Source organism: Hyla sarda, chromosome 3 (genome assembly GCF_029499605.1).
Source record: "Hyla sarda isolate aHylSar1 chromosome 3, aHylSar1.hap1, whole genome shotgun sequence".
In the NCBI taxonomy this organism is placed as follows: domain Eukaryota; kingdom Metazoa; phylum Chordata; class Amphibia; order Anura; family Hylidae; genus Hyla; species Hyla sarda.
Window position 1 is genome coordinate 100,697,848 of NC_079191.1, and position 144,179 is coordinate 100,842,026.

General features: G+C 44.1%; 1 protein-coding gene across 9 annotated transcripts; it reads right to left on the minus strand.

The window, feature by feature from the left end:
- Nucleotides 1–2,483: 2,483 nt before the first annotated feature.
- LOC130361584 (izumo sperm-egg fusion protein 1-like) lies at nucleotides 2,484–110,257 on the minus strand. Of its 9 annotated transcripts, none has more exons than XM_056564774.1 (15): nucleotides 110,007–110,256; nucleotides 103,630–103,708; nucleotides 50,122–50,229; nucleotides 41,018–41,258; nucleotides 40,853–40,927; nucleotides 40,636–40,749; nucleotides 31,459–31,479; nucleotides 30,887–30,901; nucleotides 30,717–30,800; nucleotides 27,019–27,066; nucleotides 21,730–21,804; nucleotides 21,441–21,541; nucleotides 14,667–14,805; nucleotides 3,317–3,485; nucleotides 2,484–2,969 (listed from the first exon to the last, which is right to left on the minus strand). In XM_056564774.1, the coding sequence occupies exons 3-15, from the start codon at nucleotides 50,152–50,154 to the stop codon at nucleotides 2,906–2,908; spliced, it is 1,179 nt and encodes a 392-aa protein (XP_056420749.1). In that variant the 5' UTR covers nucleotides 50,155–50,229; nucleotides 103,630–103,708; nucleotides 110,007–110,256; the 3' UTR covers nucleotides 2,484–2,905. The 9 variants fall into 9 exon arrangements, with proteins under 9 accessions (XP_056420749.1, XP_056420745.1, XP_056420746.1 ...); XM_056564770.1 differs by lacking the exons at nucleotides 103,630–103,708; nucleotides 110,007–110,256 and adding exons at nucleotides 63,458–63,547; nucleotides 72,450–72,703; XM_056564771.1 differs by lacking the exon at nucleotides 103,630–103,708 and having other exon boundaries at nucleotides 110,007–110,257.
- Nucleotides 110,258–144,179: the final 33,922 nt, after the last annotated feature.

Here is a 144,179-nt window from a genome sequence, read left to right on the forward strand (position 1 = left end):
TATTGTGCTCTCCAACGTCTAAAAATTCAACACTTACGAGAAGGTCTAGGCTATTCAGACGAAATAGCCCTATCCACAGAAGCCAAAGAGGACCTTCTCTGGTGGCTTGGTCACGTACAAGTTTGGAACGGGAAAACTATCTTCAGTTCCAGACCAGACGTTATCTTGGAATCAGACGCAAGTCTGATAGGTTGGGGAGCCCGATGCGGTCATCTTTCTACCGGAGGCAAATGGTCTCCTTCGGAATCCTGCCTTCATATCAATTATTTAAAACTTTTAGCAGGATTTTTCGCTTTGAAGAGTTTTGCGAAAGACCTATCTCATTGTTGTATCCTCCTTCGCTTGAACAACATCTCTGCTGTCCAATATATCAATCGCCTGGGAGGCCCGACATCAGAAAGTCTAGCCAATCTAACAAAAGATCTATGGCATTTTTGTTTAGACAGGGAGATTGTTTTGAAAGCAGAATACCTTCCTGGTCTTTCCAATTTTGTAGCAGATTGGAATTCACGGTATTTAGTGGACTCCAGCGACTGGAGATTGGATCCTGGAATCTTTCAACAGATCAATCTTTTATGGGGCCCCATTCATTTAGACCTCTTTGCATCACGCCTAAACCGTCAACTTCCTCGGTTCTTCAGTTGGCGTTAGGAGTGGATGCTCTCCTTCAACCCTGGCCACCCCAAACACTATATGCCTTTCCTCCATTCGCTCTTATCACCAGGATACTTACCCAAGTTCTCCTCTCATCTTATCATCCCAGTTGTTCCTAGTGGCATGGTTGATTTTGGGCCAAACGCATTTGATTCAGAAATTTCGTCATCAACTAGAGCTATCCTCTCAGGAGCCTGGGCACCAGGTACCAGATCGGCTTACGGATCAGCCTGGAGATTTTGGAGCGCACAACGGGATCTGGCACCTATCCCACAAATATTAAATTACCTGTCATCCCTTTTTGATTCAGGTAAAGCCTACCGTACCATCAACCTATATCGTTCTGCCATTTCTTTTTATCATGACCCTATCAATTCCATTCCTGTCGGCCAACACCCGTTGATTTGTAAACTCTTAAGAGGAATTCATTTTAAACGTCCCCCTCGTCCCAAATATCAATCTACATGGGATGTGAATCTAGTTCTTAACCTCTTCATTTCTTGGGATGATAATGAAGACCTCTCTTTAAAATTATTATCTTTTAAACTCACTACTCTCCTCTGCCTCATTTCTATTAAAAGGGTATCTGATGTCAAAGCTTTGGACATTTCTCATAGACGTTTCATTCCCTCCGGAGTAGTCTTTACCATACATAGACGAACCAAAACTAATCTTGATGAAATCTTTGATCCATCCTTTCCACATCAGGAAAAACTCTGTGTAGTTTGTTGTCTTAAATCCTATGAATCAAGGACTCAACCTCTTAGACTTCCTTCTTTACCTCAATTTCTCATTTCCTTCTGCAAACCAGACTTACCTGTATCTTCGGCTACTCTAGCCAGACAAGTTATGTCCCTCGTCCACATTGATACCTCAATGTTTGGATCTCATTCAACTAGGGCCCTGTCTCTACTAAATTAATTCAATCAGGAGGTTCTTTATCAGATCTGCTCAAGGCAGCGGAATGGTCTTCAGAATCTACTTTTAGAACCTTTTATTATATAGACCTGAACCTCATGTTTCAATGTCTTTATTGTAATATTTTTTATGGTAATATTTTAATGATGATAATTTATGTTATTTATTGCAGCTTTGAACTTGCCTTATAATGGGAGCCTTCTGTCTGATATAAAATTGAAGATTTTCCTACCCTTGATGACGGAAAATATAGATTTTATGAAAGACAGGAGGCGAGCATTATCCCTCCCTATTTCCCATCCCTATAATGCTTTTTTCTTTTTTCTTTTCAGCGTACTAAAGATTTTGATTTCGGCACTTGCATGGTCTCCTTCATATCTTCCTGGTTCTGCCTACTACTGATTTGTCAAGTTTATCATCTTTTCTTCCAATGAAACGACATCCGGAATCGGACTCTTTTCCACTGGGACCTTCATCTTCATCTGATGACATCTGATCAACTGTTTATCGACTTGTTATGTTGGACTTTTGTTTATTACTGCTATTTACAAAGAAAGAGGACCGGTATTGTACTGCAGGTCCTTATATAACCTACTATATTCACCTCTTGGTTACCTGTTATACTAGCAGGTGTGTATGTGACACCTAAGCACCTGCGTGTGCCATCTAACTTTTTTCTTTACACTGTTACTCACGTTTTATGGCTGCTATGATTTGCAGTAAAGAAAGAAATTGCCTTATAATGCTCACCTCCTGTCTTTCATAAAATCTATATTTTCCGTCATCAAGGGTAGGAAAATCTTCAACTTAGCCTTACAGTGGAGCCCCTGTTAATTTTTCTTCATTGCTGATTGTTGTTCATATAAGCAGATATCAGTGTAAATATAATAAATACAAGGCAAGGTTGTTAGGTTGTTTTTTTATTTTATTTTTAGGGGAAGCTAAAATAAATAGAAGGTAAGAGAGATTTTTTTTAAGGGAGAGGATAAAGGGTTTGGAAGATATTTATTTATTTATTTAGGAGTGGATGAAGGGTTCTATAAGTAGTTTACGTTTTCTTTGCTTCATGCTGTTCCTCTGGTCAGCTGACTGTTGTATGGATTTCCCCTTTAGGCTAGGATTTCACTTGTTTTTTTTTTTCTGGCAGTTTTTTGAAAACTTCCACTGCAGTTTTTGAGCCAAAGTCAGAAGTGGATCCATGAGGGAGGAGAAGTATAAGTCCTTCCTTTATATGTCCTATTCCTTTTGAATACATTCCTGACTTTGGCTCAAAAACTGCAGTGGCAGATTACCAAAAACTGCCAGAAAAAAAAAAACAAGTGGAAAATTAGCCTTATACTGGCTCTTTTTCCACAGGCTGCTTTGGTGTAGCCATTAATCTGTAGAATATGTAGCCGCTGAAAGAGAAAAAGAGAAGAGGAGTTATTTGCTATCTACATGTGCGATGTATAATTCTACCATCCTGAGTGTGGGTAGAGTATGAACAGATGTTTCAGTGTGTCCTCTGCACTGTACGGCTAAGGATATCACCTGTTAGTTTAGGATGACCAATCCATATGCTAGTATACTCAGAATCTAAAGGGATTAGTCCCAGGAGCTGCATAATACTGAGGTACATTCAAAACTAAATCTCCTGATCAATTATTGATATGAAATAGAAACCTGATAAGATTTCTACAGCTCAGCTACAAGACTTAACTATCATGGTACTTCATTCTGAGAATATCTTATAAATGTTACTCACCAGATACAACACATGAGAAGGACGATGGCTGCAGCAGATATTGCTCCAATGTCCACAATCTTCATCCCTAGGGCTTCATCAAGTGATGGCTCAGGGGGTTTCATGTCAACCATGGGAGTAGGTGTAATACAAGACTGATTTTCTGCCATCCCTTCTGATTCATTAACAACTAAATAAAAAAGAAATACTATATTTATTGGGGTATACCACCCACCGGCCTATAACACGCACCCTCATTTTACCAAGGATATTTGGGTAAAAAAAAGTTTTTGACCCAAATATCCTTGGTAAAATGAGGGCGCATGAGTGTGCATGTGAATACCCCAATACACTGTTTCTGACCCCGCAGAAGCCCCCAGGAAAGCCCACTTCTCTCTCCCTGCCTTTCCTGGGATCTAGAGCCCTGCTGCTGCCGCTTCTCTCCCCCTGGCTTTCGGCGCCACTGCCCCTTCTCTCCCCGTGGCTATCGGCTGCCCCATTGCCGGCGCCGATAGCCAGGGGGAGAGAAGCGGCGCCAGCAATGAGACAGTGGCGCCGATAGCCAGGGGGAGAGAAGGGGCAGTGGAGCTCCAAGGGGCCCAGAGCTGTATGGGGCCCGGAACTCCAGAGGGCCCGGACGTCCCTGGACCTTTTTTTTTTTTTTAATGGCTTGTCACCCCCCTGATGGCGGCCCTGCTTGTCAGTGAGTGACTGCGACTGTCACTTACTGACTGCTGGGTGCCAGCAAGGACTATGACCGGGCCTCATAGTCCTTGCAGGCCCGCACATTTATTTCTAGGGTGCGGGCCCCTTAAGAATTATGGCAGAGCCGGACAGGTCAAGGGCTGATTGGAGTAGAGAGGTCACGTGCCCCGTGCAGGCACGCACGTCTACTCCAATCACCTGACCTGTCCACGTCCCTGCGCGATCTCCTTCATCCTCCCTGTCCAGCACCAGGAGCAGCAGAAGCCTCACGTGGTATCTCCGATCCCGGCAGGGTAAGTGAACTTGCGTGGGGGTGGGGGTGTGTTATGGGAGTGATAAGAGGTGATGAATGTTGCGGGGGGGGGGGGTGATGAGTGGTGCGGGGGGGGGGTGATGAGTGGTGCAGGGGGGGGGTGATGAGTGGTGCAGGGGGGGGTGATGAGTAGTGCAGGGGGGGTGATGAGTGGTGCAAGGGGGTAATGAGTGGTGAGGGGGGGGTGATGAGTGGTGCAGGGGGGATGATGAGTGGTGCAGGGGGGTGATGAGTGGTGCAGGGGGGGTGACGAGTGGTGTAGGGGGGGCAGTGGGGGTGATGAGTGGTGCATGGGGGCAGGGGGGGTTATGAGTGATGCAGGGAGGGGGTGATGAGTGGTGCAGGGGATGATGAGTGGTGGTGGTGGTGGGGGGTGATAAAAGGAGCAGGGGGGTGATGAGAGGTGCAGGGGGGTTATGGGGCTGATGAGAGGTGCAGGGGTGTTATGAGAGCTGCAGGGGGGTTATGGGGTTGATCAGAGGTGCAGGTGGGTTATGGGGGGATGAGAGGTGCAAGGGGGTTATGGGGGTGATAAGAGCTGCAGAGGAGGTTAGGGGGGATGAGAGGTGCAGGGGGGTTATGGGGGGATGAGAGGTGAAGAGGGGGTTATGGGAGTGATGAGGAGAGGTTTGGCAGGGGTTTTATGGGGATGATGAGGAGTGATGAGGACACAGAGGATAAGAGGGGGTTTATATGTATATATGACGTGTATGCATGTATGGCAGTATTATATTCAGGGTACAATGTGTGGCAGTATTATATTTAGTATTTACAATGTATGGCAGTATTGTATTCAGGGGTACAGTGTGTGGCAGTATTATATTCAGGGTACAGTGTGTGGCAGTATTATATTCAGGGTACAGTGTGTGGCAGGATTATATTTAGTGGGTACAGTGTGTGGCAGTATTATATTCAGGGTGCAGTGTGTGGCAGGATTATATTCAGGTTACAGTGTGTGGCAGGATTATATTCAGGTTACAGTGTGTGGCAGGATTATATTTAGTGAGTATAGTGTGTGGCAGTATTATATTCAGGGTGCAGTGTGTGGCAGTATTATATTCAGGGGGTACAGTGTGTGGCAGGATTATATTTAGTGGGTACAGTGTGTGGCAGTATTATATTCAGGGTACAGTGTGGGATACTATTATATTTAGTGGATGCAGTGTGTGGCAGTATTATATTCAGTGGATACAGTGTGCGGCAGTATTATATTCAGGGTACAGTGTATGTCAGTATTATATTTAGTGGGTACAGTGTATAACAGTATTATATTCAGTGGATACAGTGTGTGGCAGTATTATATTCAGGTAACAGTGTGTGGCAGTATTATATTTAGTGGGTACAGTGTATAGCAGTATTATATTCAGGGTACAGTGTGTGGCAGTATTATATTCAGGGTACAGTGTGGGGCAGTATTCTATTCACAGGGTACAGTGTGTGGCAGTATTATATTTAGTGGGTACAGTGTGTGGCAGTATTATATTCAGGGTACAGTGTGTGGTAGTATTATATTCAGTGGATACAGTGTGTGGCAGTATTATATTCAGTGGATACAGTGTGCGTCAGTGTTATATTCAGGGTACAGTGTATGGCAGTATTAAATTTAGTGGGTACAGTGTATAGCAGTATTATATTCAGTGGATACAGTGTGTGGCAGTATTTTATTCAGGTAACAGTGTGTGGCAGTATTATATTTAGTGGGTACAGTGTATAGCAGTATTATATTCAGGGTACAGTGTGTGGCAGTATTATATTCAGGGTACAGTGTGGGGCAGTATTCTATTCACAGGGTACAGTGTGGGGCAGTATTATATTTAGTGGGTACAGTGTGTGGCAGTATTATATTCAGGGTACAGTGTGTGGTAGTATTATATTCAGTGGATACATTGTGTGGCAGTATTATACTCAGGTTACAGTGTGTGGCAGTATTATATTTAGTGGGTACAGTGTATAGCAGTATTCTATTCAGGGTACCGTGTGGGACAGTATTCTATTCAGAGGGTAGAGTGTGTGGCAGGATTATATTCAGGGTACAGTGTGGGGCAGTATTTTATTTAGTGGGTACAGTGTATAGCAGTATTATATTCAGGGTACAGTGTGTGGCAGTATTATATTCAGGGTACAGTGTATGGCAGGCTTATATTTAGTGGGTACATTGTATGGCAGTATTATATTCAGGGTACAGTGTGGGGCAGTATTTTATTTAGTGAGTACAGTGTATAGCAGTATTATATTCAGGGTACAGTGCGGGGCAGTATTATATTCAGGGTACAGTGTGGGGCAGTATTTTATTTAGTGGGTACAGTGTATAGCAGTATTATATTCAGGGTACAGTGTGTGGCAGTATTATATTCAGGGTACAGTGTATGGCAGGCTTATATTTAGTGGGTACATTGTATGGCAGTATTATATTCAGGGTACAGTGTGCGGCAGTATTATATTTAGTGGGTACAGTGTATAGCAGTATTATATTTAGTGGGTATAGTGTATAGCAGTATTATATTCAGGGTACAGTGTGGGGCGGGATTATATTTAGTGGGTACAGTGAATAGCAGTATTATGTTCAGCGTACAGTGTGTGGCAGAATTATATTCAGGGTACAGTGTATGGCAGGATTACATTTAATGGGTACAGTGTATGGCAGTATTATATTCAGGGTACAGTGTGGGGCAGTATTTTATTTAGGATACAGTGTGGGGCAGTATTTTATTTAGGGTACAGTGTGGGGCAGTATTCTATTCACAGGGTACAGTGTGTGGCAGTATTATATTTAGTGGGTACAGTTTGTGGCAGTATTATATTCAGGGTACAGTGTGTGGTAGTATTATATTCAGTGGATACAGTGTGTGGCAGTATTATATTCAGTGGATACAGTGTGCGTCAGTGTTATATTCAGGGTACAGTGTATGGCAGTATTAAATTTAGTGGGTACAGTGTATAGCAGTATTATATTCAGTGGATACAGTGTGTGGCAGTATTTTATTCAGGTAACAGTGTGTGGCAGTATTATATTTAGTGGGTACAGTGTATAGCAGTATTATATTCAGGGTACAGTGTGTGGCAGTATTATATTCAGGGTACAGTGTGGGGCAGTATTCTATTCACAGGGTACAGTGTGGGGCAGTATTATATTTAGTGGGTACAGTGTGTGGCAGTATTATATTCAGGGTACAGTGTGTGGTAGTATTATATTCAGTGGATACATTGTGTGGCAGTATTATACTCAGGTTACAGTGTGTGGCAGTATTATATTTAGTGGGTACAGTGTATAGCAGTATTCTATTCAGGGTACCGTGTGGGACAGTATTCTATTCAGAGGGTAGAGTGTGTGGCAGGATTATATTCAGGGTACAGTGTGGGGCAGTATTTTATTTAGTGGGTACAGTGTATAGCAGTATTATATTCAGGGTACAGTGTGTGGCAGTATTATATTCAGGGTACAGTGTATGGCAGGCTTATATTTAGTGGGTACATTGTATGGCAGTATTATATTCAGGGTACAGTGTGGGGCAGTATTTTATTTAGTGAGTACAGTGTATAGCAGTATTATATTCAGGGTACAGTGCGGGGCAGTATTATATTCAGGGTACAGTGTGGGGCAGTATTTTATTTAGTGGGTACAGTGTATAGCAGTATTATATTCAGGGTACAGTGTGTGGCAGTATTATATTCAGGGTACAGTGTATGGCAGGCTTATATTTAGTGGGTACATTGTATGGCAGTATTATATTCAGGGTACAGTGTGCGGCAGTATTATATTTAGTGGGTACAGTGTATAGCAGTATTATATTTAGTGGGTATAGTGTATAGCAGTATTATATTCAGGGTACAGTGTGGGGCGGGATTATATTTAGTGGGTACAGTGAATAGCAGTATTATGTTCAGCGTACAGTGTGTGGCAGAATTATATTCAGGGTACAGTGTATGGCAGGATTACATTTAGTGGGTACAGTGTATGGCAGTATTATATTCAGGGTACAGTGTGGGGCAGTATTTTATTTAGGATACAGTGTGGGGCAGTATTTTATTTAGGGTACAGTGTGGGGCAGTATTCTATTCACAGGGTACAGTGTGTGGCAGTATTATATTTAGTGGGTACAGTGTGTGGCAGTATTATATTCAGGGTACAGTGTGTGGTAGTATTATATTCAGTGGATACAGTGTGTGGCAGTATTATATTCAGTGGATACAGTGTGCGTCAGTGTTATATTCAGGGTACAGTGTATGGCAGTATTAAATTTAGTGGGTACAGTGTATAGCAGTATTATATTCAGTGGATACAGTGTGTGGCAGTATTTTATTCAGGTAACAGTGTGTGGCAGTATTATATTTAGTGGGTACAGTGTATAGCAGTATTATATTCAGGGTACAGTGTGTGGCAGTATTATATTCAGGGTACAGTGTGGGGCAGTATTCTATTCACAGGGTACAGTGTGGGGCAGTATTATATTTAGTGGGTACAGTGTGTGGCAGTATTATATTCAGGGTACAGTGTGTGGTAGTATTATATTCAGTGGATACATTGTGTGGCAGTATTATACTCAGGTTACAGTGTGTGGCAGTATTATATTTAGTGGGTACAGTGTATAGCAGTATTCTATTCAGGGTACCGTGTGGGACAGTATTCTATTCAGAGGGTAGAGTGTGTGGCAGGATTATATTCAGGGTACAGTGTGGGGCAGTATTTTATTTAGTGGGTACAGTGTATAGCAGTATTATATTCAGGGTACAGTGTGTGGCAGTATTATATTCAGGGTACAGTGTATGGCAGGCTTATATTTAGTGGGTACATTGTATGGCAGTATTATATTCAGGGTACAGTGTGGGGCAGTATTTTATTTAGTGAGTACAGTGTATAGCAGTATTATATTCAGGGTACAGTGCGGGGCAGTATTATATTCAGGGTACAGTGTGGGGCAGTATTTTATTTAGTGGGTACAGTGTATAGCAGTATTATATTCAGGGTACAGTGTGTGGCAGTATTATATTCAGGGTACAGTGTATGGCAGGCTTATATTTAGTGGGTACATTGTATGGCAGTATTATATTCAGGGTACAGTGTGCGGCAGTATTATATTTAGTGGGTACAGTGTATAGCAGTATTATATTTAGTGGGTATAGTGTATAGCAGTATTATATTCAGGGTACAGTGTGGGGCGGGATTATATTTAGTGGGTACAGTGAATAGCAGTATTATGTTCAGCGTACAGTGTGTGGCAGAATTATATTCAGGGTACAGTGTATGGCAGGATTACATTTAGTGGGTACAGTGTATGGCAGTATTATATTCAGGGTACAGTGTGGGGCAGTATTTTATTTAGGATACAGTGTGGGGCAGTATTTTATTTAGGGTACAGTGTGGGGCAGTATTATATTCAGGGTACAGTGTGTGGTAGTATTATATTCAGTGGATACATTGTGTGGCAGTATTATACTCAGGTTACAGTGTGTGGCAGTATTATATTTAGTGGGTACAGTGTATAGCAGTATTCTATTCAGGGTACAGTGTGGGACAGTATTCTATTCAGAGGGTAGAGTGTGTGGCAGGATTATATTCAGGGTACAGTGTGGGGCAGTATTTTATTTAGTGGGTACAGTGTATAGCAGTATTATATTCAGGGTACAGTGTGTGGCAGTATTATATTCAGGGTACAGTGTATGGCAGGCTTATATTTAGTGGGTACATTGTATGGCAGTATTATATTCAGGGTACAGTGTGGGGCAGTATTTTATTTAGTGAGTACAGTGTATAGCAGTATTATATTCAGGGTACAGTGCGGGGCAGTATTATATTCAGGGTACAGTGTGGGGCAGTATTTTATTTAGTGGGTACAGTGTATAGCAGTATTATATTCAGGGTACAATGTGTGGCAGTATTATATTGAGGGTACAGTGTGGGGCAGTATTATATTTAGTGGGTACAGTGTATAGCAGTATTATATTTAGTGGGTATAGTGTATAGCAGTATTATATTCAGGGTACAGTGTGGGGCAGGATTATATTTAGTGGGTACAGTGAATAGCAGTATTATGTTCAGTGTACAATGTGTGGCAGAATTATATTTAGGGTACAGTGTATGGCAGGATTACATTTAGTGGGTACAGTGTATGGCAGTATTATATTCAGGGTACAGTGTGGGGCAGTATTTTATTTAGGATACAGTGTGGGGCAGTATTTTATTTAGGGTACAGTGTGGGGCAGTATTATATTCAGGGTACAGTGTGGTCTCCCCCCCCCCCCCCCCCCCGAGCTCCTGCACAGGCCCCGGCGGTTTGCTGGGCGGGGAGGCCCAGGCCTTGAGCTGTGTGAGGGGCCCCAAAATTTCTGATGGCAGCCCTGGGCAGGTAGCCAGGGGGAGAGAAGGGGCAGCGGCACCCATTGCCGGCGCCGCTGCCCCATTGCATCCCCCATCCCCGGTTGTATAATTACCTGTTGCCGGGGTCGGGTCCGCGCTGCTTCTGGCCTCCGGTATGGCGTCCCCTGTGTCGTTACTATGCGCTGCGAGACGCAATGATGAGTGACGTGTTCAGCGTGACATCACTCGTCATTACGACGCAGGGGACGCCACACCGCGGGCCAGAAGCAGCGCAGACCTGATCCCGGCAACAGGTAATTATACAACCGGGGATGCGGGAGGCAATGGGGCAGCGGCGCCGGCAGTCTCTGGACCCCAGGACAGGCAGGGGCAGAGAAGGCGTCAGCGACGGCAGGTCTCTGCACCTGCAAAAGCCGCTGCAGTTCACTGATTTAAAGCGCCCGCTTTAAATCATTGAACTGCAGCGGCTTATCGGCGTATAGCACGCAGATAGACTTTAGGCTAAAAATGTTAGCCTAAAAAATGCGTGTTATATGCCGATAAATACGGTAACTTCAATAGTTTATATTAGAAAGGCAGATATTATGGCAGCATACTTCATTTTATAGGATTGTGAGACTAAAAAATAATTCTGGGATTATATCTTCCTTCTTGTAAACTATAAGAATATTACAGTTCTATGACTAGAAAAGAACAAGACCCTGCAGGCATGCTGCTATTGTATGGGTCACAGAATGCAAAGAAATTGAAAGAAAGAAAGAAACATGGGGTAGATTATTCCTTATGACAGACACCGTAGCTAATGCAGAAACTCTTCAAGATTAGGGGAGAGACAAAGCAGCATTTGTTTGCAACAGCTGGTGCCCAGAATTATATGATATACATTGATTTTTATTAAACAGAAGTAATTTACAAAGCTGTTTAACTTTATGGTACCAGTTGATTAAAAAAATATTGTGTTTCACAGGAGTACCCGGAGTACCCCTTTAACCCCCTTTGACCGATACGTCATGAGTCCACTTCCGTTCTATAATGCGGGGTCGCGCGCTATTAACCCTTTAGACTCAGCATTCAAAGTTGAACGCTGCGTCTAAAGTGAAAGTAAATCATTGCCGGTTAACTCAGGGGGCTGTTTGGGATGTTCGTGGCGAAATCCCGGCATCCCGAACAGCTGTGACACAGCAGGAGGGTCCCTTACCTTGCCTCCTGGTGTCCGATCGCCGAATGACTGCTCAGTGCCTGAGATCCAGACATGAGCAGTCAAGCGGCAGAATCATTGATCAATGGTTTCCTATGAGAAACCATTGATCAATGTAAAAGATCAGTGTGTGCAGTGTTATAGCTCCCTATGGGAGCTATAATATTGCAAAGAAAAAAAAAGTGAATAAAGATTATTTAACCCCTTTCCTAATAAAAGTTTGAATCACCCCCCTTTTCCCATTTAAAAAAAAACGGTGTAAACGGTCCGAATTATAAAAATATATTGTTAAGTAAACCGCACAGTCAATGGCGTACGTGCAAAAAAATTCCAAAGTCCAAAATAGTGTATTTTTAGTCACTTTTTATATCATGAAAAATGAATAAAAAGCGATCAATAAGTCCTATGAATACAAAAATGATACAGCTAAAAACTTCAGATCACGGTGCAAAAAATTAGCCCTCATACCGCCCCATACGCGGAAAAATAAAAAAGTTATAGGGATCAGAAAATTACAATTTTAAACATGTAAATTTTCCTGCATGTAGTTATGATTTTTTCCAGAAGTACGACAAAATCAAAACTATATAAGTAGGGTATCATTTTAATTGTATGGATCTACAGAATAAAGAGAAGGTGTAATTTTACCGAAAAATGTACTGTGTAGAAACGGAAGGCCCCCAAAAGTTACAAAATGGCTTTTTTTTTTCAATTTTGTCTCACAATGATTTTTTCTCTGTTTTGCTGTAGATTTTTGGGTAAAATGACTGATGTCATTACAAAGTAGAAGTGGTGGCGCAAAAAATAAGGTGCAAAATTTCAAGAGCTATGATTTTTTAAAGGTAAGGAGGAAAAAACGAAAATGCAAAAACGGAAAAACCCCGGGTCCTTAAGGGGTTAAGGTATCAACAACCTTTAGGGGTAGCCCCCCAAGGGGTTAACCCTAAACTAGAACCCCCCCTAAAACTTAATACTTTATTAGTGTCAATTAAAACAAAGTATCCCTTGTGAATGTGTGTTTAAAAACACAGCCAAGTGTGTGAGTTTGGTTTTAAGATGCACCCATAAAGTATACAATCCTTGTCCTCTATGGTTTTTCCAGTGGGTGCATCTAATTATCCTGAAATGACCACTACTGGCTGCTAGTTAAAACTGTCACCGATAGCCCTCCACAACCTGACGTTTCGTCAGCTCACGCTGACTTAGTCATGGGAGAGAGGTTGTTGATACCATTGGATGCCCTGAAATCCCTCAGGGAGTTTTGTTGTTGGCTTAAGGGGTTAAAGACTTAGCCCATTTTGGGCTTAAGGACACAGGAAATTTTATTTTAGCATTTTCGTTTTTTCCTCCTCGCATTCTAAAATCATAACTCTTTTATATTTCCATCCACAGACCCATTTGAGGGCTTATTTTTTGCGTGACTAATTGTATTTTGCAATGACACCTTTTATTCTACTGTAAAATGTATGGCAAAACAAAAAATATATATTATTTGTTTGGGGAAATTTAAATGAAAACTGCAATATTGCACATTTTGGAGGGTTTCGCTTTTAACCTGTACACTTTACGGTAAAATTGGCATGTTTTCTTTATTCTGTGGGTCAATATGATTTAAATGATACCCAATATTACTACTTTTACTATTACTGTACTGCTTTTTAAAAACAAATTTTTTATTTTTTTTATTTTTATTTTTTTTTACAAAAAAAGTATGTTTAAAATTGTCCTATTTTGACCACCTATAACATTCTAATTTTTTCATATATGGGAATGTATGAGGGCTCATTTTTGCACAGCGATCTGTAGTTTTCATTGGTATAATATATGTGATATAATATTAATTTTGTGTTAATTTTCTTTTGGAATATAATGTGACAAAAAAGCTGCAATTTTTGACTATTTTTTTTTCCATTTACGCCGTTCACTGTACATGATTATTAGCATTATATTTTGATAGTTCAGACATTTACGCACGCGGCAATACCAAATATGTTTACTAACTTTTTTTATGCTTTTTGGGGGTAAAATGTGAAAAAGGGACTATTTACATTTTATTAAGGGAGGAGATTTTTCAAAATGTTTTCAACTTTTTTTTTTACTTTTCTTTTTTCACACTTTTTATGTCCCCATAGGGGACTATTTATAGCAACCCTTGGATTGTTAATACTCTGAAGTGTAATGCATAGGGCATAGCACTGATCAGTGTTATCGGCGATCTTCTGCTCTGGTCTGCTCGATCTCAGACCAGAGCAGAAGACCCCTGGAAATGGATGGAGGAAGGTGTGGGAACCTCATGATTGGATGATTGAAGGGGTTAACGGAGGACATCAGCGCTATCAGTGATGTCCGCCATTACCAGCAGGTCCTTGGCTGCTGACAGCAGCCGGGACCTGCCGTTCCAGTGCTCGCATCATGTAGAGGATGTAAATGTACGTCCTGATGTGTTAAGTACCAGGGCACCAGGACGTACATTTACGTCCTATGTCGTTAAAGGGTTAAGACATGGAAAGAAGAGCCAAGAGGCAAACCGATGCAGCTAATATTTCCATTGGGACAAAACAATGAAAACATACATTCATAAACATGTTAGAATTGTACAAGACCCATCCTCCTCACATGTCTCTTAGGCCGTCTATCCTTGGAATGTCTCTATGTGCCATTTCCATCTCTGGAGTCTTTAGGTGTAATGTTTCCTGCACCTTAGGCCGCTCCCATTAATAAACTCACATTATAAGTCACACTTTATATTTTAGAACTAGAACCTTAAACTGTATAATAGTCATTTTCAATAGATCTGAACATAGAGTTCAGTAAGGTATCGGTGGTAATAAGCACTTACCTCTCACGCTGTAGGTGATTGTACTGACAGGTATTCCAGAGTCCAATATGGTGGTGCATGTGTAGTTGTTGACACCCATCTGGGCTCCTTGGATGTTTAGATAGAAATTGTTGGTCACCACTGGTTCTGTGTCAGTTTTCTGTAGAGATAATATGGACTATTATTAGAACCTTTTATTATAATCAGGAATATTTGTATCATTATCATTAAAAAGGCACTGTAATCATGAAAAACTTTTTATATGTTGTAGTACTCTTAGAACATCATATTTACCTAAATTCCACTTACAAAGTGTATGATTCTGGGCGAACGCCTTAGACCACTGGACTCTATGGACCCTATTCACACAAATGTATGCTGAATAGATCATAGCGTTCATACTGCAGACAGGTTAAATGAAGCATAATGTCCATACTGATGTTCGGATTTCCAATCCTTCATATATTTATTAAAATCTTCACGATATATTCAAACATGTATTCAGACATATAAGTGCCAATATTCATTATGCAAGATATAAAAAGCATACCTTGGTCAGATGGAGAGAGACACGAGTACAAACCTGCCGCACTACGTTTCAGGGGCACGACCCTTTAGTCATGCGCACAGGTTTTATCTGGGAGTGGGTTTAGGAATGGGAGCTTCTAGACACAGGTGAGTAGTTAACTCTTTAAGGCAAGCGCATATCATCGTAATTCATAAACCATCCAGTGAACACCAGCATGCTCAAATCCACTCTTACAAGTAAACCTTGAAATTACAGTTTTCATTTAGCTCTTTCACTTCCAAAGATTCTAGCTCTACTATCCAAAAAGTTTCCCTCTTCAGTAAGTTCTTTTTATTCACATCCACTCTACTGTTCATTTTTACTTCTTCAATAACTTGCCATCTTAGATCAGACGCTACATGTCCATGTTCTTTAAAGTGCCTGGTCACAATTGTCTCTCCGTATTGTGGTACTGCACATGCTCCAGATTCTTCATAGGACAAAACCGCACAGACAAGATAAATCACATTAGTGTTGATGCATGTGTGATAACCTCTAATAGGGATTTTGTGGCCCTTTGTCGTATGTAAAATATCACCACCTTTTATAATGTCATTGCACTGAGTACAAGAGAGACACGAAAAAGTGCCATTTTTTCTAGCTGCCATAAATGTTTGTTTGCCTTTACGTTTTTTCATAATGTCACTTCTCAACAGTTTATCTCCTATAGATTTACCTTTTTTATTTGTAAACATAAGGGGATCTCAAAACAATAATCCATACTTTTTATCTGTAGATAACAACTTCCAATCCTAATAGTACGTTGGATGATAGACAAATGTTTATCATATTTCCCAACATACATAACACGTTCTTTTTTTCGTTTGTTGATACCACTGCTTTTACTCTGTCTTAATTCCGCTCTACTAGTTTTTCCAACTTCGATCCCCACCTTTTCCACCATTTTTTTAAATTATATTGTCACGATGCCGGCTGGCAGGTAGTGGATCCTCTGTGCCAGAGAGGGATGGCGAGGACCGCGCTAGTGGACCGGTTCTAAGCCACTACAGGTTTTCACCAGAGCCCGCCGCAAAGCGGGATGGTCTTGCTGCGGCGGTAGTGACCAGGTCGTATCCACTAGCAACGGCTCACCTCTCTGGCTGCTGAAGATGCTGAAGATAGGCGCGGTACAAGGGAGTAGGCAGAAGCAAGGTCGGACGTAGCAGAAGGTCGGGGGCAGGCGGCAAGGATCGTAGTCAGGGGCAACGGCAGGAGGTCAGGAACACGGACTAGGAACAGACAAGGGAACGCTTTCACTAGGCACAAGTGCAACAAGATCCGGCAAGGGAGTGCAAGGGAGGAGACTAGATATAGGGAAGTGCACAGGTGGGAGCCAATTAGCTAATTGGGAAGATTGGGCCAGGCACCATCATTGGTGCACTGGCCCTTTAAATCGCAGAGACCCGGCGCGCGCGCGCCCTAGGGAGCGGGGCCGCGCGCGCCGGGACAGGACCGAGGGAGAGCGAGTCAGGTACGGGGGCCGGGGTGCGCATCGCGAGCGGGCGCTATCCGCATCGCGAATCGCATCCCGGCTGAAGGCGGGACCGCAGCGCACCCGGTCAGTGGATCTGACCGGGGCGCTGCAACAACGAAGATGAGGCGAGCGCTCCGGGGAGGAACGGGGACCCGGAGCGCTCGGCGTAACAGTACCCCCCCCCTTGGGTCTCCCCCTCTTCTTGGGGCCAAAGAACCTGAGGAAAAAAGACTCAATTTTTCCGTGATGAGGTCCGATGCAAATTAGGAGGGGTTCTGTGTGGAAACGTACGAGACAGTCCAATCTTTTATTGTAAAAACAATAGATGTAGAGGGGTCTGGCGAGACTGGTCACAGGAACGTAGAACCTGTTGATGAGAGAGGCCAAAAAAAATTTTCCTGCAGATCCGGAATCCAAGAAGAGCATAGTAGAGAAGGAGAAGGTAGAGGCAGATATCCGCACAGGCACAGTAAGGCGTGGAGAAGCAGAGTTGACATCAAGAACTGTGTCACCTTCGTGCGGAGTCAGCGTACGTCTTTCCAGGCGGGGAGGACGGATAGGACAATCCTTCAGGAAGTGTTCGGTACCGGCATAGTGCAGGCAAAGATTCTCCATGCGGCGTCGTGTCCTCTCTTGAGGTGTCAAGCAAGACCGGTCAACTTGCATAGCCTCCGCGGCGGGAAGCACAGGAACAGATTGCAGAGGACCAGAGGAGAGAGGAGCCGGAGAGAAAAAACGCTTCGTGCGAACAAAGTCCATATCCAGGCGGAGCTCCAGACGCCATCCGGAAGAACGCATGTCAATGCGAGTGGCTAGATGAATGAGTTCATGTAGGTCAGCAGGAGTCTCTCGTGCGGCCAGAACATCTTTAATGTTGCTGGATAGGCCTTTTTTAAAGGTCGCGCAGAGAATCTCACTATTCCAGGACAACTCGTAAGCAAGAGCACGGAACTGAATGGCGTACTCGCCAACGGAAGAAACACCCTGGGCCAGGTTCAGCAGGGCAATCTCGGCTGAAGAAGCTCGGGCAGGTTCCTCAAAGAGACTTCGAATTTCCGAGAAGAAGGAGTGTACAGAGGCAGTGACGGGGTCATTGCGGTCCCAGAGCGGTGCGGCCCATGACAGGGCTTTTCCAGACAGAAGGCAGAACACGAAAGCCACCTTAGACCTTTCAGTAGGAAACTGGTCCGACATCATCTCCAAGTGCTGGGAACATTGCGAAAGAAAGCCACGGCAATACTTAGAGTCCCCATTAAATTTGTCCGGCAAGGACAGGCGGAGGCTAGGAGTGGCCACTCGCTGCGGAGGAGGTGCAGGAGCTGGCGGAGGAGAAGATTGCTGGAGAAGTTGCGACTGAAGTTGGTGCGAAATGGTGGACATTTCCGACAGCTGACGGGTTAGAAGGGCGATCTGTCGGGCTTGCTGGGCGGCCACCGTGGTGAGGTCAGCGACAACTGGCAGAGGAACTTCAGCGGGATCCATGGCCGGATCTACTGTCACGATGCCGGCTGGCAGGTAGTGGATCCTCTGTGCCAGAGAGGGATGGCGAGGACCGCGCTAGTGGACCGGTTCTAAGCCACTACAGGTTTTCACCAGAGCCCGCCGCAAAGCGGGATGGTCTTGCTGCGGCGGTAGTGACCAGGTCGTATCCACTAGCAACGGCTCACCTCTCTGGCTGCTGAAGATGCTGAAGATAGGCGCGGTACAAGGGAGTAGGCAGAAGCAAGGTCGGACGTAGCAGAAGGTCGGGGGCAGGCGGCAAGGATCGTAGTCAGGGGCAACGGCAGGAGGTCAGGAACACGGACTAGGAACAGACAAGGGAACGCTTTCACTAGGCACAAGTGCAACAAGATCCGGCAAGGGAGTGCAAGGGAGGAGACTAGATATAGGGAAGTGCACAGGTGGGAGCCAATTAGCTAATTGGGAAGATTGGGCCAGGCACCATCATTGGTGCACTGGCCCTTTAAATCGCAGAGACCCGGCGCGCGCGCGCCCTAGGGAGCGGGGCCGCGCGCGCCGGGACAGGACCGAGGGAGAGCGAGTCAGGTACGGGGGCCGGGGTGCGCATCGCGAGCGGGCGCTATCCGCATCGCGAATCGCATCCCGGCTGAAGGCGGGACCGCAGCGCACCCGGTCAGTGGATCTGACCGGGGCGCTGCAACAACGAAGATGAGGCGAGCGCTCCGGGGAGGAACGGGGACCCGGAGCGCTCGGCGTAACATATATATTATCTTTAGATGCAAATTTCTCAACTATCTTATTTCTATTTTTATATACTCACTATCAATACTTGAAATTCGCTGTGCCCTAACAAACTGGCTTTTGGGGAGTCCTTTAAAAACTGTAGGGGCGTGATAAATGCGTTGATGCAGCATACTATTTCGATCCGTAGGTATTGTAAATGGAATGCAATGGCATTATAAAAGGTGGTGATATTTTACATCTGACTAAGGGCCACAAAATCCCTATTAGAGGTTATCACACATGCAACAGCACTAATGTGATTTATCTTCTAAAATGTCTGTGCGGTTTTGTCTATGTAGGACAGACCGCACGGATGATTAAAACTAGAGTTAGTGAGCATAAGTCTGCAATAAGAGGTTATACATATGAAGAATCTGGAGCATGTGCCGTACCGCAATACGGAGAGACAACTGTGACCAGGCACTTTAAAGAACATGGACATGTAGCGTCTGATCTAAGAAGGCAAGTTATTGAAGAAGTAAAAATGAACCGTAATGTTGATGTGAATAAAAATAATTTACTGAAGAGGGAAACTTTTTGCATAGTAGAGCTAGAATCTTTGGAAGTGAAAGGGCTAAATGAAAGCTGTAATTTCAAGGTTTACTTGTAAGAGTGGATTTGAGCATGCTAGCGTTCACTGGATGGTTTATGAAGTGCAACGATATGCGCTTGTCTGAAAGAGTTAACTACTCACCTGTGTCTAGCCACTACCATTCTTAAACCATGACTTAAAGGGGTATTCCAGGCCAAAACTTTTTTTTAATATATCAACTGGCTCCGGAAAGTTAAACAGATTTGTAAATTACTTCTATTAAATAATCTTAATCCTTCCAATAGTTATTAGCTTGTGAAGTTGAGTTGTTGTTTTCTCTGTAACTGCTCTCTGATTAATCACGTCCCGGGAGCTGTGCAGTTCCTATGGGGATATTCTCCCATCATGCACAGCTCCCCGGACGTGACATCATCATTGAGCAGTTAGACAGAAAACTTCAGAAGCTAATAACTATTGGAAGGATTAAGATTTTTTAATATAAGTAATTTACAAATCTGTTTAACTTTCCGGAGCCAGTTGATATATATAAAAAAAAGGTTTTGCCTGGAATACCCCTTTAACCCCTTAAGGACGCAGGACGTAAATGTACGTCCTGGTGAGGTGGTACTTAACGCACCAGGACGTACATTTACGTCCTAAGCATAACCGCGGGCATCGGAGCGATGCCCGTGTCATGCGCGGCTGATCCCGGCTGCTAATCGCAGCCAGGGACCCGCCGGCAATGGCCGACGCCCGCGATCTCGCGGGCGTCCGCCATTAACCCCTCAGGTGCCGGGATCAATACAGATCCCGGCATCTGCGGCGGTTCGCGATTTAAATGAACGATCGGATCGCCCACAGCGCTGCTGCGGGGATCCGATCATTCATAACGCCGCACGGAGGTCCCCTCTCCTTCCTCCGTGCGGCTCCCGGCGTCTCCTGCTCTGGTCTGTGATCGAGCAGACCAGAGCAGGAGATGACCGATAATACTGATCTGTTCTATGTCCTATACATAGAACAGATCAGTATTAGCAATCATGGTATTGCTATGAATAGTCCCCTATGGGGACTATTCAAGTGTAAAAAAAAATGTAAAAAAATGTAAAAGTAAAAGTAAAAAAAAAGTGAAAAATCCCCTCCCCCAATAAAAAAGTAAAACGTCCGTTTTTTCCTATTTTACCCCCAAAAAGCGTAAAAAACATTTTTTATAGACATATTTGGTATCGCCGCGTGCGTAAATGTCCAAACTATTAAAATAAAATGTAAATGATCCCGTACGGTGAACGGCGTGAACGAAAAAAAATAAAAAATGTCCAAAATTCCTACTTTTTTAATACATTTTATTAAAAAAAAAATTATAAAAAATGTATTAAAAGTTTTTATATGCAAATGTGGTATCAAAAAAAATTACAGATCATGGCGCAAAAAATGAGCCCCCATACAGCCAATTATACGGAAAAATAAAAAAGTTAGAGGTCATCAAAATAAAGGGATTATAAACGTACTAATTTGGTTAAAAAGTTTGTGATTTTTTTTAAGCACAACAATAATATAAAAGTATATAATAATGGGTATCATTTTAATCGTATTGACCCTCAGAATAAAGAACACATGTCACTTTTACCATAAATTGTACGGCGTGAAAACAAAACCTTCCAAAATTAGCAAAATTGCGTTTTTCGTTTTAATTTCCCCACAAAAATAGTGTTTTTTGGTTGCGCCATACATTTTATGATATAATGAGTTATGTCATTACAAAGGACAACTGGTCGCGCAAAAAACAAGCCCTCATACTAGTCTGTGGATGAAAATATAAAAGAGTTATGATTTTTAGAAGGCGAGGAGGAAAAAATGAAAACGTAAAAATTAAATTGTCTGAGTCCTTAAGGCCAAAATGGGCTGAGTCCTTAAGGGGTTAAGGACAACAAACACCATAACCTGTATTTACAATAATATAAGTCATTTTCTGGTTATTACCTCTATGAATTGGTATTGATAAGAACCCTCCAGCATGGCATGCCATTCTTGGCCACAGTCCAGGATTAGGTCTTCATTCTCTGAGACTTGTATATTCTCCACTAGATAAAAAACAAAAAAAAAACATGTAAAATGTTTAGACTTTATTTTGCAACTTTTATGTCCCTGCCCTTTCTTATTCTTTTATGATACCATAGCAGATCTTTGCTTAGGGCTTCCTCTGTTTGTCACTGCACAGAGATCCCTTTACATGGTAAGTCATAGACACTACTTTATATTATCTACTTACCTCCACAGTTTAGGGTCTTATTGAGCTGAGAGGTGAGATCCACACAGGGGGAGCATGAAAGTCCAGTCTTTAAATCTGGTAAAGAAGAAAAAGTCAAGTATGAGCTGAGTATTAACCCCTCCCTGCATATGGACATATATTTGCATCCTCTGCAGGCTCCCGGTGTATGGAGCGTGCTCAGATGCTGAGTGAGTGCCACGGTTGCTATTAGCCCGGGACCCACACATAATGACGATATCGCTGATCGGGATGATGTCTGGCATTAACCCTTTTGATGCCGCCAACAGAGTTGATTGCAGCGTCAAATTGTGGTAAAGGATGAGAGGATGGTGGAAAGGTCTCTTACCATCCTCCTTGCCATCTGATCGATGCTCCAATTCTGCAGCCAACCATGGCAGGCTGGAGCAATGGAGCACCAATAACACTGACCAATGCTGTTCTATAGAGCAACATTGATAAGTGTATGCAGGGGCGTACCTAGAGCATTTGGCACCCGGGGCGGACCCTTTGTTTGGCACCCCCCCCCCACACACACACACACCCTTAATTACACCCCCTCCCTCCCCTCCCCCCAGGGGCGGACCGACAACACTCGGGGCCCCCGGACCAAAAAAAAGGCAAGGGCCCCTGCTAGGCTCTGCAGCTGGTCAATCTTCTGCCACGCTCCTATTCCACCCAAATCCCACACACAATAAATTTAAATGTATATACCGTATTTATCAGTGTATAACACGCACTGGCGTATAACACGCACCCCCATTTTAACAGGGAAATTTAAGTAAAAAAATAAAATGTAAAATAAATGACTTGGACTAAATGCCACATCATCCCCCCAACTTCGTTTTCTTCTGCACCTGTTTGGTCCCGTCCCCTCCAGTGCCACATCATTCCTTCCCTTTTATCAGTCCCTGTGCTACATTTAACCCCTCTCATCGCCACCCCTTGTCTCATCATCTCCCCCATGTCTCATCATTTCCCCCTGTCTTAGACCACCACTAGTCATACAGATATTAAGCATTTAGTGCCTCCCCCACCATCATTTTCCCCTGTCTCATCATCCCCCACCCTGTCTCATCATGTCCCCCATCATTCCCCCTCATCATCCCCCCACCCTGTCTCATCATGTCCCCCATCATTCCCCCCTCATCATCCCCCCACCCTGTCTCATCATCCCCCACCCTGTCTCATTATGTCCCTCATCATTCCCCCTCATCATCCCCCCACCCTGTCTCATCATCCCCCCACCCTGTCTCATCATGTCCCTCATCATTCCCCCCTCATCATTCCCCCCACCCTGTCTCATCATGTCCCCCATCATTCCCCCTGATCATCCCCGCACCCAGTCTCATCATGTCCCTCATCATTCCCCCCTCATCATCCCCCCCACCCTGCCTCATCATCCCCCACCCTGTCTCATCATGTCCCTCATCATTCCCCCTCATCATCCCCCCACCCTGTCTCATCATTCCCCCACCCTGTCTCATCATGTCCCCCATCATTCCCCCTCATCATCCCCCTCACCCCGTCTCATCATGTCCCCTATCATTCCCCCCTCATCATCACCCCACCCTGTCTCAACATCCCCCACCCTGTCTCATCATGTCCCTCATCATTCCCCCTCATCATCCCCCACCCTGTCTCATCATCCCCCCACCCTGTCTCATCATGTCCCCCATCATTCCCCCTCATCATCCCCGCACCCAGTCTCATCATGTCCCTCATCATTCCCCCCTCATCATCCCCCCCACCCTGCCTCATCATCCCCCACCCTGTCTCATCATGTCCCTCATCATTCCCCCTCATCATCCCCCCACCCTGTCTCATCATCCCCCCACCCTGTCTCATCAGGTCCCCCATCATTCCCCCTCATCATCCCCCCACCCCATCTCATCATGTCCCCTATCATTCCCCCCTCATCATCACCCCACCCTGTCTCAACATCCCCCACCCTGTCTCATCATGTCCCTCATCATTCCCCCTCATCATCCCCCACCCTGTCTCATCATCCCCCCCACCCTGTCTCATCATGTCCCCCATCATACCCCCTCATCATCCCCCCACTCTGTCTCATCATGTCCCTCATCATTCCCCCCACCCTGCCTCATCATCCCCCTTCATCATTTCCCCATCTCATAATCCCCCCATCATGTTCCTCCTATGGCATCAAGTGGTCTTCAACCTGTGGACCTCTAGATGTTGCAAAACTACAACTCCCAGCATGCCCGGACAGCCAACTCCTGTCCGGGCATGCTGGGAGTTGCAGCTTTGCAACATCTGGAGGTCTGCAGGTTGAAGACCACTCTTCCCCTTTCCTTACTTGTCTGCGCTTCGGCTGTCTTGCGGGCTGTGGGCTCAGTGAAGCAGATGAGTTACGTCCTCTCCCGGCTTCTCTGTGCGGCATGAGGGATGCCACTTTTCCCAGCTTCACTATGATGCCGGGCCCACCGCGATATGATGCGGGGTCGCCGTGTGACCCCGCGTTATATCGCAGGACCGAGACTCATGACGTACGAGTGCATAATGGGTCCTTAAGGGGTTAAAGGGGTACTCTCATTTTTTGTTTTAAATCAACTAGTGCCAGAAAGTTAAACAGATTTGTAAATCACTTCTATTAAAAATTTTTAAACCTTACAGTACTTTTTAGGGGCTGTATACTAAAGAGAAATCCAAAAAAGAATTGCATTTCCTCTGATGTCATGACCACAGTGCTCTCTGCTAACCTCTGTTGTCCATTTTAGGAACTGTCCAGAGCAGCATATGTTTGCTATGTGGATTTTCTCCTGTTCTTGACAGTTCCTAAAATGGACAGCAGAGGTCAGCAGAGAGCACTGTGGTCATGACATCAGAGGAAATGCATTTCTTTTTTGGATTTCTCTTTAGTATACAGCCCCTAAAAAGTACTGGGAGGATTAAGATTTTTTTAATAGAAGGGATTTACATATCTGTTTAACTTTCTGGCACCAGTTTAAAAAAAAAAAAAAGTTTTTTCCACGGGAGTACCCCTTTAATCGTGTGGATCTACAGAATTAAGATAATATGTCACTGTTACTGAAAGGTGTAGAAATGGAAACCCCAAAAGTGGCAAATAGTGTTTTTTTTTTTTTGTTTTTGCTTTTTTTTTCCAATTTTGCCCTACAAATAATTTGTTGTTTGTTTCACTGTACATTTAGAGGTAAAGTCAATTATATCATTACTAAGTGCAATTGGTGATGCAAAAAAAAAAAAAAAAACAGGCCCTCATATTGGTCTTTAGATATATAAATATAACTATTAGAAGACGAGGAGGAAAATACCAAACATCAAAAAAAAAAAAAAAAATAAAGGCTTGGTCCTAAAACGGTTACAGATTCCTTATAGTTTTTTCCTTAGAATACATCCCAATCATATGGTGATGGCTATCGCCCCACTGTGCATAAAACACAGTCCATCACAGTCCACCACTCTTTATTTCACTTATTCTAAAGGATTCTCATTGGAGAGTTATATTAATGTAAATAGGAAAAGAAAGGAAACTCGCTACAGAGAGTGTATCCCAGCACTCCAGATGATACTCCATGGATTAAAACATAACAGCTTTATTCAAAGGTGCATTAAAAAAAAGTCTGTGTAAAACGTTATGCTGTAAACCGACACGTTTGGGACTAGATGCTTTATCTAGGTTTTTTTCCTAGAAAAATATCTAGTCTACACCATGAAGTTTTAGCCAACCAAGTTTTTTTTTTTTTTTTTTTTATGTATCTTTGAATAATGCTGTTATGTTATATCCATAGAGTAATGTCTGGAGTGCTGGGATTCACTCTCTGTGGGGAGTTTCCTTTCTTATCCTGTTGATCCTGCATTTGGCTGCATGACCTGGAGCACCTGGGCACCTCAAGTAGAGAGGTCAGCGGACTTTTTCTTTTTTCTCTTTCTAGTGATGTAAACGTCTTTCTATTTCAGGTAGATTTTCTGTCATAGACTATTAGAAGGGTTCTGGATATTACTATTAACCCCTTAAGGACGCAGCCCTTCTTCACCTTAAGGACTGAGCCCTTTTTGGCAATTCTGACCACCGTCACTTTACGCATTAATAACTCGAAAATGCTTTTACCAAATATTCTGATTCTGAGATTGTTTTTCGTGACATATTCGACTTTATTTTGGTGGTAAATTTTCGGCGTTACTTGCATCCTTTTTTGAGGAAAAATCCCAAAATGTCATGAAAATTGTGAAAATGTTGCATTTTTATAACTTTGAAGCTCTCTACTTGTAAGGAAAATGAATATTCCAAATAAATTTTATTTTTATTCACAAATACAATATGTCCACTTTATGTTGGCATCATAAAATGGACATATTTTTCCTTTTTGAAAAAATTAGAGAGCTTCAAAGTAGAGCAGCAATTTTCAAAAATGTCATGAAAATTGCAAAATCTAAAGGGACAGATGTTACAAAACTACCACTCCCAGCATGCCTGGGCAGTCTAGGCATGCTGAGAGTTGTAGTTTGGCAACATCTGGAGGGCTACCGTTTGGGCAGCACTGTAACAGTGGTCTCCAAACTGTGACCCTCTAGATGTTGCAAAACTACAACTCCCAGCATGCCCAGACAGCCTTTAGCTGTCTGGGCATGCTGGGAGTTGCAGTTCGGCCTGGGAATTGCAGTTCGGCCTCTCCCCCCCCCCCCCCCACCGTCGTTTCCCTACCTGAGCCGGGATCTCTGCAGTCTCCAAGATGATCTTCGGTCCCCACGCCATCTTCAGGTAAGGTACTGGTCTCCATCTTCTCCCCCCCGTTCTGCCCGACATCGAGGGGTGGGCAGAACGGATGGTTGCCATGGCAACCCCCTGTCCTGCGCTGCCATTGGTCAGAACTCAGTTCTGACTAATGGCAGGGGATAGGAGGAGATCGCAGCAACTCCGGTCATCCCTATTTTACGGGTGATTGGGTCACCAGAGACCCGATCAGCCCAGAATAGCAGAAAACTGTATGTCTGAATTGACATGTGATTTTCTGCGATCGCCGACATGGGGGGGGGGGGGTCTCAGGACCCTCCTCAGCGATGTGCCGGGATGCCTGCTGAATGATTCCAGCAGGCATCCCGGTCCGTCCCCAACCGGCTAGCGGCGGGGACCGGAATTCCCACGGGCGTATGCATACGCCCCACGTCCTTAAGGACTAGGGATGCAGGGCACATGCATATGTCCCACGTCCTGAACAGGTTAAGGTGTCATGTGATTATTTGGGGTCCTATTTTGTTAGTCATATAATGAAAGAGAAGTCACATAAAGTAATATAAGCTGCTACTTACCTACACACTTGTCTTGTGTGCACAGACAGGAGCTTCGGTCAAAGTATTCTGTAAAGAGAAGGAAGTATCATAAAGTAAATCTATTATCCTGTCTGGAGAATATCGTCATTCACATAGAAGGAGAACACTCAACATTCAGGCTCTGTGTTTATATTATAAGGTGTAAGCTTATGGGTTTGGTACGATATATGTGTATGTATTATATATGTTTTACATATGTATATATATATATATATGTATATATATATATATATATATATATATATATATATATATATATATATATTTATATATATATATATATATATATATATATATATATATATATATATATATATATATAGTGTGTGTGTGTGTGTGTGATGTGTGTATATAATGATAGATGTGTGTATGATAGATGCAGGGCTGGCCCTAAAATGGGCTCCACTGGTTATTTGGACCCCTGATATGCAATAGAATAGTTCTTTTTTTTGTGGGGAGGGCAGCATTTCACTCACCCAAGCAGAACAATATCGTAGGTCGGCCCTGGTGCCTACTCCAATATAAGGCTGGGTTCACACTATGTTTTTCAACTACGTTTCCCGCATACGTTTTCTATCAAAAACCGTATGGGAAAAAAAACGGATGGAACAGTATGGGAAAAGTAAACCGTATGCGTTTTTAAACAGTATACTGTTTTTAAAAGTGCATACTGTTCCGTTCGTTTTTTATTAAAAAAAAAAACATACGTTTTAGAAAATTCTGTCCATTTTTAATGGGAGGGGTCTTGGGTGGGGATTTTAGGATGCAAATGCGCATGTGCAAAGAAAAAACGCATACAGTTTTGCCATATGGAACCGTATACATGTGCGTTTCCCATTGACGTCCATGTTAAAAAAAAGGTATGCGGTTGCATTATGGTTTTAAAACTTGAGTCAAAATTACTGTTAAAAACCATATTGCAAGCAAACCGTTCGCAACCGTATGCATCAGGGTGCATACGGTTTGCAGTGCTTTGCCTATGTATACGGTTTTCAATACCATTCCATACGTTTTCACTAATGAAAACGTATGCAGGATCCATAGTTGAAAAACGTAGTGTGAACCCAGCCTAACACAGCCACAGCTTCCACAACTAGAAATAGTGACAACTACAATGTGCTCTTATAATATAGCAGCCTGTGTATACCCACTTCTGTCACATTCTCTTTTAAATATTTAAATATTAGCAGCTAATCAGTGGCCTCTCACATGTGACTATATACCAAAGATCAGATGGTCCCTGCAAAGGGAGGTGTGTGTCCCTTCTGTAGTGCCACTTATCTTATAGATCCATGTATAATAAAAATCATACTAATAATGAACATTGATATATCATAATTCTAGCCAATTCTATAACTCTTCTATGAGGGACATTTACTAATCTTTTACTATGTAGTCTGGTTTTTACCCTGTTTTTTTTTACTTCATTTTTGACTATGTGTGACAAATTTACTAAATTGTTGCACAGCGTTAATAAATTTGGCACACGTAGGCAAAAGTGGGAAATTTACTTCATGTAGTAGAAAAAATAGTCTGTTCCTTTTTCCTGCTGTCTGAATAGGTTTGGCTGCTAGGTTTCCTTCTGGATCTTTTGTTTTTGAGGTTTTTTTTTAGCTTTTTCACCACATCTAAATAATTCAATAACTAAATTGTAGTCATGGCTCAGAATAGTGGTAAATGGCGTTAAGTGTGTGTGTGTGTGTGTGTGTTTATTACATTTTTTAACACTGTTTTTCTCCCTAAATGTACTTACACTTTATTTTTTTATTTTTTTTGTTACTTCTTCTACAGATCCGTGTATCCTGTGGACTCCTTCGGATTTCGGTGGACTACTTCAACAACCAGCGTTTTTCTTTGCTTGATGTTAATAAAATGGTTAACGAGGGCTTGTGGGGGAGTGTTTTTTTGTAATGAATTTTTTTTTAAACCTGTTGTGTTTTTTTTTTTTTTTTACTTTACTGGACAGGCTTAGTAGTGGAAGCTGTCTTACAGACGGAGTCCATTACTAAGCCGGGCTTAGCTTTAGCCACAGAAACAGCTAGCGCTAACCCCCAATTATTACCCCGGTAGCCAACGCCACAGGGGTGGCGAGAAGAGCCGGTACCAACAGGTCCGGAGCGTCAAAAATGGCACTCCTGGGCCTAGGCAGTAACAGGCTGGCGTTATTTAGGCTGGGGAGGGCCAGTAACAATGGTCCTCGCCCACCCTGGTAACGTCAGGCTGTTACTGTTTGGTTGGTATTTGGCTGAGAGTAAAAATAGGGGGGGCCCTGTGTGTTTTTTTAAAAAATATTTAATTATTTATAAAAAATAAACAAAACGTATAGGATCCCCCCTATTTTTATTCTCAGCCAAATACCAACCAAACAGTAACAGCCTAACGTTACCAGGGTGGGCGAGGACCATTGTTACTGGCCCTCCCCAGCCTAAATTACGCCAGCCTGTTACCGCCTAGGCCCAGGAGCGCCATTTTTGACGCTCCGGGCCTGTTGGTACCGGCTCTGGACAAATGAATGACAAGCTTGTCCCCTGCCCCCAGCTGCAGGACTAAAACTCCCAGCATGCCCTTACAGTAAGGTGGGGCGGAGGCCAAGCACAGTGTTTCCCAACCTGGGAGTTGTTGTCTTGCAACATCTGGAGGCACCCTGGTTGGGAAACACTGTTTTAGGCCAGTGTTTCCCAACCAGGGTGCCTCCAGATGTTGCAAAACTACAACTCCCAGGATGCCTGGACAGCCTAAGGCTGTCCAGGCATGCTGGGAGTTGTAGTCTTGCAACATCTGGAGGCACCCTGGTTGGAAAACACTGTTTTAGGGCTTGGGCAACTTACCGGCTTCTGTAGGATCCAGCGCCTCACGACATTGCCGCAAGACACTGCCGCGCGACAGTGCCGCCCGACGATCTCCGTCACCGATCGTCGCTGGAGCCTCGGAAGGGTAAGTGAACGTCTTCGCCGGTCCCCTTCAGCTGTTTAGTTTTGCAACAGCTGGAGGACTACAGTTTACAGACCACAAACCAGTGGTCTGCAAACTGTGGCCCTCCAGCTGTTGCAAAACTACAACACCCAGCATGCCCTGACAGCCAAAGCCTTTGGCTGTCAGGGCATTAGCCCGGGCTGACATTACAGTGCAGCCGCCAGGGCTCCTCATACTGCCTCCCCGCTACCCTCACTTATGGGGACACTGATATACATCCCCCCTTGTCTCCCGCCCGCGCCGCTCAGCTCCCGCTGCTACAAGACTACAACTCCCAGCGTGTCCTCACTGTAAGGGCATGCTGGGACTTGTAGTCTTGCAACAGTTAGCAGACAGATGGGAGTTGTGTGGCGCTGTCAGGTGAGAGGGGGGGGGGGGATGTAAATCACTGCAGTGTCCCTGTAGCGAAGTGAGGGTAGCGGGGAGAAAGTATGTTGGAGCCCGGGCGGCAGTAGCTTTTCCTGCACCTTGTTGGAGCTGGAGTAAATTTAGTCAATTTTTACGTCCGTTGCAACTGTTTATTGCGCAGCTGCGACTGTCGCAGTTAATAAATACCTGACCACTGCAAGTCAAAAATGCAAACTAGCGTAAATCAAGAAAATCGCACGAAAAATAGGGTAGGCGCAATTGCAACAATTTAGCGCCAAAAAATAGTCAGAAAAAAATGACTAAACCCCTTAGTAAATGCCCCTCTATAACCATACCTTGATTTTCAGGTGGGCCCCCGGCACAGACAACCTTCCGTTCAGCACAGGTGTTGCATTTGATGAAGGTTTGCACCATTAAACCTGGAGAAATGCAGTTGTTTTAGGGAACTTACAATTTTATAAAAAATAACTATATATGTATCTTAAAAATGATAAAATGTACTTACCACAGCTGTCTTCGCCTAAGAAACAATAAATAAGAAAAAATAATGATTATTACCATTCATTATAAGACTCATAAACAGTGAACTTCTAATGCTCTTTATTATTACAGGCTGTCAGCTCCTCTGGGGCGGATCCAGCACTCATCAACAATAAAAACAAAGAGAAATAAGATTTGCAGAGATGGTCTCTTTTGCCTTTAATTTGTTGATCTAAATAAAACAGACTGGTTTATTTCTGGATAAACGCTGGGACCGACCTTCATTTTTGTACTTATCCCTAAACAGCTGAACAGTCTTTGTGAGTCTTTGTCTCTTTAGAGTCTCTTTCCTTCACATGTGGATTTACCTGGGAAAGAAATATCTGTGCTGCAACAGTAGGGCCCGGGCCCTCTAGAGATCTCAGCAGCTTCTATCACTTTCCTGCTCTTATGTGTTTTATTGGTGGTTGCTGGTAAAAAAAAATTTGATTCTATCTCCACTAGGATTTCTATGTGAGGTTACTGTATATTTATGTATTAACTATATGTAATATTAATGCACATTGTTACAATATAATAACTTCTAGAAGGGCTTACCTTGTTTGTTTGGGCATTTACCTAAAAAAGATAAAGACATAAAAATGCCAATCAGAAAACAATAGATCAGTGAAACTCTCATAGAAAACAATAAATCAGTAAAACTCTCTGAACATGATAAGGAGACATCAAGTTATGGTACCATTTTGTTTTTTGTTATGATTTTTGTGATACAAATGAGCCCCAAAAAGATAAAATTTTTTACTATTGAGTTCTAGGCAGAGGCAGCTCTCCGCCTGACTCGCTCCCCTATGTGAGTGGCCCATCCTGGATGCATTTAACTATAAGAGTGCAATAATCTATAGTTAAATGTGGGCCACTTGGCTATTTTGACAGAGCAAAGAGCCATTGGTCCCTCATCCTGTCAATCACTGTTGTGGCTGCCCACATTATGTCATCATGAGTGACTTCATCATGCGCCGGAGCACATGCAGTAGGAGAAGACAAAAGAGTGGACACACTGCTGACTATGGCAGCTAGGTAAGTATCTTTGTTTATTTGTTTGTATTTTTTTTTTTTTTACCTGTTAAGGATGCAGGGTGTACCTGTATGCCCTGCACCCGTGATATAACGCAGGGTCATGTGCTGACCACATATCATATCGGGTCAGTCCCAGCTCCTAGCAATGGCCGGGACCCCTGGCTAATATCGGACATCACTGTTTGTGGTGATGCTCGGTATTAAACCTTTAGACACGGCGACCAAACTTGATCGCTGCGTCTAAAAAAAAAAAATGCTTCCCGGCAGCTCAGTCGGGCTGATCGGGACCACTGCGGTGAAACCGCGGTGTCCCGGTCAGATGTCAAGCTGTGAGGACACAAGAAGGGTCCCTACCTTCCTCCTCGGCACCCAATCGTCGCTTGATTGGTCAATGCCTGAGATCCAGGCAGGAGCAATCGAGGGCCGATAACACTGATCAATGCTATGCTATGTCATAGCATTGATCAGTGTATGCAATCAATGTATTGCATATTATAGTCCCCTATGAGGCTAAAACAGTGTAAAAAAGTGTAAAAAGAAAGTTAATAAATGTGATTTATCACCTTCCCTAATAAAAGTTTATATCAACCCCCTTTTCTCATAAAAAAAAATGTAAATAAAAATAAATATAAACATATGTGGTATTGCCAGATGCGTAAATGTCCGAACTATAAAAATACATCGTTAATTAAACTGCACGTTCATTAGCATACACATAAAAAAGAATTCCAAAGTCCAAAACAGCATATTTTTGGTCACTTTTTATACCATAAAAAATGAATAAAAGACAATCAAAAAGTTCCATTTAAAACAAAAATAGTACCAGTAAAAACTTCAGATCACGGCACACAAATGAGCCCTCATACCGCCCGTATGGGGAAAAATAAAAAAGTTGTATGGGTCAGAAGAGGACATTTTTAAACGTATTAATTTTTGTGCATGTAGTTATGATTTTTACCAGAAGTAAAACAAAATCAAACCTATATAAGTTGGTTATTATTTTAATTGCATGAACCTACAGAATAAAGATAAGGTGTCATTTTTACCGAAAAAATGCACTACATAGAAATAGAAGCCCAAAAGTTACAAAAGGGAGATTTCGTTGTACTCACCATAAAATCTCTTTCTCTTAGCCTTCATTGGGGAGACACTGATACTGATGGGTATATGCTCTTGCTACTAGGAGGCACTGACACTAGGAAAAAATGTTGGCTCCTCCCTGGAAGTGAGGTAATCATTTTTGTTACAAAGCAGTAGGAGAAGCCAACAAAGAAATACGTCAGAAGGACCCTAGAGAAGAATCCTGGATAACAAACCCAATAACCGGATCGTCCGGACAAAAAAAAGAAGAAAAGGGTGGGTGTGGTGTCCTCTAATGAAGGTGAAGAGAAAAAGATTTTATGGTGAGTACAAAAAATCTTTTATTCTCGGTTGCTCTTCATTTGAGGACACCAATACTGATGGGACGTGCCAAAGCAGTCCCCTAGGGTGGGAATAGCAACCACAAGAGAAAGGTAATCAGTCCAGAGACCAAACCCACTCATGAGTAAGGGCTGCGGACAAGACCCCAGGCCAGAGCTAACTGAGGCCCAGAAACTGGGCTTCCGGAAGATCCCCCGTCCATGGAGATGAACTAGGACGTCAAAGAAAAGGGCCCTCCTCTGCAGAGACTCTAAACCTACAGTCCATAAGGAAAGATAAGAAATGGTACACTAGGAAGCCAGATGGTCCGGAACCATCCCGACAGGAGGTAGGAAATCAACTCCAAGGAACACAGAACCAGACAAGGGGCTAGCCCAGCTGGAAACAAAATGGAAAAGGGCACAACAAGAGAACCCTATCCAGAGTCAGCTAATTCAAGAGAACATGGCGGAAAAACACCAGGGAGAGCAGCAAACACCTGAGCAGAAGGCGAACACAGAAGGTGGAGACCAGAAAACCACTGGAAAAAAGAAAGACGAAAACCGGCTCTAGAGGGGTCTGGTGCCTAAGATTGACACCGTAAGGCCCTCCATCTCAGGAGTACATGGACCCCGAAGGAGGAGACGGAAAGTAAAAATGACCAAAAAAGGAGCGGAATGCCCTGAAAAGGGGCATCCTGGAACACCGGAGGACCGACCTAGAAAAGAAGGCATGCCACAGCATCCTAGGATAGTGGCCAAGACAAGGAGACCAACTGGTCTTGGACCCCAGCGGACCAGAGCCCACCGAAGCAACATCCCGTCAAGACGGGAACGGAGGGGGAAACAAAAGGGAACCCAGCTGGGACTCCCAGGTTCAGGGCACATGAAGGTTACTCCAGAAGACTGTAGTGTCAGTGTAGCGCAACTGACACCATCAAAGGGAAGAATGAACACACTCTTCCCGGAAGATTGCATCGAGGGAGGAGGAGAGCAATGGCAGGACCCAAACAACAGACGCTGGCTAGACCGGCTGTTGCCGAGCCATAAATGATGGCAAAAACTCCTTCAACAGAGGAGAGTGCCAAGGCTGTATGAGCAACAGTAGTCATCCAAGAAACAGGAAGAGAACCAGGGTGCAAAAGTGAACAGTAAGCACACAAGCAGAGACAGCAAAAAACTCATCTAAATGATCTCAGCAAAAAAACAAGGGCCCAGCCAGATATCCCACCGATATAGTGGGAAGAGAGAAATGGCTCCATCTTGGCAGGAGAAAGCGCTGGTATAGGACTCAGAGGGTGACTCCTTCGAACCCTCCCACAGAAAGTGGGGTACTGATGTGCGGCCGATCTAACGGGCAACCTGGCAGTGTAGGAGACCCAGCAGACAAAAGGCTGGCTGACTGGCATGAGCCCCGTGCAGCTGTAGGGACCCTCATCCATATTCCGCACATCAGCAGTGAGGTACAGGAAACCATGCCCGCGGCAGTCCTGGATGGGAGACCAATGGTGGCGGAAACTGTGCAGATAACAGTCTGGATGAAGAAGTACACCTCCAGGCGCTGGCGAAAAGAGAACGACAGCCAGATAGGCAAAGACTGTGCCCCTCTGTCACATGTGGGAGGGAGGGGAGGCCTAGGAGCCATGGATAGTGTCCCCGCCACCCTGGGAGATCAGGGAGGCTGAGAAGTCGTGCACTGGGTCACTCCTTCGTACACCTCGCACAGCAGTGAGGTACCGGAACTTCAGCTGCAGAGACATCAGCCGTGTGATAGGCGGCATAGGAAACCATGCAGACCACTGTCTGGCTTACTGGTATGGGTCCATAGAATACAACAGGTCACTCCATCGAACCCCTCATATTAGCAATGGGGTACAGGAATCCAGCCATGCATGCGGCATCTGTAAGATGAATGACAGACGAGACTACTGTCTGGCATATTGATATCAGGTCCAATACCTGCCCGCACAGAGACTAGCGTCCACCAGGAAAGCCAATGCCCATGCAGGGGCATGTGGCCAGCGGCAGTGTATGTGGAGAGTGGGACCGGAATTCGGTTGAGGGTACTACAGACATGGTATGGCACCAAGCGGTAGAGGAGAACAGTCACTGACTGTATCCCCAGTAACTTCCAAGGGATCGTGAATCCCCTGGCAATGACCCGCCAGGGCGGATCGCAGATGCTCTCTGAGAGAGAGAGAACACAGCAGAAAATAGGTATGCCAGAGGCATACCTCAAGAGACTCAATGGAATTTGCCACAACAGGTCCCGTACAAGGTGACGGAAGTCCCTAGAAAAGGGGCCTAGCAGATATCTGATAAGAACAGATATTACAGGCTTGTAATAGCTACTGGAACAAGAAGCAATAGAGTAGCAATAGGGCACAATTCAATTTCTGACCACAAGAGGGCGCCATATGCAACCAATGTTCTGAGTGACCAGCAATAGAGAAATACTTATTTTTTTATTTATTTTTTATTGTACGAAAAAGGGCAGAAAGGAAGCATGGAGAGCAAAAGGTTGGAACGGCGATGGGTGAAGCAGTGCGCTATAGAGGTGCCTGCTAAGCTGCCGCACGGCTCTGAGCCAGGGCACAAGAGCAGGACGGCTGGAAGAGCTCCCGTTGGCTGCTGCGTCGAGACCTGCTAACAGAGCCGCTCCGTCTACCGAGCGCCGCTGATCTCCCGCAATGGGGATTCGTGCGCTGGCTCAGGGGGAGAAGAAGGATGGAGCTAAGTGCCATCATAACCCCCTGAACTCCCGCCGGCTGAGCACCCCGGGTGCACACACCTGCCGGGTCTGCAAAGCAGACATGGGCGCAGAGGTGAGGCTGTGACGGATCCCGTTGCATAATAGGAGCACGGGGAGAGCCGCCGGGTCTGCAGCTGACCCATCCGCATGCAGAAAGTGTTTAAGTGCTGGCGGCTCCCGGCGATGACAGCGGAGAAATAGAGGGCCGCCAAAAATGTAAAAACTTGCACAGAGCAGGGGGAACGTTGGAGTAGCTCCCTCTTATGCCCCCACCATAGTCGCTAAAGACAGGAGATGCAGTAGAAGTTGCATGAATAAAATAGCGAGGGTTAACCACCCACTTCCTGGACCCCATAAAAGCTCCAGAAGCAGGGGAATACTTATACTGCTCGTTTGTCAGTGGGGGGGGGGGGGCATACTCACCCTTGGTGACTTCAACCAGCATTAGGCCACGCTGCATCATGCCAGGCTGCCATAGCCTGATGAGCAGGGGGGGACCCGGACCCAGGATACAACCTCCAGGCGCTGGCCGTTGGCGATAAGGGGTTGACGGCCCATACTCTTATGTTTCGTGCCCCTTTGTCGTATATGGGAGAACATGTAGCGCCATGCTCCTGAACTCCCACCTGAAAAAGGGAAACAAAAGAGAGGAAAAAAACTAACTAAACAGCCCTTACTAGAAAATAATAAAAAAATGACCAGGTCAGGAGAGACCTGTGTCTTACCTCCTACTGACACTAGCTAAAACTGATTACCTCTCTTCCAGTGGGCGGGTGGGAGGAGCCAAATTTTTTCCCTTTTTATCCTAGTGTCAGCGCCTCCTAGTGGCAAGAACATATAGCCATCAGTATCGAGGTCCCCAGAGTTTTTGGGGGTTTTGCCATAGATCTTTTTTGTAAAATAACTGATGTCATTACAAAGTACAATTGTTGGTGCAAAAAATAAGCCATCATATGGGTCTGTAGGAGCAAAATTGAAAGGGTTATGATTTTTAAAAGGTAAGGAGGAAAAAACTAAAGTGCAAAAACGGAAAAACACTCAGTCCTTAAAGGGTTAATTATTGTCAAGAGGGACTTCACTACTACCACTGCTTAGGGGGATGCTGCTGCTACTGCTACTTAAAAGGAGCTGCTGCTGCTACCACTTTCTTAAGGAGACCCTGCTTCTGCTACCTAGAGGGGGCTGATGTTGGTATGCTACCTAAAGGGGGCTGTTGCTGCAACTACTACTTAATGGGGGCTGCTGCTACTGCTACCTAAAAGGGACTGCTTCTACTGCTACCTAAAGGGGCTGCTTCTGTTACTGCTACCTAAAGGAATCTGCTGCTACTACCTAAAAGGGACTGCTGCTACCTAAAAGGCTTTGCTGCTGCCACTGCTATCTAAAGCGGGCTGCTGCTGCTACCAAAAGGGTGCTGCTGCTACAGCTACCTAAAGCAGGCTGCTACAAAGTATCTTTGTTTATTTCTTTGTTTTAGTTTTTCCTTTTTAATTATTGTCAAGAAGGATTCCACTACTACCAATGCTTAAGAGGGTTTCATGCGGCTACTGCTACCTAAAGGGAGCTGCTGCTGCTGTTACTGCTTTCTAAAGGGGATGCTGCTGCTGTTACCTAAAGGCGCTGCTGCTGCTATGGCTACCTAAAGCAGGCTGCTACTTCTGCTACCTAAGGGGTGCTGCGGCTGCTGCCTAAAGGAGGCTAGTGCAGCCACCCGCTTTCTAAAGGGGACTCTGCTGCTGTTACCTAAAGGGGGCTGCTGTTGCTACTTAAAGGGGGCTGCTTCTGCTATCTAAAGGGTGCTGCTGCTGCTATCTAAAGGGTGGCTGCCTATACTGCTACCTAAAGGGAGTTACTTCTACTGCACATCCTAAAGGGGGATGCTGCTGCTACTGCTACCTAAAGGGTGCTGCTGCTACTCAAAGGGTACTGCTCCTGGTACCTAAAGGGGGCTGCTGCTGCTGCTGGTACTCAAAGGGGGCTGCTGCTTCTACTGCTACCTAAAGGGTGCTGCTACTACTGCTAACTAAAGGAGGCTATTTCTACTGCTATCTAAAGGGGGCTACTGCTGCAGCTACCTAAAGGAAACTGCTTTTGCTACCTAAAGGGGGCTGCTGCTACCTAAAGGGGACTGCTACTGCTACTTAAAGGTAGCTGCTACTGCTACCTAAAGGGAGATGCTGCTGCTATCTAAAGGGGGCTGTTGCTACCTAAATGTGGTTGCTGCTAACTAAAGGGAGCTGCTGCTGATACTGATACCTAAAGGTGGCTTCTGCTAACTAAATGGGGCTGCTACTGCTGCTACCTTAATGGGGCTGCTGCTGATACTGCTACCTAAAGGGGGCTGCTGTTGATACTGCTACCTAAAGGGGGCTGCTGCTGCGGCTACCTAAAGAGGGCTGCTGCTGCTACTTAAAGGGGGCTGCTGCTTCTACTACTACCTAAAGGGGGCTAGTACTGCCAAAGGGTGGCTGCTGCTACTACTACTGCTTAAAGGGCTGATGCTACTACAACCAAGGGTCTATTACTACCTAAAGAGGCTGCTGCTAATATATGCCAGGGGTGGGGGGCTGCTACTACTATATATGGGTTGCCTTCAGCTATATACAGGGGGCTACTATCTACAGAGAGAGCTACTTTCTGGGAGTGAGCCCTATTTATCAGGGGTTTCTACTGCCTACAGGGAGTACCTACCTATAGGTGGCACCTACCTAGTCTGGGCACCTGTGTGATGGGGGACACAATGTAAAGGGACCCGTCTACCTACTTGAGCGACCTAACCACCTAATGCAGGGGCTACCTACTCTTCCCCCAACCCACTTATCTATCCACTATGGTAGTAATGGTAGTGGTCATGGTGTGGGGCAGTTAGTTGTCCCTTGTATAGTGGTGTTGATGATACTGGTCTGTGTATATATATTTTTTTTTTTTAGTATCAATAAGGTGATATTAGCCCATCACCATATGGTGGTAATGGTAATGGTCATGGTGTGGGGTAATTATTTGTTCCTTGTATAGTGGTGATATTGGTCTCTGTATAGAGGTTTATATATGATAACAGTAAGATGGTACAGTATAAGTCACCTCAGGAGTAATATGTTGTTCTGGTGTGGAGGTACTATTGTTTTTAAACCCCAACCCGTGAGAAAATCCTGTGTGCGCCCCTGTGAGCAGCGATGAATACACATAAAGCACCGCCATTTTCTTAAATTTGGAAGCTGGGGGAGGGGCCTCATGATTGATTTTAGCCTAATGCCTCACAAATTCTAGAGCCACCTCTGGTTCAAGTGTTTTGTTTTTTTTACTTGAGAGTAAAACTTTCCACACTTTATTTCAGCCTTAAAATTAAGTGTGACCTATTTTCATCCATTTAAATGCCAAACAAGGACCAAGTTTTAGCATGTAATTTGGGACATAGTTTGTGCTGCAAAGCTACAAATGATCTTGGAAAAATCAGTTTCAGTTTTCAACTTGCAGTTGTAACAGATTTATCAAGTGTGAATGTCGCACAAATCTACACCAGCCGAGACCTAGCCGATGGTAGCCACGGCAACCGGAGGTCTGACAATGGCCTTTGTTGTCATGGTTACAGAAGGCAATGCTTAAGACAAAGACTGATCAGCTGTACTATGCTTTTGTCAGTGTAACTCTTAACAGCAGAAATAGGAATAATACACTATATATATATATATATATATATATATATATATATATATATATATATATATGCATATATATATACATATATATATATATATATATATATATATATATATATATATAAAGCATCAAGTAAAGGAAAACGTTGCAACTCACCACCTTCAAGCTCTGCTTTAATTGTCGTCACAATCGTCAGTACAGGTGCAACTTGCGGTGAATCGACATCGGGGCAGGATACGGGGGAGAGAGGGTAGAGTTGACGCTGTGGGGAGGTCCCTAGACGACCAGCTAGTTTCGCATCAAATGATGCTTCTTCCGGCCTAGACCGGAAGAAGCATCATTTGATGCGAAGCTAGCTGGTCGTCTAGGGACCTCCCCGCAGCGTCCACTCTACCCTCCCTCCCCTTTATCCAGCCCCGATGTCGATTCACCGCAAGTTGCACCTGTACTGACGATTGTGACGACAATTAAAGCAGAGCTTGAAGGTGGTGAGTTGCAGCGTTTTTCTTTACTTGATGCTTTATACTAGTTGTCTGCTGTTCCACGCTTTGCACCCCACCAAGCCACGGGACTGTTCGAGCACCTGCCCGACAGGGTTAATTCCGAAGGATACGCTGTGACTGGCCTGTCCTCTCTTACTTATTCAGATATATATATATATATATATATATATATATATATATATATATATATATATATTTTTTTTTTTATTACATTTGTTTTTTAGAACAATGATAAATCTCCAACAAAATATTTAAAATATTTTGGTTATGCAAAAATAAATAAATAAAATAAAAATAAAAACATGCCGAACTCATGTCTGAAAAGAATCTAAAGGTAATAGGAGTAATGCTGGTATATGTATATAGACAGAAATAATTCCATTACGTTTTTCTAGGTCCTGGATGATGACCTCAGTTTTTTCCATCAGGTCTTGGAAGTGATGTTTTATGATGGGAATAAGTTGTTCCTCTGAAATAAGTTCCTCTAGAATAAGTTCCTCTAGAATAAATGACAATAACAATATCAGATGATAGAACTCACTATCAGTATCTATTTATTGACTTTGTGGACTTTTTATCTACATGAAAATTTCTCTATTTACCTTCAACCTCTGTAGCATTGATGGTGTCCACAGATTTTTGATACTCGGACACAAGGGTAGATATGGCAAATGTATCTAAAAGGAAAATACATCAGATTTCATCTTTCATCATCTATTTTCATGAATCTCCATATGGAAATAATACTAATAGTAAAAAAGAATTACCCATCATCCCGACTTCATTCCCCAGGTAGTCCAGAAACTTTCTCTCTGCAGCTTCATATATCTGTGTGATGTTATTTCCGGCCTCTAGATCTTCAGGCAGATGGCTTTGGATCAGGATGGTCAATGTTTCCATTGCATCTTTCCCTCTTTGGTCGCATGTTATACAGCATAGGGATTCAGAGATGAGGATGGACGTGATCAGTGGCAGAAGCCACATCATGGTCGTGATGCAACCTGACAACTATAAAGAATTTTTTTTGTAATTGCTGTCCTAGGGGAAAATGTCATCATCATATAACATCATCAAGAAGTAATGTCATAAAAAGAGGTGGGAATTCAACTGGTTGTAACCAGTTCACTTCACCTGACCAGTTGTTGAAATCATAGTGTTGCATAGTGGCATAACTAGAAATGGCTGGACCCCATTGTAGATATGTGAATGTATCCCCCATTTTTTTCCCATGCAAGTACATTTACACCTATATTCTATGGGTTGGTGCCACTATTATAATACAGTGGTCCCTCAACATACGATGGTAATTCGTTCTAAATGAACCATCGTTTGTTGAAACCATCGTATGTTGAGGGATCCATGCAATGTTAAATATAGGAAGGTATACTCACCTGTCTCTGCCACTCCGGACCGTCACCGCTGCCCTAGATGTCACCGTCCATCGCTGTTGTCGCGTCCCCGTGGTGTCCCTGCCGCTTCAGATCGTTTCCGCTGCCCGGGATCGTTGTTCCTTATCGCAGCGACGTGATCACGACAATGGAGAGCGAGAACGATGCAGGAGATCCCGAAGAGGACGGTCCAGAGCGCCGGGGACATGTAAGTGATCGTCACCGGACCACATGGGGCAACTTAAACGGCTATCTGGCGCCAGCTGAAGTAGTCTGCGCTGCCAGATAACCGTTTATGTGAAGGCCCCAACATACAAAAGCATCGTATGTTGATGCTGCCTTCAACATGCGATGGCCTCTGAGAGGCCATCGTATGTTGAAATTATCATATGTCGGGGCCATCATAGGTCAGGGGGGTCACTGTATTTAACACATATATATATATATATATATATATATATATATATATATAAAGAAAATCTTGCAGCAGCACACAGATAAAGTGACGTTTCGACTAGGCTCTCCAGTGCACATCCACAAGGTATCAGTTGATCCATTTCATGTTAACATCATAAATAAAGTGCATATATTAAAAAAGTGCATAGTGCTTTACTGTTACGCCGAGCGCTCCGGGTCCCCGCTCCTCCCCGGAGCGCTCGCTTCACTCCCTCCGCTGCAGCGCTCCGGTCACGTCCTCTGACCCGGGGCGCTGCGATCCTGCTGCCAGCCGGGATGCGATTCGCGATGCGGGTAGCGCCCGCTCGCGATGCGCACCCCGGCTCCCCTACCTGACTCGCTCCCCGTCTGTTCTGTCCCGGCGCGCGCGGCCCCGCTCCCTAGGGCGCGCGCGCGCCGGGTCTCTGCGATTTAAAGGGCCACTGCGCCGCTGATTGGCGCAGTGGTTCCAATTAGGGTTTTCACCTGTGCACTTCCCTATATTACCTCACTTCCCTTGCACTCCCTTGCCGGATCTTGTTGCCTTAGTGCCAGTGAAAGCGTTCCTTGTGTGTTCCTTGCCTGTGTTTCCAGACCTTCTGCCGTTGCCCCTGACTACGATCCTTGCTGCCTGCCCCGACCTTCTGCTACGTCCGACCTTGCTTCTGCCTACTCCCTTGTACCGCGCCTATCTTCAGCAGCCAGAGAGGTGAGCCGTTGCTAGTGGATACGACCTGGTCACTACCGCCGCAGCAAGACCATCCCGCTTTGCGGCGGGCTCTGGTGAAAACCAGTAGTGGCTTAGAACCGGTCCACTAGCACGGTCCACGCCAATCCCTCTCTGGCACAGAGGGTCCACTACCTGCCAGCCGGCATCGTGACAGTAGATCCGGCCATGGATCCCGCTGAAGTTCCTCTGCCAGTTGTCGCTGACCTCACCACGGTGGTCGCCCAGCAGTCACAACAGATAGCGCAACAAGGCCAACAGCTGTCTCAACTGACCGTTATGCTACAACAGTTGCTACCACAGCTTCAGCAGTCATCTCCTCCGCCAGCTCCTGCACCTCCTCCGCAGCGAGTGGCCGCTCCTGGGATACGCTTATCCTTGCCGGATAAATTTGATGGGGACTCTAAGTTTTGCCGTGGCTTTCTTTCCCAATGTTCCCTGCATCTGGAGATGATGTCGGACCTGTTTCCCACTGAAAGGTCTAAGGTGGCTTTCGTAGTCAGTCTTCTGTCCGGAAAAGCCCTGTCATGGGCCACACCGCTCTGGGACCGCAATGACCCCGTCACTGCCTCTGTACACTCCTTCTTCTCGGAAATCCGAAGTGTCTTTGAGGAACCTGCCCGAGCCTCTTCTGCTGAGACTGCCCTGTTGAACCTGGTCCAGGGTAATTCTTCCGTTGGCGAGTATGCCGTACAATTCCGTACACTTGCTTCAGAATTGTCCTGGAATAATGAGGCCCTCTGCGCGACCTTCAAAAAAGGCCTATCCAGCAACATTAAAGATGTTCTGGCCGCACGAGAAATTCCTGCTAATCTACATGAACTTATTCACCTAGCCACTCGCATTGACATGCGTTTTTCTGAAAGGCGTCAGGAACTCCGCCAAGATATGGACTCTGTTCGCACGAGGCGTTTCGTCTCCTCGGCTCCTCTCTCCTCTGGTCCCCTGCAATCTGTTCCTGTGCCTCCCGCCGTGGAGGCTATGCAGGTCGACCGGTCTCGCCTGACACCTCAAGAGAGGACACGACGCCGTATGGAGAACCTCTGCCTGTACTGTGCTAGTACCGAACACTTCCTGAGGGATTGTCCTATCCGTCCTCCCCGCCTGGAAAGACGTACGCTGACTCCGCACAAAGGTGAGACAGTCCTTGATGTCTACTCTGCTTCTCCACGTCTTACTGTGCCTGTGCGGATGTCTGCCTCTGCCTTCTCCTTCTCTACAGTGGCCTTCTTGGACTCTGGATCTGCAGGAAATTTTATTTTGGCCTCTCTCGTCAACAGGTTCAACATCCCAGTGACCAGTCTCGCCAGACCCCTCTACATCAATTGTGTAAATAATGAAAGATTGGACTGTACCATACGTTTCCGCACGGAGCCCCTTCTTATGAGCATCGGATCTCATCATGAGAGGATTGAACTTTTGGTCCTCCCCAATTGCACCTCGGAGATTCTCCTTGGACTTCCCTGGCTTCAACTTCATTCCCCAACCCTGGATTGGTCCACTGGGGAGATCAAGAGTTGGGGGTCCTCTTGTTCCAAGAACTGTCTAAAACCGGTTCCCAGTAACCCTTGCCGTAACTCTGTGGTTCCTCCAGTAACCGGTCTCCCTAAGGCCTATATGGACTTCGCGGATGTTTTCTGCAAAAAACAAGCTGAGACTCTACCTCCTCACAGGCCTTATGATTGCCCTATCGACCTCCTCCCGGGTACTTCTCCACCCCGGGGCAGAATTTATCCTCTCTCTGCCCCAGAGACTCTTGCCATGTCCGAATACGTCCAGGAGAATCTAAAAAAGGGCTTTATCCGTAAATCCTCCTCTCCTGCCGGAGCCGGATTTTTCTTTGTGTCCAAAAAAGATGGCTCCCTACGTCCTTGCATTGACTACCGCGGTCTTAATAAAATCACGGTTAAGAACCGCTACCCCTTACCCCTCATCTCTGAACTCTTTGATCGCCTCCAAGGTGCCCACATCTTCACTAAATTGGACTTAAGAGGCGCCTATAACCTCATCCGCATCAGAGAGGGGGACGAGTGGAAAACGGCATTTAACACCAGAGATGGACACTTTGAGTATCTGGTCATGCCCTTTGGACTGTGCAATGCCCCTGCCGTCTTCCAAGACTTTGTCAATGAAATTTTTCGTGATCTGTTATACTCCTGTGTTGTGGTATATCTGGACGATATCCTAATTTTTTCTGCCAATCTAGAAGAACACCGCCAGCATGTCCGTATGGTTCTTCAGAGACTTCGTGATAACCAACTCTATGCCAAAATTGAGAAATGTCTGTTTGAATGCCAATCTCTTCCTTTTCTAGGATATTTGGTCTCTGGCCAGGGACTACAGATGGATCCAGACAAACTCTCTGCCGTCTTAAATTGGCCACGCCCCTCCGGACTCCGTGCTATCCAACGCTTTTTGGGGTTCGCCAATTATTACAGGCAATTTATTCCACATTTTTCTACCATTGTGGCTCCTATCGTGGCTTTAACCAAGAAAAATGCTGATCCCAAGTCCTGGCCTCCTCAAGCAGAAGACTCCTTTAAACGACTCAAGTCTGCCTTTTCTTCGGCTCCCGTGCTCTCCAGACCTGACCCTTCCAAACCCTTCCTATTGGAGGTTGATGCCTCCTCAGTAGGAGCTGGAGCTGTTCTTCTACAAAAAAATCCTTCCGGGCATGCTGTCACTTGTGGTTTTTTCTCTAGGACCTTCTCTCCAGCGGAGAGGAACTACTCCATCGGGGATCGAGAGCTTCTAGCCATTAAATTAGCACTTGAGGAATGGAGGCATCTGCTGGAGGGATCAAGATTTCCTGTTATTATCTACACCGACCACAAGAACCTCTCCTACCTCCAGTCGGCCCAACGGCTGAATCCTCGCCAGGCCCGGTGGTCTCTGTTCTTTGCCCGATTTAATTTTGAGATTCACTTTCGTCCTGCCGATAAGAACATTAGGGCCGATGCTCTCTCTCGTTCCTCGGATGCCTCAGAAGTTGATCTCCCTCCGCAACACATCATTCCACCTGACTGCCTGATCTCCACTTCTCCTGCCTCCATCAGGCAGACTCCTCCAGGAAAGACCTTTGTTTCTCCACGCCAACGCCTCGGAATCCTCAAATGGGGTCACTCCTCCCATCTCGCAGGTCATGCGGGCATCAAGAAATCTGTGCAACTCATCTCCCGCTTCTATTGGTGGCCGACTCTGGAGACGGATGTTGGGGACTTTGTGCGAGCCTGCACTATCTGTGCCCGGGATAAGACTCCTCGCCAGAAGCCCGCTGGTTTTCTTCATCCTCTGCCTGTCCCCGAACAGCCTTGGTCTCTGATTGGTATGGATTTTATTACTGATTTACCCCCTTCCCGTGGCAACACCGTTATTTGGGTGGTCGTTGATCGATTCTCCAAAATGGCACATTTCATCCCTCTTCCTGGTCTTCCTTCTGCGCCTCAGTTGGCTAAACAATTTTTTGTACACATTTTTCGTCTTCACGGGTTGCCTACGCAGATTGTCTCGGATAGAGGGGTCCAATTCGTGTCTAAATTCTGGAGGGCTCTCTGTAAACAACTCAAGATTAAATTAAATTTTTCCTCTGCATATCATCCCCAGTCCAATGGACAAGTAGAAAGAATTAACCAGATCCTGGGTGATTATTTGCGACATTTTGTTTCCTCCCGCCAGGATGACTGGGCAGATCTCCTTCCATGGGCCGAATTTTCGTATAACTTCAGGGTCTCTGAATCTTCCTCCAAATCCCCATTTTTCGTGGTGTACGGCCGTCACCCTCTTCCCCCCCTCCCTACCCCCTTGCCCTCTGGTCTGCCCGCTGTGGATGAAATTTCTCGTGACCTTTCCATTATATGGAGAGAGACCCAAAATTCTCTCTTACAGGCTTCTTCACGCATGAAGAGGTTCGCGGATAAGAAAAGAAGAGCTCCCCCCGTTTTTTCCCCTGGAGACAAGGTATGGCTCTCCGCTAAATATGTCCGCTTCCGTGTCCCTAGCTACAAGTTGGGACCACGCTATCTTGGTCCTTTCAAAATTTTGTGTCAAATTAATCCTGTCTCTTATAAACTTCTTCTTCCTCCTTCTCTTCGTATCCCTAATGCCTTTCACGTCTCTCTTCTCAAACCACTCATCCTCAACCGTTTTTCTCCCAAATCTGTTCCTCCCACTCCTGTTTCCGGCTCCTCGGACGTCTTCTCGGTCAAGGAAATTTTGGCTGCCAAAAAGGTCAGAGGGAAAAATTTTTTTTTAGTAGACTGGGAGGGTTGTGGTCCTGAAGAGAGATCCTGGGAACCTGAGGACAACATCCTTGACAAAAGTCTGCTCCTCAGGTTCTCAGGCTCCAAGAAGAGGGGGAGACCCAAGGGGGGGGGTACTGTTACGCCGAGCGCTCCGGGTCCCCGCTCCTCCCCGGAGCGCTCGCTTCACTCCCTCCGCTGCAGCGCTCCGGTCACGTCCTCTGACCCGGGGCGCTGCGATCCTGCTGCCAGCCGGGATGCGATTCGCGATGCGGGTAGCGCCCGCTCGCGATGCGCACCCCGGCTCCCCTACCTGACTCGCTCCCCGTCTGTTCTGTCCCGGCGCGCGCGGCCCCGCTCCCTAGGGCGCGCGCGCGCCGGGTCTCTGCGATTTAAAGGGCCACTGCGCCGCTGATTGGCGCAGTGGTTCCAATTAGGGTTTTCACCTGTGCACTTCCCTATATTACCTCACTTCCCTTGCACTCCCTTGCCGGATCTTGTTGCCTTAGTGCCAGTGAAAGCGTTCCTTGTGTGTTCCTTGCCTGTGTTTCCAGACCTTCTGCCGTTGCCCCTGACTACGATCCTTGCTGCCTGCCCCGACCTTCTGCTACGTCCGACCTTGCTTCTGCCTACTCCCTTGTACCGCGCCTATCTTCAGCAGCCAGAGAGGTGAGCCGTTGCTAGTGGATACGACCTGGTCACTACCGCCGCAGCAAGACCATCCCGCTTTGCGGCGGGCTCTGGTGAAAACCAGTAGTGGCTTAGAACCGGTCCACTAGCACGGTCCACGCCAATCCCTCTCTGGCACAGAGGGTCCACTACCTGCCAGCCGGCATCGTGACATTTACAGTGTATAAGAAACATTGTGCTCGAGTACAGTTAATATAGTTAAAAGCCAGTACTGCTGAAACTATGTAAACAAAACCCTTCTGTAAACATTCTCATTATGATTAGAGAGGCAGAGATAGCCAAACACTCACCCGATGCTGCAAAGATGAATTTAGACCGATATCGGCATCATAACAACGTATCTGCGCTTGCGCACATATACACATTTGGTGTCCATAGTATATACAGCGGCTTCCGGGTTCACAGTTCCTATAGCCAATCAGCTTGCACGTCTGATCGCGTTACTCATGTGACCGCCATGCGTATCTGTGTATTGAAGATAAGAACTCACAGGCATCATGTCTACTAAGGGCAACCCTGCCCACACTGTAGTAATAGTAACCCAGGTATGACAATATTGTAATGTCCAATCAGGAGTGCATTTCTCTGCATACCAAGGATCTTTTCACTCTTTATGTTTAGGGTCCCAATGTGTATCTCAATAAAGAGACGCCACTTGTACCCCTATATCTGTGGGCACAGAAACCCGGTCTCCCACTTTTTTATGGTTGGTCCAAAGAGTCAACCCGCAGTTTCTTTTACCTGTGATCAAACATGGCTCAAGTTGTCTGCTCATACCCCATCACGGGAATGAACTGACAAACGTGTCCATAGATCATATAGAACACTCATACGGACATACATACACACCCCACTGACCAGATAAGTCTGTCAAAGGGTCTCTATGTATAACAGCTTGTGTTCACCCCAGCAGAGATATGCCTGACACCACAAGAAAGTTATATTTTTCAAAAAAAAAGCCTGAACCCAGAATTCACTGATAACATACATAGGATTAATACAATTTACTAAACACAAAATCACCAAAATTTAAAGTGTAGGATGTCTCCTCAATATCTGCAGTAAAAAAAATAAAAAAAATAGTTAATAACTCTAGCCCCAAGGAATGTGCAGAAATATACCAATACAGACATGACTAAATAAAACTAACAATGGCCCCTTCTGAAACTACCTATTCAATATCCTTGTGGAGGTTTTAAGATCCACATTTAACCCATTTGGCTTCAAAGAATTTAGCATAAAAATCCATCTCAATTCAAATTTTTTGAGGATGACTTATCTGTCACCACCTCTCTTCAATATCGGAATATGATCCAAGATCATGAACCTCAAATCTCGTTCTCCATGTCCCTTCTTAGTAAAATGACTTGAAACAGGAAGATCCATCTTTTTCTTCCTGATTGAGTGACGATGCTGATTTAAATTGGTATTTAGGTCCCATGTGGTCTCCCCCACATAGAGGAGGCCACATGGGCACCACAGCACATACATGACATACGAGGTGTCACACGTCATGTAAAATTTGATAGAATATGCAGCTCCTGTAGTGGGATGTGTGAACACGAATGGTATACAAGAGTTAGAGATGTCACTTTTCCATTTAGTCATTCCCTTGACAACTCTTTCTTTCTGTCTGAGAACCAGTTGTTGTGGATAGCCCCTTTCGAGGAAGTTATCACCATTTTTTCCACCGCCACATTAAATCTCTCCTCATCCTTTACTATCCTTCTGGCCCTCAACAGCTGGCTGTAAGGTAGACTTTCCACCATTGCTCGTGGATGGCAACTGTTGAATGTCAGAAGGGTATTGCTGTCAGTCTCCTTCGTGTAAAGGTCAGTCTCTATACGGTTGTCTCTCACTATAACCTTTACATCTAAGAAACTCACAAAGTCAGTCGAAGATGTCAATGTGAACTTAATGTCTCTGTCGATGGTTTTCAAGTAGTTGTGGAATTCAGTCAATTCTGTCTCTGTTCCCACCCAAATGAGGAAGACGTCATCAATATATCTCCACCACTTCAAGACATGCCTGAAGTGGTGGGATACGTAGATTGACGCCTCCTCAAGGTGGGCCACATAGATGTTTGCATATGTGGGTGCCACGTTGCTCCCCATAGCGGTCCCCTGTTTCTGTACATAGAATTTATCGTCAAATATAAAATAATTATTCTCGAGGACCAATCTGAGGAGCAACGTGACAAAATCCACTTTCACATCTGAAAACCCTGCATTTACCAATGGAAGTCTCACAGCCTCTACACCTCCATCATGTTGGATGGAGGTGTAGAGGCTCACAACATCAAAAGAGGCCACATAAGCCCCACTTGGCAAAATCAAATTTGAAAATTTTTACAAGAAAATACCCATGTCACAGATATAAGATCTAGTACCCACCACAAATTTTCTTAGAATCCTTTCCAGAAACATGGAGATCCGGGAAGTAACTGAATTTTGGCCCGAAACAATGGGTCTCCCCGGCGGGCTTCTCCGATCTTTGTGGACCTTGGGTAACAAATAAAGGAGAGGAGTAACTGGAAATAAAACAATCAAATACTATTTGGTATCATTATCAATCAAATTTTTCTCCACCCCAATCAGTTGATTGGTACCCCTATTTATATGTGTGAATACCTTGTGAATGTGCACTGTTTGAAAAAGACTAGGAGAGTCTAGTCGAAACGTCGCTTGCTGTGAAAACACTTTTTATGGATTAAATCACTCTTTTTTCACTTCATCTGTGTGCTGCTGCAAGATTTTCTTTTTGTATTCAAATGGTGGGCTTTTGACCACAGCCCCAGAAGCTGCGTGCACCAAACCTCTATCTGGCATTGTTTCAGGTGTGCTGTTCTATTCCCTATTTGCTGTTTGAAGGTCCTGGAATGTGCACCCTCCTGTGATGTCCACCTACGTGAGTAAAGATGGATTCGCCATTTGATATTTCTACTATCACTCCTGGTATGTTACCTACATCTACCAATAGTGTTTTCTCTTATACTGATGCAGATGCGGCTAGGATTCTGGCAGGAGTCTCTGAAGATTCTGCCTTTTTACATATGAAGCTATTACTAAGAAATTATTGAGTCTTCAGTTGCATTTAACTATGTTAGCCGAGTATCATAGAACCCAACGCATACCTAGGGGTATGCGTTCAAAGACAAGAGCAAGCACATGATATGATATATGAATGATATGGACTTTTGTCAGAAATATAAATCTCAAACAAATATGCCCTTGATTTGATATTACTCCAGATTGGATTTCTACAGCAGGATATATCCAGTGTAAAAAAATCAGTTACTGAAGTAGAGTCCTTAATCAAGAATTCTATGCCAAATAATGAGTGTGATAATCTGTTTACCAAACAAAATGAATTTCTGCTGAAACACTGAAGCGAATTAGAAGATGTTAAGAAGAGTAAGTTGCCCTGGGATGCACAAGATTATGCCACAGGCATAGTATATAACTGGGGAGTTACATTTACTTATCCAAAAAGAAACAAGCACCCTAGACAAACCCCAGAAACACCTAGAGGCAGAAATGCATTGTAAAATGTGGATGATACAAATTTTCTTACTTTTTTAGGACAAAGAAAACCCGAAGTGGACAACACAGGAGGGGAGAAAGGAAGCACCAAGGACCAGGAAGAACAAGAAGCCGCAAGAACCCACAGAACAAATCTGCAAACAAGAGACAATTGTTACGCCGAGCGCTCCGGGTCCCCGCTCCTCCCCGGAGCGCTCACTTCACTCTCTCCGCTGCAGCGCTCCGGTCACGTCCTCTGACCCGGGGCGCTGCGATCCCGCTGCCAGCCGGGATGCGATTCGCGATGCGGGTAGCGCCCGCTCGCGATGCGCACCCCGGCTCCCCTACCTGACTCGCTCCCCGTCTGTTCTGTCCCGGCGCGCGCGGCCCCGCTCCCTAGGGCGCGCGCGCGCCGGGTCTCTGCGATTTAAAGGGCCACTGCGCCGCTGATTGGCGCAGTGGTTCCAATTAGGGTAATCACCTGTGCACTTCCCTATATTACCTCACTTCCCTTGCACTCCCTTGCCGGATCTTGTTGCCTTAGTGCCAGTGAAAGCGTTCCTTGTGTGTTCCTTGCCTGTGTTTCCAGACCTTCTGCCGTTGCCCCTGACTACGATCCTTGCTGCCTGCCCCGACCTTCTGCTACGTCCGACCTTGCTTCTGCCTACTCCCTTGTACCGCGCCTATCTTCAGCAGCCAGAGAGGTGAGCCGTTGCTAGTGGATACGACCTGGTCACTACCGCCGCAGCAAGACCAACCCGCTTTGCGGCGGGCTCTGGTGAAAACCAGTAGTGGCTTAGAACCGGTCCACTAGCACGGTCCACGCCAATCCCTCTCTGGCACAGAGGATCCACTACCTGCCAGCCGGCATCGTGACAGTAGATCCGGCCATGGATCCCGCTGAAGTTCCTCTGCCAGTTGTCGCTGACCTCACCACGGTGGTCGCCCAGCAGTCACAACAGATAGCGCAACAAGGCCAACAGCTGTCTCAACTGACCGTTATGCTACAACAGTTACTACCACAGCTTCAGCAGTCATCTCCTCCGCCAGCTCCTGCACCTCCTCCGCAGCGAGTGGCCGCTCCTGGGATACGCTTATCCTTGCCGGATAAATTTGATGGGGACTCTAAGTTTTGCCGTGGCTTTCTTTCCCAATGTTCCCTGCATCTGGAGATGATGTCGGACCTGTTTCCCACTGAAAGGTCTAAGGTGGCTTTCGTAGTCAGTCTTCTGTCCGGAAAAGCCCTGTCATGGGCCACACCGCTCTGGGACCGCAATGACCCCGTCACTGCCTCTGTACACTCCTTCTTCTCGGAAATCCGAAGTGTCTTTGAGGAACCTGCCCGAGCCTCTTCTGCTGAGACTGCCCTGTTGAACCTGGTCCAGGGTAATTCTTCCGTTGGCGAGTATGCCGTACAGTTCCGTACACTTGCTTCAGAATTGTCCTGGAATAATGAGGCCCTCTGCGCGACCTTCAAAAAAGGCCTATCCAGCAACATTAAAGATGTTCTGGCCGCACGAGAAATTCCTGCTAATCTACATGAACTTATTCACCTAGCCACTCGCATTGACATGCGTTTTTCCGAAAGGCGTCAGGAACTCCGCCAAGATATGGACTCTGTTCGCACGAGGCGTTTCTCCTCCTCGGCTCCTCTCTCCTCTGGTCCCCTGCAATCTGTTCTTGTGCCTTCCGCCGTGGAGGCTATGCAGGTCGACCGGTCTCGCCTGACACCTCAAGAGAGGACACGACGCCGTATGGAGAACCTCTGCCTGTACTGTGCTAGTACCGAACACTTCCTGAGGGATTGTCCTATCCGTCCTCCCCGCCTGGAAAGACGTACGCTGACTCCGCACAAAGGTGAGACAGTCCTTGATGTCTACTCTGCTTCTCCACGTCTTACAGTGCCTGTGCGGATGTCTGCCTCTGCCTTCTCCTTCCCTGCTGTGGCCTTCTTGGACTCTGGATCTGCAGGAAATTTTATTTTGGCCTCTCTCGTCAACAGGTTCAACATCCCGGTGACCAGTCTCGCCAGACCCCTCTACATCAATTGTGTAAATAATGAAAGATTGGACTGTACCATACGTTTCCGCACGGAGCCCCTTCTTATGAGCATCGGATCTCATCATGAGAGGATTGAACTTTTGGTCCTCCCCAATTGCACCTCAGAAATTCTCCTTGGACTTCCCTGGCTTCAACTTCATTCCCCAACCCTGGATTGGTCCACTGGGGAGATCAAGAGTTGGGGGTCCTCTTGTTCCAAGAACTGTCTAAAACCGGTTCCCAGTAACCCTTGCCGTAACTCTGTGGTTCCTCCTGTAACCGGTCTCCCTAAGGCCTATATGGACTTCGCGGATGTTTTCTGCAAAAAACAAGCTGAGACTCTACCTCCTCACAGGCCTTATGATTGCCCTATCGACCTCCTCCCGGGCACTACTCCACCCCGGGGCAGAATTTATCCTCTCTCTGCCCCAGAGACTCTTGCCATGTCCGAATACGTCCAGGAGAATCTAAAAAAGGGCTTTATCCGTAAATCCTCCTCTCCTGCCGGAGCCGGATTTTTCTTTGTGTCCAAAAAAGATGGCTCCCTACGTCCTTGCATTGACTACCGCGGTCTTAATAAAATCACGGTTAAGAACCGCTACCCCTTACCCCTCATCTCTGAACTCTTTGATCGCCTCCAAGGTGCCCACATCTTCACTAAATTGGACTTAAGAGGCGCCTATAACCTCATCCGCATCAGAGAGGGGGACGAGTGGAAAACGGCATTTAACACCAGAGATGGACACTTTGAGTATCTGGTCATGCCCTTTGGACTGTGCAATGCCCCTGCCGTCTTCCAAGACTTTGTCAATGAAATTTTTCGTGATCTGTTATACTCCTGTGTTGTTGTATATCTGGACGATATCCTAATTTTTTCTGCCAATCTAGAAGAACACCGCCAGCATGTCCGTATGGTTCTTCAGAGACTTCGTGACAACCAACTCTATGCCAAAATTGAGAAATGTCTGTTTGAATGCCAATCTCTTCCTTTTCTAGGATATTTGGTCTCTGGCCAGGGACTACAGATGGATCCAGACAAACTCTCTGCCGTCTTAGATTGGCCACGCCCCTCCGGACTCCGTGCTATCCAACGCTTTTTGGGGTTCGCCAATTATTACAGGCAATTTATTCCACATTTTTCTACCATTGTGGCTCCTATCGTGGCTTTAACCAAAAAAAATGCTGATCCCAAGTCCTGGCCTCCTCAAGCAGAAGACGCCTTTAAACGACTCAAGTCTGCCTTTTCTTCGGCTCCCGTGCTCTCCAGACCTGACCCTTCCAAACCCTTCCTATTGGAGGTTGATGCCTCCTCAGTGGGAGCTGGAGCTGTTCTTCTACAAAAAAATTCTTCCGGGCATGCTGTCACTTGTGGTTTTTTCTCTAGGACCTTCTCTCCAGCGGAGAGGAACTACTCCATCGGGGATCGAGAGCTTCTAGCCATTAAGTTAGCACTTGAGGAATGGAGGCATCTGCTGGAGGGATCAAGATTTCCTGTTATTATCTACACCGACCACAAGAACCTCTCCTACCTCCAGTCTGCCCAACGGCTGAATCCTCGCCAGGCCCGGTGGTCTCTGTTCTTTGCCCGATTTAATTTTGAGATTCACTTTCGTCCTGCCGATAAGAACATTAGGGCCGATGCTCTCTCTCGTTCCTCGGATGCCTCAGAAGTTGATCTCCCTCCGCAACACATCATTCCACCTGACTGCCTGATCTCTACTTCTCCTGCCTCCATCAGGCAGACTCCTCCAGGAAAGACCTTTGTTTCTCCACGCCAACGCCTCGGAATCCTCAAATGGGGTCACTCCTCCCATCTCGCAGGTCATGCGGGCATCAAGAAATCTGTGCAACTCATCTCCCGCTTCTATTGGTGGCCGACTCTGGAGACGGATGTTGGGGACTTTGTGCGAGCCTGCACTATCTGTGCCCGGGATAAGACTCCTCGCCAGAAGCCCGCTGGTTTTCTTCATCCTCTGCCTGTCCCCGAACAGCCTTGGTCTCTGATTGGTATGGATTTTATTACTGATTTACCCCCTTCCCGTGGCAACACTGTTATTTGGGTGGTCGTTGATCGATTCTCCAAAATGGCACATTTCATCCCTCTTCCTGGTCTTCCTTCTGCGCCTCAGTTGGCTAAACAATTTTTTGTACACATTTTTCGTCTTCACGGGTTGCCTACGCAGATTGTCTCGGATAGAGGTGTCCAATTCGTGTCTAAATTCTGGAGGGCTCTCTGTAAACAACTCAAGATTAAATTAAATTTTTCCTCTGCATATCATCCCCAGTCCAATGGACAAGTAGAAAGAATTAACCAGATCTTGGGTGATTATTTGCGACATTTTGTTTCCTCCCGCCAGGATGACTGGGCAGATCTCCTTCCATGGGCCGAATTCTCGTATAACTTCAGGGTCTCTGAATCTTCCTCCAAATCCCCATTTTTCGTGGTGTACGGCCGTCACCCTCTTCCCCCCCTCCCTACCCCCTTGCCCTCTGGTCTGCCCGCTGTGGATGAAATTTCTCGTGACCTTTCCATTATATGGAGAGAGACCCAAAATTCTCTCTTACAGGCTTCTTCACGCATGAAGAGGTTCGCGGATAAGAAAAGAAGAGCTCCCCCCGTTTTTTCCCCTGGAGACAAGGTATGGCTCTCCGCTAAATATGTCCGCTTCCGTGTCCCTAGCTACAAGTTGGGACCACGCTATCTTGGTCCTTTCAAAATTCTGTGTCAAATTAATCCTGTCTCTTATAAACTTCTTCTTCCTCCTTCTCTTCGTATCCCTAATGCCTTTCACGTCTCTCTTCTCAAACCACTCATCCTCAACCGTTTTTCTCCCAAATCTGTTCCTCCCACTCCTGTTTCCGGCTCCTCGGACGTCTTCTCGGTCAAGGAAATTTTGGCTGCCAAAAAGGTCAGAGGGAAAAAATTTTTTTTAGTAGACTGGGAGGGTTGTGGTCCTGAAGAGAGATCCTGGGAACCTGAGGACAACATCCTTGACAAAAGTCTGCTCCTCAGGTTCTCAGGCTCCAAGAAGAGGGGGAGACCCAAGGGGGGGGGTACTGTTACGCCGAGCGCTCCGGGTCCCCGCTCCTCCCCGGAGCGCTCACTTCACTCTCTCCGCTGCAGCGCTCCGGTCACGTCCTCTGACCCGGGGCGCTGCGATCCCGCTGCCAGCCGGGATGCGATTCGCGATGCGGGTAGCGCCCGCTCGCGATGCGCACCCCGGCTCCCCTACCTGACTCGCTCCCCGTCTGTTCTGTCCCGGCGCGCGCGGCCCCGCTCCCTAGGGCGCGCGCGCGCCGGGTCTCTGCGATTTAAAGGGCCACTGCGCCGCTGATTGGCGCAGTGGTTCCAATTAGGGTAATCACCTGTGCACTTCCCTATATTACCTCACTTCCCTTGCACTCCCTTGCCGGATCTTGTTGCCTTAGTGCCAGTGAAAGCGTTCCTTGTGTGTTCCTTGCCTGTGTTTCCAGACCTTCTGCCGTTGCCCCTGACTACGATCCTTGCTGCCTGCCCCGACCTTCTGCTACGTCCGACCTTGCTTCTGCCTACTCCCTTGTACCGCGCCTATCTTCAGCAGCCAGAGAGGTGAGCCGTTGCTAGTGGATACGACCTGGTCACTACCGCCGCAGCAAGACCAACCCGCTTTGCGGCGGGCTCTGGTGAAAACCAGTAGTGGCTTAGAACCGGTCCACTAGCACGGTCCACGCCAATCCCTCTCTGGCACAGAGGATCCACTACCTGCCAGCCGGCATCGTGACAACAATAAGTACCGTGATAAATATCTCTTCAAAAACATTAAGTGAGGAACAAATTAAACTTTTCAACAAGGGACTCAGTTTTTGTCCAAGAAAGAAGGTTGATTTTTTTGAACTAGAGTTGGACTTCTCACAATTTCTAAGAAGACAAACTCAAAGTGTGGTTTAACAACAAAGAAACTGCTCCACCTGATATGAATGGAGAGATTGATAAACAGAGCAGTCTTAATATTTGTGATCATGGTCTCAGGAACAAAAGTGAGTTTCAGCCAACAGTAGTCTCACACACTCTGGACACATTTGGGGACTGTATGAGGTGTGATTTTGAGAAACTGAAAGAAAAATCTGAACATTACACTTGATGAATTTAAATTGTTGTCAGAGTTGGTCCATGACAAAGAGTTGATAATAAAACGGGCAGACAAAGGCGATGCAACCGTTGTCATGGATCGCACTCAGTACATAAGTGAAGCCAATAGAAAACTTAGTGACACAAATGTATATCAATGTGTCACCAGATATCCAATGCCTGAGATAGAAAGGAAAATCCTAAGGGTAATTGAGGAACGGGTGGAGAAAAATTTGATTGATGATGATATCAAACTATTTGATTGTTTTATTTCCAGTCTCTCCTCTCCTTCATCTCTTACCCAAGGTCCACAAAGATCAGAGAAGCCTGCCGGGGAGACCCATTGTTTCGGGCCGAAATTCAGTTACTTCCCAGATCTTCATGTTTCTGGACAGGATTCTAAGAAAATTTGCGGTGGGTACTAGATCTTATATCCGTGACACGGGTGATTTCTTGGAAAAAAATTTGATTGTGCCAAGTTGGGCCTATGTGGCCTCTTTTCATGTTGTGAGCCTCTACACCTCCATCCAACACGATGGAGGTGTAGAGGCTGTGAGACTTGCATTGGTAAATGCAGGGTTTTCAGATGTGAAAGTGGATTTTGTCATGTTGCTCCTCAGATTGATCCTCGAGAATAATTATTTTGTGTTTGACGATATATTCTATGTACAGAAACCGAGGACCGCTATGGGGAGCAACGTGGCACCCACTAATGCAAACATCTATATGGCCCACCTTGAGGAGGCGTCAATCTACGTATCCCACCACTTCAGGCATGTCCTGAAGTGGTGGAGATATATTGACGACATCTTCCTCATTTGGGTGGGAACAGAGACAGAATTGACTGAATTCCACAACTACTTGAATACCATCAACAGAGACATTAAGTTCACATTGACATCTTCGACTGACTTTGTGAGTTTCTTAGATGTAAAGGTTATAGTGAGAGACAACCGTATAGAGACTGACCTTTACACGAAGGAGACTGACAGCAATACCCTTCTGACATTCAACAGTTGCCATCCACGAGCAATGGTGGAAAGTCTACCTTACAGTCAGCTGTTGAGGGCCAGAAGGATAGTAAAGGATGAGGAGAGATTTAATGTGGCGGTGGAAAAAATGGTGATAACTTCCTGGAAAAGGGCTATCCACAACAATTGGTTCTCAGACAGAAAGAAAGAGTTGTCAAGGGAATGACTAAACGGAAAAGTAACATCTCTAACTCTTGTATACCATTCGTCACCACCTACAATGATTTTTCAGGGGAAGTGTCAAATATTATACGTAGACATTGGCACTTGATTAAAGATGGATTTGATGTAATGGAGTTTAAAGAGTACCCATTAATGTCCTTCAGGAGAAACACCAACTTAAAAGATCGACAGGTGAGGGCTGACGTCTCTACCAAAACTGGAGGTACGCAGAGGTACTTAACACTGGCCAAAAAGGGGTGTTTTCTTTGTAGGGGATGTGTGAATTGTGGCCTTATGCAGAAGGGCGACGTGTTCACACATCCCACTACAGGAGCTGCATATCCTATCAAATTTTACATGACGAGTGACACCTCGTATGTCGTATATGTGCTGTGGTGCCCATGTGGCTTCCTGTATGTGGGGGAGACCACATGGGACCTAAAAACCCATTTAAATCAGCATCACTACTCAATCAGGAAGAAAAAGATGGATCTTCCTGTTTCAAGTCATTTTACTGAAAAGGGACATGGAGAACGAGATTTGAGGTTCATGATCTTGGATCATTTTCCGATATTGAAGAAAGGTGGTGACAGACTAGCCATCTTCAAAAAATGTGAATTGAGATGGATTTTTATGCTAAATTCTTTGAAGCCGAATGGGTTAAATGTGGATTTTAAAACCTCCACAAGGATATTGAATAGGTAGTTTCAGTAGGGGCCATTGTTAGTTTTATTTAGTTATGTCTGTATTGGTATATTTATGCACATTCTTTTGGGCTAGTGTTAATAATTATTTTTTCTTTTTTTTATTGCAGATATTGAGGAGACATCCTACACTCAACTAATGATATTAGAATAATTTTGTGTGTCTCTTAAAAATAATTATTTCAGTAAATTTTGGTGATTTTGTGTTTAAAAAATTGTATTAATCCTGTGTATGTTATCAGTGATTTTTTTTTTTTTTTTTTTTTTTTAAATATAACTTTCTTGTGGTATCAGGCATATCTCTGCTGGGGTGAACACAAGCTGTTATACATAGAGACCCTTTGACAGACTTATCTGGTCAGTGGGGTGTGTATGTATGTCCGTATGAGTGTTCTATATGATCTATGGACACGTTTGTCAGTTCGTTCCCGTGATGGGGTATGAGCAGACAACATGAGCCATGATTGATCACAGGTAAAATAAACTTCGGGCTGACTCCTTGGACCAACCATATAAAAGTGGGGGACCGGGTGTCTGTGCCCACAGATATAGGGGTACAAGTGGTGTTTCTTTATTGAGATACACATTGGGACCCTAAACATAAAGAGTGAAAGGACCCTTGGTATGCAGAGAAATTCACTCCTGATTGGACATTACAATACTGTCATACCTGGGTTACTATTACTACAGTGTGGGCAGGGTTGCCCTTAGTAAACATGATGCCTGTGAGCTCTTAGTATGAAGTGCGCAGGCGCGGACTACGTCTGCCTCTTCGTACGTCAATACACAGATACGCACGGCGGTCACGTGAGTAATACGACCAGACGTGCGAGCCGATTGGCTATAGGAACTGTGAACCCGGAAGCCTCTGTATATACTACGGACACGACATGTGTATATGCGTGCAAGCGCAGATTCATTGTTATGATGCCGATATCGATCTAAATTCATCTTTGCAGCATTGGGTGAGTGATTGGCTATCTCTGCCCCTCTAATCATAATGAGAATGTTTACAGATGTGTTTTGTTTACATAGTTTCAGCAGTACAGGCTTCTATATTAACTGTACACGAGCACAATGTTTCTTATGCACTGCAATGCACTATGCACTTTTTTTTTAATATATGCACTTTATTTATGATGTTTACATGAAATGGATTTTTGGATTTTCAACTGTATATATTTAATGATGTAATTAATGCACTCTTGGTATCAGTCGATTGGTACCCCTATTTATACGTGTGAATACCTTGTGAATGTGCACTGCTTGAAATAGACTAGGAGAGCCTAGTCGAAACATCGCTTGCTGTGAAAACACTTTATATATATATATATATATATATATATATATATATATATATATATATATGAATTATAATTTACTGCTTTTGTCCAATAATACAACAAGTGTATTCCGGGATCAAAAATTTGGGCCCCCTGCGATCTCCCTGCAGCACCCGCATTGTATTCAGTTCCAGAAACCTCCAGGTTTCCATGACAGGGGACGTGACATAACGTCGTGCCCCCTTGTGACGTCACGCCCCCTCTATTCATGTCTAGGAGAGGGGGCGTAGCTTTTATTTTTTTTTATAGAACCATTGGGGAATATATGAATAAACATTTAAGTGATCATGGAAAAAATTATTCTGGGTCATGATGGCAATACAGCATATGTGTAGCCTTAAAAACACTTTAAGATAAAGTGCCCAAATTGTTTTTGTCTTTTTGTTAATCATCACATTCTAAAAGCTATTTTTTATTTCATGTACTTTTTTATGGCGCCACAGGTAGGTGGAAATAAAAAAAAGAAAAATACTTGCCCAAGGGACTAAAACGGAGCACAATCTACTTGTCCCTCATGACAATCTACTTGTCCTGGTACACAAAATTATTTCAAGCAAAATTGGGCCAGCTCTTTACATGACAGTGCACTCAGCCTATCACGGGCCAAGGCGGGACATCGCTGTGGCTGGCGATACGCTGACTGCAGTGTGACGTTCCGAGCATAAGAAGCAGGAAGCTGAGCAGCGCTGGAGGAACGGGACGCAGATACCGGCGCAACAGGGGAGCGTAGGAAGGGGAGTTAAAGTTAGTTTTTATAGTTTTTGCAGCCGAGGAACTATTTGAGTTAAAAGGCCACCTCCGCGTGGTGGATGGGGGACACGTTTTGATCAAAAAGTGTGCTAAGAGCCTCCATTTTTTGACCATGAGTGCTGCAGCCACCTTATTTCTTGTATACTTTGTATTTACCACAGCAGGGTGCACCCGTGTATAGTATTGCTGGCTATTTTTCTTTTTTGTGTATTTGCTTTGCAAAGTAGAGGGAGTGGCACCCTCTCTAGCCATGCACCCCTCCCTTTTTTTAAATTGATAGTGGATCCTGCATGTCACCCATCAGAGTCCATATACCCACAGAGGTGAGTGGATTAAACATATTAGGGTCCCATCCGACAAGGGGCCACCACTGCGTGGTGGATGGGGGACATGTTTTGATCAAAAAGTGTGCCTCCATTTTTTGACCAAGAGTGCTGCTGCAACCTTCTATTTTGTATACTGAGTTAAAAGTTTAGAGCTGCATTTCTCCTTTAATAAAATGTTTTGCACTTTCATTTTTTCCTCCGTGCACTACAATAACTATAACTTTTTTATTTTTCCCATCTAGAGACCCATATGAGGGCTTGTTTTTTGGGGGACCAAATGTACTTTGTAATGACACCTTTTATTTTTCCATAACATATGCTCTGAAACAAAAAAAAATAATTGTATTTGTGTATTTGTCAATACCAGTGCAGAGGAAAAGTTGCTGAGTTGCCCATAGCAACCAATCAGGTCACTTCTTTCATTTTGCAGAGGCCTTGTTAAAAATGAAAAAAGAAATCTGATTGGTTGCCATGGGCAACTGGGCATTTTTTCCTCTGCACAGGCTTTGATAAATCTCCCCTTAAGTCTTTAGTTGTTGGAGCCAGAGCCAGGGGCGGACTGATAACACTCTGGGCCCCCAGACCAAATAAAGCAAGGGCCCCCCAGACTTCCACCCCCTGGTCACACCTCTGTCACACCCCTATTCCACCCAAATCCCTCCTCATGCCAAACCCCAAATGCACAACATAAAATTATATATATATATATATATATATATATATATATATATATATATATATATATATATATATATATATCTCAACATGTTAATGTAGGCAAGATAATTTTCCATGACCAATAATACCAGTTTACAAGGAGGAAATATATACCACCACACAATAACTGGATAATACTTCCATACTGTACTAAATAAAACCACTATACACAGATGAGTATTCCCCAATACAGTGTCCATATAGTGGTAGATACCATGGGGGAGATTTATCAAAACCTGTCTCGAGGACAAGTTGCCCAGTTGCCCATAGCAACCAATCAGCTTGCTTCTTTCATTTTTAACAAAGCCTCTGCAAAATAAAAGAAGCAATCTGACTGGTTGCTATGGGCAACTGGGCAACTTTCCTTTGCACAGATTTTGATATATCTCCCCCCATCTGTACACAAGATCTGCAGACCATATAAGTGATAACATACAGTGTCTATATATAGGTAGATACCAGCTGTGCACAGCATCTGTAAATCATATAAATGATTACATACAGTTACCATTTAGAAGTAGATGCCAGTTGTACACAGGATCTGTATACCATAAGTGATTATTTGCAGGACCATATAGCAGTAGATACCAGCTGTACACAGGATCTGTATACCATGTAAGTGGTTATGTAGAAGAAGTAAAAGACAACACTGGTTCCAATTACTATGTAGGTGACACTCCAGAAAGCCAATCCGGATCATAGACAGTCACAGTTCCACAGGTCACACCATTCAAGTAGCAGACTGCAGAATCTTGCAAAAGCTGCTGTCTTTTATAGGTTACCAAAAGTGCAACGTTTAGGCTAACTTAACCTTTGTCAAGCACAATAAAGCCTAAGTTATAGCCGAAACTTTGCACTTTTGGCAACCAATCAAAGACAACAGCTTTTGCAAGATTCTGGAGTCTGTCATGTAAGTGATCATATACAGGACCATGTAGAAGTAGATACCAGCAGTACACAGGATTTGTATACCATATAAGTGATCATAGAAAATTATTTAGCACTCCAGTGCTAAACCAGCTCTCACCTGGGAATTGGAAATCTGCCACACGGATGGTCTGGAGCAAAACCACAGCAGCAATGCAAAACACATGAAAGTTTCCAGCTGGCCAGATTCCTTAAAACAATAGGCTTTATTTGTAAATCTTTAAAAGCTTGTTCCATACAAGACGATATAGATTAAAAACTCTGACGCGTTTCATCCATGGTGGTCTTAAAGTCATAAATGTAATAGAGATGTGCCGTCAGCTATTTAAAAGCAAAAAAGCTCACATGACCACTAAGTTGCTTCCTGTTAAAAAATCCCAGACAAATGTATGACATACCAATCCAATGTAAACAGTGACAAAATATTCCACAAACATTTACAATAGCTTAAATATATATGATGTTACAGAGATTGGTAATAACATGTAATGATGATACTAGAGCATAAAGAGCAAAAAAACACCATGCTGTCCATATGTTGCGTTTGAATAAAAAAAAATAATAATAATAATAATTCTGACTAATATGTGTGAAAAAGCTCCAAACTAGGAGGGAAAAAAAGAATAATTAACTAATACTGTATATGTACACAAGGTCCAATCTAGAAGAAAAATATAAAATAAATAAATAATAAATGGGAAAAAAATTTAACAAAAATAAAATAAAATTCTATGTGAAAAATACCTAGCGTTCCCTGGGACAGGTAGCAGTAGCGATGATGATGTTAAACAGCTGTTTGGTTTGCAGGGTCTTCTTCACCTATAGATTATCCTCAGAAATGGAAGCGATATGCTCCGGCTGGTGGCGTCTCTACCATTCCGCTTCCCAATTGAAGGTAACGGCTTGATTCAAAGATTCCTGTGACGTCACTTTGGAACAACTGAGGGAACAAAAGAGCACCCAACGCGTTTCCTTCATCGGGGATATTGCTGATTGTTCCTAATGGATATATTTTTTTTTTATTTGATAAAAATCCATTAGGAACAATCAGCAATATCCCAGATGAAGGGAGCCAGATGCTTTTGAAATGCATTGGTTGCTCTTCTGTTCCCTCAGTTGTTCCAAAGTGACATCACAGGAACCTTTGAATCACACCGTTACCTTCCAGCAAGAAGCGGAACAGTAGAGATGCTGCCGGCCTGGGCTGTTTCCCGTTCTATTGCCAAACATATTGCTAGGGATCGACCGATTATCGGTTTGGCCGATATTATCGGCCGATATTCACTATTTTTGACATTATCGGTATCGGCAATTACCTTGCCGATAATCCGATAATATACAGCCCCCTGCGTCCCCCACCGCACCACCGCCCCCCACCGAACCGTACGCTGCCGCCTCCCCTCCCACCGCACCGCACGCTGCCTCCATTGCCTCCCCTATCCCCGGTTCTATAATTACCTGTTCCCGGGGCCTGGGGCCCGCGCTACTTCTGACTCCTGCTGCGTCCTGCATCACGCTGTGCGCTGTGCAGTGTGGTGACGTCCTCAATGTGACGTCACCGTCAGTGCGCACAGTGACAGCGCAGGATGGGAGCCAGAAGTAATGCGGACCTCGGACCCCGGGAACAGGTAATTATAAAACCGGAGATAGGGGAGGTAATGGGGCAGTGGGGGTGGGCGTGGGGGCGGTGTGCGGTGCGGGAGTAGGGGAGGATAGCGGCAGTGTGCGGTGTGATGCAATGCGTGGTCTCTGATTCAGCCAAAGCCGCTACAGTTCATTGATTTAAAGCACCCCCTTTAAATCAATGATCTGCAGCGGCTACTTGGGGGGTGGAGAAATAGCCGATAACTTATACCGGAATATCGGTATAAGTTATCGGCTATCGGCCTAAAAGGCCACAGATTATCGGTATCGGCCCTAAAAAAAACGATATTGGTCGATCCCTACATATCGCTTTTACTTTTGAGTTCTGAGTATAATCTATAGCAGAAGAAGACCCTGCAAACCAAACAGAGGTTTAACATCATCATCGCTACTGCGACCTGCAATCCTTTTCTATACATGAAGATACCACCCACCACTACTACTTGGTGACGACATAACATCCTGGAAGTGTAAGTGCCTTTATACATATATGTTTTTTTTATCATCAACACAAATATATATGGTATTTTTCACATATCATTTTTTTTATATATATATATATATATATATATATATATATATATATATATATGGTTACCAGGGACTATATACATACAGTGGAGAAAAAAAAGTATTTAGTCAGCCACCAATTGTGCAAGTTCTCCCACTTAAAAAGATGAGAGAGGCCTGTAGTTTTCATCATAGGTATACCTCAACTATGAGAGACACAATGAGAAAAAAAAATCCACATTTGCAAATTATGGTTGAAAATAAGTATTTGGTCAATAACAAGTCCATCTCAATACTTTGCTATATACTCTTTGTTGGCAATGACAGACGTCAAACGTTTTCTGTAAGTCTTCACAAGGTTCTCACATACTGTTACTGGTATTTTGGCCCATTCCTCCATGCAGATCTCCTCTAGAGCAGTGATGTTTTGGGGCTGTCGCTGGGCAACACAAACTTTCAAATCCCTCCAAAGGTTTACTTTGGGGTTGAGATCTGGAGACTTGCTAGGCCAATCCAGGACCTTGAAATGCTTCTCATAAAGCCACTCCTTCATTGCCCGGGCCGTGTGTTTGGGATCATTGTCATGCTGAAAGACCCAGCCACGTTTCATCTTCAATGCCCTTGCTGATGGAAGGAGGTTTTCTATTAAAATTTCACAATACATGGCCCCATTCATTATTTCCTTTACACGGATCAGTCATCCTGGTCCCTTGGTAAAAAAAACAACCCCAAAGCATGATGTGCAGTTTGAAGGCCGCACTGCGGGAGGATTTATGGGAGGGAAACAATAATGTGGAGTCATTATGGGTAGAAATATATGGAGATAAAAAAAAAAATTCGGATAGGGGTTTGCTATAAGCCACCAAACACAATGGAAGAGGCAGAAGATCAATTACTGAGGCAAATAAACAAGGCAGCAAATCAGAATGAGGTGATAATAATGGTGGACTTTCACTATCCTGATATAAACTGGAAGACTGAGACCTGTCAATCTCATAAAGGAATATATACCTTATGGGAATAAAAGGGTCACAAATAAAAGAAAACCAATATGGATGAATAAAAACGTTAAGGGGGCAATAAATTACCAAAATAAAGCATTTAAACTACTAAATCAGGACGGCAGTGAAGAAGCATTGAAAAGCAATAGAGAAAAATGTAAAACATGTAAAAAACAGATAAAAGCCGCAAAAATAGAGACAGAAAGACTTATAGCCCAAGAGAGTAAAACTAACCCCAAAATGTTCTTTAACCATATAAATAGCAAAAAGGTCAAAAATGAAAGTTCAGGCCCTTTAAAATGATGAGGAAGAAATTATAGACGGGGATCAGGAAAAAGCTAATATATTAAACAAATTCTTCTCCACTGTATTCACCAAGGAAAATGAAATGCCAGGTGAAATACAGTGTGATAAGGTAAACTCCCCAGTACAGGTCACCTGTCCAAAATACAAATCACCAGGTTCAGATAGCATTCACCCTCGAGTTCTAAAGGAATTAAGTAATGTAATAGACAGACCCCTATTTTTAATCATCTGGGACCCTGTAGTAACAGGGACTTTTCCCCAGGACTGGCGCATGGCAAATGTGGTGCCAAAATGGACCCGGGCTTTTTCTGTTTTTTCATTTTCAATTTTTCCTCCTTAACTTTAAAAAATCATAACTCTTTAAAATTTTCACCTAAAATTCTATATGATGTCTTATTTTTTGCGTCACTAATTCTAGTTTGTAATGACATTAGTCATTTTACCCAAAAATCTACGGTGAAACAGGAAAAAAAATCAATGTGCAACAAAATTTATGAAAAAACACTATTTTATAAGTTTTGGGGGCTTCCGTTTTTACGCCGTACATTTTTCGCCAAAAATTACACCTTAACTTTATTCTGTAGGTCCATACGGTTAAAATGAAACCCTACTTGTATAGGTTTGATTTTGTCGTACTTCAGAAAAAAATCATGAATACATGCAGGAAAATGTATACGTTTAAAATTGTCATTTTCTGAGCCCTCTAACTATTTAATTTTTCTGGGTTCTGGGCGCTATGAGGGCTCATTTGTTGTGCTGTGATCTGAAGTTTTTAGCGGTACGATTTTTGTGTTCTGATCAGACTTTTTGATCACTTTTTATTAACTTTTTAGTGGTATAAAAAGTGATCAAAAATGCGCTATTTTGGACTTTGGAATTTTTTTGCACATGCGCCATTGAATATGCGGTTTAAAAAGCAGTATATTTTTATCATTTGGACATTTCCGCATTCGGCGATACCACATATGTTTATTTTCATTTATATTTACACAGTTTTTTTTTATTCTTGGAAATGCCGGGTGATTCAAACTTTTATTAGGGGAAGGGATAAAAAGGGTTAATGATTTTTTTACACTTTTCTTTTGCAATTTTATAGCCCCCATAGGGGGCTATAACATTGCATTAACTGATCTTTAACACTGATTGATGCATCTCCATACGAATGGATCAATCAGTGTTTTCGGCGATTGATTGCTCAAGCCTGGATCTCAGGCTTGAAGCATTCATTCGGCGATCGGACAGCGCAGAAGAAGGTAAGAAGACCTCCCCCTGTGCTACAGCTGTTCGGGATGCTGCGATTATGCCGCGGCGATCCTGAACAGCTCCGTGAGCAAACCGGCAACTTTCACTTTCATTTTTAGCCGTGCTGCTCAGCTTTGAGCACGCGGCTAAAGGGTTAAAGGGGTAGTCCAGTGGTGAAAAACTTATCCCCTATCCTAAGGATAGGGGATAAGTTTGAGATCGCGGGGGGTCCGACCGCTGGGGCCCCCCGCGATCTCTCTGTACGGGGCCCCGGCTCTCCGCCGAGATAGCGGGTGTCGACCCCCGCACTAGGCGGCGGCCGACACGCCCCCTCAATACATCTCTATGGCAGAGCCGGAGATTGCCGAAGGCAGCGCTTCGGCTCTGCCATAGAGTTGTATTGAGGGGGCGTGTCGGCCGCCGCCTCGTGCGGAGGTCGACACGCCCCCTTCCCGCGGGCTGTCGGGGCTCCGTACAGGAGATCGCAGGGGGCCCCAGCGGTCGGACCCCCCGCGATCTGCAACTTATCCCCTATCCTTAGGATAGGGGATAAGTTGCTCACCACTGAATCACCACTGGACTACTCCTTTAATAGCACGCGGCACCGCGATCAGTGCCACGTGCTATTAGCGGCGGGTCCCGGCTTCACTATGATGCCGTGCCCGTCGTGATATGATGCGGGGTCACCGCGTGACGCCGCGTTATATCGCAGGACCGGGAATCATGACGTACCCATACGTTCAGGGTCCTTAACAGGTTAATAAGGGGACAAAAGGTGACCCCCGGGAATTATAGACCTGTTAGTTCAACCTCTGTTGTATGTAAATTGTTTGAGTGTTTTCTAAGGGATGCTTTTTTGGAATATCTTGATGAAATAAATGAATGACTCCATATCATCATGGCTTTATGAGGGATCTGTCCTGTCAAACTAACCTGATCAGCTTTTATGTGGAGGTGAGCTCCAGACTGGACCAGGGGCAATCGCTGGATGTTGTATATCTGGATTTTTCCAAAGCATTTGATATGGTGCCACATAAAAGATTGGTGCATAAAATGAGAAGGATTAGGCTGGGGGAGAATGTGTGTAAGTGGGTAAGTAACTGGCTCAGTGATAAGAAACAGAGGGTGGTTATAAATGGTACTTATTCTGATTGAGTCACTGTTACTAGTGGGGGTACCACAGAGGTCAGTCTTGGGTCCTGTCCTATTTAATATATTCATTAATGACCTTGTAGAGGGGTTTAATAGTAAAGTAGCAATCTTTGCAGATGACACTAAACTCTGTAAAGCGGTAAACACAATAGAGGACAGTGAACTGTTACAAATGGATCTGGATAGGTTGGAGGTTTGGGCTGAGAAGTGGCAGTTGAGGTTCAACACTGATAAATGTCAGGTAATGCACGTGGGGAGGAAAAATCCGGGCTGGGATTATGTATTATATGGGAGAACACTTGGGACGACTGACATGGAAAAGGACTTAGGAGTCTTAGTTAAGAGTAAATGTAGCTGTAGTGACCAGTGTCGGGCAGCTGCTGCCAGGGCAAATAAAACCATGGGATGCATCAATAGGGGCATAGATTCCCACGACAAGGAAATAATTCTACCACTGTACAAATCACTAGTCAGACCACACATAGAATACTGTGTACAGTACTGGGCACCAGTATACAAGAAAGATATAGTGGAGCTGGAGAGGGTTCAAAGACGGGCAACCAGAGTAATACGGGGAATGGGAGGACTACAGGACACAGAAAGATTATCAGAATTGAGGTTATTTAGCTTAGAAAAAAGAAGGCTTAGGGGAGACCTAATAACTATTTATCAATATATCAGGGGGACATACAGAGATCTATTTATACCCAGGACTGTATCTATAACAAGGGGGCATCCTCTACGTTTAGAGGAAAGAAGGTTTCTACACCAGCACAGACGGGGGTTCTTTACTGTAAGAGCAGTAAGAATGTGGAATTCTCTTCCTGAGGAGGTGGTCATGGTGAACTCTATAAAAGAGTTCAAAAGGGGTCTGGATGCATTTTTGGAGAATAATAACATCACCAGTTAGATATACTAGATTTATAGGGATAGAACGTTGATCCAGGGATGTATTCTGACTGCCATATTTGGAGTCAGGAAGGAATTTTTACTTCTAGTATGAGTTTTTTTTTTGCCTTCCTCTGGATCAACTCAGTAGGGTTATAGGTTGAACTTGATGGACTCTGGTCTTTTTTCAACCTTATGAACTATGTTACTATGTTTCCATCCTCATGCTTCACAGTAGGTATGATGTTCTTTGTATGCAACTCAGCATTATTTCTCCTCCAAACATGACAAGTTGAGTTTTTACCAAAAAGTTCTACTTTGGTTTCATCTGACCATATGATATTCGCCCAATCCTCTTCTGGATCATTCAAATGCTCTCTAGCAAACTTCAGATGGGCCCAGACATGTACTGGCTTAAGCAGGGGGACACATGTGACTGTTTGAGGTTGTGGACAGGTGTCTTTTATACTGATAAAATGTTCAAACAGGTGCCATTAATACAGGTAACGAGTGGAGAACAGAGGAGACACTTAAAGAAGAAGTTATAGGTCTGTGAGAGCCAGAAATCTTGCTTATTTGTAGATGACCAAATACATATTTTACCGAGGAATTTATCAATTAATTAATTAGAAATCCTACAATGTGATTTCCTGTATTCTTTTCTCCATTCTGTCTCTCATAGTTGAGGTATACCTATGATGAAAATTACAGGCCTCTCTTATCTTTTTAAGTGGGAGAACTTGCACAATTGGTGGCTGACTAAATATTTTTTCTCCCCCACTGTATACTGATAGCAGACCCTCTGGGCATCATATATATCCACAGACTCCTGTGGAAGCGCTGGTGCTTTGTTTCTAAAATAAAATTCTGACTAATATGTGTGAACAAGCACCAATCTAGAGAAAAAAAAATTCTGACTAATATGTATGAACAAGCTCCAATATAGGAAAAAAAGAAAAAAAAATTACTAATATATGTGCACATGGTCCAATCTGGAAGAAAAAAAAATATAATAAAACATAAATAAAATAAAATTCTGACTAAAAGGTGTGAACAAGCACCAAAAGTAAGAAGGAAGGCATTATCCTGGAGAGCGGCTGAAGACGCTCTCTAGGATAACGCCTTCCTTCTTACAAGATACCAAACGTCTTAAACGCGGTACAATGGCAAAACACTTACAGTTGGGTCACATGTGACATGGTGGGACTGTATTTGGCTAGTCATTATGAGTTGGGTATACAGTCAGTAGCTTGTTTTATGAATACTTGCAGCACCTATAGCCCTGTTTTAAAAATCAACTGGTGCCAAAAAGTTAAACAGATTTGTAAATGATTTCTATTTAAAAAATCTTAATCCTTCCAGTACTTATCATCTGCTGAGGATACTACAGAGGAAGTTGTATAGTTATATCCTGACTGACCACTGACTAAGCTCAGTTGGTGGTGTAGGGTAGTGTCAGGATTTCGCATCATCCTTGTTGGGAAACACTGGTGTGGAGGGTTGACCCTGTTTCCCAACCAGGATGTTGCAAAACTACAACTCCCAGCATGCCCAGACAGCATTTAGCTGCTCGAGCATGCTGGGAGTTAATCCTGGTTGGGAAACACTGGTATGGAGGGTCGACACTGTAACCAGGATGATGGTATGCTACAAATCCTAGGATACTCCTAGAATACTGCCTGGGCAGGCTGAGATCTGTAGTTTTGCATCATCCTGGTTGGGAAACACTGCTTTTCACAGTGTTGCCCCTCCATGCCAGTGTTTCTTAACCAGCATGCTGAAAGTTGTAGTTTTGGAACATCTGGAGGCACCCTACTTGGGAAACAATTGTTACTGTCAATAAAAACAACTTGTGACATGTGAAAAGTTTTTGATTGCATCCCATCTCACTCCTGAGATGCTCTGCAATGGTGATTTATGAACCGGGGAAGCAGGAGGCATTGTTCTCCACTTCCCAGCAGGCTCAGAGATCCCTTCATTTCTCTGCATTGACTTCTATGCAGAGAAATAGACGGCTCTCTTTGAATAAAGTCGGCTGTTTTGCCTTTGTGTGTGTGAGAGATAAGAGACAGGAGAACAGAATATTCTCTGTTTGCTTTGTGCTGTGTATAGGGACATCATAGAAGCTAGTCTCTGCCCTCTCTGGAGATTAAAGAAGACTGACAAGTAGTGCCTGCAGAGGAGGGATATGGTGAAAATGTAGAATACAAGAAATATGGTCAGGAATACTGTTATTCCTCAGGTGCGCACATGACAGCTGGTTCTGAAAAGTCACCTGAAACAACAAGAAGACTTTGGTTTGATCTTGTCTTACTATATTTATGCTTACTGGATATCTAAGTATCTTACTTTTGTTTCTCCTTATTTGTAGCCCTCATGTGGTTCCAGAGCAGATGATCCAGTGATCCTCCAACCATGCTAAACTACATTAGTTGTGGAGATGGGACATTGCTTCTTATATAGTAGTATGGATGCACAATAAACAGATCCCAACGGCAGCAATGGTGGACCATACAAACTCCTCTTTAGTTTACAGGGGGGGAGATTTATCAAAACCTTCTCAGAGGAAACATTGCTGAGTTGCCCACGGCAACCAATCAGATCACTTGTTTCATTTTTCAGAGGCCTTTTCAAAACTGAAAGAAACAATCTGATTGGTTGCTATGGGCAACTCAGCAACTTTTCCTCTGGACAGGTTTTGATAAATCTCCCCCATGAGTTCAATATAGGAGACTATACAGATATGTGTTCATCTAGACATATAGGAGGCGATTTATCAAAACCTGTGCAGTGGGAAAGTGAAATAGTTGTCCATAGCAACCAATCAGATTACTTCTTTCATTTTTAACCTCTTCAGGACATAGGGCGTATGGATACGCCCTGAATCCCGAGTCCTTAAGGACCGAGGGCGTATCCATACGCCCGTGGGAATTCCGGCCCCCACCGCTAGCCGGTTGGGGACCGGAGCCGGATGCCTGCTGAAATCGTTCAGCAGGCATCCCGGCATATTGCCCAGGGGGGTCATTATGCCCCCCCATGTCGGCGATCGCCGCAGATCGCTGGACAATTCAGTCCAGCGATCTGCGGCGATTCCGGGTCAATCGGGTCTCCAGTGACCCGGTGACCCGGAATTACTGGCTGTTCGGGGCCGTCTCTGACGGCCCCGAACAGCCAGAGCCTGCAGGGGTGAGGTGGCACTGGTGCCACCTCACGATCGCCCTGATTCGTCGGCCGGATTACCGGCCGACCAATCAGGGCGCCTGCTGCGGGTGTCACTCCCGCACCCGCTCCGCCCCTCTTCCGGAGGACGTGAGCGGGTGCGGGAAGACGACCCCCGGTGCTGGGGACCCCGATCCCCGGGCGCCCCTGTTGGGATCGGGGCCCCAGGAGCAGCTGCGGCGGCGGGACTGACCTGCAGCGTCTGGATCGTTGGAGGTGAGTGACAGCCTCCTGCTGTTGCTTAGCAACAGCTCCCAGCATGCAAAAAGGGCATGCTGGGAGCTGTAGTTATGCAACAGCAGGAGGCAGACCACCACAACTCCCAGCATTCCCTTATGGGCATGCTGGGACTTATGGTTTTGCAACAGCTGGAGGCACATTCTTTCTATGGAAAAGTGTACCTTCAGCTGTTGTATAACTACAACTCCCAGCTTGCACAAACAGCTAAAGTGCATGCTGGGAGTTGTAGTGGTGCATCTGCTGGTTGCATAACTACAACTCCCAGCATGCCCGTTGGCTGTCGGTGACTGCTGAGAGTTGTAGTTTTGCAACAGCTGAAGGCACACTGATTGTGAAACTCAGAGTTTTTTTTTACCTAACTCAGTGTTTCACGACCGGTGTGCCTCCAGCTGTTGCAAACTACAACTCTCAGCAGTCACCGTACACCATGCACCGTACATGCTGGGAGTTGTAGTTTTGCAACAGCTGGAGGCACACTGGTTGTGAAACACTGAGTTAGGTCACAAACTCCGTGATACATAACCAGTGTGCCTACAGTTGTTGCAAAACTGCAACTCTCAGCAGTCACCGACAGCTAACGGGCATGCTGGGAGTTGTAGTTATGCAACAGCTGGATGTCCCCCCCCCAATGTGAACGCACAGGGTACACTCACATGGGCGGAGGCTTACAGTAAGTATCCGGCTGCAAATTTGAGCTGCCGCAAACTTTCTGCTGCAGCTCAAATTGCCAGCGAGAAACTACTGTGAACCCCCCGCCCGTGCGACTGTACCCTAAAAACACTACACTACACTAACACAAAAAATAAAATAAAAAGTAAAAAACACTACATATACACATACCCCTACACAGCCCCCCTCCCCTCCCCAATAAAAATGAAAAACGTCTGGTACACCACTGTTTCCAGAATGGAGCCTCCAGCTGTTGCAAAACAACTCCCAGTATTGTCGGACAGCCGTTGACTGTCCAGGCATGCTGGGAGTTTTGCAACAGCTGGAGGCACCCTGTTTGGGAATCACTGGCGTAGAATACCCCTATGTCCACCCCTATGCAATCCCTAATTTAGGCCTCAAATGCGCATGGCGCTCTCACTTTGGAGCCCTGTCGTATTTCAAGGCAAGAGTTTAGGGTCACATATGGGGTATCGCCGTACTCGGGAGAAATTGTGTTACAAATTTTGGGGGGTATTTTCTGCTTTTACCCTTTTTAAAAATGTAAAATTTTTGGGAAAACAAGCATTTTAGGTAAAAAAAAAAAAAATTTTTTTACATATGCAAAAGTCGTGAAACACCTGTGGGGTATAAAGGTTCACTTAACCCCTTGTTACGTTCCCCGAGGGGTCTAGTTTCCAAAATGGTATGCCATGTGGTTTTTTTTTGCTATCCTGGCACCATAGGGGCTTCCTAAATGCGGCATGCCCCCAGAGCAAAATTTGCGTTCAAAAAGCCAAATGTGACTCCTTCTCTTCTGAGACCTGTAGTGCGCCAGCAGAGCACTTTTCACCCCCATATGGGGTGTTTTCTGAATCGGGAGAAATTGGGCTTCAAATTTTTAGGGGTATTTTCTGCTATTACCCTTTTTAAAAATAAAATTTTTTTGGGAAAACAAGCATTTTAGGCAAAATTTTTTATTTATTTTTTACATTTGCAAAAGTCGTGAAACACCTGTGGGGTATTAAGGTTCACTTTATCCCATGTTACATTCCCCGAGGGGTCTAGTTTCCAAAATGGTATGCCATGTGGGGTTTTTTTGCTGTTCTGGCACCATAAGGGCTTCCTAAAGGTAACATGCCCCCCAAAAACCATTTCAGAAAAACGTACTCTCCAAAATCCCCTTGTCGCTCCTTCCCTTCTGAGCCCTCTACTGCGCCCGCCGAACACTTTACATAGACATATGAGGTATGTGCTTACTTGAGAGAAATTGGGCTACAAATACAAGTAAAAATTTTGTCCTTTTACCCCTTGTAAAAATTCAAAAATTGGGTCTACAAGAACATGCGAGTGTAAAAAATGAAGATTGTGAATTTTCTCCTTCACTTTGCTGCTATTCGTGTGAAACACCTAAAGGGTTAAAACGCTGACTGAATGTCATTTTGAATACTTTGGGGGGTGTAGTTTTTATAATGGGGTCATTTATGGGGTATTTCTAATATGAAGACCCTAAAAATCCACTTCAAACCTGAACTGGTCCCTGAAAAATACTGAGTTTGAAAATTTTGTGAAAAATCGGAAAATTGCTGCTGACCGTTGAAGCCCTCTGGTGTCTTCCAAAAGTAAAAACTCATCAATTTTATGATGCAAATATAAAGTAGACATATTGTATATGTGAACCAAAAAAAAATGTATTCGTAATATCCATTTTCCTTACAAGCAGAAAGCTTCAAAGTTAGAAAAATGCGAAATTTTCAAATTTTTCATCAAATTTACGGATTTTTCACCAAAAAAGGATGCAAGTATCGATAAAAATTTACCACTATGTTAAAGTAGAATATGTCACGAAAAAACAATCTCGGAATCAGAATGATAACTAAAAGCATTCCAGAGTTATTAATGTTTAAAGTGACAGTGGTCAGATGTGCAAAAAACGCTCCGGTCCTTAAGGCCAAAATGGGCTCCGTCCTGAAGGGGTTAAAGAGGCCTGTGAAAATTGAAAAAAGCAATCTGATTGGTTGCTATGTGCAACTATTCCACTTTCCCACTGCACAGGTTTTGATAAATCACCCCATAGATCTCCATTCTAACAATCTAAGATATTTTATTGGTCAAGTTATCTATGTCCAATCCTTTTTTTTGTTGTCAAATGAATAATCACTCATTTTGTTGCCTTGAGTTGATCTAATATCAATTTCTATTTGTGAAAGATTATCATGGGGGAGATTTATCAAGACCTGTATGGAGGAAAAGTGGTGCATTTGCCAATAGCAACCAATCAGATCGCTTTTTTCATTTTTAAATAGGCCTGTGGAAAACTAAAAAAGCAATCTGATTGGTTGCAATGGGCAACTGCATCACCGTTCTTCTAAACAGATTTTGATAAGTCTCCATTCATCCCTGCATCCTCATCCACCATCCATTTGGCTGTACTAAGAGGTTTTACCCCTTAACCCTTTGAGGATTAGGCCATTTTTTCATTTTTGCACTTTTGTTTTTTTCCTCCTCACCTTCAAAAAATAATAACACTTTCAATTTTCTACCGACAGACTCATATGAGGTTTTTTTTGGCGCCACCAATTTTACTTTGTAAGGACATCAATCATTTTACCACCCAATCTATGGCAAAACCAGATAAAAAAATATATTTGTGGGGCAAAATTGAAAAAGAAATGCCATTTTGTAACTTTTGGGGGCTTCCGATTCTATGCAGTGCACTTTTCGGTAAGAATGACAACTTATCTTTATTCTGTAGGTCCATACGGTCACGAGAATACCTAATTTATGTAGGTTTTATTTTATTTTACTACTTCAAAAAAATTAGAACTACATGCACCAAAATGAGTATGTTTCTGACCCCTATAACTTTTATAATTTTCCATTTACGGGGCGGTATGCTGGCTCATTTTTTGCGCAGTGATCTGATGTTTTCATTTAGTACCATTTTTGTTTTGATCACTTTTATTATTTTTTTTAGGGTACACAAAATGACCAAAAATACGCAATTTTGGATTTTGGGATTTTTTTACGTATACGCCAATGACCATGCAGTTTAAATAATAATATATTTTTATAGTTCGTGCATTTAGCATGCGGCGATGCCACAAAGGTTCATGTTTCTTTTTTTTTTTTTTTTTTTTTTATAAATGGGAAAGGGAGGTGATTCAAACTTTTTATAGGTAAGGGGTTAAATCACCCTTATCAATCTTTTTTTTTTACAAAATTTTTTGTCCCCATAGGGACTATTACATACAATCTACCAATTGCATATACTGTTCAATGCTATGCCATAGCATAGCATTTATCAGTGTTATCGGAGCTGGCATGGGGCAGCAAATTGCCAATCGGACGAAGAAAGAGGCAGATAGGGACCCTACCCCTCCATTCAGCCGTTCATGTCGCCAAGACGACTGAGCTGCCTGGAAGCTTTTACTTTCACTTTAGATTGCCACGTCTAAAGGGTTAATGCCAGGCATCACAGTGATTGGTGATGTCCGGCATTAGACATGGATCCTGGCGGCTGATAGCCGCCGGGACCACCTGGCTATGACGTGGAGTCAGCTTGTGAGCCACCATCATAGCAGGGGAGCGGGACCAGGGCCTACAGGTATGCCCTCAGTCCCCAAGGTGTTAAAGGGGTACTCCAGCCCTAAACATCTTATCCCCTATCCAAAGGACCCCATGGCAGACAGTGCATGCTAGGAGTTGTAGTTTTGCAATAGCTGGAGGCTTTTTAGTGAAAAAAAAATGTCATTTACACATCCAACTTGAATGAAAAGTCGTCAAACACCTGTGGGGTGTTAAGGCTCACTGTACCTCTTGTTACGTTCCTTGAGAGGTGTAGTTTCCTAAATAGTGTGCCATGTGCTTTTTTTTTTTTTTTTTTGCTGTTCTGGCACCACATATGAGGTATTTCCTTACTCGAGAGAAATTGAGAGAAAGAAGATTTTTAATTTTCTCCTTCACTTTGCTGCTATTCCTGTGAAACACCTAAAGGGTAAACAAACGTTCTGAATGTCATTTTTAATACTTTGAGGGGTGCAGTTTTTATAATGGGGTCATTTATGGGGTATTTCTAATATGAAGACCCTTCAAATCCACTTCAAAACTGAACTGGTCCCTGAAAAATTCAGATTTTGAAAATTTTGTGGAAGCCCTCTGATGTCTTCCAAAAGTAAAAACAAGTCAACTTTATGATGCAAACATAACGTAGACATATTGTATATGTGAATCAATATATAATTTATTTGGTATGTCTATTTTCCTTACAAACATTTTTGAAATTTTCACCAAGAAATGATGCAAGTAACAATGAAAATTTACCACTAACATAATGTAGAATATGTCACGAAAAAAACTATATCGGAATCAGAATAATTTGGAAAAGCTTCCCAGAGTTATTAATACTTTAAGTGACAGTGGTCAGATGTGCAAAAAATGTGTCTCAGCCCATTTTGACCTTAATGGCACAGCCAATTTTATTTTTGTGTTTTAGTTTTTTACTCCTCGCATTCTAAAATACTTTTATATTTCCATTCACAGACCCATATGAGGGCTTGTTTTTTGCATGCCCAGTTGCACTTTCTAATGACATCAGTCATTTACCCTAAAATATATGGTAAACTCAAAAAAGGAAATTTTAACGAAAATCATAATTTTGCAAATTTGGGGGGGGTTTGTTTTCACGCTGTACACTTTATGGTAAAAATGTCATGCTTTCTTTATTCTCTGGGTCAATACAATTAGAATGATACCAGTGGTTGCATACATTTCTATTATTGTACTGCTTTTAAAAAATCTCAAACTTTTTTTCACAAAATCAGTACGTTTAAAATTGCCCTATTTTGACTGCCTCTAACTTTCTTACTTTTCCATATTCAGGCATGTGTGAGGGCCATGATCTGTAGCTTGATGTGATAAAAAAGCAGAAATCTTGGACTTTTTTTTACGTTTACATCGTTCACCGTAGGGGATCATTAACATTATATCTTTATAGCTCTGACTTTTATGTACACAAAAATACCAAATATGTTTATTATTTATATTTTTTTATGCTTTTGCTTATTAATATGGGGAAAAGGGGTGATTTAAAACTTTATCAGGGGAGGGGCTTTTTCACTTTTTTAAAAACTTTTTTAAAAACTTTTTTTTACATTTATTTTACACTTTTTTTTAGCCCCCATAGGGGACTATTTATGGCAATCATTAGATTGCTAATACTGTTCAGTACTATTCATAGGGCATAGCACTAATCAGTATTATCAGTGATCTTCTGCTCTGGTCTGCTGGAAGACAGATTAGTGCAGAAGACCCCGGGAGACGGATGGAGGCAGGTGAGGGAACCTCCATCCACCATTTTAAGTGCTGCACTGCCGCAGATGCTGTGATCTGTATTGATCACGGTCTGTATTAATCATGGCATCTGAGGGGTTAATGGCAGACACCAGCGTGATCGCTGATGTCTGCCATTACCGGCAGGTCTGCGGCTACTGACAGCCGCCGGGACCCGCTACAAATGAAGCGACCGCTCCCCTTCTAAAAATTATAACGCATTAAATTTTGCACCTTCAGACCAATATAAGGGCTTGTTTTTTGCGTCACCAATTGTACTTTGCAATGACATCACTTATTTTATAACATAGTCTAGGGGGAAACAAAAAAAACTTATTTGTGGGGTGAGTAAAAAAAAAGCCATTTTGCAACTTCTTGGAGCTTCTGCAGTGCAGTGAACTTTTCAGTACAAATGAAACCCATTCTTCATTCTGTAGGTCCATACGGTTATATGGATATCCAATTTATGTAGATTTTATTTTACTACTTTAAAAATGTATATCTACATGCACCAAAATTAGTATTTTTAAAATTGTCATCTTCTGACCCCTATAACTTTAAATTTTTTCCACATACAGGGCTACATGAGGGCTCATTTTTTGTGCTGTGGTCTGCAGTTTTTATAGGTACCATTTTAGTTTTGATGGGACTTTTTGATCCCTTTTTATTATTATTTTTATGGTTAATTAAGTGACCAAAAAATGCACAATTTTGGACTTTGTTATTTTTTTTATGTGTACACTATCAACCGTGCAGTTTAGCTACTCTTATATTTTAGTAGTTCGGACATTTACACACGCGGCGGTATCACATATGGTTATTTTTATTTTTTATTCTATTATCTTATTTAAAAAATAGGAAATGGGGGTTATTCAAACTTTTTTTAGGGCATGGGCTTATTCACATTTATGAACTTTTTTTTCTTTTCTTTTAAACTTTTTACTAATTTTTTTTAGACCCTTTAGAGGGGCTATACAATGAAATCTTCTGATTGCATATACTGATCAATGCTATGCCATAGCATAACATTGATCAGTGTTATCGGTGCTCTGCTGCTCCAGCCTACATGGCAGGCTTGGAGCAATAGAACACTGATCGGATTGCGAGGAGCCAGGTAAGTGCCATCTTGCTGTCCTCTAAGCTGATCGAGACATCGCTAATTTGTCGCTATAGTCCCGACCAGCTCCGCTGAGCTGCTGGGATTCTTTCATTTTCATTTTATACAATCAACTTTGATCATGGTATCTAAAAGTTTAATGCTGGGCATTGGCCCAATCGATGATGTCCAGCATTTACCCTGGGTCCTGGCTGCTGATAGCCATCGGGACCTACCAGGTTTGTGAGAACGCTTTAAACCCCAGTAACGGGACTCAGGAACTACAGGTACGCCCTGAGTCCTTAAGTGCTTAAGACAGTGTTTCTCAAGCGCGGTCCTCAAGTACCCCAACAGGTCATGTTTTCAGGATTGCCTTAATCTTCACAGGAGATATAACTGTGGTGATATCTGATTCACTAATCATAATTATATCACCTGCGAAAGACTAAGGAAGTCCGGAAAACATGACCAGTTGAGGGTACTTGAGGACCGCGCTTGAGAAACACTGTGTTAAGATATGAAACCTGAGCTGAGATTGGTTATTATGGGGAGAACCAGGCAGTTTTAGTTTTTACAACAAAGAAATTGTTGTACAAAATGCCATTTTTTCTAAGGCCCGTCTAAAGACATAGGGGGAGATTTATTAAAATCTGTGTAGAGGAAGAGTGGTGCAGTTGCCCATAGCAAAAATGAGATTGCTTCTCTTATTTTTCAGGAGCCTTGTTACAGTGTATTAACACAAACAGTATTGCATATTTGATGCGCAGAATTCAAAGCTGCAGATTTTATGCTGCAGAGGTGAATGGAAACCAATCGGCTGAACACAGCTTCAAATCTGCAGCATCAAATCTGCACAGGTTTTGATAAATCCCCCCATACTTTCCTCTTGAATATCAGCACACAAATCTGTCAGTAACAGCCTCAAGTATTTACACAGCAGTATCCGCTGCTGTATCTTCCTCACTTACATCCTCCTGTTTCTATAGATGAAGCAAGCAAGTTGAAATAAGCTATTTGGAGATGTAAGTGGGCCATCTAGAGGTAGTAAGCAGAACTGAATCTGATTTATTTATATCTCGAGCTACTATCATCATAAAACATGTTTTACGATGGTAATAATTTTGCCAAGTTAAATTGAGCAGAAATGTGTGTACTTTTCATTATAATGCTGGAAGCCTTGAATAGAATCCCAAAACAAAGGTAACGTACTAGAAATAATGCTGTTTCTCTTCGCAATCGCATCAGTCAACGATCAGAAAATCATTGTGTTCCACCTCCACATAACTCCTAATTTGCTTTGAGTTTCTTATCACAAGATATCAATGAATTATCAAATAAATAAGAAATGATATTCACCTAGGCAGGACTGTTTTAAAGTTTTGTCTTGTTTATTATTTTAGCATTATTATTTTATTATTTTGGGGCATTGCATGGGCATAAATAAGGCATGGCCTAAAATACCACCCTGTGCACCAAAATGTTGTGCTGCAATTTTGGCGCACTGCCTTTGCCTGAAGTAAGACAACTAATATTTGGTGTAAACTAAAACTCCACAGTGCATTCTACTGTATCCTGTTGCACTTGTTGCTTTGCATTTGGCTTCCACTTGTTGCTCTTCTAGTTGCTTTGTATCTGGCTTTTACTTGTTGCTCTTGTTGCTTGATCACTTGAGTGAACTATGTCTATATGCTGAGCTATTTTGTATAGACCTATTTAGTTGTGTGGTGAGGGTGTGATCAGGGCAGATGGCATTAACCCCTTGTATTTGTGACGCCAGGGCGTGGTTAACCACTGCGCCACCCGAGGTATGGCCGCTGGATCCTGGGCTAGGCGGGGGGCAAATAATGACTTCACCGCCAAGTTACGGAACAGTGACAGCTTTACTGAGGCAGACAGATAGAATAGCTCAGTTCGGCCCAAGGAGATGACTTAAGAGACTTGCAGGCTTGCTGGGTCTTGTAGGGGACTTGGATGGAATGCTGCAGACCCACACTGAATTTAGACAGACTTGACTGACTAGACTTCACCCCTTGTGTAGCTTATCAGGCTTTGACATTCACCTCTGGGCACTTGGTGATGAGAGAGTGCACTATGTATATTTGAGGCCTAAATTGGTGATTTGCACAGAGATGGCAGATTTTACAGCGGTTCTGATATAAACACAAAAAATAAATACCCACATGTGACCCCATTTTCGAAACTTCACCCCTCACGGAATTTAACAAGGGGTATAGTGAGCCTTAACACCACACAGGTGTTTGACGAATTTTAGTTAAAGTTGGATGGGAAAATGAAAAAAACATTTTTTAACTAAAATGCTGGTGTTATCCTAAATTTTTCATTTTCATAAGGGAAAATAGGAAAATGCCTCCCAAAATTTGTAGCCCCATTTCTTCTGAGTAAGACCATACCTCATATGTGGATGTAAAGTGCTCTGCGAGCGAACTACAATGCTCAGAAGAGAAGGAGCACCATTGGGCTTTTTGAGAGAAAATGTGTCCGGAATTTAAGGCCACGTGTGTTTACAAAGCCCCCATAGTGCCAGAACAATGAAACCCCCCCCCATCAACATGTGACCCCATTTTGGAAACTCATGGAATGTAATAAGGGGTACAGTGAGCAATTACGCCCAACAGGTGTCTGACAGATTTTTGGAACAGTGGTTTGCGGAAGTGAAAATGAATCTTTTCCTTTGCACAGCTCACTGCACCCCTTATAAAATTCTGTGAGGGGTGTAGTTTCCAAAATGGGGCCACATATGGGCAGCTCCACTGGGGGACTTTGTATATGCATATGGCCCCTGACTTCCATTCTAAACAAATTCTCTCTCCAAAAGCTCAATAGTGCTCCTTCTGTTCTGAGCAATGTAGTTTGCCCGCAGAGCACTTTACATCCACATATAGGGTATTTCCATACTCAGAAGAAATGGGGTTACAAATTTTGGGGTGCATTTCTCCTATTGCTCCTTGTAAAAATTTTAAATTTGGGGAAACTAACTGCACTTTAGTGAAAACATTTTTTTTTTCCTTTACACATCCGACAAAAAGTCATCAAACACCAGTGGAGTGTTAAGGCTCACCATTCCCCTTGTTAAGTTTCTTGAGGGGTGTAGTTTCCAAAATACTATGCCTTTTTTTTTTTTTTTGCAGTTCTGGCACCATAGGGGCTCCCTAAATGTGACATGCCCCCCAAAAACCATTTCAGCTAAATTTGCTATCCAGAAGACAAATGTGACTCCTTCTCTTCTGAGCATTGTAGTTCGCCCACAGAGCATTTTATGTCCTAACATGGGGTATTTCCACACTCAGAAGAGATGAGGTTACAAATTTTGGGGGGCATTTTTTCCCATTACCCTTTGTAAAAATTGTAAATTTGGGGGGAAAAAACTGCACTTTAGTGAAAAAATTATCATTTTCATTTACACATCCGATTTTAGCGAAAAGTCGTCAAACACCTGTGGGGTGTTAAGGCTCACTGGACCCCTTGTTACGTGTAGTTTCCAAAAAAGTATGCCATGTGGTGTTTTTTTTGCTGTTCTGGTACCATAGGAGCTTCCTAAATGCGACATGCCCCCCAAAAACCATTTCAGCAAAATTCACTCTCCAAAATCCCATTGTCGCTCCTTCCCTTCTGAGCCCTCTACTCGCCGAACACTTTACATACACATATGAGGTATTTCCTTACTCTAGAGAAATGGGGTTACAAATTTTGTGGGGCTTTTTCTCCTATTACCCCTTGAAAATTCAAAACTGGGTCTACAAGAACATGCGAGTGTAAAAAATGAAGATTTTGACATTTCTCCTTCACTTTGCTCCTATTCCTGTGAAACACCTAAAGGGTTAACAGACTTTCTGAATGTCATTTTGAATACTTTGAGGGGTGCAGTTTCTATGATAGGGTCACTTATGGGGTATTTCTAATATGAAGGCCCTTCAAATCCACTTCAAAACTGAACTTGTCCTTGACAAAATCAGATTTTGAAAATTTTGTGGAAAATTTGAAAATTACTGCTGAACTTTGAAGACCTTTGTCTTCCAAAAGTAAAAAGATGTCAACTTTATGATGCTATCATAAAGTAGACATTTTGTATATGTGAATCAAAATAAAATATATTTGGAATGTTTATTTTCCATACAAGCAGAGAGCTTCATAGTTAGAAAAATTCTAAATTTTTTAATTTTTCATGAAATTTTTTAATTTTTCACCAAGAAATGATGCAAGTATTGACGAAAATTTACCACTATGTTAAAGTAGAATATGTCACGAAAAAACAATCTCGGAATCAAATTCATAAGTAAAAGCATCCCAGAGTTATTGATGCTTAAAGTGACAGTGGTCAGATGTGCAAAAAATGCTCTGGTCCTTAAGGTGAAAATGGGCTTGGTCCTTAAGGCGTTAAAGATATATTACACTTATAAGACATAACTACCCATAACCTGTAAATACTGTAGGGTATGCTGCAGGAGAGCCCCAAGGACATGCAAGGACTCTGCCTGACAGGGCAGAAGTACAGTACGGCAATATCCCTTACTGGGACATTACATCAACATTGTGTGATTACAGGAGCTCCACTTCCCTCTGTAAGGCAAAGAAGAGAAACAGAGGAGATGGAGGTGGTGGAGTTGGAGGAGGAGGATGATGATGACGATGATGGAGAGCAGGCTGGACACTCCCATCGGTCACCTGCTTCATCACCACCACCACCTGAAGTTGGGGAAAATGTGGAGGTGGAGGCCGAAGAGGAGCCTTATTCCTCCCCCATGACACCTGATGAGGAAGAAGAGGAGGAGGAGGAAGTTGCCCACTGCCCCCACCAGGAGGGTAAACATGTGCACACAGCATAGTTTTGTATCCATAAGATGTACAGAAAAAAATGGCCAACAATGAAGGGAAAACCACACAATACAGTAATATAATACAATAACTAGAGATGAGCGAATCGAAGCTGACAAACCTGAATTAGTTACAAATTTCAGGAAATATCGCTTCATTAAACTCCATTTACTGCGGTGCAGGCTCCAGGGCATCTAAAATGGCGGATCCACATGTCAGTACATTGGGCAAGGAACGCTGGGAAGGCAAGGCGGGAAGGGGAGTAGGCGGGATGACCCTGAATCACGTGCAGGATGCAGCTTATCAGCAGCCAGTCAGCCCTGTGATGTCACAACCCTGTATAATCGGCAGCCATCTTGCGGCCAGTCACTTCATCATAATACACTGCAGAAGGATCATAGGACGCATAGTCTGTGTGTGTGTTACAGCAGAGAAAATCGCAGTCCAGCAGCGTTTAACATCCTCCTAATCACATCAGCATTCTCGTGGACAGAGAGCATTGTTTTTTTTTTTACAGTGAAAAGGATTTTTACTGCAGCTGCAGGCATGAACCTCCCAGTCACTTTCTTCGGCATAGTATTACAGAGAGGGGCAGATAGCTGTGTGTTGCCTCATACATTTCAACAAGCTGTCTCAACTTCATAAACCTTAGCAGAGGAGGCAGGAATAATTTTTCAGCGCAATTCAGTGTCTTTGCTCCACAAAAAATCATCTACTAGTTATACTAGTCTGTAGTTGGTATAATACCCAGCAGTCCATTCCTAATAGTCTGTGACAGAGTGCAATTTTGTGTTTAGTACACAGCTTTTTTTTTGGCTGCAGCACTGTTGTGTACTGCTGGTGTTTTACAAAAATACTTTTTTTTTAAGGGTACTGTAGCGCATTTTTCTGCCCTCATAAGTGCATACCGCATATGAACATCTAAGTAGTGCACTTTTTAGTACCTGTTAATCTGTCAAAGGCCTAAAAATACAGTTTTAGGGCATATTGTAGTGCATTTTTCTGTCCCAATCAGTGCATACCGCATACGTACATCTAAGCAGTGTACTATTTTGCACTTGTTAATCTGTCAAGGGCCTACATACTGTGAAAGTACAGCCATGCGTAATCACCGGCTGGTGTTTTATAAAAATACTGAGTTTTTAGGCGTATTGTAGCGCATTTTTCTGCCCTCATCAGTGCATATGGCATACGTACATCTAAGTAGTGTACTATTTTGTACCTGTTAATCTGTCAAGGGAGTACATACTGTGAAAGTACAGCCATGCGTAATCACCGGCTGGTGTTTTATAAAAATACTGAGTTTTTAGGTGTATTGTAGCACATTTTTCTGCCCTCATCAGTGCATACCGCATACATACATCTAAGTACTGTACTATTTTTTTTTACCTGTTAATCTGTCAAGGGTAGTAATGTCGCAAACATAACATTTTTGGTTCGCGAACCGCGAACGCGAACTTCAGCAAAAGTTCGTTCTGGCCACAATAGTGATTTAAAAGTTGTTTCAAGGGGACTAACACCTGGACTGTGGCGTGCCGGAGAGGGATCCATGGCAAAACTCCCATGGAAAATTACATAGTTGATGCAGAGTCTGGTTTTAATCCGTAAAGGGCATAAATCACCTATTATTCCTAAATGGTTTGGAATAACGTGCTTTAGCCCCCTTTAGGCAGCACATAGAGCCCCCCTTTAGGCATCACATAGTTAGATTCCCCCTTTTAGACAGCACATAGATTCCCCAATATTAGGCAGCACATAGTTAGAGCCTCCCTTTAGGCAGCACATAGATTCCCCCATGTTAGGCAGCACATAGTTAGAGTCCCCCTTGAGCCAGCACATAGTGGGATTTGAACCCAAGGCCCCAGCGCTAACCTCTGAGCCACCATGCTACCCTTAGCATACATCTAATATCCACAGTTGCTAAAATGGACAGAGATGTCAGCAGAGAGTACCAGAAAAATTAGGCATGTACACATGCCTGAAAAATTTGGTATTGTTGAAGCCGCTTCTGTAGCAGCGGCCAGAAAAATTGCAGAACCATAACAAGTGCAGCACCAGAGGCCAGAAAAATTAGGCATGTACACATGGATGAAAAATTTGGTACTGTCGCAGCCGCATCTGTAGCAGCAGCCAGAAAAAGTGCAGCACCAGAAAAAGTGCAGCAGCAGAGGCCAGAAAAATTAGGCATGTACACCTGCCTGGAAAATTTGGTATTGTCGCAGCTGTAGCAGCGGCCATAAAAATTGCAGCACCCTAACAAGTGCAGCAGCAGAGGCCAGAAAAATTAGGCATGTACACCTGGCTGGAAAATGTGGTATTGTCGCAGCCGCTGCTGTAGCAGTGGCCAGAAACATTTCTGTTTGTTTCGCCAGGCAGAAAGTGCCCTAAAACATTGCGGCTTGAACCCTAGTTGGTGGCGGATAAGTCACGCAAGTCATCGAAGCATTCAGAGTTCAAATACAACAACGTGTGGACCATTTTTTAGCCAAGGCAGCTCATCTGATCAGGCCTTGTTCAGTCAAATGTATCTCCCAGTGGCAGTCACTTCGGGATCCATCCCTCATTCATCTAAAGAAAGGTGAGGTAATCCAGACTTTTTTGACCAAGGCGACTCCTCTTCTCAGTGACAATAACTCCTGCTGCACTGAAGGTTCTTTCTGACAGGACACTTGAACCGGGACAGGCCAGAAGTTTGAGCGCAAATTGGGATAGCTCAGGCCACAGGTCAAGCCGTCACACCCAGTAGTCAAGGGGTTCATCGCTCCTCAGAGTGTCGATATCTGCGGTTAAGGCCAGGTAGTCTGCTACCTGTCGGTCAAGTCGTTCTCTGATGGTGGACCCCGAAGGGCTGTGGCAATGCGTAGGACTTAAAAAGCTCTGCATGTCCTTAATCAACAGCATGTCTGTACAGCATCCTGTCCTTGCCGGCGTGTTCGTGGGAGGAGGAGGAGGATTACTTTCACCTCTTCCCCTTTTAGATCCCTGTTGTGCTGGGACATGACCCTTATACGCTGTGTACAGCATACTTCTTAATTTATTTTGGACCTGCAGAATCCTTTCTGCCTTGCTGTAATGCGGTAACATATCAGGCACTTTATGTTTATACCGGGGGTCTAGTAGCGTGGACACCCAGTACAGGTCGTTCTCCTTCATCCTTTTTATACAAGGGTCCCTCAACAGGCACCACAGCATGAAATACCCCATTTGCACAAGGACGGATGCCGAGCTACTCATGTCCCCTTCCTCGTCCTCAGTGATGTCAGGGAAGGTATAATCTTCTCCCCCCCCAGCCACGTACAACACCACGGGAACCAGATAGGTGACAAGGAGCACCCTGGGATGCCTGCTGTGGTTGGTCTTCCTCCTCCTCTTCAAAGCCACATTCCTCCTCTGACTCCTCTTCCTCACAATCCTCTTCCAGCGTTGCCGCAGGTCCAGCAAGCGATGCTTATAAGGCTGTTTTTGGTGGTGATGGTATCCACAACTCTTCCTCTTTACGCTCATCTACTGCCTGATCCAGCACTCTTCGCATTGCACTCTCCAGGAAGAAAACAAACGGTATGATGTCACTGATGGTGCCTTCGGTGCGACTGACCAGGTTTGTCACCTCTTCAAAAGGATGCATGAGCCTACAGGCATTGCGCATGAGCCTCCAGTAATGTGGCAAAAAAATTCCCAGCTCCGCTGAAGATGTCCTAGCAAATACAAATATTCATTGATGGCTTTTTCTTGTTGGAGCAGGCGGTCGAACATTAGGAGTGTTGAATTCCAACGTGTCGGGCTGTCACAAATCAAGCGCCTCACTGGCATGTTGTTTCGCCTCTGGATATCTGACAAGTGCGCCATGGCCATGTAGGAACGCCTGAAATGGCTACACACCTTCCTGGACTGCGGAGAGACAGAGAGGCGGATGGTTGAGAGGGGGAAAGGAGGGCAACAGTGGTTGACCTGGCTGAAGATGCTGGACTAGGAGGAGGATGGCGGCTTTGACTTCGTGTGCTGCTTGTACTGATGTGTTGATCCCATAGGCGTTTGTGATGTGACATCATGTGCCTTCGCAAAGCAGTTGTGCCTAGGTGGGTGTTGGACTTCCCACAAATCAGTTTCTTCTGGCACAGGTTGCAAATGGCCTCGCTGTTGTCAGAGGCAGACACACAAAAAAAATGCCACACTGCTGACCTCTGCGATGAAGGCATTCTGGTGGTGACAACAGCATGCGTTGATTGGCATCCCGTCTGGCTGACCCCGGGTGCCGATGCATACTGTCTAACTGTGCCACTAGCTCCTTGCGACGACCTCCCCCTGCTTCCAACTCATCTCCTCCTCCTCTCTGTCTCCCCATCTGAACTTTCCCCCTCTTCTTCTCTTCTAGCGGGCACCCACGTGGCATCCACGGACACATCGTCATCATCAACACCTTCACCGCTATCTGACACCTCAAGAAAGGAAGCAGCAGTGGATACAATATCATCATCACACCGTACGTCCATGTGTGTAATGCTGCCTGACTGAGACATATTCCTGTTAACTACATCCTCTGGCAATAATGGTTGCGCATCACTCATGTCTTCAAACTGATGTGTAAATAACTCCTCTGACGGATCAAGTAAAGCTGCTGTGGTGCTAGTGTTGGTGGTGGCGGCAGGCGGGCAAGTGGTAGCATGAGAGGTGCCCGAAGCTAAGCTAGAGGAGGAGAAGGACGGTGCGTCAAGGTTCCGAGCGAAAGCTGTAGTAGATTGGGTGTCTTGTGATAGCCAGTCAACTAAGTCCTCAGAACTTTGGGGGTTCAGGGTACGTGGCCTCTGAACACTGGCCATTCTAGGGCCAAAGGGAATCCCAGCACCACGACGGCCCCTGCTGGGTGGCCTTCCTTTGCCTGTCATTTTTTTTGGTTAAATTTGCACAAGTGTCACACCATATGTGATTTTGCACTAGGGTGACACAATTTGCCCTGCAGGCAAAAAAACTGGCAACTGTGACTGACAGTGACGACTGATTTTATTTAACAGCCAAAAAAGGTTTTTTTTTTATTTATTTGCACAACTGTCACACCTAATGTGATTTGCACTGGTGTGACAATGAGCAAAAAAACTTGCCAGCGGAGTTCCCCTTTTAAGCAGTGGTCCCCAACCAGGGTGCCTTCAGCTGTTGCAAAACACACGGACTGATATATTTCAGCCCTTTGAATACTGTAGTAGTTAGTTGCTTTAAAGAAAAAAAGCTTGCCAGCGGAGTTCCCCTTTTATGCAGTGGTCCCCAACCTGGGTGCCTCCAGCTGTTGCAAAACACACGGACTGATATATTTCAGCCCTTTGAATACTGTAGTAGTTAGTTGCTTTAAAGAAATAAAGCTTGCCAGCAGAGATCCCCTTTTAAGCAGTGGTCCCCAACCAGGGTGCCTCCAGCTGTTGCAAAACACACAGACTGATATCTTTCTGCCCTTTGAATACTGTAGTAGTTAGTTGCTTGAAGGAATTTAAGTTTTATACTGGAGTACCCCCTTTAACCAGTGGTTCCCTCCCAACCAGGGTTCCTCCAGCTGTTGCAAGGCACACAAACTGATATCTTTCAGCCCTTTGAATACTGTAATAGTTAGTTGCTTGAAGGAACTTAAGTTTGATTCTGGAGTATCCCTTTTAACCAGCAGTTCCCTCCCAACCAGGGTGCCTCCAGCTGTTGCAAGACACACGGACTGATATCTTTCAGCCCTAAAAAGGGCTTTTTTGGGGATGTCCTTAAAGAAGATGTTACACTAGTGCTTTAGAAGTAAACTGGACCCTGAATACACAACCTAGCAGCAACCTAGCTATCACTTTCCCTATACAGCAGGAGCAGCTTCTCTGACCCTCCACTTCCTAAGCATGCAGCATGCTGAATGAGGGTAAAATGGTGTCCGTGCAAGAGGTAGGAGGGTCTGGAAGGGAGGGACTGCTGCTGATGGGCTGTAATGTGTCTGCTGACTCTGACTCACAGGGTCAAAGTTTACTGCAATGTTAAAGTATAGGGGGCAGATCGAACTTCACATATGTTCGCCCGGCGATGCGAACGCAAACATGCTAAATTCGCCGGGAACTGTTTGCCGGCGAACAATTCGCGACATCTCTAGTCAAGGGCCTACATATTGTAAAAGTCCAGGCAAAAGTACTCACTGGCTGGTGTTGTACTCAGGTACTGTGGAGCATTTTTCTACCATCATCAGTGCATACCACATACCTACATCTAAGTAGTGTACTATTTTGTACCTGTTAATTGGTCAAGGGCCTAGATACTGTGAAAGGACAGCCAAAAGTGCACACCTGCTGCTGTTCTGGACAAATATTGTTTTAAGTGTAGTGAAGCGTATTGTACTCCCCTCATATACACACTAAGTATTTCATGCAGATAAGTGCCAGGACGTGCACAGAGGAGTGGCAGAAGCCTAAATTCTTCAGGCAAAGGTCGCAGCAGACTAGGGGCGAGTGGCAGCAGGAGTCGCAGCGAGAGGCCTGAGCTCCCGTTATCAGCTAGCGGTCCTGTCTTGACCAGCAACCCATCTGCCGTCGTTGATCGATTAACACGGTCATCCACTTCATCACAAGTGACATCTGACACCCCCAGTCAACAGTCGGTGGGTTCATCAGACACAACCCTCAGTTGGCATGGCCCAGGAGCAGTCCCTTTCCTCCCATTGCCTCTGTCCTATGCTGTTCCCTCCGCAACAGAAGTTTCTTATGCTGTGGGTTCAGTTCCACTATTCACTGATGAATAGAGGACAATCAGCAGCTACTGCCCAGCCAACAAGTGGAGTAGACATCCGCCGCTTCCTCGGCTAGGCGGGCAAGTAGTGATGAGGAGAGTGATATGGGAGGTGGTGTTGCCAGGGTTCAGGGTCCTTAAACAGACACTGTTGAGGAACCTGAGGAGGACATCAGTGACGTGCAGACACTTGTTGATGATGATGAAGTCGATCACAATTGGGAGCTGGGTGCAGAAGGGGCTTCATCATCATCAGAAGAGAGTTGCAGGTTGCCCGTGAGGCAGCAGCTGAGCCAGCAAGGCAGTAGCATGGTTGGCAGTCAGCGTGGTGGCAGAAGTGGAAATTCAAATGTGCCCGGTGGAGACTACCTGTTTCGCGGCAGCCTACCTTCCTGGGAGGTAGTGGAACAGGGGTTCCTGGAGACGGCGGCAGTAGCAATCAATTAGTGCGGACTGTTCGTGGGAAAATCAAGCATCCAAAGGAGGTTCACAAAGCTACATGCAAGATATGTCGGCAGAAGGGGAAGCATGGCCAGTGTCCCAATGTTGGCACCACGGCCCTGTGTCAACATATGCTTTGCCACGATAAAGCGGCCTGGGAGAACCTTGGCTCCAACGTGGTGGTCCAGCCTGCTGCATCACCCAGTGGCACGCCGCTCCCTCTTCTAGCCAGCCAAGGCTCCACCACCTCAGCCGAAGGGAGCTGTGTGTCAAACCCTCCTTCCGTTGCTCCAGATGCTTCTGCTCCTCCTATGTTTAGTCAGCCATTCCGTCTACAATTCATCGGCAAAGCCATGTCCAAGAGACAACAGTATGCACCCACTCATCCAACGGTGCAGAAGCTGAATGTGCTCCTCTCTAAGTTGCTGGTGCTGCAGTCCCTCCCTTTTCAAGTGGTGGACTCGGCACCTTTCAGAGAACTGATGGCTTGTGCCGAGCCGAGGTGGAGAGTGCCAAGCCATCATTTCGAAGAAGGCTGTACCAGTCCTGCACAATTTTGTGGAAGAGAACATGGTCCAGTCCTTCAGCCTGTCGGTGTGTACCAAAGTGCATGGCAGCGCCGACGTCTGGAGCTGTAACTATGGTCAGGGACACTACATGTCCTTTACGGCACACTGGGTGAATGTGGTTCCTGCACAGCCACAACCCCAACTTGGACAGGTCACGCCACTTCCTCCTCCACGTTCTCAGCCCGTTGGTCCTGTGGCAGTGTGTAACTTTGCCTCCTCATCCTCCACTGCCCAGACATGTCTCCGTGACCCCTCAGCATACCATGTATGCAGGGCACGGCGTTGTCATGCTGTTCTTCACATGGTTTGCCTTGATGAAAAGAGTCACACAGGGGAATGGGGAACTGCTAAAAGTCATTCATAAAGAAATCGGAGCATGGCTTACTCCACGAAAACTGGAAATGGAAACCGTGTTGACTGACAACGGAAAGAACATCTTGCATGCGCTGCGACTGGGAAGGCTGAGCATGCGCCCTAAATGGCACACATGTTCAATCTGGTTGTGAAGCAGTTTCTGAAGTGTTCCCCCCATTTGCAAGACATCCTAACAATGGGAAGGAAACTTTGCATGCACTTCAGCCACTCGTACACCGCAAAGCACACCTTCCTTGAGCTGCAGTGTCAGAACGGTATCCCACAACATAGTCTGATTTGTGACATTGCTCAGGTTGGAATTCCCCCCTCCATTTGTTGGACCGACTGTATGAACAGAGAAAAGCCATCACCAATTTCTTGATGATCCAAGTGGATAGGGGTACGCCCCTGTGTAACTTCAATGTGAACCAGTGTTAGCTCATACGTGACACCTGCCGTTTGCTCAGGCCCTTCGAGGAAGCCGCATTATTAGTAAGTCGCCAGAATTACAGGATGAACAACGTCATTCCACTGCTTCATTTCTTACAACACGTGTTGGAAACGATGGCTGGTCAGGGCACTGAAGACATGGTGCCTACATCTCACGGCCACATGAGCCCTGTGGGGGCCAAACTGGAGGAGGTGGAGGAAGGGGTGGGGCACAGTGGAGCACAGTTTAGGTTTCACCAAATGGGCATTTTTTCTAGTAATCTGATAGGAGAGGAGGAGCAGGAGCAGCCAGAAGAGCTAGAGGGTTATGAGGAAGGCGAGACAGAGGAACCAGACACACTGTGCCAGTATGCAGTGGAGATGGAGGCAGGAGTCCATCCAAGTCACTTGCACAAATTGCACGATGCATGCTCACTTGCTTGCGTAGTGACAGCCGAATTGTCACCATTCGGCAGCGGGATGACTTCTGGATCTCCACCTTATTGGACCCTCGCTACAGCCACAAAATAGGGGCCTTTTTTACACTCACTGAGAGGGAGGACAAAATGACCTACTACAGAGGCATCCTATGTAGTCAGTTGGCCGATGCCTATCGGCACCATCGTCCATCCTTTCGCAGGTCTGAATCGGGGGGGCCTCACCTTCCACCTCCATGGCTGCTGGGGAGGGGTGGGGTGGCATGAGCAGTAGCTGATGAGTAGCTTTCTTCACTCGCATAGTGAAACAACTCATCAACAGCAGGTAGACCTGGAGGAGGACCTGAACCAGCAGGTGGTGGCATACCTTGACATGCCCATGCCAACACACCTTGAAGATCCGCTTGACTCCTGGGCAGCCAAACTTGATTTGTGGCCGCAACTAGCAGAGTTTTCCCTGGAAAAGCTGTCCTGCCCGGCCAGTAGTGTGCCATCAGAGAGGGTGTTTAGTGCAGCAGGGGCCATAGTCACCCAAGGAGATCTCGTTTGTCCACGGAAAATGTGGAGAGACTGATCTTTGTGAAAATGAATCAGGCATGGATCAGCCAGGATTTCCTCCCACCAATGCCTGATGCATGAGAGTAGATTGACCATGGTGCCACACCAACACTTCACAAATATGGAGAATGCCAAACAGATTTAAGGCACTGCACCCCAGTTACAAACATTCCTCCACATCAGACCTTTTTTCACCCACCTTCGTCACTGGGTACTGGTATTGCCACCCACCACACCACTCTGTCACCAGGTCACTTTCAGGACTCCTAATAATGCTGCTCCCACCTCCAGGCTGTCTCATTCAGCCACTATATGGTCTCTTCTTCTGCTTCAGCCAACTCCAGGCCGTGTCATTCAGCCACTATATGGTCACCTCATGCTTCAGCCACCTCCAGGCTGTGCCATTCATCCAATATATGGTTTACTGAAGCTTCAGCCAGCTCCAGTCTGTGTCATTCAGCAACTACATGGTTTAGTGATGCTGCTGGGCCTAGGACATTACCTATATATATGTTTATGGTAGCACTAGGTACCATACATCTTCAATGGAAATTTCAAAATTCATCTTTTATTCTTAGAGATTGTGAGGCCCTATTGTCTCCTCATCTGCCGCCAACTCAAGGCTGTGCCATTAAGACACTATATGGTCTCATGCTGCTACAAACTCCGGGCAGTCATTCAGCCACTATATGGTCTCCTCATACTGATGCCACCTCCAGGCTGTCTCATTCAGCCACTGTATGGTCTCTTCTCATGCTTCAGCCAACTCCAGGTTCTGTCATTTATCTGCCATGTGACATGTGACTCCTTGTTAGATTAGGTCCTCAAAACCCTCAATTTCAATTTAAAAATCTTAAATTTCTATTTAAAATTCTTAAATTTCAATGGTCTCCTCATGCATCAGCCACCTCCAGGCTGTGCCATTCAGCCACTATATGGTCTCCTCGCATGCTTCAGTCAACTCCAGGCTGTGCCATTCAGACACTATATGGCCTCCTCCTACTGATGCCCCCTCCAGGCTCTGTTGTCATTGTGCTGCCATGTGACTCCTTGTTAGATTTGGTCCTTTTTACCCACATGCCGGGGCTCGGGACACTAAAACTTGGGAGTTAAAAGTTCAATTTCAAAACCCTCAATTTCAATTGAAAAATCTTAAATTTCTATTTAAAATTCTTAAATGTCAATGGTTTCCTCATACTTCTGCCAACTCCTGGCTGAGCCATTCAGGCAATATATGGTTTACTGATGCTGCTGGGCCTGGGTCTGGGAATAAAAATGTTGTTATGGTAGCACTAGCTACCCAAAATCTTCGGTTTATATTTCAGAATTCATATTTTAATCTTAGGGATTGTGAAACCCTAGTGTCTACTCATGCTGCTGCCAACTCCTGGCTATGTCATTCAGACACTATATGGTCTCCTCATGCTGCCAACACCTCCACGCTGTGTCATTCTGCCACTATATGGTCTCCTCATGCTGTCAACACCTCCAAGCTGTGTCATTCTGCCTCTATATGGTCTCCTCATACTGATGCCACCTACAGGCTCTGGCATTGTGCCGCTCTGCAGCATTGATTCTAAAAGCGATGCCTGTAATCGGCATGTCATACTGAATAACAGTATTATTTCACTACCCCAGCACACTCCATATGCGTGTTAGAACATAGCAAAGTTCTTCTCTAACAATAACACTAGACACTAACTCATTCATCTACATAAAAACCATTAAATAAATCACATTATACTCTACATAACTATCACAAACTAACCAACTAAATAACATTAAACTATACTGAACTAACACTAACCAACTAAATAAGTCTAGAGATGAACAAAGTTAAAAAAAATTCCATTCAGCTGATTTGCTGAATATTCCGGAAGAATTTGGCTCGATCCTAATCAGGCTTAAGGTGGCAGCAGCATGAGTAGACCATATAGTGAATTACAAAAAATAATAAAATAGCAACAAAGTATCGGGGTGTAAATATATCAATAGGACATACAATATGTCTAAAGTGCATCCCCGGTACAAAGGGGCTTCATATATGGCCTCCAAAAATTGTTAGACAAAACACCAAGAGAACGGAGTCATTTAAATAGAATTAAAACATGATGGCTTTTATTATTTCCATAAAAACATAGAAAAGGGGAAAGAACAAACTAACTGTGGGAGGTTAGACAAAAAGGGGCGACACTACCTGCTCATGTGCATAATACTATAATACAATAAAGGTGCATGGTGCATTGGATAAAGTGCATACATCAAAGGGTCAGGAAAATACCTCTATAAAGTGCACATAGTTAAAAATACAGACATGCATACCACTCGTAAGATGTGGATGATAATACCAGAAGCAGAGCAGGAGTGACGCCACCCCTACGATCGTTTCGGCGAACCTTCGGTTGAGGTGGCAGCAGCATAAGTAGACCATATAGTGGAAGAATGACACAGGATTGAGGTGGCAGCAGCATGAGTAGAGCATAAAGTGGCAAAATGACACAGGCTTGAGGTGGCAGCAGCAAGAGTAGACCATTTAGTGGCAAAATGACACAGGCTTGAGGTGGCAGCAGCATGAGTAGACATATAGTGGCAGAATGACACAGGCTTGAGGTGGCAGTAGCATTAGGAGATCATATAGTGGCTGAATGACTCGGCCTGGAGGTGACAGCATCATGAGTAGACCATATAGTGGCAGAATGACACAGGCTTGAGGTATTTATGGCCTTTAACAATAACTGGCCCCTATGACTTTAACAGGAAAAAACGTAAAAGTGCTAAGTATATATCACACTTAGATTAGGTAAATTAAACAAAGAAACAAAACCTCAAGGACCTCACCAGAGTCACTGGGACATGATTGTGATATGATAATAAAATGTATAAAAATATGAGGAGAACGTGTTTCAAATTTTGAATAGCATTTCTTTATAATAACAAAGTAAAAACTGTAGATACACACTATAACTGCAATTATAATGTATATTATAGGCATACAATGTATATGCTGGATCAAGGTGGTAAATTAAAGTTCCCGTTGTATATCAGTTAATCCGGCATCTACTACCCCGGCACAGGTGGCAGGAGATGGTTAAAAGTCTGTGGCTATCGGCCTAAATGCTTCACAGTCAATGACACAAGATACGTGTCTAAATGATGGTATATAGAAGTACTTATTGATAATCTCAACAAATACATTGTGGACGTCCTGTATAGGGTCAGTTCTGACAGTGGGAGGAAGGCTGGCATCGTTCTGCCATGGGCCAATGGATTATAACACACCGTCTACACCATTTTGGTTAGCAGAGAATAGACACCTGTTGCTCTTATCGGCAAGACTGGAGCTCCAGCGGAGTGGCGTCTGACGTCAGGAGAAGGTCCACGTGGGGTGGGGGGAGATGTTGGGAGCAAAGGCCGGCTGTTTGATTGAAAGTGCATAAACAGGATACTGCTATTTGTAGTGCATATTCAGTAGTATATCAGTAGTAGTGCATATTCGAAAGTCCACAATCTTAATGCGTTTCAGGGTAGTAATACACGACCCCTTCCTCATATTTTTATATATGTTATATATTTTTATGTATGTTATATATGTTGTATATGTTATATACAGACTGTTCCATGATGGGAGTAGTAGTACCTGTGCTAATAGACAGGTCGCCCCTGGCGCAGTCACACCCAATGCAATCGTCCATAATATAGCAGAGATGCGGAGCAGCACTATACAGCGCTCACATCTCTGCTCTATTCTCCGGCCAGTGATAAGAATAGAAATTCACATCACTCATTCATATTTTCCGCCCAGAGTGGAAATTGGCCAGATGGCTGCAGCCAATCACAGCTCTAGGAGGGAAATATGAATGAGTGACTGGCAGGCCAGAGTACAGAGCAGAGATGCGAGCGCTGTATAGAGCCACTTCGCATCCCTGTAATAGAAAGGACAATCAAAGCGGGTGTCAGGAGTGATACCAGCTGGGATCTGTTCTTACCTGCAGATACTACTACTCACAACATGGAGCACACTCTGCTCCATGCTGGGAGCTGTAGTACCTGCATTAATAGACAGATCACAGTGGGTATAATTTCTGACACCTGTTGCGATCTGTCTGTAAATGCAGGTACTACAGCTCCCAGCATGGAGCAGAATGTGCTCCATGTTGGGAGTAGTAGTAACTGCAGTTAAGGAAAGATCACAGCGAATGTCACTCCTGACGCCCACTGTGATTCTTCTGTATAATGTATAGATGCAGGTGGCCTCTCTTCTATGGTCCCCTGCACTGACGTATATATACACCTATTCATATTTCCCACAGAGAGCTGTGATTGTCTGGAACCCTCTGGCCAATCAGAGTTCTCTGCGGGAAATATGAATAGGTGTATATATGTATATACGTCAGTGCAGGGGACCATAGAAGAGCGTCCGGCCGCATCTATACATTATAGAGGAGGATCGCAAAGGACCCGGGGGATCTGTCAATTAGTACAGGTGCTACTACTCCCAACAGTGTGTTCTATGCTGGGAGTAGTAGTACTACCCAATGAAAATTAAAAAAATTCAGAAAAAAAAGTGAAAAACATACACACTACATTTCTTTTATTGTCGGCTACATTTTTAGTGCCCTGCCCGCCCACAGAAATTGATCCCTGTTTAAAAAAGAATAAAAATGTCGTTATTAAAAAGATAAATTTCCTTAAAGACAATTTTTTCCATCACTACTGTATCTTTTTTATTATTTTTTTTTAATGGTACCCTACGAAATTTTAGTAAAAAAGGTATCTCCATAATTTTTTTGGATCGCTAAAGTCTCTATCTCCCTTTCTTTCACTTTGGCTGATGTTTATTGATTTTTGGCAAACAGACAGTAGTAATTTTTTTAGACCTGGTCAGGAGGTGGTCTAGATTTGCAAATTTTTTAGCACCATTTGCGGGAATTTTGCAACAAAATTAAAAACACGCAGATAATAAATACGTTACCACTGCATTCGTCACTTTAAAAACTGGTCTAGCAACACCAAAAGGTCAAAATGATGGAATTTAGAAGTTGGAAAAAAGAAACGCAAAAAAAACCTCCAATTTGCACGAAAATAAACAAAATTGTAGATTTAGACCAAAAACAAGAATAGAACACAATGATAAATCTCCCCAATAGTGCCTTCTGAACGGACTGCAAACTCCACTATGCTGTATGACAGTGTCGGTGTGGGCGGCGTGTTGACCAAATAATTAAATAAGATGTTCAGTTATTGGAAAAATCGATAAACTCATTGATTGATAAAAAAAGATAACTAAATTCACCAATGGATAAATAAATAAATGAAATCATATATACAGATATCTTTAAATAAATTGATCAATAAACTAATAAATAAATTAATCAATAAATAAATAAATTCGTCAATGATTAAAAACAGAAATAAATTCATCAACAAATTTAAAAATAAAGAAATTCATCCATGATTACAAAAAATAAATAAATTCATAGATATATACAAAAATAATAATAATAATAATATATATATATATATATAAAACTAAATAAATATAAATAATTAAATAAATAAAATAGTTAAAAAACACTTTTATTGGAGGGACAGCCAAGGAGAGGGATTGACCAGAGACCCTTCAGCGCCTAGAACCGACGGCGGGGGCCAAGAAGTCGCCGCCTATCCAGATGTGAGTCTGTCCACGGAGTCTGTGGACAGACGGGTCCACTTGTCTGTGATCACCCCACCTGCCGTGCTGAATGTCCGCTCAGACAGTACACTGGAGGAGGGGCAAGACAGTAACTTCAGCACATAATGAGTGAGTTCGTGGCAGGTGTCCAGCCTGGCAACCCAGTACTCCATGGGGTCGTCGGTGCTCATGCTGTCGGAAGCACTAATGGACCCCATGCAGTCTACCACCATGCGGGCAAACCTGCTGCAGCTACTGGGTCCTGGAGGTAGAACATGGTCCTGGAGTGCTTTGTTCAAGCAAGTACTCCCTCACTGCCCGTCGCTGCTCCCACAACCTCTCCAGCATGTGGAGAGTGGAGTTCCACCTCGTCCCCAATCAGCCTGTGAGGGGGCAGGCTGTTGTTCCGCTGCAGTTTGGACAGGGACGCGGTGGCTGTTGGGGAGCATCAGAAGTGGCTGGCAACCCTTTGCACCATGTCACTCAACCTTGGATATGCGCGCAGGAACTTCTGTACCACAAGATTGAGGACATGTGCCAGGCAGGGCACGTGGATGAGACTGTTAGCATGGAGGGCGGCGAGTAGGTTGCTGCCATTGTCATAGACAACCATACCTGCTCCTAGCCTGCGGGGTGTCAGCCACTTCTGGACCTGAGCCTGTAGTGTGGCCAGAACATCAGTTTCAGTGTGTCTCTGTTCCCCTAGACTCACAAGCTGGAGCAGGGCCTGGCAGCGCACGTGCCCCACACTTGCATTGCTACAGGGATGCTTGCCGGGAGGGCTCAACAGCTGTGGATACAGTGGCTTGTGGGAGACCAGCCGTTCTCCCCTGGGCACCCACGGGCGGCACCAAAAACTCAGATGAAGCCAATCCCTCCTCGGCCCCTCGGAGGGAAACCCAATGGGCGGTAAAACTAAGATATTGTCCCTGCCCATGTCTGCTGGTCCAACCATCCATTGTCAGATGCACCCTGTTGCTGACAGTGTGATCCAACAACGGGGATACATTCTGCACAATGTGATGGTGTAGGGCAGGGATACCCGTCCTGGTGAAGAAATGGCGGCTGGGGACACGCCATCTGGGTTGGGCCTGCTCCAACATCTGCCTGAATGGATTGCTGTCCACAAGATTGAAGGGCAGAAGATGTTGGGTGATAACCCTTGCCAGGAGCCCACTGAGTGATAGGTTGTGTAATCTTAGAATACACTGTAAAACAAAATTGTGTACACAGTCTAAACCAGTGAAATTGTGGGTCTGGCTCTGTTGATTAGTGTTCAACCCTCCTGCTTGACTAAGGGTATACACTCTTTTTCTGGAGTGTGAGGCACTGTGTTGCCCAATATTTGATTGGGGGATAATATATTTTGGGATTTCCTAGTCAATACTAGTTCTAAAAGTTACACAATTCAGATCACAGATGCTTGATTTGTAGTCTCCTATTCCTGATCCCTATTCACACAACCTACCCTGTCTGCCCAACTTTGTCTCTGCTACTACCCTCATTTGTTTTAAATTTCCCTGACATCCCATTATTGCCTGATCCTGTCTCTCTTTTTTCTGCCAATGGTTTATCTACTGTCATTCCTAGTTTGCTGTTTTACAATTTTATTTCTAGCAATTCTGCCTTGCCTGACCTTTTGCTGCTAGTTGGAGAACTATATTTTATGGTTTAGGCTGTAACAGGCCAATATACATGCCAATCTATTTAGGACTATGTCAGACATTGTGTACTTTAGTAGGCACCATTATTAGACACCATGGCTGATATGATTTGGCAGCACAATAACAGTAAAGACAGTTATCCGCAACCTGATGTCGTTGTGTTCCTTTACTCCCTGTGTCTGGCCCAGAAGAAGCTGTCTCCAACCTTGCCACGTGTAGAGTTTAAAGGTGCTCCGCATCACAAAGTGATCAGGTATTTTTCTACACCAGCTGTGGTTCCACACATCTCCGGGTCTCTCATAGAGTTACATGGAGGGACGCATTGGTCATGTCTTCGTGCCGTGGTCAACAGTAATCCATGAACAGAGAAAGCCGAGGTGTCCTGCAGTAGATACCGAGGTGCCATCCCAGTAGTCAGACCCCTACGATCAGACACTTTCTCCCAAAAGGGGAACTTCGGTTCAAGAGTAAAGGGGAACATCAAAGGGGAACACTGATATAAGAGTACTTATCCCCTATCCACAGAATCCTGTGGATAGGGGATGAGTACTCTTGTACCGGAGTTCCCCTTCAGTGCTACATTTGGGCACTTAAATTTACATTACTCAGTGTGAATGACATTACCGGGCACTATGGCGTATAAGGAATATGTTTCAACAGGTATGTACCGAGCAGTGCCTGCAGCAGGATATTGCTGAAAGACTTTGCAGGAACTGACATAGAGCTACCTCCAAGAAGCTACTTAACATTGCTGATTGCTGAATGACTACAAATAGTGAATCTGTTTGTGAATATATGACATAATGTAGTTTAATCCCTAAGGGTGTGTTCTCACCTTCAGTTTTTTTTTTTTTTTCTTATGTAGCTTATAAAGCCAAAGCCAGTAATGGATCATATATGGATGGCATGTATAAACATATAGAGACTTCTCTTTCTAAATCCAGTCTAAATCCAGCCTCCAGCTGTTGCCAAACTACAATTCCCAGCGTGCTATTCAGATGTTTGGGCATGCTAGAAGTTGTAGTTTTGCAACAGCTGGAGACACCCTGGTTGGAAAACACTGGTATAGTGAATTCAAAGAATGAAAAAATCAAAAAATGCTACATTATTAATTTTTATAAGGTGAAGCAGTAATGTCCTCTGGTCAAGAAGTAATGTCCTAAAAGAAGGAATTTGCCAAATCACACTGTAGTGTACTGAGCATGTTATGACACCAAAACATTAAACAGTCAGTAAATAAGATATGTTAAGATTGCAGGTTGTGTTTTTTTTTTTTTTTTTAACATTAACACGTTCACACGTACCTTCTCACTGTTTTAACAGTATAAATTATCACAAAATTATTAACGGCAAAGTTCTCCAAAGTTCATTTCAGGCTATAAACTATAAGAAAACAAGTAAAAAGAAAGGTTGTTTTTTTTGCCTTATTGTCATATTTTACTGCACATCTAGAAATAATTGTTACTGTCATATGCACTGATCAGACTTACCGTATCTATCGGGGTTTACCACGCACCGGCCTATAACACGCACCCTCATTTTACCAAGGATATTCTGGTAAAAAACTTTTCTTTACCCAAATATCCTTGGTAAAATGAGGGTGCGTGTTATAGGCCGGTGCGTGGTAAACCCCGATAAATACGGTAATGCTTCTCTCCCCCTGCCTTTCCTGGGGTCTAGAGCCCTGCTGCCACCACTTCTCTCCCCCTGGCTATTGGCGCCGCTGCCTCATTGCCTCCCCCATCCCCGGTTTTATGATTACCTGTTGCCGGGGTTGGGTCTGCGCTGCTTCTGGCTCCGGTCCACGCTGCTTCTGGCTCCGGTGTGGCGTCTATGTGTCGTTGCTATGCGCTGCGCCCCGCAATGACGAGTGACGTTGGGTCACTCGTCATTACGCCTCGCAGCTCATAGCAACGCCGCATAGACGCCACACCGGAGCCAGAAGCAGCGCAGACCCGACCCCGGCAACAGGTAATCATAAAACCGGGGATGGGGGAGGCAATGGGGCAGCGGCGCCGATAGCCAGGGGGAGAGAAGCGGCGGAAGCAGGGCTCTAGACCCCAGGAAAGGCAGGGGGAGAGAAGCGGGCAGCGACGGCCTCTCTCCCCCTGCCTTTCCCGGGGGCTTCTGCGGGGTCAGTAAAAAAGTGGGGGGGGAGGTAATGGGACAGCGGCGCCGGAAGTCTCTGGATCCCAGGATAGGCAGGGGCAGAGAAGCGGCAGCGACAGCAGGTCTCTGGACCTGCAAAAGCCGCTGCAGTTCATTGATTTAAAGCGCCCGCTTTAAATCAATGAACTGCAGCGGCTTATCGGCGTATAACACGCAGATAGACTTTAGGCTAAAAAATGTAGCCTAAAAAATGCATGTTATACGCCGATAAATATGGTAATAACATTACAACCACACAGCAGAATTTTCAAGTGGAATCCGCCGAAGAAATTATGCACAGATATGCCATTGCTTTCAATGAAGAAAAGGAGAAAAACGCTGGGCGCTCCCTGGTGTAGCACTTCGGGAAGGTGGGGACTCGTCACCACTCCTATAGTGCTTTACTGACCTTGTCAAGTAAAGCTTTGTGGTGAGCACAAATTTCTTGAGGGCAAGAAGTAAACATGTACAGTGTGCCACATCCCTCAGTGTACAGATTGGAAAATGAAGTAGTAGAAGACAAATATTTGGGTCTAGAGCGAACGCTGTTGCTTGATTCACAGAAGAATGTGTAGTCACCACAGTTTTTAAGGCCTTGTAGATTTATTTTGAAAACAGTACAAGAAAAGACAACGTGTTTCGGAGCTCACCTGCTCAGGTGAGCACTGAAACACGTTATCCTTTCTTGTACTCTTTTCAAAATCTACTAATCCTGGAAAACCGTGATGGCTACACATTCTTGTGTGAATCAAGCAGCAGAGTTCGCTCTAGACCCAAATATTTGTCTTCTACAACTCCATTGCTTTCAATGGGATTTTGCTGATTCCGGCCTTAATTCAAATCAATTCCTTAGGCGGAATCCCCTATAGTGTTGATCCAGAGGGAGACAAAAACCCAAAGAGGTAAAAGACAATTTTCCTTATTTTATGGAAAAAAAATTCCTTGCAGGCTCCAAATCTGCCCATCAGAATAAATCCCTGGATCAACAAGGATTGTGTTCCTTGTTTTGTGAACTGTTAACATGTTGCATTTACTGATATACTTATATATTTAACCTTTTATTGTGGAATGTATATATTATTAATCATTATTTATCACTTTAATGTTGATTCATATTATTTACTTCCAGTGTATATATTGATATACAGTCATGGCTGTAAATGTTGGTGTCACGAACCGAGACTTGCGGGTGGTAGGATAATCTATAAAATCACTATTTGTCTGTACTAGACCGAAAATAATGATAAATAATCCCTCTTACATCACCCAATTTAACGATATAACTGCCACCACCTATCAATTTCAAGCCGACAGGAAGCTATCAATCCAATCTGGATATGTTACAATTCCCAAATATTATCTACTATCCCCAGTAGTATATAAAAACAGGAAGATTAATCCAAGTCTATAATGTAGCCGAAGTAAATTTAAGACTATAACTTCAATCTCTTCCAGGACAATGTGCGTCCGTTTTACCAAACATAAGGCGGTACTTAATAAATGAATGATTTATTATGAAAGAAAAATATTCACAGTACATGTAAAAATAGATGTTAACAAGACAAAGTTTCACCACACAGAAAATAAAATAAAAGGGAAAAAACACAGAGTCCTTACTTACAAAAGTTAGAGTTCTATCCCATGGAGTCTGGTAGGAAATGGCGTCTGGCATCCAAAATTAGATCTCGTCCCCCATGGAAGCGCCCCATGGTCCCCCCAGGTCTGCAGTTTTATACCCTGCTATGGACAGGTGATCCCTCTATGTTCAGCCCCTGGGCAGGACAAGGAGGAGAGATAGATTCTGCCCCCTTCCTCCTGATAACCTTATGCCCAAAGGAAATTACCCCTAACTGTTATCATGGGTCAGGCACCCACATCATTTTGCTATATTTGGGTTCTCCATCAAATCCTCTTTCTAGGGGTACCTGACATGACCCCCTTATTATGTATGATTTACCCAGCGCATACAGTTCGGGCAGGGATAAATACACAAGGGTCATGTGAGGACTCATTTTAAAGGTAGTATGATGGAGAATCTAACCGTATAATATAGGGGCTGCGGAAATACTTCCCTGACCCCCATATCTAATATTTGGAAGATATGGCATTTCTACAGGGAGCTACGTCCCAAACATTCCTTTGATCTATTGACATCAGGCCTTGGAGTCTGCTTGTCTGGGAAGGTGTCAAATTTACCATCCAGGCAAGCAGTGCCCATTGATTAGCACAGTCATGTTAATTGCCCCCAAATGGTCACTGGAAGCCATAGCTTAGACGGTCGTCTCCTGGCAGCTAGATCACAACAGGCTAGATTCTTTGAAATGTTAAGTAATGCAGATAGGTGTGTAATGGAATTAAAAGCTATGCATCCCGACAGAAATTTAGCAGACCATGTATCACAGATGACAAGCAATCACAATGCAACATGAATACATATTTTGCCATGGTATATGACAGTTGGCACCCCCGAAATTTTTCCAGAAAATGAAGTATTTCTCACAGAAAAGGATTATAGTAACACATGTTTTGCTATACACATGTTTATTCCCTTTGTGTGTGTTGGAACTAAACCACAAAGGAGGAAAAAAAAGCAAATTAGACGTAATTATTGGCACCCTTTCAAAATTGTGGAAAAATACAATTGTTTCAAGCATGTAATGCTCCTTTAAACTCACCTGGGGCAAGTAACAGCTGTGGGCAATATAAAAATCACATCTGAAAGCAGATAGAAAGGAGAGAAGTTCACTTAGTCTTTGCATTGTGTGTCTGTGTGTGTCACACGAAGAATGGACAACAGGAAGAGGAGAAGAGAACTGTCTGAGGACTTGAGAACCAAAATTGTGGAAAAAAATCAACAATCTCAAGTTTGCAAGTCCATCTCCAGAGATCTAGATTTGCCTTTGTCCACAGTGCGCAACATTATCAAGAGGTTTGCAACCCATGGCACTGTAGCTAATCTCCCTGGGTGTGAACGGAAGAGAAAAATTGATGAAAGGTGTCAATGCAGAATAGTCCGAATGGTGGATAAGCAGCCCAAAACAAGTTCCAAAGATATTCAAGCTGTCCTGCAGGCTCAGGGAGCATCAGTGCCAGCACGAACTATCCGAAAACATTTAAATGAAACTGTATGATAGGAAAACGTCTTGTGGACAGATGAGATCAAGATAGAGCTTTTTGGTTAAGCACATAATTTTACTGTTTACCGAACAGAATGAGGCCTAAAAAGAAAAGTACAAAGTACCTACAGTGAAGTACGGTGGAGGTTCAATGATGTTTTGGGGTTGTTTTGCTGCCTCTGGCACTGGGTGCCTTGAATGTATGCAAGGCATCATGAAATCTGAGGATTACCAATGGATTTTGGGTTGCACTGTACAGCCCAGTGTCAGAAAGCTGGGTTTGTGTCCGAGATCTTGAGACTTCCAGCAGGGCAATGACCCCAAACATGCGTCAAAAAGCACCCAGAAATGGTTGGCAACAAAGCGCTGGAGAGTTTTGAAGTGGCCAGCAATGAGTCCAGATCTAAATCCCATTGAACAAATGTGGAGAGATCTTAAAATTGCTCTTGGGAAAAGGCACCTTCCAATAAGAGAGACCTGGAGCAGTTTGCAAAGGAAGAGTGGTCCAACATTCCATGTCTGAGAGGTGTAAGAAGCTTATTGATGGTTATAGGAAGCGACTGATTTCAGTTATTTTTTCCAAAGGATGTGCAACCAAATATTAAGTTAAGGGTGCCAATAATTTTGTCCAGCCCCTTTTTGGAGTTTGGTGTGACATTATGTCCAAAAGTTGCTTTTTTTTCCTCCCTTTTTTGGTTAAGTTCCAATACGCACAAAGGTAATAAACATGTGTATAGCAAAAAATGTGTTACTGCAATCATTTTCTGTGAGAAAGACTTCATTATCTTGAAATATTTCGTGGGTGCCAACATTTATGGCCATGACTGTATGATATATACTGTATCTGTGTGATACTATATGGGCTAAGCCACAAGAGTTGCATCTACAACGTATTTCAGACTCTGGATGCACCAATGGCAGTCACACAGGGACTGCAGAGCAAGCTCCTCACCGTGGCAGGGTAGCTTTGTGTGTCAGCTCGAATTGGTGGATTTCCAAATTTGCCACCAAGAGCAGACACACAGAGCTACCCCGCCGCAGCCAGGAGCTCGCTCTGTAGTCCCTCTGTGGCTGCCATCGGCGCATCTGCAGTGTCAAATATGCTGCTGATGCGTCCCTTGTGACTCTGCTCAGCGAAGTTCTATGCACAAGCCCTTTTCTGATAAATGTGACTCGTGCATGGAACTTAGCTCGATCTAGTATGGTGAACTCAGTAACCTTACTGTCCAGCGTGGCATGAGTCTCCTCACATTGAAGATGAAGATCACATTGGATTGAGGTATTGTACTTAAATTATGCTTATATTGTACACTTGTATGCTCAGCGCTTGTACATTGTTAGTCTTGTGTACTTTGAGAGTTGACCTTGTAATTATGCACAGTGGGGTTTGACTGCCCATTCAGTTTTAGAAACATATTTTTTTCCTTTATTTAAATGGTTTTTAACTTTAATGTATATATATATATATATATATATATATATATATATATATACATACATATATATAGTATGCAGTGAACAATGGCATCTTGCATTTATACACTACATGTATGCTTAGACATGTGAGATGAAGCATGCTTTTTCTTTATAAATAATTTTTATTAGGCATGAAGCATGCTTTATAAAGGAAAACTGTCACCCTGATCACACTAAACCCAAAACACGGTCTGCTTCTATTAGCATATTCAAGTTCTTGTAAACTAACAGCGCTTTGCGCTCCTGCCTCAGAACACAGCACAGAATTTGAATATACTAATAGAGGCAGATTGTTTCAGCAGGCAGATAGTAGCAGGGGGCGGACAGCCATTGGGGCCCCGCCTCCTGCGCATAAGTAACCATATTTAGAACGGGACATTCGTCAAGCAATATCACAGGAGCCACTGGATGGAATTTGGTAAGTGACCCTCTTTGCACTCCTGGTCACCCACACTATAAACCTGTGTATTGGGTTTAGTGTGGGTGATCAGGGTGACAGTTTTCCTTTAAAGATTTTAACTAATAAAGAGAGGTATAAAAGCAAATCAGAGCATACAGAGTCATTTCAATGTACAGAACATATTACACCATACAAAGTAATAGTCAAAATCTTAGTAATACTAGTCAACAGCATACACCACCCACAAAACCTTTTACTTCCATGTGTAAATATGTTGTGAAAAAGATCTTTGTACCCTTGGAATTGTGAGATGAAGTGTGCTTTTTAAAGATTTTAGTTAATATAGAGGCATTTTTAAGCCTAGCTCAGTGATGGAGCAACTCAATATTTCGTACTTGTTCTCAATATGGTTGGTAGTTCCGAAAATGCTACTTTTACTTTTTCATTTTTAAAGGAAAAATGTCACCCTGATCACCCACACTAAATTCAATACACTGGGTTATAGTGTGGGTGACCAGGAAACCAAAGAGGGGTTACTTACTATAATCGGTGGCATGGTTTCTGAGATATTGTCTGTGTAGTTCCCCTTTTGAATTCAAGGAATTGCGTGCAGGAGACTGGGCCCCACTCGCTGGCTGCCCCTGCTTCTTTCTGTGTTCTTAATCAGCCGTCCCCTTAATTAGCATATTCATATTCTGCGACTCCATGTCCTAGTGACGTGAGTTGCATGTCACGTGAGTCACTGTGCTCTGTCGGTAGAGCGCATGTGCCGGCAGTTTACATACAGCTCTCACATGACTGCTTTCAGCAGTCAGAGCTCAGTGCATGAGAGCTGTATGTAAACTGCCTGCACATGCACTCTACCGACAGATCACAGCACTCACGTGACATGCGACTCATGTCACTAGGATGTGGAGTCGCAGAATATGAATATGCTAAATGAAGGGATGGCTGATTAATGAGATGGAGAAAAGTAGGGGCGGCCAGCCAGCTGGGCCCCACCTCCTGCGTGCAATTCCCTGAATTCAGAAGGGAACTTTGCCAGACTATATCTTGGGCACCACACCACCAATTATAGTAAATTACCCCCCTTTGGATTCCAGGTTACCCACATTATGGCCCAGTGTATTGGGTTTGAGTGATCAGGGTGACAGTTTACCTTTAAGGACCCCTTCATATATGTGTGTCGTCAAGTGGCGTTTTCTGCTGGCGCTGTAGAAAAAACACTGGAGGGAAACTGATTGTAAAACTTATGTCAGGTCACATTCTTCCGGCGTCTCAAGTTGAATGCTAGATTGTGGAATACGCCAGACAGAGAACTCCATCTTGTGGTGTTCTCTTGTCCAGCATGCACAATTAATGAATGTCGGAGTCTTAACAGTTGATGCACTTTTGGCATCAGTTGTGGCATCGGTTGCAGTGAGTTTTAGCCTAGGTATGCTGAGTCAGAGGCCGGACATATGTGAACCCAGCCTGAACTCAACATATACTGCCATGTACAGTGGGGATCAAAACTGCCCCCTTTGAAAAGCTGAGACCTGCCAGTGTCATGGATTGTTCTCAATCATCATCTGGGAAAACCAGGTGATGTCAATCTCAAAGGTTTTAAATGCCCAGACTCATCTGACCTTGCCCCAACAATCAGCACCATGGGTTCTTCTAACAGTTGTCTAGAAATCTGAAACTGAAAATAGTTGATGCTCACAAAGTTGGGGAAGGCTATAAGAAGATAGCAAAACGTTGTCAGATGTCAATATCCTCTGTTCGGAATGTAATTAAGAAATGGCAGTCATCAGGAACAGTGGAAGTTAAAGCAAGATCTGGAAGACCAAGAAAAATATCAGACAGAACAGCTCGCAAGATTGTGAGAAAAACAATTCAAAACCCACGTTTGACTGCACAATTCCTCCAGAAAGATCTGGCAGACACTGGAGTTGTGGTACACTATTCCACCATAAAGAGATACTTGTACAAATATGGTCTTCATGGAAGAGTCATCAGAAGAAAACCTCTTCTACCACAAAAATCAGCATTTGAACTTTGAAAATGAACATATAGACAAGCCTGATGCATTTTGGACATAAGTTCTGTGGACCGATGAGGTTAAAATGGAACTTTTTGGAGCGGAAGAAGGGGAACAGAATTTAATTAAAAGAACCTCTGTCCAACTGTTAAGCATGGGGTGGATCAATCATGCTTTGGGGTTGTATTGCCAGTGGCGCAGGGAACATCTCACGAGTAGAAGGAAGAGTTGATTCAATAAAATTTCAGCAAATTTTAAATGCTAACTTGATGCCATCTGTGAAAAAGCTGAAGTTAAAGAGAGGATGGCTTCTAGAAATGGATAATGATCCTAAACACACCTCGAAATCCACGGGGAATTACATCAAGAGGCGTTAACTGAAGGTTTTGCCATGGCCTTTACAATCTAATGACCTCAACATAATTGAAAATCTATGGATTGACCTTAAAAGAGCAGTGTGTAACAGACAGCCCAGAAATCTCAAAGAACTGAAAGACTCTTGTAAGGAAGATACCTCAAATAAGAATTGAAAGACTCTTGGCTGGCTACAAAAAGCGTTTACAAGCTGTGATACTTGCCAAAGGGGGCAGTACAAGATAGTAACTCTGCAGGGTGCCCAAACTTTTGCAGATGCCATTTTTTTTGTTTTCTGTTATTTTGAAAGTGTAAATGATGGAAATAAAATCTAACTTTTGTTGACATATTACCAGAATGTCTTATCTGTAATTTGATGCCTTTTGGAGATTTTTCCATCTTTCCTTGGCTTCTTTATGTACATTAATACAAATTTTTACCTGGGGTGCCCAAACTTTTGATCCCCACTGTATGGTGTGAGATCACCAACTTTTCACTACAACATGATTTGGTGACACTGTGTCACTAAATGTATGCTCTGTATTCATCTACAAGTGGACACCCAGGGATTGTTTTGTAAATGAGATCACGCTGTGATATTGTGTTGAATTGGTTTCATGAGAAATTCATTCTTAATCAAATAAGAAATAAGGCTAGTATAAACACCTCTGTATGCCCCATGCAATAGTCTCACCTACTGGTGACTGCTGACATAACAGTGCAACTAGTATTTTTATACTACTATATTATACAGTATCTAATGTCATGTTTTAATATCAAATCAGATGCAAGGGGATTTATCTGTGATTTTACATAGGACTGCAGGTAAACATGCTGCATTATCAGAGAAGCATCATGGTGAAATAAAAATGCAACAAATTACGAACTGAAATGCAATAAATGAATCTCTTCCATATCTGTGTACCAAGTACTATGTCCGTGGGAATCAACAGCCAGACCCTGCACAGATCCTCCATATTTCATGCGAGATTTAGAACAATTAGTTATTTAGCAACTTTATCATAAACAGTATGATAACCCATTCATCAGACAGATAACCTATCCATCATTCTAGTACAGGTAGCTATAAGCAACCTCACTCATTCTATTTATACACTTAACATTCTTCAGATAGCTAATGTCACAAGTTACTCCACTCACACATTTGGCTTTTTCTTCTAGTAGGAATGTGGGTTCTTAAAAGCAGTTCAGAAGTATTAAATCTCACACGGAATAACAATTTACCTCCAGGCTTTTGTGTGAGCATTTAGAGACTCCAAAGCTTCAGCTTTTGTGCTAGGTAGCTCCCATTTGTGCTAACCTACTGAGTTGATAAGAATATGCTTTATATAGGCACGGTGTTAAACATTGCTGCAGTCATGCCAAGGCTTGTGATTTTAATAAGGTTTTAATAGAATTGACAAGCTTTAATTGAATAATGCATTCTTCAACGTGTGTCCTTACTTGTCCTTTTTCGCCTGGGTATGTAAACCTTCTGAGCTGCAGGAGATCCATCTGTATACATTCCGATCATATCATAGCTACAATGTGAGTGCTCGTATTGGAATGGATTCTTTTATCTTAACTGTGTTTTTTGTCTCCAGTATAAAAAGTATTTAATGACAACATGTGTGCTGTTGACTTATAAGTTGGATACAGCCACAAAAGAATAAAATATGATAATGAGGCTTAACCGTACTATTGGCTCTGTTAAATTATTCTTAGGGTTCATTCACACTATGTTTTTGGCATACCATGCCGGAACCACATCCCATTCATTTAAATGAGCCGGCCTGAGTCAGATAGTGACTCTGGTTGGCTCTGGTTGCACCATATCAGTTTTATTGCCGAACTGAAAAACCACAGCAGACCACGGTTTTCTGTCTGGCAACAAAACCACATACAGTGCAAAAATTAGCTGATCGGAGTCACTATCTGACTAGTATGCAGCTCATTTTCATCAGGACAGACTGCACCATCCACTTGGATTAGTGACCTGCATCCTAAAGGCAACCACAGATGTGGTAGTTGTTCCTTCTGTGACCAACTAAAACAAGGGTGTAATTACCAATAAGGAGGGGACAGTGTACACGTCTCGACTCTGGTCACATGTAGGACCAGATACGTAGTCTACTGTATACAGTGCCCCTGTGGACAGTTAAACGTCGGATGCACCATCATCCCCATGTTCGTACGTTTTAGGGAGCATGTCAGACTCTCCAGGAAAGAAGAAGGCGTACCGAGACTAGCGGAGCACCTCAAAACCACACACGGTTTGGAAACCGTTACCAGTACTCCAAGGGGTCTCTCTAAACAGACCTACCTGCACCAAAGAGAAGCACGTTGGATTTCCCGGCTAGGGGCCATCGGACCCCTGGGCTTTAATGAATGCAATGAATTCAGTGCTTTTATTTAACTATTGCATATTCCCTTTGTGTCTGCTTACCCCCGATCTCTCCCCCTGCTGCCTTTCCTTTTCTGTTCCTGAATTACCCTCCCTCTTTTTCCTGCTCCCCTATACGTGTTCTAACCTTTCGTTGTGTAATGGCCACCAGGCATAATTGCAGGATGTAAGTAGCTGCATTGGCAGCGCTGGAGTTCCCAGAATAGCAGCCGCCTGACAGCAGAGTCACATTGCCTGGCCACGATGCATCAGCTGATCTCCGGCCACGATAGCAGGTTATTTAACCAGCACCGTGACCATCACCAAGTGAGCATGACCAAGCGGAAAACCTGCAAAACGGGATCGTCGTTCCACGAGCTTGGCTGAGCTCCATTTCCTTTCTTTTTCCCGACTTGTTCTCCTGTGTTCCATGTGAATCCTGGAATAAAGAAACATATTCTTTGGCATGAAACCGGGTGAGTGCGTAATATGTACCTTCTTTCTTCTTGTATGAAGTTTCCCTGCTTGTTCCATATAAGCGCACCCCTGACATCATTGCCGCACTACCAGTCCATTTACATCAGCCTAGCTTCAGCGTTTACGGGACCGCTAGACCACACTACAATGCCGACTCTTTTTCTATTTTTGCTACTATCTGACTTTGACCAGCTCATTTAAATGAATAGGATGCAGCATGTGTCCGGCTGCTGTATTCCAAAGACGTTGTGTGAATGTAGCCTTAGAAAAGTTGTTAACTTTCATAATGAAAGATTTGTGAAATATATAAAACATTTAAATAACATTGTTTGTTATTTAAATAATAATAATAATAATAATAATTAAAGGAAAATATAGAGTCAAAGGGGCCCTATAGAATAGGGTCAATCTCTGGAGCCTCTGGAGTCATTAACACCACCACATCTTGTACAGAAGGACTTGTTGCTTGCTTGACCACCACCTCCTTTCCAGGATCTTTGCAATAATTCCTCACAATACTGTAATGCTGTTTATTAACATTGTAGGGTTGGTAAAGAGATAATCTCTGCACAGGTTTTTAAAGGGGTATTCAAGTTAAAAACAATTTTTTTCATATCAGCTGGCTCCAGAAAGTTAAACAGATTTGTAAATTACTTCTATTAAAACTATTTAATCCATCCTATCAGTACTTTTCAGCTGCTGAAGTTGAGTTGTTCTTTTCTGTCTTACAAAAGTGCTCTCTGCTGACACCTCTGTCTGTCTCCGGAACTGTCCAGAGTAGGAGCAAATCCCCATAGCAAACCTCTCCTGCTCTAGACAGTTCCTGAGACAGACAGAGGTATCAGCAGAGAGCGCTGTTGTCAGACAGAAAAGAACAACTTAACTTCATAAGTACTGGTAGGATTAAGATTTTTTTATAGAAGTAATTTACAAATCTGTTTAAAGGGTACCTCTCATCAAATAAACTTTTGATATATTTTAGATTAATGAATGTTGAATAACTTTCCAATAGCATGTTAATGAAAAATATGCTTCTTTCTATTGTATTTTTCCCGATCAGTCCTGTCAGCAAGCATTTCTGACTCATGCTGGAGTCCTAAACACTCAGAGCTGCCAGTCTGCTTTGTTCACATCCAAACATGCTGTGAACAAAGCAGGCTGGCAGCTCTAAGTGTTCTCCTTTGTGAACAAAGCAGACTGGCACCTTGTAGTGTTTAGGACTCCAGCATGAGTCTGAAATGCTTGCTGCCAGGACTGGTAGGGAGACCCCTAGTGGTCATTTCTTCAAAGTGGAAAATTAAATAGAAAGAAGCATATTTTTTAATAACATGCAATTGTAAAGTTATTCTGCATACATTAATCTATAATATATCAAAAGTTTTTTTGATGAGAGGTACCCTTTAACTTTCTGGAGCCAGTTGATATGAAAAAAAAAAGTTTTTAACTGGAATACCCCTTTAATAATTATAACAGTAAGGAAGGCCGGAAACTTGGGATATTCCCCTTCTATTCAGGGCCTCATAGCATGTACCTCAGCTGCCTTTATAGAACCATTTATACCCTTGATAGTAATATGAGGACATCATTTCTGCATGGTGAGCTTATATGGTCACTGTTTCTTCAAATTCCCTTCATTTCATAGTCATAGTGATTCCTCACATAGTCCTAACATATTTGTAAATAAAAAAATTCACAAAAATGTGTCCTTACCCAAGAAAAGTAGCTTTAAAGGTTTTACCACTAGGTGTATCACTTCCTTGGACTCCAGATGTTCACCACCGGTCGTTAGGCTCAATCCATCTCTAGTGACAGAGAGACTAAGACAGAATACAGAAAATGAGCATGGGCTTAGTTAGTATTATGTGGAAGAAAGAGCCTGAACGATGTCAATGTAAGTTGAGCCTGTCTGCTTCCTCTAGATGATCTATACTAAGGAAAATCAAGGCTTTCCTCTCATCTTTGCCCACCTATAAAGTTATGGAAGCTACTTAAATACTACTGTATGTATACAATGATGCCTCCTGAATGTAATCCTCTCTCCTTCCCTTTCTTTAGTCTGTCATCATTATCAGCCGCAGTGACAGAAACAACAGTTCAGTATTCAGTGTAACCCCTTTCTTGCTATGCTACAGCTGTTTCCTACATGCATATTCCTCACATAGCACTTTGAAAAGCCAATGCATCAGTAACCCCATTCTCTCTCCTCATGCTATGCCATAGTCTGGTTAACTTTTTGCAGAGGTTATCAATAAATCATGTGCGATTTGTCGCACAATTTGTAGCAAAACCTTCAATTTAACGTAAATCTACACCAGCCCTGACCTAGCTTACAGAACTGACTGTGTGCAGCATTTGTAAAAAGTCATTCATTTTGGCTCAATGGGTTAAAAAGTTGTAGAGGATGAACATTACAAAGTGGTGTACTAAAGTGTAATTTCAAAGAAATGTACAATTATCATAGAAAACAACCATTTAATACTTTTGCTGCATGTACACATTATCACCACACAAATTAAAAAGTACCTGTCAAATCCCACAAAAAAAGTTATATGTTACTTAGTACCTAATCCTGATCATGTACGTATATTTCTCTCACAAATGCCTTTTTCTTTTCCACACTTGATTTGTCATCCTGTGCTCTTGAGGGTGTGTCTTTCACTCTGAATGACTCTGGTTCCCCCTGGGTCTGCTGTGCTGTGCTGGGTCTCTTCAAACACTGCAGGCTGCTCTGTAACCTCTTCCTCGCTGTTTTCATGCTGCAGTTTGATAGACAGGACAGGAGTGAGCACAGAGGAGTGCCAGCCTTGCCCTCTTTGTCCATGCCTGTGCTTTAGCTAGGACAAAGAGAATGTTCTAGTCAGACAAGACTATGTTCTGGATGGAATGGGGACCACTTGTGAGGTTTTTTAAACCATGATTTCTATAAAAAGGTAATACGTTTTTAATTAAGTATATTAGAAAAGGTGAATGTTTTGGAAGGATGTACAACATATTCAGTTTTGAATCTGATAGTGCCCATTGAAAGGTGTAAAAAAAACACCCTACACCACTGTTGATAAATTTCCCCCCTAAGAGTGGACTACTTGCAAACTCTCCAGCTCTGTTCCCATCCCGGAAATGGGAAGTTTTAGAAATTACTGTGCACCATGAAGGTAACTTTTGGGCTAAAAAACAAACAAACAAAAAAAAAAAACAGTGCAAACCCTACAATCACCTTGTCATCACTGTGAGGGGGTTAAGCTAACAAAACCATGCTGGTTTTTACAAATATTTTTAAAGCACAGTTATGCGTTAATTCCAAGCATTGCTGGGTCTAATCTTACAATATAATTATTGGCTACTCACTTTTAAGACTGGCCCTGTGCGGGATTGTCAATACAAATTTAGGAAAGACAATAACTTTAACTAACTGTAGATCACATGTTGCCACAATTATTTATTATTATTATTAATATTATTATATTACTACTAAGAGTTTGTGCCGTCATTTTGGTTTTGATGTCATGTCATCTTCAGATTCTTTAATAAAGTGTTCATGATTTCTTTAGTAGTCACCTCCCAACTTGATTCATTTTATTATACTTTTACTAGGCAATATTAGAAAGGCGTAATTTTCTTTTCATAATTACATTGTGACACTCTAATCACCATCCAATCTCTGTTGGTAATCGTTGTAGATAATCTTTGCAGGTAAGTGCTGGATAACACCATTGTACTGCACGACATGACAGTAATGCGTTTGCCTCTAGTGCTCTCTTTACAAAACTTGTCTTTGCTTGTAAACGTATTAGCAAATGGGAAAACCCCAGGTTAAATTGTTGATGGGCTGGAAAGAAGACAAATGGGTTCAATAGAGTTACAAAAACTGTTAACATGCAGGAAATCCTTATGATGTAAAAACATTCCACACTCATGAGATTGTGTTGTTACATGTAGACAGAATGTCATTATTCACTACCATTCCGTCTAAAGGAAGAATATAGAAGAAGCCATTTGGGAAAGTCCTAATCTGTCTCTGTACGACATGTTTATGTATTTTAGGATTAAAGCACTTTTTTACTGATTAGACATGGCTCAGAATCCCAATAAAATAAGGAATTGACCACACATGGAATAGAATCAAGTAAAGTGGAACAAATCAGTTTAACAAAACACATCATTCTTTTAAATTAAGCTTTTTGTCACCAAATTCAATTACCAAATGCATGAATAGGGCATTAACTTACATTGTAGATAGAATGTATATATTTGCAGGAGGAATGTATATATTTAACTTGAGAAGACTAAATGTAAACAGACTACCTTGAAAAAGCATTCTGTAATGTGAAAAGCTTACCTCTTTAATTGTTATCCCATACCAGTAAGTAAGGAGTTTTAAAGATGTCAGATTCATGGAGAGCTGTGGACTTTGCTGTAGACATATAGGGTGCTGCTTACAAAGGTAAAGTGAATACTTCACTCCTTAAGTCATAATGACACCTATTTCTTTTTACTAGGTTTTGGAACCTTACTTCAGGGATTAGCATCCCTCTAACACAAATGCATTATTGAGATACCAAGATATCTGGGTGTTAGGTGTTACTCTTGGCAGAAATTCTTCTGACATCTTGTCTTCTTAGGTTTATTCACTTGCTAATGGTATACATGAGTGAACATGAGAAATCACTTGATAATGTGGAAATCTTACCTCTTTACTTGTTATCCCATAGTGTTAAGTAAAGAATCATAAAAAAAATGATTTAGGGAATTTTACAGTGTTTTGGAACCTTTCTACAGGGGTTAGCATTTCTTCCATCATATATGGATAAGTGTTATACCTAGACATCAAGGTATTACACGTGACAGAAATGTTCTTCTTGTTATGCTTGTATGTTTATTCACTTGCTGGCAGAGGGTTTATGTCAGGGACTGACCAGGGGACAAGGAGAGTGAGCCCTAAACTGACCCTAAAACCACTCTCCCTGCCTACTTGCCCATCCACCCTAACCGGTGGATCGACAACAGGTCGGTCACAAACCAGAAACATAACAGGAACATAGAACTCTATAGTATAAAGTTCAGAGGACACAGATCTGAGAGATAGTACAGAGGACACTATATTAGCGGACATGAACAGAGGACTCAGTGGTCGTGAACAGAGGACACTATATAATCGGTCATGAACAGAACTCCAAAGATCTGAATAAAGAACTAATAAACACCAAACAGGAAAATGGACAAGTCTGAACATATTCCAGAACAAAACAGGAATAAGCTTAATCCCTCCGAACAACTCTAGTAGACACAGGAATAACAATACCCTCTGAGTCCCGATGGACAGGTAACAGGGATGCAACATAGGACACTGTTCACACTGGACACACAAACTGGACACTCCACTCTACTAATGAAATAGCCATTAATAATAAATCCAAATAGACTACTGGCCAGTGGCACACTCCACAGTGTGGTCAGAAGCTGACTGTTACGCCGAGCGCTCCGGGTCCCCGTTCCTCACCGGAGCGCTCGCCTCATCCTCATTACTGCAGCGCCCCGGTCAGATCCACTGACCGGGTGCGCTGCGATACTGCCTCCAGCCGGGATGCGATTCGCGATGCGGGTGGCGCCCGCTCGTGATGCGCACCCCGGCTCCCGTACCTGACTCGCTCTCCGTCGGTCCTGTCCCGGCGCGCGCGGCCCCGCTCCCTAGGGCGCGCGCGCGCCGGGTCTCTGCGATTTAAAGGGCCACTGCGCCGCTGATTGGCGCAGTGGTTCTAATTAGTGTGTTCACCTGTGCACTCCATTTATATACCTCACTTCCCCTGCACTCCCTTGCCGGATCTTGTTGCCATTGTGCCAGTGAAAGCGTTTCCTTGTGTGTTCCTAGCCTGTGTTCCAGACCTCCTGCCGTTGCCCCTGACTACGATCCTTGCTGCCTGCCCCGACCTTCTGCTATGTCCGACCTTGCTTCTGTCTACTCCCTTGTACCGCGCCTATCTTCAGCAGTCAGAGAGGTTGAGCCGTTGCTAGTGGATACGACCTGGTCACTACCGCCGCAGCAAGACCATCCCGCTTTGCGGCGGGCTCTGGTGAAAACCAGTAGTGACTTAGAACCGGTCCACTAGCACGGTCCACGCCGATCCCTCTCTGGCACAGAGGATCCACCTCCTGCCAGCCGGCATCGTGACAGTAGATCCGGCCATGGATCCCGCTGAAGTCCCTCTGCCAGTTGTCGCCGACCTCACCACGGTGGTCGCCCAGCAGTCACAACAGTTAGCGCAACAAGGCCACCAGCTGTCTCAACTGACCGTGATGCTACAGCAGCTACTACCACAGCTTCAGCAATCATCTCCTCCGCCAGCTCCTGCACCTCCTCCGCAGCGAGTGGCCGCTTCAGGCCTACGACTATCCTTGCCGGATAAATTTGATGGGGACTCTAAATTTTGCCGTGGCTTTCTTTCTCAATGTTCCCTGCACTTGGAGATGATGTCGGACCAGTTTCCTACTGAAAGGTCTAAGGTGGCTTTCGTAGTCAGCCTTCTGTCTGGAAAAGCTCTGTCATGGGCCACACCGCTCTGGGACCGCAATGACCCCGTCACTGCCTCTGTACACTCCTTCTTCTCGGAAATTCGAAGTGTCTTTGAGGAACCTGCCCGAGCCTCTTCTGCTGAGACTGCCCTGTTGAACCTGGTCCAGGGTAATTCTTCCGTTGGCGAGTACGCCGTACAATTCCGTACTCTTGCTTCTGAACTATCCTGGAATAATGAGGCCCTCTGCGCGACCTTTAAAAAAGGCCTATCCAGCAACATTAAAGATGTTCTGGCCGCACGAGAAATCCCTGCTAACCTACATGAACTCATTCATCTAGCCACTCGCATTGACATGCGTTTTTCCGAAAGGCGTCAGGAGCTCCGCCAGGATATGGACTTTGTTCGCACGAGGCGTTTTTTCCCCCCGGCTCCTCTCTCCTCTGGTCCTCTGCAATCCGTTCCTGTGCCTCCCGCCGTGGAGGCTATGCAAGTTGACCGGTCTCGCTTGACACCTCAAGAGAGGACACGACGCCGCATGGAGAATCTTTGCCTGTACTATGCCGGTACCGAACACTTCCTGAAGGATTGTCCTATCCGTCCTCCCCGCCTGGAAAGACGTACGCTGACTCCGCACAAAGGTGACACAGTTCTTGATGTCAACTCTGCTTCTTCACGTCTTACTGTGCCTGTGCGGATATCTTCCTCTACCTTCTCCTTCTCTACTATGGCCTTCTTGGATTCCGGATCTGCAGGAAATTTTTTTTTGGCCTCTCTTATCAACAGGTTCAACGTCCCTGTGACCAGTCTCGCCAGACCCCTCTACATCAATTGTGTTAACAATGAAAGATTGGACTGTGCCGTGCGTTACCGCACGGAACCCCTCCTAATGTGCATCGGACCTCATCACGAAAAAATTGAGTTTTTGGTCCTTAGGTTCTTTGGCCCCAAGAAGAGGGGGAGACCCAAGGGGGGGGGGTACTGTTACGCCGAGCGCTCCGGGTCCCCGTTCCTCCCCGGAGCGCTCGCCTCATCCTCGTTACTGCAGCGCCCCGTTCAGATCCACTGACCGGGTGCGCTGCGATACTGCCTCCAGCCGGGATGCGATTCGCGATGCGGGTGGCGCCCGCTCGCGATGCGCACCCCGGCTCCCGTACCTGACTCGCTCTCCGTCGGTCCTGTCCCGGCGCGCGCGGCCCCGCTCCCTAGGGCGCGCGCGCGCCGGGTCTCTGCGATTTAAAGGGCCACTGCGCCGCTGATTGGCGCAGTGGTTCTAATTAGTGTGTTCACCTGTGCACTCCATTTATATACCTCACTTCCCCTGCACTCCCTTGCCGGATCTTGTTGCCATTGTGCCAGTGAAAGCGTTTCCTTGTGTGTTCCTAGCCTGTGTTCCAGACCTCCTGCCGTTGCCCCTGACTACGATCCTTGCTGCCTGCCCTGACCTTCTGCTACGTCCGACCTTGCTTCTGTCTACTCCCTTGTACCGCGCCTATCTTCAGCAGTCAGAGAGGTTGAGCCGTTGCTAGTGGATACGACCTGGTCACTACCGCCGCAGCAAGACCATCCCGCTTTGCGGCGGGCTCTGGTGAAAACCAGTAGTGACTTAGAACCGGTCCACTTGCACGGTCCACGCCAATCCCTCTCTGGCACAGAGGATCCACCTCCTGCCAGCCGGCATCGTGACACTGACCCAGTAGGAAAACAGAAATATAAAGCACAGAACTTCATATAAACAGTTACAAGAGAGAGCACAATGGCCCTCTTTTACTTAGAAAATCAGGTTGTAAGTCTATGTTGCTTTCTTAACCGACTGCTTTTTTCCCCTGGTATTTATTATTATGTTACATCCTGTTTGTTGCACGTGGGTTTTGTTGGTTTTGGTTTCCAACTCCTCTGAGTTGTCGGGAAAAAATCCACAACAATTCAACAAATTCGGGTTGGAAACCTTTATAAATACGTGGTAAAGCTCAGAAATGTCGGGTTACGCCCCTTTTTCGGGTTTGGGAGAATCCACATCGGGTCCGTCGGGAAAAAATGTCACATCGTGTCGCAGACTGGCGCACGATGTCTGCGACATGTCACAGACAAAGATGCGCCAAAAAAAAAAAAAAAAACAAGTCGGGTTTAGAATAGTAAATGTGAACAGACACATAGCAAAAAGAACATACATATCCTAAAACCGACTAAACAAACACAGCTTAAAATCTACTAAGAGCATGCCACATAGCAATGGCTAAAAGCCCAGACATATCAAGATATATGCAAGGTGCATGCTAAAACAGAGATAGTAGATTAAAAGCACAAACAAAGAGTCTTTCACCAAGAGCTCCCAGCAGCATGTCCAGCATGTTAGCAAGTCAGGATGTAATGAAGTCAATCACCAGCCCAGAGGATAGACTGGGCTGACATTAAATAGACACACCATAGGAGCCATTGGCTGAAAAAGCAAGAGGCATTAACTATTCCCTGACCAGGGAACATAAAACTGTTACATAGTTACATAGTTACATAGTTAGTACGGTCGAAAAAAGACATATGTCCATCAAGTTCAACCAGGGAATTAAGGGGTAGGGGTGTGGCGCGATATTGGGGAAGGGATGAGATTTTATATTTCTTCATAAGCATTAATCTTATTTTGTTCCAGGAATGTATCTAATCCTGTTTTAAAGCTGTTAATTGTTCCTGCTGTGACCAGTTCCTGAGGTAGACCGTTCCATAAATTCACAGTCGTCACGCTAAAGAAGGTGTGTCGCCCCTTGAGACTAAACTTTTTTTTCTCCAGACGGAGGGAGTGCCCCCTCGTCCTTTGGGGGGGTTTAACCTGGAACAGTTTTTCTCCATATTTTTTGTATGGGCCATTAATATACTTATATACGTTTATCATATCCCCCCTTAAACGTCTCTTCTCAAGACTAAACAATTGTAACTCCTTTAATCGCTCCTCATAGCTAAGATGTTCCATGCCCCATATTAGTTTAGTCGCGCGTCTCTGCACCCTTTCCAACTCCGCAGTGTCCCTTTTATGGACAGGTGACCAAAACTGAACAGCATATTCCAGGTGAGGCCGTACCAATGCATTATAAAGGGGGAGTATTATGTCCCTGTCCCTTGAGTCCATGCCTCTTTTGATACATGACAATATCCTGCCGGCTTTGGAAGCAGCAGCCTGACATTGCATGCTATTCTGTAGTCTGTGATCTACAAGTACACCCAGATCCTTCTCTACCAGTGACTCTGCCAGTTTAATCCCCCCTAAGACATACGATGCATGCAGGTTATTAGTACCCAGATGCATAACTTTACATTTATCCACATTGAACCTTATTTGCCAAGTGGATGCCCAGACACTTAGTCTATCCAAGTCATCTTGTAACTTATGCACATCCTCTATAGACTGTACTGTGCTACAAAGCTTGGTGTCATCTGCAAAGATAGAAACAGAGCTGTTAATACCATCCTCTATATCATTGATAAATAAATTAAACAACAGCGGGCCCAGTACTGAACCTTGGGGTACACCACTAATAACCGGGGACCAATCAGAGTACGAATCATTGACCACCACTCTCTGGGTACGATCCATGAGCCAGTGTTCAATCCAGTTACAAACTAAAATTTCCAAACCCAAAGACCTTAACTTACCTGTCAGACGTCTATGAGGGACAGTATCAAATGCTTTAGCAAAATCCCGAAACACTATATCCACAGCCATTCCTCTGTCAAGGCTTCTACTCACCTCTTCATAAAAGCAAATTAGATTGGTTTGACAACTTCTATCCTTAGTAAACCCATGCTGGCTATCACTTATAATACAATTATCCCCTATGTATTCCTGTATGTAATCCCTTATAAGTCCTTCAAACAATTTACCCACAATGCACGTTAAACTTACCGGTCTATAGTTTCCTGGGGAAGACCTAGAGCCCTTTTTGAAGATTGGCACCACATTCGCCTTGCGCCAGTCCCTTGGCACAATACTAGACACCAGAGAATCTCTAAATATCATGAACAGGGGTACAGATATTACTGAACTTACCTCTCTAAGAACTCTTGGGTGTAGTCCATCCGGTCCTGGGAATTTGCTTACATTTATATCACTTAACTTACCTTGTACCATCTCTACATTAAGCCAGTTCAGTACATTATATGATGTGTTACCAGCACTGACCTGGCCAATGTCAGCTCCTTCTTCCATAGTGTATACAGAACTAAAGAACCCATTCAGTAGCTCCGCCTTCTCTTGATCGCCCGTGACAACCTACCCTTTATCATTATTAAGGGGTCCTACATGCTCTGTCCTTGGTTTTTTTGCATTTATATATCTAAAAAAATATTTAGGATTAGTTTTGCTTTCTTTGGCCACCTGTCTCTCATTTTGAATTTTTGCTGTTTTTATTACATTTTTACAGATTTTATTAAGCTCTTTGTACTGTTTAAATGTTATCGCTGACCCATCAGATTTGTATTTTTTGAAGGCTATTTTTTTGTTGTTTATTGCTCTTTTAACATCATGTGTCAGCCATGTAGGATTTAGTTTCAATCGTTTATATTTGTTCCCCTTTGGTATATATTTAGCTGTATAGTTATTTAGAGTTGATTTAAAGATGTCCCATTTACCTTCTGTATCAGTATTTGAGAACACCTCCCCCCAGTCTATGTCCTGTAGTGCAGCCCTCAGCCCAGGGAAATTTGCCTTTTTAAAGTTATATGTTTTTGCCTTCCCCGCCTGTCTTTGTTTTCTACATTTTAAGTGAAAAGTAACTATATTGTGGTCGCTATTACCAAGGTTTTCCCGCACAGTTACATTACCAACCAGCTCTGCGTTGTTGGAAATGATCAGATCCAACAAGGCATCACTTCTTGTTGGGTCCTCCACAAACTGGCCCATAAAATTATCCTGCAATAAATTTAGGAATTGTCGCCCCTTTGTAGTTTTAGCCAACCCCGGACCCCAATCTATATCTGGATAGTTAAAATCTCCCATTATTACCACTGTACCTGCCAGGGCGGCCCTCTCTATTTGTTTATGAAGCCGAACTTCTATCTCTTCAGTGATATTAGGGGGTCTGTAGATTACCCCAAATATTATTTTTTCAGTATTTCCCTCCTTTTGTAATTCTACCCACAATGATTCCACATCCTCAGAATCATCACACACTATGGCATCGTTCACACTGACTTTCATACCACTTCTTACATACAGACAGACTCCACCACCTTTTCTGTTCATTCTATCCTTGCGAAACAATGTAAACCCCTGCAGATTGACAGCCCAGTCATGCGAGGAGTCCAGCCATGTCTCAGTGACCCCAACTATATCAATATGTTCCTCCAGTATCAAGGCCTCAAGCTCCCCCATTTTATTTGCTAGGCTTCTGGCATTTGTGAACATACACTTTACATTTCCATCCTTTATGTTATTGGGGTTAATGGGATTCAAGGGTGTAAGTTTTATTTTCCTATGAAGCCTATTCCTATTAACTATTCTAACCCCTCCCTCCGCTCCACCCCCAGGTACATTTATAATTCCCACCTCTCTATCTACACTATCTTCCCCCTCTTTGCTGTAGGTTCCCTCCCCCCAAGTCCCTAGTTTAAACACTCCTCCACCCTTCTAGCCATCTTCTCCCCAAGCAAAGCTGCACCCTCCCCATTGAGGTGCAGCCCGTCCCTACGGTAGAGCCGGTAACCGACAGCGAAGTCAGCCCAGTTCTCCATGAACCCAAACCCTTCCTTCCTACACCAGCTTCTGAGCCACTTATTTACCTCCCTGATCTCCCGCTGCCTCTCTGGTGCGGCTCGTGGTACTGGTAGTATTTCAGAAAAGATTACCTTGGAGGTCCTTGCCTTAAGCTTGCGGCCTAAGTCCCTGAAATCATTTTTAAGGACACTCCACCTACCTCTTACTTTGTCATTGGTGCCAATATGTACCATGACTGCTGGGTCCTCTCCAGCCCCGCCCAACAACCTGTCAACCCGATCCGCGATGTGCCGAACTCGTGCGCCAGGCAGACAGCACACTGTTCGGCGATCCCGGTCTTTGTGACAGATTGCCCTGTCTGTCCCCCTAATAATTGAGTCCCCCACCACTAGTACCTGTCTGGCCTGCCCTGTACTTCTCCCTCCCTCCTTACTGGAGCAGACACCCCCCTGGCGGTCAGAGGCGGTATCCTGCTGCAGTTCTGCTAGCTCTGTAATGGCATCCCCCTCATCTGCCAAGCGGGCAAACTTGTTGGGGTGTGCCAGTTCAGGACTAGCCTCCCTGACACTTTTTCCCCTACCCCTCTTTCTAACTGTAACCCAGCTAACTGCCTGACTGTTCTGCAACTCCGTCCCACTGTCCTCCCCCACCTCTATTCCCGAGAGTGCCTGCTCAGTGAGCAGGAGACTCCTCTCCATGTTGTTAATGCTTCTCATTGTTGCCAGTCGCCCCTCTAGATGCAGGATCTGGGCTTCCAAACGGACAACTAGCACACATCTCGCACAACTATATGCACCCTCAAACTGTTGTTCAAGGATTGCATACATTGAACAGGATGTACATTGGACTGCATTTTCCAACATGGAGGCCATCTAGTAATGGGGATTTCACAAATGTATAGGAAAAAACAGACAGTCAAAATTACACTTAAAATTTTTTGTAGACCTTGTGGGTTCAAAAATTAAAACTCACAGCGATCTCAACCTCCTGCTTTCAAACTCCAGTTTTTGAAACTCCTCTTTCACGCCCCCACTTACACAGCAACACTCAGAAAGAGCAAGCTCTCAATAAGAGTCCCAAGCTAAGATTTATACACCTGTACCCAATCTACTCCTCCTCCCCCTAGAGGTGGAACAGAGAAAAAAAAAAAAAAAAATGAAAAAGGGTGTTTAAACTCTAACAGTTATCCCACTATGTGCAAAAGAGAAAAACTTACCCAAAATAAGAATGTGGGCTATAGGCAGTCACACCCACTCCACAGATTCACTCCGCACAACAGATAATCACAGTTTTTGAAACTCCTCTTTCACGCCCCCTCTTACACAGCAACACTCAGAAAGAGCAAGCAATAGCTGTATGTGAACACAACCAATAGCTGTATGTGAACACAGGCCAATACAGACATGACAGATTAGTTATTGCCAGTGTAATGGGCTCATGTAAAATAGTTGTTATGTTTTGCTTGAGGTGATTACTTCTATTGTTTTATATGGGTTATATTGCTTGGTTTTTAGGGCTTCCATGTGTTGTCTATGTCTTGCCCAAATTGTCTCATGCTGGTTTTGTTGAAATTATCAGTGCTCTACTATCATGTGGCATGTCATGCCCATTGTCTCATGTGGGGTTTAGAATTTGGTTTTGGAAGTTACTCTGATATCTAAGTATTAAGAGCCATTGTTAAGACCCCAAAAAAGTGACTACTAAAGTTGAAGCCTGGTTCTGCAGTATAGCAACCAGTCAGTGTTGTAACATGCCATTGTTAGGTCCCAAGAAAGATGACTATTTAAAGATGAAGACTGGTTCTAAGCATCTTGATGTTCCTTTCCTGGTTGTTATGCTACATACTCTTCTTATTCCTGTTGTTGTGTTGCTGTTCAATACTTCTTGCTCATTATCCTGACCTTGGTCTTGTTTCTTAGCTCACTGCTGTATCATTCTTAGGATTGTCTTTCTGGTACCTATTGTCTGACTCCTAGCTCTACGTTCTCTTCTTGTTCTCTGGCCTGACTGCTATCCTGGAGAAAAGAGTTGACTATGTTTCAGACTGCACTATTACTGCTACAGCACTATTTTTGCCAATCGCTGACTATTCTGATCATGACCTGAGGATCTTTCTGCTGAAATTAACTATACCTTTAGACTCTATACCTCAATCTAGTCAGTGCCATATGGATTGTAGTTTTAAAATGTATAACTCTTCAATGAAACTGTAAAATATACACAGTTCTCGGACAAGAATGATGCTGTATCTGCCAAAACTATCCCCTCTTTTTAACCTCAGAAAACATTTTAAAGAAGTATTATAGTTTAAAATGGGTTATCCAACTTTTTTAATTTTATTATACAAGAATGTTAGATGCCTTTTAGGCTGGTTTGAAACATTTAGAAGTTTACTCATCCGCCCCATTTCCCCATTACTGTCATTCTACCATTGCCCCATCCATGCTTCTCAGCACTCTTTGGTCTCTGTCTTGACACAAGGAGGCAGAAACCAAATCTATATGAATATGGCTGATCCTTGCAACAAACTGTCTGAACAAGTTGTAAGCCCACAGGGCTATATTTGTGGGAGGGGCATGGATCTATATAACGCCCCTTGCACTTCCATTCTGGGCATGGGTGGTGTTCATAGACCCACCCAACCTTCCCTTTCTTAAAGCTTTTCCATAGGCTATGCCCTCTATAGGCCTGCCCTCAATTATGGTTATGACATACCTCTAATCGCTTGGTAAGAATTGCTAAATGTATCGGTAAGTACATTACACTTTGAGCCATGAGCACAAATGTAAGTTAAGCAATATACATTGACTCTCTATAGAAAATCGTCTGCCAAACGATGCATCCTGTTGCATCCGTTTTGCATCTTGTACGGTTTTGTCCGTTTTTTTCCCGTACCCAAGACCATAGCCTACCACGGTTTTTGGTCTGGGTGAAAAACCGTATTGAAACCGTATACGTTTTTTTTAAACATGGGAGTCAATGGGAACCATAGAGAACTGTATGTGTGTACAGTTCCATCCAGTTTGCACCATGCGGTTTTTGACTTTGCACAGTTTTTTTCTTGGAATTTCAATCAAACAAGTGAAAAGTTCAAAACGTATACAGTTTTTTCTTAAAAAACAGATGCAACCGGACATCATTTTTCAAACCATATACGGGTTAAAATTTGTACACATGTTTTGATATAGTTTAGTCAGGTTTTGAGGAATCCGTTTTTCATCAAAAACCTGATACGGGAACTGTTTTGCAAAAATGTGGTGTGAATGCACCCTAACAAAATATGTGTCTAGTAAGGAGTTTGATCTATTTGACCAATATTTTCAAAGTACCGACTTACAGTATATAATATCCAGCTAAGTTTATGGGGAGCTCATAAGAATAACAAAAACACAAACAAACAAAAAAGAAACAATGTATGTATGCCATAAAGGAATAAACTGTCTATAGTATTATATGTGATTTTTTTTTTTGGTGCATGGTAGAAAGTTCTGTTTCTTGGAAACATTGCACAGCAGTACAGAGAATAATAGAAAGTATAAGCCATTACTGTCGTTTAGGGGAGATTTAGGTGTTAACCTCAAGAACTGCGCAAATTGAACATCTGTCTGTAAATTCCCCTTTTCTTCTGTGACCATAGCACAAACAAATCTAGGGTTATTATTGAACCAAGTTCAGCAAACCCATTTTATTTTCTCTCGTTCCATTAAATTTCAGGGATAGATTTCTCGAAACGTTCATAAAAGCCATGTCCTAGGGCATCACCAAAATTATGGGCTGCCTATAGTTAGAGATTTATGGCTAAATGATGCTTTCACACTGAGGAGGGTAGAACTGTGTGAATAAATAAAAGGAATGCTGGGTGAGTGCTAAGTATAAATCAGCCACCCCTTTTTGTGGTTGTCATTATAACAGTAGGACTATATTACAGAATGAATTGTAATGACTTATAACTAAGTGTTATATATGGCCTCATAGAATGAACCTCCGTACAGCACATTACACATCAATCATGTCTAACAAGACTCACAGTCATTCATAGGGACTAAGCAACCAGTTACCTCCTACTGTGCTTTACATCTACTGCAATGAATTCAATAAAATATCATAAGTTTTTGTTGTTTTTTTATATAAACTTTGCTTACATCCTGTACATAAATACATAAGCATTATTGTTGAAATTGTTCTGTAGCCTGTTCATTTTTTATAGCATGCCACATGCATCTGGTTAACCCCTTAAGGACACAGCCAATTATAATTTTAGCATTGTTTTTCTCTTATTTTTATTTATTTATTTTTGTCCAACAAATTGTACTTTGTAAAAAGATCTTTTATTTTACCATAAAATGTATGGCCAAACCAAAAAAATTACATTTGTGAGCAGAAATTTATAAGAAAACTGCAATTTAGCAACTTTTAGGGTGGTTTGGTTTTTGCGTAGTGCACTTTATGGTAAAAATGATACTGTAAAGACTCACTGCAGTAGGCAAGATTCTCAGGAGGTAGTGGAGCCGCTGTACCTGTGTGGCAGATGACGTGGGCCGTGCCATGGAGCGGGGTGTAAGGTGCCGCTGGTTTTAACCAGAGCCCGCTGAAAAGCGGGATGGTCTTGCTGCGGCAGGTGGCACCCAGGTCGCTACCCTTGGCACAACTCTACCACACAGGCATGTGAGGTGATGCGAGGCACAGGAGGGATAGGCAAGACATGGTCTGGATAGCAGGAGGTCAGGGCTGGTGGCACAGGTGCATAGACTGGAATGTAGCAGGAGGTCAATAGGCAGGCAGCAAGGAGCAAGGTCAGGTCACGGAATGAAAGGGTCTGAAACACGGCAAGGTAACACAGAATACACTTTCTCTTGGCACTAGGGCAACAAAGATCCGGCAGGGAGTGATGGGCGGTGCAGATATTTATTTTAAAAAAAAACAGTGCAGGTGCAAAACATAATTACAGGCGCACTGGCCCTTTAAATCAGAGAGCTCCTAGGGCATGCGCGTGAATGCTGAAGGAGGATGGAGGAAGGAGAAGAACACGGAGGTGAGAGACGGGCTGGGACTCGCATGCGGGCACGTCCCGCAATGCAAATCCCAGCCCTGCCGACTGGGGAAGTGAGAGGCGAGATGCGCTCACGGCCAGCATGTCTGGCCGGAGCACTGGATGTAACAGATACTTTATTTTTATTCTGTATGTCAATGCGATTAAAACGATACCCAATGTATACAGTTTTTCTATTATTGTACTACTTTTTTTTTTCGTACAAAATTGGTATGCATAAAATCATCCTTTTCTGACTGTAACTTTTTTATTTTTCCATTTACAGTGATGTATAAAGCCTCTTTTTTTATTTATTTATTTTTTTGCACCATGATCTGTAGGTTTTATCAGTACTAGTTTTGTTTTGATGGGACATTTTGATTGCTTTTTATTATCTTTTTTTCTGATATATGACGTGATTGAAATTCAGTATTTTTTTTACGTTTACGCCATTTAACATTCAGAATAATAAACATTATATTTTCATAGTTTGGCATTTACGCATGTGGCAATACCAGATATGTTATTATTTTATTTTTTATTTATTTTTTGTAAAATGATAAATTTTATAAGGGGCCCCTCCCCTTATAAAATTTATCATTTTACAAAAAATAAATAACCCCTTGAGGAAATTTCATTTTTGTACTTTTGTCTTTTCCTCCTTACCTTCTTAAAATCATAATACTTTCATATTTCCACCTACAGATCCATATGAGAGCTATTTTTTGCACCACCAATTTTACTTTGTAATTACATCAGTCATTTCACCCCAAAATCTATGGCGAAACCATAGAACCATTAGAAAGAAAAAGACAGCTGGAATTGGGACACCAGAGGATCCAATTAAACGTTTTATCCAGGGACCTAAAAAAGAAAAAAGTACTCCACAAGGTGTGGAATGTATTTACATAGTCCCTGTCACGATGCCGGCTGGCAGGAGGTGGATCCTCTGTGCCAGAGAGGGATGGCGAGGACCGTGCTAGTGGACCGGTTCTAAGTCACTACTGGTTTTCACCAGAGCCCGCCGCAAAGCGGGATGGTCTTGCTGCGGCGGTAGTGACCAGGTCGTATCCACTAGCAACGGCTCACCTCTCTGACTGCTGAAGATAGGCGAGGTACAAGGGAGTAGGCAGAAGCAAGGTCGGACGTAGCAGAAGGTCGGGGGCAGGCGGCAAGGATCGTAGTCAGGGGCAACGGCAGGAGGTCAGGAACACGGGCTAGGAACAAACAAGGGAACGCTTTCACTAGGCACAAGTGCAACAAGATCCGGCAAGGAAGTGCAGGGGAAGTGAGGTGATATAGGGAAGTGCACAGGTGGAAACTAATTAAGCTAATTGGAAGATTGGGCCAGGCACCATCATAGGTGCACTGGCCCTTTAAAACGCAGAGACCCGGCGCGCGCGCGCCCTAGGGAGCGGGGCCGCGCGCGCCGGGACAGGACCGACGGAGAGCGAGTCAGGTACGGGGACCGGGGTGCGTATCGCGAGCGGGCGCCACCCGCATCGCGAATCGCATCCCGGCTGGAGGCGGGACCGCAGCGCACCCGGTCAGTGGATCTGACCGGGGCGCTGCAGCAACGAGGATGAGGCGAGCGCTCCGGGGAGGAACGGGGACCCGGAGCGCTCGGCGTAACAGTACCCCCCCCCTTGGGTCTCCCCCTCTTCTTGGGGCCAAAGAAACTGAGGAAAAAAAAGTCAATTTTTCCGTGATGAGGTCCGATGCACATTAGGAGGGGTTCTGTGCGGAAACGCATGAGACAGTCCAATCTTTTATTGTTAATACAATAGATGTAGAGGGGTCTGGCGAGACTGGTCACAGGGACGTAGAACCTGTTGATAAGAGAGGCCAAAAAATTTTTTCCTGCAGATCCGGAATCCAAGAAGACCATAGTAGAGAAGGAGAAGGTAGAGGCAGATATCCGCACAGGCACAGTAAGGCGTGGAGAAGCAGAGTTGACATCAAGAACTGTGTCACCTTTGTGCGGAGTCAGCGTACGTCTTTCCAGGCGGGGAGGACGGATAGGACAATCCTTCAGGAAGTGTTCGGTACCGGCATAGTACAGGCAAAGATTCTCCATGCGGCGTCGTGTCCTCTCTTGAGGTGTCAAGCGAGACCGGTCAACTTGCATAGCCTCCGCGGCGAGAAGCACAGGAACGGATTGCAGAGGACCAGAGGAGAGAGGAGCCGGGGAGAAAAAACGCCTCGTGCGAACAAAGTCCATATCCAGGCGGAGCTCCAGACGCCATCCGGAAGAACGCATGTCAATGCGAGTGGCAAGATGAATGAGTTCATGCAGGTTAGCAGGAGTTTCTCGTGCGGCCAGAACATCTTTAATGTTGCTGGATAGGCCTTTTTTAAAGGTCGCGCAGAGAATCTCACTATTGCAGGACAACTCGGAAGCAAGAGCACGGAACTGAATGGCGTACTCGCCAACGGAAGAAACACCCTGGACCAGGTTCAGCAGGGCAGTCTTGGCAGAAGAGGCTCGGGCAGGCTCCTCGAAGACACCACGGACCTCAGCGAAGTAGGACTGGACTGTGGCTGTGGCAGGATCATTGCGGACCCCATCAAATTTGTCCGGCAGGGACAAGCAGGGGTTAGGAGCGGCCGGTTGCTGCGGAGGAGTTGCAGGAGCCGGCGGAGGAGATGGTTGTTGTAGCTGCTGTGTCTGTGGCAGCAGCTGCTGTATCTGTGACTGAAGTTGCAGTGTCACGGTGGTCAAGTATGCCAGCTGGTGATTTCGCTGGGCAATCCGTTGGGCTTGCTGGGCAATCTGTTGGGCTTGCTGGGCAATCACCGTGGTGAGGTCGGCGACAACTGGCAGAGGAACTTCAGCGGGATCCATGGCCGGATCTACTGTCACGATGCCGGCTGGCAGGAGGTGGATCCTCTGTGCCAGAGAGGGATGGCGAGGACCGTGCTAGTGGACCGGTTCTAAGTCACTACTGGTTTTCACCAGAGCCCGCCGCAAAGCGGGATGGTCTTGCTGCGGCGGTAGTGACCAGGTCGTATCCACTAGCAACGGCTCACCTCTCTGACTGCTGAAGATAGGCGAGGTACAAGGGAGTAGGCAGAAGCAAGGTCGGACGTAGCAGAAGGTCGGGGGCAGGCGGCAAGGATCGTAGTCAGGGGCAACGGCAGGAGGTCAGGAACACGGGCTAGGAACAAACAAGGGAACGCTTTCACTAGGCACAAGTGCAACAAGATCCGGCAAGGAAGTGCAGGGGAAGTGAGGTGATATAGGGAAGTGCACAGGTGGAAACTAATTAAGCTAATTGGAAGATTGGGCCAGGCACCATCATAGGTGCACTGGCCCTTTAAAACGCAGAGACCCGGCGCGCGCGCGCCCTAGGGAGCGGGGCCGCGCGCGCCGGGACAGGACCGACGGAGAGCGAGTCAGGTACGGGGACCGGGGTGCGTATCGCGAGCGGGCGCCACCCGCATCGCGAATCGCATCCCGGCTGGAGGCGGGACCGCAGCGCACCCGGTCAGTGGATCTGACCGGGGCGCTGCAGCAACGAGGATGAGGCGAGCGCTCCGGGGAGGAACGGGGACCCGGAGCGCTCGGCGTAACAGTCCCCTGACATGTTTCTGCCACAATTAATTGCTCTCTGATGCACCGTCCTCCTCTGCCCACTGCTTCATTTTCTTTCTACGCCTCCTCCTGCACACTCTGTTAAAGGGGTACTCCGCCCCTAGACATCTTATCCCCTATCCAAAGGATAGGGGAAAAGATGTCTGATCACCGCGGTCCCACTGCTGGGGACCCCTGGAATTGCCGCTGCGGCACCCCGCTGTCATTACTGCACAGAGCGAGTTCGCTCTGCACGTAATGAAGGGGCAGTACAAGGGCCGGAGCATCGTTACATCACGGCTCCGCCCCTTGTGATGTCACGGCCCGCCCCTCTCAATACGAGTCTATGGGAGGGGGCATGGCGGTCGTTACGCCCCTGCCATAGACTTGTATTAAGGGGGCGGGCCGTGATGTCACGAGGGGCGGAGCCATGACATCACGCTACTCCGTCCCCTGTATCTCCCGTCATTACGCACAGAGCGAACTCGCTCTGTGCAGTAATGACAGCGGGGTGCCGCAGCGGCAATCCCGGGGGTCCCCAGCAGCGGGACCGCGGCGATCTGACATCTTATCCCCTATCCTTTGGATAGGGGATAAGATGTCTAGGGGCGGAGTACCCCTTTAAAACTACATTTTCCTACAGTTCTCACTGCCTAGACCAGAAAAAGCATGGCTTGTCAGTATAACACTAGAAGGGGACATGGCTTGTCGTTCTGAAAAAATTAGCCCAACACACAACACTACTGTTGTGGTACACATGTTAAAACTTCACTTTAGGATTAAATTCTAATTTCTTATGAAAGCAATGAACACAAATGTCAAAATGCTATCAGAGCACTATGAGGCTTGATTTTCGTAACCAAAAATATATATGTATAGTAAACATTAGTAATAATTTAATTCAAAATAATCTATACATTTCATGTCTACATATGTCTTGGTGCTAGCTCTAATTTGTGTGAACATAACCCTCGTATACTTCAGTGATGACCCTCTGTTGAGCGACAACTGCCATTTGGAGAGCCTAAAAGGGAAATTTGCAGCCTGTTCACTGGCACTAAACCCAACTGTAATGTCCTTTTATCTGTATTTTGCATTTTTCCTGTTTGGGTCCTGTTCAGACATGGGCCCTCATTTACTAACGTGAACCAGAGTCTTTTTGTCGGGTTTTGCGACAAATTTTCAGTCGCATGACCTATGCGAAACTGTTTGCGACCAAAAAAACACTCCGTTTTTAAAACTCTCCGAGTGTTTAGTAAAACACACCAAATGGTCGTGTTTTCAACTAAATGGGGCGTGTTCCCGAGTAAATTAGAAAAAACTCTCGGAGTATAATGTGAAACACATGGAAAAAGTGTGAGATTTTGAAAATGAAAACCCGACTGCCAGCAGCAGTCGGAACGTTCATAAAAATGGAGGATTTTTAATGATGTTCACAACAACAGCCATTAGACATGTTATTTGCATCTCTCAGGCTAGATTAACAAGCTGGTGGTTGATTTTGTGCCCTTTAGTCAGCCTTTCTTTACTATTTTTGTAAACTTTAAAATTAATTTTGATTGTTATTGCTTTGAACATAGTCATTTTCTAAAAACGTCCTCTCTTCTCATTAGGGTCTCCAAGTCTGCATAAAAAAAAAAAAAATGTAACTCGGGTTTTACTAGCCTAGTTTGTGCGACCAAAAAATATTCTGTGTGACAGAAAATACCCGACACTTGCGACACAATAGTAAATAAGGTGAGAAAAATAATGGAGGAAAAGCAAAAACACTCAAACAAAAAACTCTCTGGTCTTAGTAAATGAGGCCTATTATGTTTATGTCTGAACAGTTTATGTGTTTATTCTCCCTGGTTTGGGAAGAGTTAATGCAGTTAGCGCAGTATAGGGATTGCCCTCGTGGTTGTTAATCTGTCGTTTAGGGCAGTTGGGCAATAGGAAGGGATAGCAGTTGTAGGGACAGTTAGGCTCACTAACTCTCTGTTCCCCTTTCATGACACCAATATTCTTGGTTATAGTGTGAGTAAACATTAAAAATAGTGGTCACTTACTTTAATTGGTGAAGTAATTGCAGACTTATGCCCATCTATTGGTATAGTGCTGCTGTGCACAATGGAGACGGGGAGCCAACAATGATGCAACTAAAGGGCTGCACAAAGAATCCAGCAGTCCAACACTACATAAGTCATCTGATCACAAGGGACTTGGTTGCTTCTTCTCTTTCCTGACAAGTCAGTATATTGGTACTTCCTACCCTGCTATCACGGGATCCCGCTATCATGCGGAGTCAGTAGATAGCGGCGGCACATTCAACAATGGCATGGCGGGACATACAGATATGTTGCACATGTCATCAAGGGGCTGACTTGTCAGGCAAGATGAAAAGCAGCCTGTGATCACCTTTATGACATTGTATCGAGCCATACATCAAGCCAGGAAAGGCTTGAGATGTATCTAATCCTTAGTGCCAATGAATGCAGAACTTCCAGGGGTATCAAAAAACAATTTAAGGGGACAATGCACCCCTTACAGGTACTACAAATGATTATCAAAAATATATAACGTAGCATTAGAGGCTTACAACATAAAAATGTAAATAAAAAATCTGTAATACCCCTTTAAATGAAAATGTTCAATAATATACAAACTTAGGCAACTCACAATTTAAACAGTACAATATGGAAAAAGAAAGAAGAGAATTAAACTGATGTGGTCACAAAAGTACAAAGCACCCTGGGTCATGGAGACTTTCTTTCCATGACTTTCTACAACAGTATTTTTGTCTGAAATGATAGCAAACTGCTGAAGCCTATTATATGTTTAAAGAATATTTACTGCAACTTTCAGTCTTTGATTTTTCCCTTAAGTATAGTATTTTTTTGACATTTCTGTTGGATATAATGCTTTGACAGTTACATTTATCTTTTGCTAGATAACATTTTGCTGGGGCATTATGTACCTCAATGAAAAAATATAATTACGTAAATAAAATCTGATACTCTTTTTTCTAAAGACTTGAAGCCAAAAAGACTATAGTAACCAGTCTGCTTGGAAAACTCTTGTTCATGTCAGCCTGACCTAACGTGAAACATTTACAGCTTGGGAACATTCCTACTGCCTTCTACAGAACTTATGTTCTTTGCATTTTCTTACTGATAGGCTTATAATAACTTTTAAAATGACTGGATTAAGTCATGTAAAATTATTCATACTCATATTATTCATTGTTACGTAACAATTTAATTCTGCTCATAGAATATGTTTTTGGGGGAAAAAAAGCAGTGATAATCTAAAATATGTACTTTTTTTTGTTTCAATAGTTTTTTATTGAAGGATTTTAGTATAACAAGTTTAACAATACAAAACGTATACCAAGTTACACAGAGGATAGAGAACAATTCGAGGAAACAAGTATCGTCTGGTAGTTAACAGGATATAGGTCCCTACCAAAGTAACATTCAGACAAATTGCGATAATATCTCTGAGCAATGGGTCATAGAAAGCCCACGTTAAACTTTATCAAGATTCCATTGACCCAGAAAATGAGGCATACTTGGTAATGGTGAAAAATAAACAAGGGACAACATAGTTACAAAGAATGGGATGTAATGGAAGAAATACAAACTCTAGAACCTAATAATAACCCCTAATTGAGGTGAATGGGAGGCAACTCAAGGGGAAAGGTGGGAAGAAAAAAAAAGGGGGGGGAGTGAAGTATCAGGTATGGAAGCTGTTATCCTAAAGAAGCTACCCAAGGTGAAGATATCCCCAAGCAAGTAAGATTAGTAGTAGAGGCATAATACCCTTAAGTCGGCAGTAAATCCATCCCTTACCAGTTGTTCAATGGAAAGTTAAAAATTAATAAATGGAAGTATCTCATCCTAGTGTGTATATTTTGCGAAGCGAGACAGTGTCAAAGGCTCCCACATTCTCTTCATGGAAGTAATTGTTCCAGTGTTGTATGCAATAGCTTTTTCACATACGAAAGAATATTTTATAGTTGAGCAAAGTTCCTCAATATTTGGAGATAAAGAAGATTTCCAGTGGCGTGTTATAACCAGTTTTGCTAGAACTAAGATTTTACATACTATGCTTTTAAATGAGGCTGGGATGGAATGAAGATCTAATAATAATAACGCCATGGAAGGGGTTAAAATAGTGTTGTAGCCAATGACACTGCTCACCATCATTTGAACCTGTTGCCAGTATGATCGCAACATAGGACAACTCCACAGTATATGTAATAGTGTCCCCTTAGCTCCACAACCCCTCCAGCACACCTGTGTGGAGTCAGGGTATATCAGATGCAACCTGTCAGGGGTTAGATACCATCTAAATTGTGTCTTGAGGTAAGCTTCTTGGTGTAATACAGATGGCAAAGCCCTCTTTTTTTCCATTTGCATGCATGTAACCAGACATGATCTGTTATTGTTCTGGATGGGTCTTAGGGGTGTAAGTGGCTAATGGTTCAGACGAATCAAGTAAGTATAATAAGAAGTGAAGGGCTTTGTGGTGGGTTAACATTAAGCGAAAGGTGTCAGTATTGTAATGCCACGAGTGAGTGCCTTTTGTATGTAGAAAGTGCCATATTTCTGGATATTTATACAAATACGAAGAAGGGAGGCCAAATGTATGTGAGATGGACTCAAAAGACATCAAACCGCCATTTTTATATAGTTGGTGTAATTCAGTGATACCTGCTAAGTGCCAGTTACGTATTTCTAGGTTTGTGATGGCAGAAGATAACCGGAGCAGAGGGGTATTATGGCATTTTTCCTACCGGCTGTGTCATGTAAGTAGTCCCAGCATTTTAGTCCTGCCTTGGTAACTGGAGAGATATCATTAGGGATCTCCAGGTTCCATGTGTGTAGATACAAAAGCGATGTGGTCATAGTATTAAAGAATGAGCACTCCACCTGCATCCAAGGAAGAGTCAAATCTCCTTGCATAAAAGGTCTGAGTTGGGAAATCAAAGTTGCCACATAGTACTGGTAAATGTTTGGTAATCCTGCCCCCCCCTGGTCCCTGTGTCTCGTCAATAGATTAATAGAAACCCTCTTTCTTTTCTTGGCCCAGATGTAAGAGAGTAAAATTTGGTTTAATTTGCTAAAAAAGCATTGTGGTAAGAGGATGGGCAAGGAGCTATATAAATATAACAGCTTAGGCAGGGTAAGCATTTTAAATGCCGCCACCCTGCCCAACCAGGACACTTCCACTTTGCTCATGTCAGTTAGCTTTTTTTGTAATTTTGATATGATTGGGAGATAGCACAAAGACATTGTAATTTTGATATGATTGTCTAAAGCACAAAGACATTAGGTGTATATCACTTTAAAGAACCTATCCGCTCAATTACCAACTTGCAACTGCTGGATGCCTGTGGTATCGGGACCACCTTTACGAGCGCACTGCTAGCGCATCATTGGGACACGCACCTGTTGTCGGTTACTCATTCGCAGCCCCGGACGGCAGAGCTCCTGGACACTACTCCGTTAGGCCGGACGCCTCTCCGTGCCAGCCCAGGACATTCTGAGCCCCCGGAGAGCCACTCACCCCGACCGGAATACAGACAGGCACTGCATCCATCGCGGCTGTTGAGGAGGGTGAGTGGTGCTGTGCACCGCGATATATTCGCTACAATTATAGTTACCGATTCAGCTGACTTGCTACTGCATCCAAGACCACAACACTGTTGCAGGACTTATAATTGATTTACCCCTGATAAGTGTTACTATTGAGTCTCTGCAAGACTATATGATACTTGTGACACTCCCGGCATCCACGCTATATTTGTGATTTTTAGCATACAGCATTGATGGATTCTCAAGGAGACTTGTGATCATTGAAAAGAGACTTTTTATCTTTGCAGCGGATATTAATTTAATTTATCTTTTGTATTTTTGTGCTATTTTTTATTAATATTTTAACATTTTATTGCCTTTCACCTGCCAGGGCCCTGCCAGGTGATTGGCTGTATATTATATTGTTCTACATAATAAACACAATTTTATTTTCACTAAAACAATTGGATCCACATTCTATTCACTCATTTTCTTTTTCCATACCCCTAGTGCTTTAGAGGACTGGTTTTTATATATTTTATATATATTTTTTTTCCCTATATGATTGGGAGATAGTTATGTGAATATAGGGTACAAAAGGAGGCGGTGATCTGCACACCTAAATATGTAATAATATTCGTCCTCCAGTCTAAATCGTATTCGGATTTTAGGGAGCGCAGGAATGGTGCCTTGAGGCGAATCGGGAGAACCTAAGTCTTACTAGCATTTAATTTGTAGTATGACACCCTACTTTATTGAGCAATGGTGTCCATTATCCCCCCGATAGACCTAGAAGGGTTTAGAATTGACAAAAGAACATCATCGGCATACATAGAGATGAGGTGCCGACACTTTTTTATATTTATACCTGCTTTATGTGTATTTGCTTTTATTGCCACTGCCAGGCGTTCAATGCACAAAATAAACATTAAAGGTGACAGTGGGCACCCTTGACGGGTGCCATTGCCCAAAGAAAAGTTTTCAGACATTGTGCCATTAATAAATACTTTTGTATTAGGACATGAATAGAGTGCTCTTATTGCAGACACTACAGGGCCCTTAAAACCCATGTTCCCTAGGACCGAGAAGGCGAACGACCAGTTAAGTCGCAATAGTTTCATGTGTGTCGAGATAGTGTAAAACATTAATTATGCATCTGGTGTTATGGTATGCTTGACGTCCCTTGATGAAACCCACCTGATCTGGAGATACCAGACAGGGTAGTAGCGGAGCCAACCTAGAGGCCAAAATAGATGCATAGAGGTTGATATCTACATTTAATAGAGATATCGGGTGAAAATTGCATGGCTTGTCTGGTGTCTTCCCTGGTTTTGGTAGCGCTATTATCAATGCTTCTTGGTTCTCTTTAGGCATACTGCCCGAGGCCATACTCTCACCAAAGAAATTTATTGCATAAAGCACCAGGGTATTGGAAAATGTTTTGTAATATTGTGTAGACAACCCATCTGGGCCAGGGGATTTTCCAGAAGGAAGGTTTTTGATGGCTTTATATCATTCTCCCACTGAGATGGGTTCATTTAGTTTTTCAAGGTGATGTTGGGATAAGGTGGGTAGGTGTAACTCCTTAAGATAGCTATCTATTTCTCCAATTGGGGGGGGGGTGTATCGGGGCATTGGATAAGATTGTATAATCCTGCATAATATGTTTTAAATACGTACGCAATGTCAGTAGGGGAGTATATTTTGTGTGTAGAGGGGGGATTCCAAATATAAAGCATTCTAGTCTTGGCATGTTTCTTTTTAAGCCTATTGGTGAATATTTTCCCCATTTTATTATCAAAGGTGTAAAATTGTGCTTTCAATTTCTGAGATTGTCTTGAGTAAGAGTCAATCAATAAACCTTGAATTTTGGTTCTAATCCGTTTGAGTTCAGTGGCTAGTTCTAGTGAGGTGGAAATTTTATTTCTGGCTTCCACTGACCTTTGCGATGGCATTATTTGGTCTAATGCACGGGTCCTTTCTCTTTTAACAAAGTGTCCCAGTTTAATAAAAGAGTCCCTAATAACCGCTTTGTGGGCGTTCCATATTGTGCTATGTGATGTTTCACTAGAGGTATTTAGAGAAAAGTACAGTGACCCCCCGGCCTACGATGGCCCCAACATATAATCAAATCGACATACGATGGCCTCTCAGAGGCCATCGCATGTCGATGTCAGCATCGACATACGATGCTTTTTTATGTCTGGGCCATCGCATTAAGTGCTATCCGGCAGCACAAAATGCTTAAGCTGCTGCCGGATAGCAGCTTAATGTTCCCCGTGTGGTGCGGTAAGTATTACTTACCCCTCCACGATGCTCCGGGGTGCCCTCCGGGTCCAGCGCTGGTCTTCCGGTGTCTTCTCGGCCCTCTCTGATGACGTCAATACGCTGCTGCGCACGTCATCCAATAGGAATGGTGTACGCAGCGGCGTAATGATGTCGCTACGCAGGCCCAGTAAGGCCTTGCGGAAGACAGCAGAGGACCGGAGAAGACAGCAGAGGACAGGAGAAGACAGCGAAGGACCGGAGAAGACAGCGGAGAGCCCAGCGGAGGCCACCATCGGGAGCGGCGGGGACACCATCGCGAGCGACGGGGACAGGTGAGTACAGCTTCCTATACATTACATTGCACGGATCCCTCAACATACGATGGATTCGACAAACGATGGCTCGTTTGGAACGAATTACCATCGTATGTTGAGGGACCACTGTACTGCTATAAGTCCTTTTCTAAGGACGCTTTGTGGTTAGGGTGGCGCAATAGGAAATCATTACATCTCCAAAGATAGATAGGTGAGCAAGAGTTCTGTTCTTCTATAGTTAGTGTGATGGGAATATGATCTGACCATTTAAAATCTTCTATTGTAAAAGAAGTGACATGTCCCAATAGCGACCTGTTAACTAAAAAAAAAGGTCTATTCTTGAATAGCTGTTAGTAGGAAAAGAGAAATCCCTCTCTCCAGGGTGGAAGATTCTCCAGGCATCATATAAATTTTCCATGTGTATCAGATCTTGGATAGAAATTGGACTCTCTCTCCAAGAAACATCCTCCATAACATCAGACACCGCATTAAAATCCCCCGTGATTAGTAAATGCCCTTGAGCA

What these genes read in the sequence shown, in the direction of transcription:
- LOC130361584 (XM_056564770.1), bottom strand. Translation starts at nt 63,523, where the DNA reads ATGTGTTTTGCATTGCTGCTGTGGTTTTGCTCCAGACCATCCGTGTGG. An exon ending in GGATTCTAAGAAAATTTGTG is followed by an intron (nt 41,259 to 50,121) that starts GTGGGTACTAGA and finishes AATTCTTTATAG; the next exon opens with TTGTCAGGTTGCATCACGAC. An exon ending in AATCACCTACAGCGTGAGAG is followed by an intron (nt 3,486 to 14,666) that starts GTAAGTGCTTAT and finishes TTTTTTATTTAG; the next exon opens with TTGTTAATGAATCAGAAGGG.